This window comes from Phacochoerus africanus, chromosome 16 (genome assembly GCF_016906955.1).
Source record: "Phacochoerus africanus isolate WHEZ1 chromosome 16, ROS_Pafr_v1, whole genome shotgun sequence".
NCBI lineage: Eukaryota > Metazoa > Chordata > Mammalia > Artiodactyla > Suidae > Phacochoerus > Phacochoerus africanus.
The window spans coordinates 45,304,878-45,439,419 of NC_062559.1; the positions used below are offsets into that span (position 1 = coordinate 45,304,878).

The following is a 134,542-nucleotide window of genomic DNA, read 5'->3' on the forward strand; positions in this document are numbered from 1 at the left end:
GTTTTAATCCCCACCATTTCTCAAGTTCTGTGCAGATGCGGCCTTTTCGTCATTTTGCAATACATATTCCCTCAATGCAGGAAACCACGAGCGTAGATCTTTAAAACATGGTTGTTGTTTCTATTTAATCCAGAAAAGCTTCATATGGAGGAAATCACATTGGAAATTGGAGCAGGATTTCAGGGACAGGGATTGGAGTGGGCAGGGCACGCTTAGCTGATGGAAGGACACTGTGAAGGGGGGAATGGGACTTGGAACATGGGCTGGGATTCTGGGACGGTTTAAATCAATCTGAATGTGGTCCCAGAAACATGAGCTCAGTTCCTACTCTGGGAAATAAGCATGGCCGCACTTCAAACATGCAGAAATGGATTGTTTAGCATTTCAAAATCTTCATATAAAAAAATGGCATCCAGCAGCAACAAGCCACAAGGATCCCCCACCCCCACCCCCACCCCCCCAAGATGTCTGGTATGGTTTATTTTCCTGCAAAACAACATCATATTTCCTTAGGCAAAATCTTAGAATATACCAGAATCACACACTCACACACCAGTCAAGACTTTTGCTCAGATCCCTGGCGCCTTTCTCCTCCTTTTCATATGCATTATCTGCAGCAGTGTAAAATGCAGGTGTTTTGGAGCAAACTTCTTGGGTTCTGATTCTGACTCTGCCATATATTAGCTTATGCTTTTGGTCAAGTTGTTTAACTTCTCTGTACTTCAAGTTCATCACCTCAAAAGTGGAAATAATAGCACTACCCATTTTGCAACATGTTATGCACTTTGAACAAAGTAATGTATAGAGAGCTTTTAGAAGCCTACATTTTTGCAAATACTAAGGATATAGCTTTAGAGTATAAACCTTCCAAGATTACCGAGTTTCACAAATTTAGCCATAATTATTACAAACTCATTTACTCCTAAAAAGGCATATGCTTCCTCCATTTTTCCTTCCTTAAGACGCTGCCATCTTCATCCTCTCCTAACTGTCTTAGCTTCACCCTTTATTTAATGGAGATTCTAACACTAGCTCCTCCCCTGCTGTTTGCCTTCTCTCTCCTACCCAATGGGAGGCAAATGATTGTACCATAGTCTAAAGAACACCTAACTGGAAACCTGGATTCTGTTCTTCCTCTTCTGCGATACTTTCTTAGTTTTTAAAATGACTTTACTGAAATATGTTTTATATGTCATTAAACTCACCCATTTCAGGTGTAGAGTTGAATGATTTCTAGTAACTTTACCAAGTAGTGCAACCATCACAACACATCAGTTTTAGAACATTCTCACAGCCCTCCCCAGATCCCTCGTGACGTCCAGAGTTAATTTGTCTTCCCATCTCTAGATTGAGGCAACCGCTAATCTACTTTCTGTCTCTAAAAAATCAGCCTTTTCTGGATATCTTAGGCAGATGAAATCATACAATAGTTAGTCTCTTGTGTCTCACCTCTTTCATTTACTGTAATTTTTTAAGGTTCACCCATGATGTAGCATATGCTAGTAGTTCAATACTTTCTGGGTTTTTTTTTTTTGTTTTGGCCACACCTATAGCATATAGAAGTCTCCATATCCCATAGCCAGGGATCCAGTCTGGGCCATAGCCTCAACCTGCCCCACAGCTGCAGCAATGCTGGATCTTTAATCCACTGTGCCACAGCACGAGCTCCAATACTTCCTGGTTTATCACCTGTAAAGTTAGAATGATTTCTAACATGTTTATGAGAATTACAATATATAATAATAGTGATATATAATTAAATCTATTATTGCACTTACATTATTCTAGACACTGACTAACTGCTTTCTTTGCATCGTTAAACTTAAACTTCACAATAGCTTTATGGGCTATCTAGGTGATATTATCACATCCATTTTTGAGTTGAGAAGACAAGTTTAGAATTGTGAGCAGAATTACCCAAGGTCACAAATCAAGCAGGTGGCAGAGTGGGGACTTAAATCTAAATTGGTCTGATTCCAGAGCAAAAGCCAGAGTTACTTTGCACTTCAAAATTAATAAATTATGAAATTTCATACCCTTCCATCATAAAAAAAAAAAATCCAAGGAAGTATTCGTATTAACCCCCCCCAAACAGAGAAATGGCCAGTGCTTTGTCACTTGTAAATCTCCAGGCATATGTAAGGAATTTTGACACCATCTTATTCTCCATAACTGATGAATATTTAATTCCCTTGAGAGAAAGATGGTAGCATAAGGGATTCAGTTCCATTGGATTAGGATTTCTGATCGCTAAAATCATTGTCCTGGGCACTGTCCTTGTGCATCCCCAGGCAGCCTGGGAGGGAAACCAAACCTTTTGACCATCCCCCTGTCTGACAGGAAATGAACATGTAGAGGAAAAAAAACTCCCTGGGATCCATGCCTCCTACTGGTAACAATTTTTAGACTGGAACTCAGGGCAGCACACTCTGACACTGAGAATGGACAGCTTCAATATTGGTCCATCTACCGCCATATTGGTGGTACTTGAGGCGACAGTTAGGTAGGATGAGTCTGCTTGCATAAGCAGAAACACTCTTGTCTAAAGATTTCTAAAGAAAACTCCAGTTGCTATTTAAAGTCGTAGAACCTCTTAGAGGTTTCATCTTGTGCCTCAGGTTGGAGACATTCACCTTCAAACATGTATTATTACTATGAATGCATTCATACATATTTGTTTTAGTAATAACAAATGCTACAACAAGCCATGCTCCAAATCCATCCTACTATTTCTGAGATCCACCCAAACCACCCTCATTAGTTGCAGAAGGAAGGGTACTCAGAGTGGAAGCCAAGCCCCTCGTTCCATGGAGGAAGCCCAGACATCACGGGAGGTACTTAGGTGTTCTGGGGATGGGAAATCAAGTCTTACAGTCCCTTGGAAAGGTCCAGGAGAAGAGAGTGCACAGATAGACCCCACTTAGGCTCAACACACTTAACTTTGATAATAATGACTTTTTTTTTTTTTTTTTGGTAGGGCTGCACCGGGGACATACCGAAGTTCCTGGGCTAGGGGTTGAATCAGAGCTGCAGCTGCCAGCCACAGCCACAGCCACAGCAACACCAGATCTGAGCCTCATCTGCGACCTACACCACAGCTCACAACGAAGTCAGATCCCCAACCCATTGAACCAGGCCAGGGATCAAATCTGCATCCTCATGGAAACTACTGTGGCTGAGTCACAACAGGAACTCCCTGATGACATTTGATTGGCTGTATGCCAAGTCCTTTCACAGCTTCATTTATTGATCAAGTGAAAAATAACTATTTTGTTGGTGTTAGATGTCAGGATAGTTACACAGGTACTTTGTGATATTTTGTGGGTCTTAGGATTTATGCACTTTTTGGTACATAGTATTTCAATATAATTTACCCAAAAAAGGCACAAAGGAAAAATGTTTTAGAAAGAGCCCAGCACAGTGCCTGCCGCATAGCAGGTGGACAGACATCGCATGTGTGTTCATTGAATAAAGGCTCTCCTTTGATCCTACCGTGTGGGGCAGGCACACGCGTAGAGCGCTAATACTGAAGTCATCCTTAACCTTTCCTCATGGGGTAGAGGTTCCAGGACTTTGTCCCGGTGCCGCAGTTGGTTAAGTCGCAGAGCCGGGAGCCTCGGTTCCTGTCCCGGAGCCGGAAGCGGGGGGATCACCGCCCCAGTTCGATTTCGCCGCCGCTCGGGCCAGTCCTGCCGCAGCCCCGGGCGAGGCGGCCGGAGGCGGCTCTCCAGCCCGCAGCTCCCAACGAGCCCCGAGCACGCGGCCGGCCTGGCCGCGCTCGGCCCGGCCCGCGGGGGTCTCCGCCGGCCCCGCGGCCGCCCCCCGCGCCCTGGCGGCCTCTGCGCCCTGGTCCCCTTCCCCGAGCGAAGGTGCCGTCTGACCCGCCCCGAAAAAAAAAGAAAGACCTAATTTCTCAGCACGATTGCCTCTCATCTGTAGGATGCGGTGGTGACGGGAGAAAGCACAAAAGTGTGAGGACATGAAGGCTGTTTCTTATGCAAACCGCAAACAGAAACCTCCCACTAGGGTTCCTCTTGGCTTGGACTTGACCGCCCGAGGCCGGCACCTATGGACCTGGCTCCCAGTGGCTGGAGAGGGAGGTTTCAGTCACACAGATCCTGGCCTTGGCCCCCCAGCCCTGGGACCTTGCATGACTCTCTGCCTCAGTTTCCTCATCTGTAACATTGGAACAACAACCCTGTCCAACTCAGAGGGGTGTTTTGAGAGTTCAAGGGCTAACCCGGCAAAGCACAGCATGGAGCCTGGCGGGTGACAGACAATTCCTTTTCCCTCCCCCACCTTTAGCCCAATGGGGGCTTTTGTGCTTGTTCCCTACAGGCCCCTTGGGTCTCCACCTGAGACTACTTCCTCCCTGCGCCCTGCCCCTGGCTCAGAGACACCCTCTAGGTCTGGGCCGAGCAGCCCAGCCTCCCTGCTGCCTGCCCCAATGGGACCCCCCCTCCCCACACACCTCTTGGCACACCGTTTCATGCATGGGTTCTTATCTCAGTCTTCTGTTCCATCACTTATGTAGCTGTGTCACTCCCTCTTTGTCTCACACACAAACACACAAGCACACACTTATGGGCTGTTGGGCTGCTCGAGGGTGGGTACCAACTTGCTCATGTTACATGCCAAGTGGTGCCCAGCTCAGAGGCGTGCTGACTCAATAAGTGTCTGTTCCTAGGCTGTAGGTAGAGTAGGCCTGCTCCACCACCCCCCTCTCCCCCTCCCGCCCGCCACCCCGAAACCCCCTCCTCCCTGCCCTGCAGCTGGTGGTGCTAAAGACTAAGCCTCCAGCCCCCTCCCCGCAACTCAGAAGCCATATTCACCCTAGCCGTGGTGACAGGTTGATGGCCCCTATAACAGGCCCCTTTCCTCCTCTGGGGGGTTCCTGCCTGCATGGAGCCTGGTGGAGGGGCCACCAGCAGGGCCGGAAGCCTGGGGAGAAGGTCTCTGGCTGCTGCTGATTCTATTACTAGAATTGATGTTTTTCTACAATTACAACCTTCCCTCCTTCATTACGGCTCTTGCGCTCCTGAGGCAGTAAATACGGAGGATATGCATCACCTTTCCCCATAACTTACTCTCAGGATCAGAAAAGTTTCTATTAATAGAACGGCTGTGGACAGGGAATCTGGCTCTGAAGTTCAGAGTAAAGTTTCCAGAGAAGTGGCTACCTGCATAGGACGGAGATGCCCACCGGCCCGACTTCTACCCTCCGGACCTCTGTCTGCACACAGCACATTAACAAGAGGCCCCGGACCCAGTGCCTGGGTTTGATCTTGGCATTGCACCTTGCTAGCGGGATGACCTTGGACAAGGGACTGAACCTGGCTGTTATCTCTGTCTCTCTGTTTGTTAGATGAAAGCTAATGACAATCATGGTTCCTAGAGCTGTTAGGCAGATTAAATGAGTTAATATCCATACAGAGGTTAGCACTGTCAAATACCTAAAGCTTAATACATCTGGAGACCCTGACTCCTAAAGGTACCTAGCTGGTCCTAAGTGGTTACAACCTGTTCTGGAGGAGAGACTGAGGAGGCCTGTTGGAAAAATATAAAAGGATCACCCAGATTAACCCTAGTCTTATTACTGATATTTAAACCTGATAGAGGAGTTCCCGTCGTGGCACAGCAGAAATGAATCCGACTAGGAACCATGAGGCGGTGGGTTTGATCCCTGGCCTCCCTCAGTGGGTTAAGGATCCTGCGTTGCCGTGAGCTGTGGTGTAGGTTGCAGACGCAGCTGGGATCTAGCGTAGGCCGGCAGCTATAGCTCTGATTAGACCCCTAGCCTGGGAACCTCCCTATGCTGCTTTTTAGGGTGTGGCCCTAAAACGACAAAAGACAAAAATAAATAAACAAACAATCAAACAAACGAACCTGATAGAACTGCCCTTTGGGAATGAACCAATTTCTCTCAATCTTTACTTTCCTTTGCGATATACTTGGACACATTCTGCAAGGAAAGCAAGAAAGAGGGTGAGAGAAGAAGGAAGGAGGGAAGGAGAGAGAGGAAGGAGGAAGGAAGCGGGGAAGGAGGAGGTTGAGATGGCAGGAGTGTGGTAGAAGTTTAGGTTTAAATTATTTTCCAGCAGCATTAGGATAATACTGCCAAAATTTCAATAAATTATGCCAAACTCATACTGCCTGGACCTGACGCTAGGAAACGTAGGTCAGAGGAGGTTGCTCTGAGTCAAACTGGCTGGATCTCAGAGCTGGAGAGAAGCGACGGCCCTGGCCATAGGGCCCTTACTAGATAAGCGTCTGCCCACCAGCATCACAGAGACGAACTCTCATCTTTACGCTTTTGCCAAAAGCCTTCCACTCCCCGACACCATCATCAGCAAAGGTTACACAAAAGTTCAGCTGTGTCCCACTTCAAGGCCAGGTATGTCTAGGAAAGGAGGTTTCTTTCACTCCAGGCTGCCCCAAAGCTGAGGCCCAAATGCCCTTCCCCCAGCATCTACACACACACACACACACACACACACACACACACCCCAGATTCAGTGTGTGTAAAGGTTTGGATTATATGCCCTAGAAGCTACATGCTTGGTGAAAGCCATCATGAAAGCGTTGCACTGGGGGTTCAAGGCAACCCTGAGCGGGTGTTTATAACTCGGCTGGCCAGGAGGCCGAAAAGAAGGCAGCATCCCCCACCCTGCCCCCCTGGGTCTCTGGAACCCTGCGAAGATTATTGCAAGCAAAGCACTCCACTTTTTTCTCCCCAGAAATGCCTCCTTCACCGAGGCCTAAACTGGCAGTTCTCCACAGAGGGCAATTACGACCCTCAGGGGACAGTTGGCCAAGTCTGGAGACATTTTGGATGGTCACAACTGGAGTAGAGGCTACTGGCCTCTAGTGGATAGAGACCAGAGAAGCTGCTAAGCACCCTACAGTGCACAGGACCCCCTCCACCGCAAAGAACATTCTAGCCCAAAATGTCAATAGTGCCTAGGTTAAGAGAGTTGGACCTAAATCGAACGCCTGCTGCCTTTGAGGAAGCGATTCCTCAGAAGTCCTCCAGCAACTTAGGTGGAGGGCAAATTAGAGCATGGGGTGGGAGGAGCCCCGAGAACCCTTTCTCAGGCCCCACACTAAGAAGGGGGAGGCCCCAGCAGACTCCTGCCTCCTGCTTTGCCTCCAAAACACAAAATCCTGGCATCCGAGAAGATTAAATAAAATCCATGATTCCCAGCCCCTCAGGCTGCATAAGCCTGCCCCTCATCTCCTATTTCCCTCCTGCACCCCCTCACTCTTGGAGCACAGTTGGAAATTGAATTTGCAATCTTTACTGTCCAGCCCTCAAAGGCTCAGCCTGCTTCCTCTCCCAGCGACACACACACACACACACACACACACACACACACACACACACACGTCTCCTCAACGTCCTGCCTTCCTTTGAGATGAACCCCCAACCCTGCCTCTTCCAGCAACTGTAAGTTTTTTCTTCCCCACCTCCCTCTAGCCCGCCTTCTCTCTCTAATTAAACCACAGCCAGGGTGTTGGGAGGGAAGGGAAGGATTGTGAAGACTTCCGTGCTGCAGGTTCTGGGGCCCTCCAGCCTCATGGTTTTTTTGTGAGGTGCCAGCCACACCGTGGTCATTAAACCCCATCGTGGTGGGGGGATTTGCTTGTTGCCGTTAACCTGGGAGCCAGCTACATCTTGTTTATCAGACTTGTTTTAATTCAGCTTGGGCAGGTTCCAAGGGCTGAGGTGGAGATTAAAGGCAACTTGAAGAATCCAATTAGCTGCCCCGTCTTCTTTAAGCCCAAAAATCAGGCCACAAACTAGATCAAAGTGAAATTATTTCTCGACAGCTCTGTTCATTAAGAGGAGGGCGGGAGCTCACACTGCTAAGCTGGGCTCATTACGGGGATTGGCATTTTAAATACAGTATCTCCCCCAAAGTACATGTTTCAGAGGTCGCAGGGAGAAACCCAGATTATCTTATGCGAAGTCTCCGTATGGCTAATAGGAAACAGAAAGCCGAAGAAGGAGCGTATAACTTCTAGGAAAAGACTTAAACAAGGCCCCCATTTTCCTGGGCCGGAAAACCAAATCTGGAAACAGGAATTGGCAACCATCACACCGAGCCAGAGAATTTCTCCTCTGGGGAATCTAAAGAGCTGAGAAATCTGCTTTTGCCAGGTGGCCCTATGCGCCCATTTTCCTGAGCGCCCACCCCTCTCCCTGGCTGCCAGGGAGGAGCGCCCTGGCAGCTCAGCCCAGCCTTCCACCAGCCCCAGAACCCAGGTAGCCTTTGAAGAATAACCACTCACCATGTCTGGATTCTGGGTCCCAGGCAGAGTCATTTCCAGCAGCAAGAGACTCCCCTTGGGCCTTTCTATTTTTCTGAGGGCCCTTTGGAGGGGGCTGGAGAGGAGAACAGAGGAGGAGGAGAGCCACGAAGGCCCTGATCAGATTCACTTCCCACAGGGAGGCTCAAGTACTGGATTGCTGTGAGGGCATTTAGAAAGCCTCCATTCTACGTGAGAGAGACAGAGACCGAAAAATTACATTCACGAGAGCAGAAACAGGACACAGGCCCTCCTCTGAGAGCCCTGATTTTGAACAAAGTTAGGAAATCAACAGAAACAGTGCCCCACCCCCGCACCCATCCCTTTCTGCTTGCAAAATTCTGCTTAGCTTTCTCGGCAACCAGGAACCTCTGGGTTAGAAGATGGCATTTTTTTAGGCCCTCCAGGCTAGAAGTTTGTGGGACACTGAATGTGGTTAATTTTTTTTTTTGGTGGTGGTCAGGGGTTGTTAGGTTGTGGCCACTTCCAGGGTCTCTGGAATCTGAACCACTAGTGAGACTTCCTCATACTTCCCCAGTCTTTCCATCCCATCCAAGTAGGGCCTGGGAGCAAAGCCACTTGCACCTGGAGGCCTGACCCGCTTGAATGGGGAAAAGATGGGAGAGAGAAAGGGAGACACAAGGGCAGGGAGGAAGACTAATGAGAGGAGTCTGAAAGCTTTAGTCTGTGCCTCCTGCTAGGGTCTTGCTGTCCTTGCATATCTAGCTGCTTCATAATTAACCAACTCCCCACTCCAGGTCTGGGGGGGGGGTTGTCATGGCAACTTCCTTATGGGGAGGCTTCCAAGACACCCCATTTACTGTGAGGCTGCAGACCCTCCCCCCCTCCCAGTGCTCCCACTAAGCTTTTGCTCTCTCTTTCATCTCCCTTAGCCAGAGCCTGCATCCTCAAGGGGAAGGCTGGGAACTCACAGCTCCGGGAACCTCCCCCAACACTGGTAGATCTGCAGCGCCTGGACCCCTGAGCCCAAGTAGCTAGAGCCCAAGGGGATTCTCCTTGGATGATGCATTTGGAGCAGGAACAAGGGTTTTGCCTTTTCCTTCTCTGTGTGACTATTTCCCTTCCTGGGATTATGTCACCGTCCCAGACCCTTCCACACCCAGCTATTCTTCATGTTCTGGGGCAAGGGGGCAGCAGCGCTGCCAGGCCTCAGAAGATGCGTCCTGGATCCCACACCGATTTTCTTCCGCGCCCCACGCCACGGAGCGAACGCCCGGTGTTTTTGTTTTGTTTTAAATCAGCAGCCCCAAATGAGTTTCGAAATCTAAGGAGAAATAAGAGGACACAGGCCCGCGGTGGAATTTTGCTCAAACGGAAGCCGGGACCCAGTGATCCCCACAGGGAGTCTGCTAGCCTCCAAAATGAGGAGACGCTGGCAGCCGCCCACGACCCGCCTGGCAAGGGCCGCCCTCGAGGGGTTTCGCGTCCGGGGATCGCGGAACCAGAGGCGCACCCAACCTGGCACTGCCGCCCTGGAGCCGAACGCCGCCCCTGCTCCGCACCGCGGCCTTGTTTTTGTCCTGAAAGCCTGAGCTGGAATAGAAATCTGGGGAGACGAGGGCTGCTGCTGGCTTGCACACATACGCCTTTGTCCCCCAGGGGGCCGGTCCCCCTCCCGGACTGCCGTCCCTGCACTGATCACTCTCACTCTGCTGGCGGAGCCACCGCCCGAATACGGGGACCGTGGCGGACGTGTCGCGCGGTGGGAGGTGCCCGCTCAAGATCTTACAAGGTTCCCCCCGGAGAGCCCCTGGCGCCGCACGGGATGGGGACGCGGGCGTGCCAGCCCGGGCGTGAAGGCGGGGGTCCCCCATCCCAGCTGTTCTCTTGGCCGCTCTGCACCCAGGATCCAAAATAGCCTGTTCATCCGGGGTCAGCCCTACGAGAGCAGACCCCCGCACCCCTCCCCGGCAAGGGTTCGCGGGCCCAGGGCCTCTGCCGAGAGGTCGCATTTCCACCCGGAGCCGCCTCGAAGTGGGCTCTGCGGGGCGCGGGGTGCGGCCTGATGCGGAGGTGCGGAGGGTGCGGAAGGGACCCAAGCTGGGGGCTGCCGACGGCCGCCCGCGCCCCGGGCCCCCCGCCCAGCCGCCCCACCCCCCACCACCAGGCCGGGCCTCCGAGGGCCGCGGGCTCCGCACAGCCGCGCTGGCCGCTCCGGGAGCCCCTCGGCCGGCGCCTTCCCCCTGGCGCGTCCCCGAACCCGGCACAGATGCCGCGCCACAGACACTTCGAACAAGACGGGAGGACATAAAAAACAAAACGAGGAAGGAAGAAAGAAACCAGTTTGCCCGCGTACACGCTGCAGCCACTCTCCGCGTTCTCCTGGCTTCTCGTAAAGGTGGCCGGAGCCGTTTACAGTAAGAGCAGAATAATGTTTGCGACTGTACGACATAATTATCTCCAGACTTGCCTCTCCCCCGCTCCCAGCGAGGCTTTTCACCAGCGAAAGCGGCTAATGCATTCGCACACGTTAAACATCTTGAACGCATAATTACAGGCTGCAGACAGGCTGAACAATAAAATATCTCGGCTCGATATTTTTGGAAGCCTTTTGCGACTGTGCCTGGAATAAATAACAACCGCTTTCTATGTCCTCGGCCATCCAACTGCAGCCACCGTAATTTCGGAGCCCTCCCCCCGCCCCATCCCCTCTAGCGCTGTTGAGACAAGGTGCAGGGGGTGAGGTGGGGCGGGAGGGGCAGCCCTCCAGGAGGGGTCTCCCGGCTCTGGGGCTCGGCTGCTGGGGGCGCCCGGGGCCGGGGACTGGAATAAGGAGAAGAAAAATACATTTCTGGCTGGCCCCAGAAGCCACCTTCTTCATTAGAGAGACACAAGTGGGGTCCTCTAGGCCTCACAGCCCTCCCCATCCTCTGGCTATTCAAAGGCTAAAGAATTTGCAGAAGCAGGGGATTGTCAAGTTCCGGTCTCTCAACCACGCTCTGAGAAGAGCATCTTTAGACTGGGCTGCTTCCCGCTACCTTAGAAATCTGCTGGAAAAGAAAGAGCTCTCTGTAGAGACTGGGAGGAGGAAGCTGGGAGTGGTGATTTTCTCCCAGAGACCCCTGACGCGCTCGCTTCCCTGAGTCTTAGTTGCTGTAAAATGGAGATGATTATAATAACCTCGGGACCTACTTCACAGGTTGTTAGGAGGAAGCTCTTAAAAACATTTTTTTATTGCCGTGTAACGCACATATATAGCAAAGCATAAAAATCTTAAGCACCCAGCTCGCTGAATTTTTATATGTGTATACCCTTGTGTAACTATTACCCAGATCAAGATACAGAGCAGTACCTAACCCCCAAAGGCTGCATGAAGAAGCACTTTAAAACCTAACTTTAGTCCATGATAATACTGTTCTCTCTAACTCAAGAGGTCGATACCCCAGTCAAGCCTGGGCCTTCTTGACTCTTAGGGACAAAAATTGACCAAGCAAATATACATGTAAAGGATATTTACTATTCACGCCACGGCTGCGGACTGCGATAATCCCTCAACTGGAGGAGCAAGGAGGGGCTTTGTCTTTAAACTCTTAGGCACTCAGGGGTTGGGGCAGAATCAAAGGTAAAGCTCTAATTCGTTTTGAGACAGTGGAGTTCTCCTGTTGCTGTGAACAGCTGGGGCTTTAGATCCTGGGCTGGCATGTTCGTTTCCAGGTTAGGGCATGCTGAGCACAGCAAGGCCTGAGACCCTTCCCAGGGGGTGCCACTCTGAGTGGGTGCCTGTAGCACTGAAGTCTCGGCTTTGTGGTGCCTTATCTCAATGGCTCCCCCGAGTCCCAATCTGGTTTGTCGTCTGGAGGGAATTTCCTAGAAGGAATGTTTGGCCATGAGATGAAACGAGGTACCCTAGTTCCTGAAGAGTATTGCCCCACTGGCTAACATGAAATTGGTGCAAATTACAAAGGATACAAAAGAATTTACAGCCAAAAATGAATTCTCCATCTGACCCTCTGGCCCCCAGTTCCCCCAGGGGAAGCCACTGTTGTCCATGGCTCAACTCTCCTTCCAACCCTTGGTTCACAGCCCTTTTTTTAAACCACACTGGTAGCCCTCAATATACAAGCTGCCCTTGCCTAGGATTTCTTTTTCCCTAAATAACTGTCCAAGACAATGCTCCATGACACATGTATTGATTCAGAAAGTTATGTTCAGCCCTGGTGACTCAACCCAGTTGAAATTCCAGCTAACCTCGTGCGGCCTGGCATGGGGGAAGGGCTGTTAGAGCCTGGGTTCTAGATCCTGACACACCTCTAAAGGGCTTGGCAACCTTCAAAACAATCACCTAACGTGGCTGCACCAACCATCCTTACCAGCCACCCCCATCGTGCCTTGAGCGGCTAGAATCGTGCTGGGGGAAATAATCAAGGCACTGACCATGATTTTGGACCTACAACTATTCTCTGGAGTCAGGGGAAATTGGAAGTGCCTCTTGGAAGTTTGAACTATTCTGTCTAGTAGCTATAAAAACCGTGCTCAGATCATTAGCCCACCCTGGGTGTCTGCCTCTGATTCTATTTCCTCAGTCCTCCTTGAGCATGATGGGATGGCCCTGGTCCTGGCCCCCTGCCCCAGCCTCGACGGAGGCAGGAGGGCACAGCGGGGGCCTCAGCCCCAGAACTTGGACCCCACGGTGTCTGCCAGGAGACATCGGAGGAAACGCGTTTACCACCTGGGCGACCTTGACTGCAGCCGATTAAAGATTAATCTGAGGTGTGTACTCAGCCTTGCCATGTTATTTAAACACATCAAAGGTCATAAAAAGATTCCAATGGCGTGAGTGCGTCGCCGCGGCCCCGCAGGAAGCCAGCGTTTAATTCTGATGGATTTCCAGAGTCAGGATTTGGAGCTCGGGGTGGGGCAGGGGCCAGAAGAAAGGAAGAAAAACGGCTCGGTTTGCCAACGAAACTCCAGGCTTGGAAAAGCGGCGGGGGAAACCGAGTCCTGGGCGCCGGGCACAGACAGCGCCCTTCAATTCCGATTAACTGGGAAGACATCTAGTGGGAAGAGGTCGCAACTGCAGCGGCGCCTTGCGAGCATCCTGGGCCTCTGCCTACCTCGACCGACCATGACCGCTGCTGCCGAATTGTGTGGGGGTGGGAGGGTCGAAAAGAAAAGACCTTCCCCGCCCCCCCGCCCCCCGGGCCACCCCTTCGGTAGAATGCGCCCGTTTCCAAGTTCCTTGGCCGGAGCCAGGATCCTACTCAGGGTGGAGGCACTATTTCCACCTCGGAAAGGAAAAGTCCAGCTCTCATTCGTTTTCCTGTGTCCAGATTGGGGTCCTGGTCCACCAGCTGAGAGCACCTGAGGCCCAGATTTCCTTTTAACTCTTTCTGGGGGCTCCAGAACCCAAGGCCAGCAGAGTGATGGAGCTATAGATGTAGGTTCTCCACCAGGGCCCTGAATGACTCTGGGAGCCAACAGATGGCTGCAGAATTCAGGTGAGATCGAATGCCCTGAAGTCCACCCCACCCAGGGGTCTGCTTTGAACCCTCACCACCTGCACACTGGTGTTAGCCAGGTGCACGGAGGAGCTACAGGAGCTCAGCTTCCCAGGCTGCACAGGTGGTGTGTTTTCTGTATCTCTGTCATGGAGGCCTTGGACTTTGCCCTATCTTCTTCCTCTTGCCCAGACTCTCTCATTTCTATGGCAGATTGGGCCCCTTTCACAGCCCTGCAAGAAAGGGCCCCCCCTGTGAGATGCTGTCTCTTACATTAGCTCTCCCAGTCCCAGCAGTGCCTCTTCCTAACCTAGAGGCTGGCGGAAAGATAGGCGGGTTCTGTGCAGGCCTCCCCATCTGCCTTGGAGAAGCCAACTGCAGCTTCCTCTCTTCTGTTTAAAGCAGGGGCTTCTCTTCCATCCTCTTGGCTGGCCGCTTTGGCTGGATCTAAGTTTCCCCTCTGTTCCACTGACTTGGCGTGACATCATCTTAGTATGGTCAGGGAAGAAAAGCAGCACCAGGATAACTTCTGATGATACAGAAGGCCCAGGGCTGTGTATATGCCACATTTCAATGTCTGAATCCCAGGATTTTGCGGATTCATGACTGGGCCAGCCAACAAGGGGTCCAAGGGTCCACTGACAGACTCTCCAGGGACTTAGAGGGGACCATGAGGGCTACTGAGAGTTGCCCTCCATAGGAGGACCCCACCTTACGCTCAGTCCGCAGCTGTCGGAAATGGCCTCTTCCCACCTCCTTTTGCCCATCAGGTTGCCTTCTCCACACCTACCCACACTCCAGGCTTAGACACTGTCCAGTTCTCAGAGGAGGGCTCAGGAAACCGTGTCCTCTGACTTTGTATTATCGTCCCACCACAGCCCCCCAAATGAAAGCAACTGGAAACAGTGCATGAGACCATTGTAGGCAAGTGCTTTGAAGTCCTTCACCGAACTATTAGCCAGCCTGCCACACGCTGAAGTGCATCTCCAAAGGAGTATAAGGCTCCCTTCTGTTCTCTCTTCTTCTTCGCCTCTTAGCTGAGTGATGCTTGTCCCTCAAGTAAAGAGACTCCCTTAGGCTTTACTGAATCTGATACAGACCATTAGAGCAGCGGCGAGTGGGAGGGGGTGGGGAGAAGAACTACCCCCATTTAACCAGCTTTTTCATTCAGGAAATGAAAATCTGAGACTTGGGTCCTGTAGAAAATGAACTTGGGATCCAGGGACCTGAAGCCGTGTGGATCCCATGCAAGCTCCAGGGGCTGATAACGTGTGCTTGGAGAAGAGCTGACCCCTCAGTCTCCTGCACCTATGCAAACAAGTCCCAGAAAGCCCCGTCCGAGCCTACCTGGCTAAGGCAGCCCTGGACCCACGGCTGGAGCCTGCAGCCCCAGGCAGCCCCGCTCTGCTCTGCTCCCAGCTCAGGCCTGTGGGGATGTCTATTCCTCTGGGTGACAAACGAGTTTGTTTGCTCTCAGTGACATCAAATTACTTTGCACCAGCCAAGGGTCCCCTGACCCGACATAACACCACATTAGGTCCTAGAAATGTAAAGAAATATGGCCTTTTTAAAAGTGCCTGAGAGCACGTAATTGCTAGCAGGCTCAAGGGGTTGTCCCGAGCATGGCTCAAGACCTACGCTGGGCAGCGGACACCAGCCAGAATTCCATGCTCAGGCTCTCTGTGGGCAGACCTTTCTGCCCACAATTAACGCTGGACTCCAATCGGCTCTTCAAAGCTCAGATCATTTTTATGCAGTTAAAGAAATCACAGGGAGCCTTGGAGCCTAAGCGTCCCCTCCTCACCCACAGGGGGGCCTCCCAGCCGGGCTTCTTCGGAAAACAGGCTTCCGCAGAGAACGGGCTTCTGCTTTAAAAACACAGGCCTGATTTGGGCTGCTGTGGCTTGACTTTTTGATGGGAATTGTGGTTTCCTTACTTTTTGCTTTTCACCCTCCCATCTCCCCGTTCCTCTTTGTCTCCCAGCTTTGCTGCAGTATCTCTCTTCCCTTCTCCCGCTTCCTCCGGATCTTCCCACCTCTGCAGCCTCCACCCTGACCCTGACCCTGCTGGTGAACTCCATCCGAGACTCTGGAGACCAGGGGCCCTTGAAGGAGCTGCCCAGAACCCTGGTAGGGACAGATCTTGCTGAGGCTCCACAGGCTGCAGGGGAGGCACTCAAGGCCAGGGGCTTCTGCTAAGTATAGTTGGAGTTGTCAGAAAATTCCATCAAATCTCTGCACATAATTCCTCCTTTGGTTTAATTTACACATCCCTCCTGTGTTTAGCCAAAGAGCTCTTCTCTAATGTGATAAGAATTTTTAGCATATATTAGCATAAAAGCCTCCCAGGGTAAAATTGTCCCAGATATTTAACAATTCCTCCAAATAAAAGGTAATATTAAGGTGCCATAAACAATCCAAACGCAAAATAACTCAACACTCTGCCGCAGAAAGGCCAATCGCTATCCACTCAGGCAAGTGGGATTAGAATTTATGAAGTAGTTGGCTGGTGTAGGGTTTGTCAGACTCAAGGGTGTGCTGTTTTCCATTTTTGCCTTTTTGCTTTCTAAAATTGCCAGGCTTTTTACCTAAATCATGCTTAGAGGAAGAGCATGCTTATCGTCAATTAGACCACCAAATTAAAAACAAAGCGCACCACAATGCCTTTATTAATTATTTTTTTAAAAATATTTTACTACAGAGGGGATTTTTAAAAATGCATGGAAGATTGTGGTTCCTGCGATGATACATCAATCCAGAACCAACATTCCCTTCCTAGCTTAATCATTAGCAATCTCTTTTTGGTTTCTACAAGAGGAGGAGTTGTGTTGAAATGGGAAATGTTTGTTTGTCCAGTACGAAGGAAATAGATGTCAATTCAGGACATAGAAAGGACTGAGGCACGGCTTTTCTCTCTCCTCCAAAGACTGATTAAGCACTAGAAGTCTTCAATTAAAGGATGACACGCTCATGGAAAAGGGTAACATGAGTCTCACTCCTACGAATGTATTTTTGATGAGGAGACACATAAAATTTCAAGCAGGATGTCCCATACCCCACACTCCGTTTTTGTCCAGATTTCTCTCGGGTGGACCCTCAAGTTCTTTTTAGATTGTAATCAGAACAATTCAAGTTCAAACACACTGACCTCTTACCCTCAGACATAGGAAGAATTCCTTTTATTGAGCAATTTTGCTCAACTTTGAAATTTATCTTCACAATTCTGGGTTGAGAGTGGAAGGGTCTGCAATTTACTTTAAAATACTCCAGAAAAAAAACAGAAGGGAAGTGGATGATGCAACATGAAAGACAAAATGATAATGGCCGTTGAAACTAAGAGTTGGGTATATGGGGATTCGTTGTACTTGTGTGTGTGTGTGTGTGTGTTTGGGAAATTCCATAATAAAAAGATTTTTTTTTTAATGTTGTGTGAGGCAAAGGTGGAAAAATTATCCCTGCCAGGGGGCTCAAATAAAAATGCAAGTCCATTGGGTAGCACCTGGAATTACCCTTTTCATCTTCATTTTCCAAGAAAGGAGAATGACCTGGCCCCCTTTTTCGCTTCTCCGGAGCAGCCGGCCGGCCATTCTCGTGCTTTCTTTCCGGCAGGCTCCCTTTCCCACCCATAAACTGAGCATCCAAACCCGAGGTTGGGGGCTGATTAATGGAGCTTCCGTACTCAGCTCCTCTGACCAGAGTGTAAATACCCATAAAAACTAATATCAAAAGTTTTTATTGAGCTGCTTCGTTTCCCTGAGCATTGGGCTGAGCGGGGCCAGAGCCAGGGGACAAAGGAGCGGCAGCTCTGCCGGGAGCAAACTCAGTGCTTCTCAGCAGCCCAGCGCCCATCCCCAGAGCCAAGCCAGAGTTTCTGGGGAGCACATCTGAACCAGGTAAATGCCAGTCGGGGTGGGTGGGGAGCTTGTCTTCCACCGGGGACAGGTGTATTTGTAAAACCGTGGGGGAGGGTTTGGTGAGGGGCTGGAAAAATCATCAACAGTAGGGAGACGCCAGCTACCCCAAAATATGTCACCAGACTGGTCCGACAGGGTGAATAGTTTTCCTCAGGACTTGGTATGATACCTATATTTCACCCACAGGACGTTGGATGTCCGCATTCACTGGGTGTGTGCGCCCATTTGATGCGGGAATCCGTGTGTGCCTGATGCTGATAACATTGTGCATTAAAACCTTATGCATATAACGCGCCCCCCCAAAAGTCTGATCACACCTCTGTGTTCTCTGTTCTGAGTTCCCCTTTCCCGTGGCTGTGCTGGTGAGTTTCTTTCCCTCAGTGGCATTAAGAAAGTGCAATCTGGGTCAGGGGCATGGGAGTCTTTGGGGAGAGACGACCCACCGGAGCCCAGGCCGCATGGTCGCCTGGCCGCCTGCACTGGTTTCTCAGCAAGGGAGCTGGGGGCTCTGTGAAGCCAGGCTTACGTCCAAGCCCCCTAGTTCCTTCAAACACTCCAATGTCTTCAGTGTATTTGTTAACATAATGAATCCACAGCCCAGAGCTGGTTTCCTGTTTTGTTGTGGGCCCGAGCATCAAGCTAGGATAGGGGTGGAAGCCGGCGGGTGGGACTTCTCTGGGGCTGTGGCAGAGACAGAGGGACAGAGAAGGGACAGAGACCTTTTCACACCCTATCTGCCATCCTGCACTCTCCCGGCACCCCAGTGGAGTGACAGGGACCTCACCCCCTGGGTGGTGTGGGACCCTGCAGTCCTGCCCAGCGGACAAGGCGCCTCCCCCTCTGCCGAATGCTTCTCCGAGTTCCCTCTGCTTCTAACGCAGGTTCAGGTTCTGTTAAGAGCAAAGCAGCAGCGGCACGGTCGGAGCAGGCGGCACTCCCCTCACCATTCCGACCGCCACCACGGAGGAGAAGGAGGAGGGCGGCTGGTTTCAGAGGCAGGAACCCCGCGCCCCCAGCTCGCAACTTTGCACTAACGCTGCTGCTGCTGCGCTGCTGAGGAGTCTGGGCGATGCTGGCTGGCACAGTGCAGGGGAGGGGGGTGCTTCTCAAGGGAGCCCGAGACTTGGGGCCAGTTGTTCTAAAAGTGAGGCACCCCTCTCCCTGCTCAGGGACTTCTGGGGAGAAATATCACCAGGGCAGTGTTGGAAGCGGGATCCTTTCTGAGGCTCTGGGCGCTGGTGGCTTTGAAGGCCTGGACACTGAAGGAACCCACCAGGCAGAGGGACAGTTGCTCCTCCAAAAACTTGCTCTCCCCCCAAATCCGCAGGATGAGAGGACCTTTCAAGGCGAATCGGGGTCTTCCGTGGCAGCGGAGGCTCTTCCCAGACCCTGCATATCCTCCCGTTTTCACCGTCACCGCAGTGCCAAGTGACTTCACACAGCCTGGTCCTGTCCCGCGAATGTTTCAAATTAAAAAACAAAATCTAGGACAAAAGCTTGAGCAAGTGACTCAGGATGCACCATTTCTCTGCCCACCGGCCAGTATTGGTCCAGGTTTTTTGAGAACCTACCCTCTCTCCTTAAGGAAAAGGGTACAGCTTCCACTCTGGGGAAGGGGAACCTCGCATCTTTCCCAAAAGGTCTGGTTGACTAAGATTCGGAAGTGCTCTCCTGCCGGGGTTTTTCCCCCCTTTTCTCTTTCTCTTTCTCTCTTAGCTGGGCTCAGCTCCTCAGCCACTTCCCCTTACTGGATCTTTCTTCCTTTGCCATTATCTCTGAGCCCTCACCCCTCCTGCAGTGGGAGAGAGAGGGTTAAGATGTTCTGCAAATGCAGCTCGTAAAGCTGCTTGGATACATTAGAAACACATGAATATCCTGAAATACAAAGTGTCTTTAAAACCAACCAAGGAATGTTTATCCTAATGCTGGATGGATGTGGAGAAATAGTGCTGGCAGCAGTGCTGACAGCCTCCTCCGAATTAACGTGAGAGCAGGTAAATTTCATTTGCTAGTGAAAATCAAACTCGATTAAACCCGGTTTCCCTTTGTCCTTTTCTCTTCCAACCCTGGGGAACCCAGGGCCCCATGGCCCAGGCTGGCAGCGAGTCCCAGACACCCCCACCCACTCCCCCAAAAAACCCAGCCAAGATGCCTGTCTTTGGAAAAAAGGCTCCAGAGCAACCAAAGCCACCAGGGCACCACAGCCTGGCCTGCCTTAGGAGGTCAGAAGCCATGCCTGCCAAGTGGCTGGCAAGAGAAAGGATCTGGCAGCTCCTGGAACATAGGCTGTCGCCCTCCGATCTTGCCCAGGCAGTCCACTCCGAGCTCCTCCAAAGGAAATCAGGGAGCGCTGGGTGAAGCCCACCTCCACCCCTGCCACCCTCTTCTTGCTCAAGAGGCCGCAGACCGCCCCCCCCAGTTCCAAATGTGTGCCCTGGCTTCCCCAGCCTAGCCCACAAAGGGTCCGAGGACAAAACTGTCATCTCCAGGATTGAAGTTAAGACACCTCCTTGCAATTCCACAGGGACCCCCAAACCTGGGAGACAAAAAAGCAGAGGGACAGCTCAGAGAATCAGGCCCAACCAGTCAGGCAAGCAAGTAAGTCTTGACCTTGCTTTCGGGGAAAGAGGAAGAGCAGTGGGAGAGTCTGAGCTTGCTTCCCAGAGCACTCTCCAGTTTTCCCTGGACCTTTCTTTTCCACTGTAAGCGGGTTTGGTGGCTGCCTGGAGGATGAAGAGGATTAGAAAGAATATTGGGAGCCTAGAATGCCTCTCCTAGGTCCCTCGGCAAAGGATAAGAAGGGGAGGGAGAGAGGTTTTCTTCAAAATAAAGAGAAATTCCAGAAATTGAGACCCAAAATTATTCACGAGGTTCATTCAAATTCTATAAATCACCCCTACGGGGTGATGGCTACAACTCAATATCTAACGGCACCCGCAGACTTCTAAAAAACATTGAAGGTACGCCAGGATGCCACTAACTCGTCTGGTAGAAAAATCATTTCATATATATTGAGATTCAAGACCAGAAGGGAACAAGCAGGCTGCCGGCCTCTAAGTAATCACCTCTCAGGGGGTTTGAAAAGTTGATAGATATGGAGAACTGAGAAAAATATCCAGAGAATTTGATCAGGAAAGCTCCACCAAAGAGCTCAGTAAATAACTTAGGCCGCCCTGAAGCCCTTCCTTAGCGGGGTCGCCAACTTTAGGAAGCAAAGCCTAATTTAAGATGCAACCCAAAGCCTCCCCCACCCCACCCCCGCCCAGCCCCGTGGTGCCCTCCCTCCCAGACGAACCTGCTTGGGGCTCCTCAGCGGACAAGGTGATCTCGTCTCACCATTTTTGATGAGAAGGGACCCAGTCACTCTGGAGTCTGCGGAGCTGGGGCCCTTCCTCTGCAGGCAGGGCTCAGTACCCGTGAAGCGGGGAGAGGGAAGGAGGGTGGTGGAGCTGGCCTTGGCTGCGGTGTGCATCACCAGCTGCGCCATGGCCAGAGGTGAGCTGGCACAGGCACCGGCTGGTGGGGGCTCCCTGAGCTGTGTTTTCGTTTTTCCGGGTCTGGCTGGAAAACTGAAGAGGCACGAAGCCCGGGCCAAAAGCAGGGCGGAGGCAGAGAAGAAGAGCTTGTAAACACCGCCCCAAAAACTCCACGAAGGCAGCACAAAATGCTGGGTAACTAAACAGAGGCAGAAACTGAAGAAATTCTGAAGGATAAAGGACTCAAGAGGGAGGGGAGGTGGGCGGTGGGCCTTTTGTAGCTGCCTGGGTCTCCAGGCTTGCATGGCAGTTCTCACACTGGCTAGACTGCAACTTTCAACTTGACCTTGGCCTCCAGCCGTGTCTGACCTGTATGTAAAACAGCCCTCAAGTCCTCAGGAACTGGGGCCTCGAACCCTACCCTGTCTCTTTGTCATCAGGAGTTTTACAATGTCGCTTGGAGGAAGGAAGGGGGGTGAAGGGGCCGGAAAGTAACACAAAAATCGGGTCCCTACAGAGAGGGGTTCTTTAGTTTGCAAATGGCCAGTCAGGAGGAGGTAAACTGGGGGCAAATCAATATTTACCCGGAGCTACTAAAAAAGCGGGAGGGAAAAGGCACACTGGGTGTGTGTATGGGGAGCGGGGGATCACAGAAGGTTTTATTGGGAAACACTTGCATTGGTCTGGGCAAACCCAGAGATTAGGGCGGATAAAAGCCGGAGCCCAGCCTTATTGGTCTGGACACTCCAGGAAGACCAGGAAACTTAAAGAGCAGACTGGGGTGGAGGGTAGGGGCTGGGGATGTTGCAGCGCCCTGAGAGTTTAGGGCTGAGTCTGCAATCTGCGACAGGAGGGCAGCTTCACGCCTGGTTGCTCACCAGTCTGCCTGGGATGGAAGGGCAGTACTCTTCCCAACCTTGATGTTCCTGTGAACGCACCCACTTTCACTTTGAATGCATGTTCCCCTTCTGGGCCTCTGACCAGCTCACAGTGACCACAATCGGAGATGGAAGTATGTGACTCCAAAGTGTCGAGGACCCCCAGAGCCCCTCACCAAAACATGGTGGCTCTCCCAGCACCAACACTCCACCGCGCTCTCAGGAAAGGGTCGCATTTCCCAGGCACAGAGAAAAAGCTTCTTGGGCTAGTTCTTGGGCAGAGGAGGACCGGGCACCCTCTGCAGGCTGGAGACCGTGCTCTCCCCAGTGCTCTCTGGGGGAGGGAGGAAGGCATGGCCACAAGGAGTCCCTTTCTCCTGTCCCCAAATAGTGAAATAGAGAGTGTCCAGGGGCCTGGAGAGTCAGCTCCTGCCCAGGCTCGGTGAAGCCTCATTAAGCCCCACAAGGGGGGATCGAGTCCCATCTCAGAACCCAGATGGGGCCTGTTTCTCTTCCAAGACAGGCCAGCCTGGCTGGAGATGTGGGAGCACTGGAAAACGAAGCGCAGCGATCGCTCTCTCCCTCTCAAAGTCTCCGAAGGAGGAAGAGTTGTCACTGGGACCCAGTGAGGAACAGTCTGTATACAAAAGTGTGAGTGCGTGACCAGGGAGTACACTTGGCTGCGTGCGTGAGTCTGTGTGGGTGTGATGGGTCGTTCTGAGCCTCCCGGCCTAAGGGCGAGTGCAGGACACTGCCCACCCACACGGTGGACAAAGAAGGGGAGGAAGCTCCTACATGCAGTCCAAGCTGTCCAGTGGAACGTCCTGGAACCCGGGAGCCAGACGCATCCGCAACCGCCCCCTCCCACACACACACACAGTTCCCCTGGAAAGAGAGCCACTTCGCGACGCCGTAGAAGCCGAAAGCGCAAGTGCCCGTGCTGGCGTCTCGCTGCAGAAAGAGGCGCGGATACCTGGAAAGAAAACAGCGCCCGAGGCCCCAGGAAGCACCCAGCCTGGTCTCCGCGTCGCGTCTTTACCATCTTTACCATTCCCATGCGTCTGCAGCTTTACCTAACCTGTCGTTCCCATCGCCTCAGGTCGCAAGCCCCACAGCTCGCCCGTCCCCTCCCGCCTTACGCTGCTCTGGGCCCCGCAGGGACCGGGAAGAGAAGGGGAGCCGCGGGGAAGTCGCCCTTCCCTCCCCGCCCCGCCCTCACGGTCCTCCGCCCCCACCCGCCCGCATCCCCCGCCTCTCCCCTGGGTGAATGGTGCGCTGCCGCGCGGCGGGCGCTGGCGCTGGGGAAGGCACGGGCTGCGGCGGCGGCGGCGGCGGCGGGGACGGCGGGTGCGCAGAGCCGAGCCGGGGTTGGAGCCGCCCGCTTTGCATACGCCGTGGGCGGAGCGGGGTGGGGGGGCCGGGCCAATGGGCGGCCGCCTGGCGCGACCCTGCGGGGCGCGATCCGCCCCCCTCGCTCGGGCCCCGGCCCCGCTCCGCGCGCTCTTCACTTCTTGGGGGCTTTTTAAAACAGCGCCACTGGGGTCTTCTCCATGCGGCTCGTGCTATGACAGCCTCCGTGCTCCTCCACCCCCGCTGGATCGAGCCCACCGTCATGTTTCTCTACGACAACGGCGGCGGCCTGGTGGCCGACGAGCTCAACAAGAACATGGAAGGGGCGGCGGCGGCGGCGGCGGCGGCCGCGGCGGCGGCCGCGGCCGGGGCCGGGGGCGGGGGCTTCCCCCACCCGGCGGCGGCGGCCGCGGGGGGCAACTTCTCCGTGGCGGCGGCGGCCGCGGCGGCCGCGGCGGCCGCGGCCAACCAGTGCCGCAACCTGATGGCTCACCCGGCGCCCCTGGCACCCGGCGCCGCGGCCGCCTACAGCAGCGCGCCGGGGGAGGCGCCCCCGTCGGCCGCCGCCGCCGCTGCCGCCGCCGCTGCCGCTGCAGCGGCGGCGGCGGCGGCGTCGTCCTCGGGAGGGCCGGGCCCGGCGGGCCCAGCGGGCGCCGAGGCCGCCAAGCAGTGCAGTCCCTGCTCTGCGGCGGCGCAGAGCTCGTCGGGGCCCGCAGCGCTGCCCTACGGCTATTTCGGCAGCGGCTACTACCCTTGCGCCCGCATGGGCCCGCACCCCAACGCCATCAAGTCGTGCGCGCAGCCCGCCTCGGCCGCCGCCTTCGCGGACAAGTACATGGACACCGCCGGCCCCGCGGCCGAGGAGTTCAGCTCCCGCGCAAAGGAGTTCGCCTTCTACCACCAGGGCTACGCACCCGGGCCTTACCACCACCATCAACCCGTGCCTGGCTACCTGGATATGCCGGTGGTGCCGGGCCTCGGGGGCCCTGGCGAGTCGCGCCACGAGCCCCTGGGTCTTCCCATGGAAAGCTACCAGCCCTGGGCGCTGCCCAACGGCTGGAACGGCCAAATGTACTGCCCCAAAGAGCAGGCGCAGCCTCCCCACCTCTGGAAGTCCACTCTGCCCGGTAAATGGCACCCCCTTCTCAGCCCGGTCCTCTGGTTCTGCTCCAGCTTCTCCTCTGCTCGTTCCCGGGTCCCCCTCGGGTCCCTCCGCGCTCTCCCTGGCCTGCCCTAGTGGTGCTGCACCCCCGGGCGCCCACCCCGGCTGACTGGCGCTGCCCGCACTGCCCTTGAGTCGGGCGGGCTCCTGGCTCTTCCCGGGTGAGGGATGGCTGGGAAGAAGCTTGTGGGGACCCTGGCTGGCTTCCTTCTTCCTCTGCGCCCCGCCCTCCCCAGCGCTTGACATCGACTTAAGGTTGGGAAGCTGACCTGGAAATGGTTCACCAAATTGCCCATATTCGTTCTCTCAAAAAGGCCTTCAGTATGGAAGCATCAAGTGTTGGGGCTTTGGGGCTACAGAGAGGACCCAGGCATGGAAGTATTGTCCCCTGAGCCTGGTGTTAATGTTTGGGCCCCTGGGCTGGGCGATCTAGCGAATCCCGCTGTGCGGGCAGAGTGACCTGATCTGGGGAGGTCATTGGAGCCCTGAGCGATTTCATTTCAGTGTGGAACTAGCCACCCTCCCCACCCACCCTCCAGGTTTTGGCAGAAAGGGTGGATAGTACAGCGAGTGGCAAAGGGCAGCCGGGCACTGCAAGGAGGTGGCTCAAATAGAGCTGTCGTCTGTGCCCTGGTCTGGATCTAATCTCTCCCTAACTTGCCTTCTCCCTGTCTTACAGACGTGGTCTCTCATCCCTCAGATGCCAGCTCCTACAGACGGGGGAGAAAGAAGCGCGTCCCTTACACCAAGGTGCAATTAAAAGAACTCGAACGGGAATACGCTACAAACAAATTCATTACCAAGGACAAACGGAGGCGGATATCAGCCACGACGAATCTCTCCGAGCGGCAGGTTACAATCTGGTTCCAGAACAGAAGGGTCAAAGAGAAAAAAGTTATCAACAAACTGAAGACCACTAGTTAGTGGATGAAAAGTGGAGCTAGAGGGCAGCTTGAAGAAATTCTTCAGAACTTGTTGCTTTGCCCAGATAATGATTATAATGCTGATAATAACTGAAGAATGAGAAAGAGAAAGAGACACTGGCATTTCGCTTTCCTGAGGGGGAATCTCTTACTCCAGTGGAATCTACAATTTTTTAAAAAAACTTTTCTCTAAGAAATGGTAAAGACTGCCCATTCTCTCGCCAGCCCCACCAGACCGTTAAGTGACAAACTCTAGAGTCAAACGTCAACCCCCAAATACGCAATTTCAGATAAGTTACGCATTTACTGAAATCTTGTAAGTATTTATGTGGCCGTTATATTTTAGGACACTAGGTTATGTGATAATAATCCGAACGTTGGTTGCAAATGCAAGAGGCTGTTGTAAACATCTGTTTGTCCTTGGGTCACCATTGCCATCGCCTTTGCATGTTAAGTGACTGCTCAGGTAAATCTTAGTGAAGTTCCTGCCCTTGTTGTATATTCTGCAAAACATGTCATGTGTAGATTTAGAAAGGAAAGGAGAAGAAGGTACTGAAATAAGAATCTTGGACTATCTGGTATGAAGGGAGAAAGGGAGAGAAAGCTCTTCCGAGGATCGTCTGTCTTGGTGGTAAATACAACCAGCTGAGTGAGCCTTTGAGGCTACAGGGGAACCCAGGTTGGGAATGTCCTTCTGTTAAAAAAAAAAAAAAAATTAACTGCTTATAACAAGCATTCTTCTTGTGGCATTTGGACAATATTTTCCACCCTGAAATAATTTGTTTTACAAAGAATTTGATATCCTTTTAAAACTATTTAAGGTGTCAGATAATTCACAGAATTCACTCCATGTCAGATCTCCTGAGAGGTCCCACCCCAGCATGGTGGCCTTTGCTTTGGACACAATTAGTTTTTCATTTAAATTGGTATTTCCCAATATTTACTAAGTATTTTGCCAGAAAAATAACTTTCCTTTTTTTTTTTTTAATTTTTTTTGGAAAACTCAGAAGGGGGAAATCCATTACCCTGAAACATTTAGATGTTTACATTCTCCGTGTTGATCTGTTAAGGGATTAGTATTTTTTCCTTGTTATTGTGTTCTGAGACTGCATTAGAAAGTGTAGGGATTCATCTTCACAGCACGTCTTTAATCAAGCAGTTATGTCAACCAGCACATTCATTTTGTTCGTATTCACTATAACATGCTATCTTGTAAATAAAGACATTCGGCACACTGTGAAAATGTATTTGTGCACCTGCTTTTCAAACATTTTGACTAAAAATAATAATTAAAAAGCCTTAGACCTGTAGATAGTTGATATGGTGGTATTAATTATGTTAATGAAGTAGTCACTGCCATTAAAATCTGAAGAAAATACTCATTATTTTCCTATGCTAGACGTGCCCTGCACAGAAAGAAAAGGAGCGGGCTTGTCCTGTGCAAACCCAGGACCATTCTTTTCTATTAGTATTCAGCTTTTTTTTTTTTTTTTGGCTGCAAAAATTTTTTTAAGCAAACAGAGGAATCCTTCATAACCCAAATCCTAAAAATTTAGACAAGTGCTGCAAGAAGGTTAAAGTGTCAGGTATTCTGAAAAGGAGAGAAAAGAAAGGAGGAAGAGATAGTAAAAATTCCCAGGCTCCCTGTGGAAAATGAAAACCAGTTGTTTAGTATCCGCAGTGCCCGGGCTCTCGTATTTTAAAATCTACTGTCGGGTCTGCATGTGTCTGAGAGGGCAGGTTTGGATATTTGTTGAAATGACAGGACTAGGAAAGGCCTTAAACCTTGACCTTGATGAAAAAAGACAATTTGTGACCTTGACTTTTGACAGCTCATGAATTGGCCTCGGCTGGATTAGTAGATCAAGGGCGCCACCTCGCGTTGACAAGCTTCCTTGTAATTCTTCAGCTTCAAGGGAATCAGGTCTTACCTCCTTGACTCCTTGTTTTAGAGATTTAGTACTCATTTCTTTGGCTCCAGATGGAGCAGTTTTGAATATATGTAAGTTATACATGTGCCTGTATATATGTGAATATATATCATATGTGTATACATGTATACATTTGCCTCTCAGTGCTGTGTGTGCTTGTATATATGTTGTCGAGTCTGTACAGATATGCTGTCATTAATTACTGATACCCCAGGATGATGTAATTTAAGGTGATTGCGAGAGGTGAGGTACCAAATGTACCTTACACGCCGAAGTCTTGCTCCTTTTCTTTAATGGCCAAGTTTGATTTGTATCCACAGTGACTCTCTCTGCATCCGATTTCTGCAGATCTGCTTTCAGGCTGTACATTTCTGTTTACAGTCTAAGAGGTGTTCTTAAATAACCATTCTTTCTTGGCCCTCACCCTCCAAGGTGGTCTACCATCCTAATTAGAACTATGAGGAAATCTATACGGCAAATAAAGTCTCAGACGCCTTGCTAACTCTAGAGCTCTAGAGTTACATTTCACAAATTCAAAGAAACTCACCTCTTAAGAGGTCAGTATGGAGAGCTTAAATATCTCATATCTGCAAAATAAATGACCATAATATGAATGCAGAAGGAGAGTTATCCCGGAGAGCTCAGAGTCGAATGCTGCGCCTAGGTGGTGTGCAATCTTACACTGATGCTTTCTAAGCTGCCATTTGATTTATAGGAGGAATACATACCTTTAGCATTAACAACCACCATCAAAACTGTAATAATAAGAACAATCATAGCTACTACTTATTGAGCCCTAACAACACATCAGGTGCTGTGTTTAGACACATAACTAATACAAATGTATGTGTATGGATTTCGTATACATGGACAGTGATGTGTTTTTGTCCGAAACACATGTGTATTGAAATATTGGTGGAACCAGGAGCCTTAGGATGCAGAACTTTGAGATGGAATTAATTTAATTGTCATATTAGAGGAAGGTAATTGTGAACTGAATAACCGTATTCATCATTTTATGGAAAACAATATCGGTCGGTTACAAACCTGGCTGATGGAAACCTCTCCAACCTGAAGACTCACAGCTCCTTCGCAGATGGAAAATTAGAGAAAGAATCTCTAAAGCTGTCTCAAAAACAGCATGGCTTTGAAACATACACATGGAATGGTCTTGTGAAGTGCAATCAAATTTTGCTGCCCTGAGGATTTTCACTCCACTTGTGGAAACAAATGAAAATGATGCTTCAGATGAACCGCCCCACATCTTGTTCCACAGCGCTCCATTTCTAAATGAGCTGCCATCAAGCCAGAGTAGCAACTTTCTCCCAAAATGTTTAAAGTGGTGGAAAATCCCCTCAAAGCTGGATCAAACTGTGTGTTTACGAACAGCTCCAATGGGGACTCTTCTGTTGATGGGGGGATATTTTTCTTTACATGTAAGAAATATCCTGAGCCTCAGGCCTAGGAAGGAAGCCAACAGCAGCTCTGCGGCAGGAATACCAGCCCTTTCAGAAGCCATCACCACTGCAGGAACTCTGGGTAAAGTAGTAGGTTTTTTCCCCCCCCCCTCCCTCCAGTTTTGAAACTAATGGCCACAGATATTTCAGAGCATTCTCCCTCCCATTCTAAAATAGTTGTTGATAATGTCAATCTTACCTCTTCCTTAAAATTCCCATGGATCTACCAGATAACCTGAAGTAAGTAGGAATTGTGATGGCCCCCTAAAACCCAAATAGCAATTAGTCTAATCTTTAAAAAAAAAAAAAAAAAAGACATCCAGGAGAACATCCACCACATAGGAGTAATAATGCCAGAGAGTGGGATAGTGATCTTGAATAGCTGATTCGAGTATATTTTCCCTAAAAGAGACACACTTTCAGAATAAGAAATTGTAATATGGAAACAACTAGACACCATTTCCATCTATTAAATTAGCAATGATTTTTAATCCTGTAATGGCCTGTCATGTTACCATTTAAAAAAAGAAAGAAAGAAAGAAAGAAAGAAAGAAAGAAAGAAAGAAAGAAAGAAAGAAAGAAAGAAAGAAAGAAATATGGGACTTTAAAAAACCCTACTTTTCCCCTCTGCTCTTCATACCGTCAAATGTATTAAGGTATTTTAAGTGGATCATTGTAAAATGCCGCTTTTCATTTCACTACTATTTATGGCTGATACAGAGCTGAAGTCATCCATTTAAATTGTTTTTTGTGTGTGTGTGAAAACAGAAAGACTTTTTTAAGGAAAGAAAGGGGGAGAATGTCTTTTTGGAAATTCAACTTAATTGAGATATTTCCTTAAAAATTCACGAGGCGGCGAAATTCAGCTGAGGATGATAGTTATGTGTGAGAATAGTTAATGATACATTTCACCGTGTAATATATGTGCAGATGACACCCTGCTGAGTGTGTTGGAGGGTTTGGTGAAGATGCGGCGTCTCGATTCTTCGCTGCGAATTCCCGGTTTCTTTCGGAGCGGGAGAGGAGACGGAGCCTGCCCGGGACTGCTAAACCCCAGACCCGGTGGGTTCAGAGGCGCCCTTCCGGATTTGCGAACCTCCAAGGAGGAGATGCTAGGGGCTTGCTGATTTATGCGCATTCCTTTAAAGTTGATCGAATGCGTGTCAGCGGCCCAAGACCTGGAGAATCAGAGAAATGTGCAGCGAGTCGCTCACATCCCATTTTTCATAAGCAAAGATGTAACGTTATCCCAGAGGCCTGCGGAGATTTATGCCTCGGTTTTAGGACACGCACACAAGAATTAAGTTTTCATCTGCCAGGCCGCCTGGTAAATCACAGCCGGGTTCATTCTTTAGGAAAATAACCCACTTTCCGATCGGCCGTTTCAACCCTAGCGCAATCTACCTAGCGCCGACGAATGCCCGAAAGGTGTCTGCTATTTTTAATTTGAATTTCAAGGGAAGAAAAAAGACGCTGGCACAGAAAAATTCCTCCGTGGAAGCAGCCAAGGCCTTGCCACAGTTGATTTCATTTCAGCCTGGCTCCGTCGCGCCGCCGAGGAGCTGGCTCCGCAGGGCAGCAGGCATCACAGCGGCGCCTCCGGGATGTGCAAACCTCTGCGGGCGGTTGCGCGGCGGCGCGGGGCCTCCCCAGGGGCCGGGACGTGCACGCACGGGAGAAGCGCCGCTGCGGACCCGGGGAGCCGCCCGATGTCGCGCCCTCGGGGGCCGAGGAGGCTCCAAATCCTCCGCGCGTCGGAATGAACCCTCTCTTCAAAATGGAGGCGCAAAGCCCGAGAGAGCCGGCCTCGCTCGGACGGCCTGTGGGCCGGAGGGAGCCTGCAGCAGGACGTCAGGCCGAGGTCAAGGCCCGGGCTCCCCCAGGCCCGCGCCCGGCGGACCCCGGAGGACCGGCCCCCGCGCCGCGCCGCGCCCCGCAGCTGCAGGCTGACGTCACCGCCGCCCGCGCGGGCCTTCGCGGGCCGCTCCGGGCGTTATTTGATGAGGACGAGCCGAGTCAAACGAATGTTTTGTGCGGGTGCCCCTTCCCCGCCCCGCCCCTCCCTCCCCGCGAGAATAATCGGGTATTTAATCTCTCCCGGTCTTAATTCTTGGCAGCGTGGAAGGTGGTTTGCAACGGGAAATAAAACTTGACAGGAGCATTTTCTCTAAAAGGGGTTCTGAGACGGGCTGAAAAGAAACCGTGTTTTTCTCGACCAAATACTTCCGCTTTCTGAGCCCCGACCTGACGGGTGGGGTGAGATCCGAGGGAGCGGAGAGGGAGCTGGGCACGTAGGGCCACGTTGCGGACCCGGCGGCCGAATCCGGGCACCCAGCGCAGCCCTGGGTCTCGGCCCCGGGGCCGGAAAGCAGCCTCGGCCTCGCTGGGCCCCGCGTCCCGGCGACGTTCGGCTCGGCTGTAGTCCCGGCGCCGCTCGCTGCCGGAGACCAGACCCCAGGCACGGGAAGGTGGCACCGGCAGGGGCCCGGCTGGCACCCAGAAGAGTACCCTGGCGCTGGCTGAGGGCGGCTGGGGTTAAGCGAGAGAGGAGGGCGCTGGGGGGTGGAGGGTGGGGGACTTAGACCGCTGGGCTCAAGCTCAGAGCCTTTTGGCCCAGGGGAGTTGGGGACAAGAGCTCGCAAAGGCGATGCTGAGACCTGAGACCGCTGCTGAGGGCTTTGTTCCGGCTGCGGGTCTGCGGACACTGCACAAAATGCAGGGGGGAATGGGGGTGAGCGGTGTGCGTGAGTTGTCCGGGCTGCTATTGGGTGGGAGAGGCTGGAAAGAGCAGAATCCCCCTCCTGGCAGCTCAGAGAGCGCCCTCCTCTCGCCGCAAAGGTCAAGTCCTCCGCGCCATGGTCAGGGCCGGTCGCCGCAGGAAGGCGCAGGACACACACTTGGCCGGCGGCAAGCGTGGTCTGATACCCCGAGATGGAGATCTCAGACTGAAAGTAGTTCTTTCTTGGTTATCAACTCCTTCTCCCCTAGCCGTATTAAAAAGGAGTTCCGGCAACCGAGGGTAGCCCCGGCTTTGTCCCCGTCGAGTCCCGGAAGAGCTGAGCCCGCGGAGGCCTAGCCTGGGTGAGAGGTAACGCCTGCAAGCTCGGGAGAAAGGACGCGGCAGCTAGATCCGAGCTCTGGGCTCTGATAGAAACAAGGGGCCTGGTAGGGTCAGCGGGACCAGCCGGCCCGGAATAGGATAGGGAAGCAGAGAACCTGCTGGAAGCCTCTCCTGAGGTCCCTGAGTCCAGATGTGTTCCCTCAGCGCCTGGCAGGCCTTTGGTGAGAACTTTGAAGCTCTTCCGCTCCTTCTCCTGCTTAAATGATGCCCTAAGAAGTGAGGTGAAATCTGCCAAAGGTTAAAAAAAAAAAAAAAAAAAAAAGGAAAAAAGAAAAAACCCCATTCTTGATTTGCAGACTCCAAGAACCCCCTCCCTGTGCTGTGGAGGGGTAAGCGCCCCTTCGCTCTGCCCATAGCTTGCTTGCAGCATGTCACCGCATCAGGCCTAGGGGTCAACAGGTTTCAACCCCATCTGCCCCTGAGCTTATTGCTCCAGGTGAATCAAAGAGGCCCAGCAAATGATTTCATCTGGTTTTTGCTGCTGTTGTTATTGTTTTTCACAGCATATAGAAAAGCTGGGCTTTATCCCAAGGGCTGCAGGAGTGGAGAAGGGTCTTGAGAAGACAATAGCCAGAGGGCTTGTCAGTGGATAGACACCTTCGCAGGACTGCCTATCAGGGCATGTAGGGGAGACTCCCAGGACAGGGTTTGACTGGACAGGAGTCCCCTTTTCTTGAGGCTAGAATGTGAGCCATGGATCCAGGCTGGGTAGGCCTGAAGGAGCCTGGGGAATGGCCCTAGGTGGCAGCTGAAGCTTGGGGTATGGGAGCTTCCTGTGGGGACCAAGACCCCGAGGACCAGAGCTAGCCTTCTGGTTGGGTCACTTTCTTTTGTCCTATTTATCACAGACACACTTAGCTGGGGAAACCCGCTTGGGTCGAAGCTGCAAGGAGAAAGGAAGGCAGATACTGAGAGCCAGGACTTTGCCCTTCAATGCCCTCCCCCCCCCCCCCATCTGTTCCCACTCAGTAGGGGGAAGAATTTTTAATGAGTCCCCAACAATAAAAATAAAAACAGTTCTTCTCAAAGGAAGTAACCCTCTTTCTCCCATCACTTTGGGACCCACTAAACTAAATAATAACCAGATTGCTTTGGGTATCTGAGACCCTCTGCTAACCCTATGCCCCACCCTGAAGCGGCCAAGGGAAGGATGTGGACTTCTTCAGATGTTTATGAACCTTGGAGAGTGAACCTGTGAGTCAGATAAGAGCCAATCATAAGGTCATGTTCAAGGCATTACCTGTTCCCATGCTTTACAGAAGGGCAGTGGAGCTTGTAGGTGGGACAGGGGCCTTGTCAAGCCAAGGAGAAAAATTAACCCCTGCCTCTACCTAGTAGTGATCGGGGGTATGTCTCTTGATGTTTCATGGAAGCCCCAGGGCCACCTCTAGACAGTGCCTGGAAATTTGGTAAGTTGCTCATGACCTGCCAATAGGTCATTTCCTGAGAACAAATACTGGGAGATCTCCTGAGAATATCAGACAGCCCAACCCCCAGGCTTATGGAGAACAGACAGATGTACCTACAGGACTCCTTTTGGAAGGAGAAAGCCCCCAAATGGAGGCCTGGCCTCCAACCCCATGAAGGGCTTGATGGCCGTGTGCGCCCTGAGCCCTCTGGCTGGCTTTTGCACCTGTGCACAGGACAATCACCAGGGTTGAAATGGTCTTTCTAGAAACAGGTGTGACACTTAGGGACAGAGGAAGGTAGGGGCTCAGACCAGCAAGAAAAAGCAAAAAAAAAAAAAAAAATTTAGTACCCTATGGAATCCACGGATAAACAACTGTAGATCTTTGGGAGTGAATTTTGGTCAGTCAGGTGGGCCCTAACCCCTCCCAGGCCTAAGGAAGCAAGACCTGAGTCCCAAGAAGAGAAGGAGCAAGTATTTGGTGAGAGAGGGAGAGAGAATGAAAGAACCCGGCAGGGCCTTGGAATGGAGTATTCAGAAGAAGGTGAGGCTGAGCGATGTAGTTCAGACCCTGGTGGAGGCCTGAAATGGGGGAGAGTCAGGAATCTAGGAGACCCCTTTCTATGTGTTTTCATACTGGGTGCCCCCCAGTGGCCCCTCAGCTCTTGATCAGCCCAGGAGGGTATCAGAAGAGGCAGGAGCCTGCACAAGGGGAAACTCGGCTGGAAAGGGGCGGGAGACAGGCAAGCCAGAACCGCAGGGAGATGGAGAAGGAAGTCTAGGGAGGAAAGGGGGTGAGCGGGTGGCCTGCTGTGGGCACTTGTGTTAGGGGTTGTGCACTGAGCCGTCAAAGGGCTGGAAGGTGCAGACACTGGGGACTTCGGAGTCTCAGATTCTGGGACAATGAACCACTGCCAGAGTCCACGCCAGCCCCAAAGAGAGAAGAGGGCAGCCAAGCAGCACAGCCAGTTGGGCTTGGGAACCCCTGGGGTCTGGAGGCGCTCCCTGCCCCCAGCCCTATCCTCCCTCAGAGTGAGTGGGTATTATTAAGCTGCCTATCAAGTGACAGTCGGTTCTGCTCATGTCCCTTGAGTGACTATGCTGGAAAGAGCTCCCCAGCACAACCACCCCGGTGAAAAGGCTTACTTCACCCCAGCGCACACTACCCGCGCCAAGGCTCTTCAGCCGGGGCACCGCAAGCAGGCGCCCTCAGGCTGCTGCCCAGACCCTTCGGCTGCAAGAAGAAGGGGAGGCAGCAGTGCTGGGCAGAGGCACCTGGACACACTTTATTCCGATATGATATCCTGCCTGGAAGGGTGCATGGAGCATGGCTCGCAGGGCTCACCAATCTCCGCCAAGGCGCACGCAGCCCGCCCGCAGAGGAGGGTCCAGGAGACGCTGCAGAATCCCCCAACCCCCCACTTTTAGGGCCAAATCAAACGAAGTTGAGAATGGCTTGGTCTGCTTTGCTGAGCAAATCGCCTCGTTAGCCGTTTCCGCCTGACAAGGCTGGCTCGGGCGCCAGCCTGCTCCTGTCCGGGTGGCCATCTCCAAACGCTGCGCCGGGAGCGAGGGCCGGCTCTTCGAGGGCAGCCTAGACCTTCAAGTTTGGAAAAACAAGAAGAGATTGAAACAGCTCCCTCCCTTCGTCTCCGCAGACACACACGCACCGTCAGGCTGCCGCCACTTCCTGCCTTTGTTTTTCTTCCTCCAAAACATTTTTGGCCTCTAGCATTAGCTGCCGTGGGGCTCCGGGTGGACGATAAAAGGAAATACACACTGAAGACTGTTTTCTGGAGACGGCCCCGCACTGAGGAGCTCCTGAGAAAGAACAGTTCGTGGGAAACCAGTCTCCAGGGCCAATGTCACAGCCTTGCCTGTCTTGGATTCTTCAAAAAATGCAACTCACACTTGGCCTTCCAGGGCAGGCTTCGCCCCCCTCGGATCGTCCGTGGAGCCGAGTGGGCTCAGCTTGGCTGTTGGGCCTCCTACAAAGCAGAAGAGTCAGTTAGGCTCAGAGCAAACTCACAACCGAGGACCCCGAAGCGAAGCTCTGCCTCCCCTGCCTCCCCCAGATTTGGTCTGATCCTCAGAACTGCACCTACCTCCAAATACCCCCCCACACACAAATAAAACCACACTCGTGCCTCCAGTATATTCCAGGCAAGAGGGGCAGAAGCAGGCAAAGCTGGGAACGGTGCGCAGCCTTGGGGATCTGAGCACCCCCTCCTGTCTCTGCTGAGGAAATAAGAGCATTCGCTGCTCAGGGCATTTTCTCTTCTGGCATCAAAAGCCTTTATCCTCATCTGTCTTCACAGCAGCACCCCCACTCACCCCCTCCCAGGCTGCAAGTCCCTCCGGGCACCCCCCTTCAATATAGCCAAATTGCCCTGCCAGTGGCTTCCAGAGCGCCTTCCTCTGCCCCAGCCTCTCCCGGGGAATTCGCCTTTGTCTCCTGCAGACACCCTTGGGATCTAGCACCCTCTTGGCTTGGCTCTCAAGGACATGGGAAGCACTAGTTATGCAGAACAGTGCACATCCCTATACTGACCTTTCTGCAGGGACCCCCCCCCCCTCCCCGGCATCAAGGCGAAAACCGATCCAATTGGGAGAGGGGCTGCGGTGCAGCTGGGGTAGGTAGCTTGGCGTCCCCCGCTGGCGGGCCACCGCAGCCAGTCTGCTCAGGCACAAGCTGAAGTTGACTGCCAACACTGCTATAAAACCCCAGGTCTGTCTAGAACTGTTTTCGGTTCTCCTAGACGCCCCCGGGTTCAATTATAGTCTTAAAAGCCCTAATACAAGTGCAAGAATTTGTTTGCCTTCACCCAGGGGCGGGGCAAGCCCCGCAATGGTGGCGCCTTTGTTGTGGCAAAGTCACTGAAACCCCTCAAGCATTCCTTTTGTTCGAGGGTCGGGGTGGCAAGGACTGGGTGGGCTGCTGAGGGAGAGTTTGAGAGCCAAAATCAGCCAGGGAATGGCTTTCGATATTGCTGTTCACAAACCTCGCCTTCTCCCTTTTATATTCTGTCTTCAAGAAAGAGATGCTGTGGAGAAATAAATATTTTGCCTTTTTGGTCGCCGCTGGAAATACAAGTTTTTTCACTGCAGGGCAATCTTGTAGCTGTGATTCCCAGCTTTAGGAGGTCTCAAACGACCCTTCCCAAACAATCTTCCTTCCCACCAGACTCCCACTCACACCAATATCTCCCTCTGCACAAGCCACGGTAGACACATAGGTCGAGCTGAAGATGCTCAAATAATTTCAAGTTCAGCTCTCTGGGATTCGAGAGCCATGAAAGTTCTTGCAGCAAATCCTGAATAAAGAGTTCATTAAACCGATGTGTCTGAGTAGTTTGATTTGTGATACGCAACCCTTGTGAAGGAGGGGGGTAGAAGCCACATAAACATTAATGCTAATAAATTAGTTTACTCCACTACAGAGTAATTACTCGATATTATTGATATTTACGGTGGGCATTCAAATGCAATGGTGGGCCATCGTTTGGAGAAAATACATAATGAGAATATTTCTTTTCCAGTGCAATACATGATTAGATTTGTTATTGAGTCAGTTACAGTCAGCTCAGCAATAAATAAATAAATCGATGTTGACACTTAAATACCAAAGATCTTAGAGTTTATACTCTAAATCTCCCCAAGATATATAAATACCTTTGGCTATTTCCTGGATGGGGAAAGGGAAAAATTTATCCTTTTTCATTTTTCAGCTTCTCTCCGGCGACATCCAGTTCCTTGCAGGAAGATAGGTGTGGGGAGGCCTCAGAGCTGGGCCCCTCCCAGCTCCTGGCCAGGCAGAGCTGCTCTATGCCCTCCTCTTCTGCTTCTCCCAAACATTGTTCATTCAGTCCTGCAGGATGGCAAGCATTTTTCACCATCTCAATTTTTTCTTTCCACTTCCCAAGAAAGCTAGACTCTTTCCAGCAGCTATGGCCTGTCTCTATCTTTAGCTCAAACCTAGCCTTTTCAAAGCATTCTTTTCAACTAAGGTGCTGGGAGTTTCAGAAGCAGTCTCTTTGCTTTGGCGTTGTGTTCTTTCTGTGGGATGAGCCTAGCATTCTGAGTTTCTGCCCTGCACATCCCTGGCTCTCAAGCTTTGCAAAGGAAAGGAGGCAGTGTTACCCCTTTCTCAGCCCCGGCTCCCTGGCCCTGGCTCCTCCTCACTGCCCCCACTCTCCCTACAATTCTGGAGCTCCCCGAAAGGCCCCCGGAAGGTGCAGCATACCCAGGAGAAGTCTCCTCGGATGTCAGCGCCTCCAAAGCAGCCCAAGTCTCGCCTCAACTGCATGGTTTCCGAGTCCTCAGCTCCAGAAGACCCGGCGGGCGGACCAGTGCGCAACGGCGCAGTCCATGCGCCTCTGGCTCTGCGGAGTCACCCCGAACCCCTACAGACAGCAGGGAGGAAGGGGTTTCTCCAAGGGCAGGGCTTGGGGTGAGGAGGCCTGCAGGGACAAGGAAGGGGAGGTGGATCCCGGGTAAGACGAAGGCCCTTCCGGAACCTGCGGATCCCTGACAAACCGCGGGGGAAGCCGCCCTGGTTGTTGGCGGTTTAGGGACGGAAGGCGCTAAAGCGCTTCGGAAGTGACCATGAATGAGAGCGTGTAATCAAGTCACCGTGCAAATCGGGCAAGCCACGAGGCAGGCACATCCACGGCTGCGAACCCTGGCCCCGAAGGGGGTCCGGCCGGCATCGGAGACAGAGGTGGTTCCCACAACAAGCCCGTGGGAGGGGGGCAACGAAGAAGGAGGTGCAACTGCGAACGCGAACCTCCAGGCGAATAGATTCCGAGATCACGCACGGGCCGCGCAGCGACGAGCTCCCCCCGCCACCGCCAGCCTGTGGCAGCCCTCACCCGGGGAGTGGTGGGTGGTAGGAGTTGAGCTCTCTCGCCGCCCTCTGCGCACTCGAGGGCCAGGACCGTGCAGTTGAGCACAAGCAATTGCCATAGGGTAGCACCCAGCCTCGCCGCGCGCCGGGAGGCCCCCCAGCCAACATGAGTTACACCGGCGATTACGTGCTTTCGGTGAGAACACCGAGTGACGATCTGTTGCTTCCCCTGAGGTGGCTACAAAGAAAGGAAGCCGGGGAGGGAGGGGAGAAGGGGAAAAAAAAAAAAAAAAAAGGAAAGAAAAAAAAAAAAAAAGAGAGGCCCGGACCAGCTCGCAGCTTGTCAATTTCAACATCGGGTCACATGACCAGCACCTCCCTGCTAAGGATGGGGATAGATTTCCACGTCAGCTTACGTCTCCAAATTTCTACTTCACGGATCCGCTTCAAAGAGGCAGCTGCAGTGGAGAATCATGTTAAGCTCGGCTACTGCGGAGAGCCCAAGGTAGCCCAATGATGGATTTTGATGAGCGTGGTCCCTGCTCCTCTAACATGTATTTGCCAAGTTGTACTTACTACGTCTCGGGTCCAGATTTCTCCAGCCTCCCTTCTTTTCTGCCCCAGACCCCGTCTTCGCGCCCAATGACATACTCCTACTCTTCCAACCTGCCCCAGGTCCAACCCGTGCGCGAAGTGACCTTCAGAGAATACGCCATTGAGCCCGCCACTAAATGGCACCCCCGCGGCAATCTGGCCCACTGCTACTCCGCGGAGGAGCTCGTGCACAGAGACTGCCTGCAGGCGCCCAGCGCGGCCGGCGTGCCTGGCGACGTGCTGGCCAAGAGCTCGGCCAACGTCTACCACCACCCCACCCCCGCCGTCTCGTCCAATTTCTATAGCACCGTGGGCAGAAACGGCGTCCTGCCCCAGGCTTTCGACCAGTTTTTCGAGACGGCCTACGGCACCCCGGAAAACCTCGCCTCCTCCGACTACCCCGGGGACAAGACCACCGAGAAGGGGGCCCCGGCGGCCGCGGCGACCTCCGCGGCGGCGGCGGCGGCGGCGGCAGCAGCGGCCACGGGCACGCCGGCAACTTCAAGTTCGGACAGCGGCGCCGGCGGCTGCCGGGAGGCGGCGGCGGCGGAGGAAAAGGAGCGGCGGCGGCGCCCCGAGAGCAGCAGCAGCCCCGAGTCGTCTTCCGGCCACACTGAGGACAAGGCCGGCGGCTCCAGTACGTATAAAGGCAGCGCCCAGCGCTTTATGAAAGGGGAGTTGGAAATCTAGCGCAGCACCGCTGTTAAATTTTTATATGCTGTTTTATAAGCATATAAGGTTTATGAAGGGCCTTTAGGTTTCCCCCAACAAAACTTTGTTATAAAAGGCGGGGATCACGTGGCGAGTGCTGAAATTGGCCGTGAAATACCCACCGGCCAAGGCATGCCTGGAAAAAAAAAAAAAAAAAACAACTCTCTTTTTCCCTTTTTTCCCTTCTCAGCTCCCAAGCCCGGCAGCTCGACCCCGCTCGGGGCCAGCTCCGGGCTGGGGAGCCGGAGGTGGGCGCCTGTAAATTCCCCCTGCAAGGGCTCGGGAGCCTTTGATAGCGAGGTAATCCGGAGATTTTTATAAAAGCCATGTGTTGCGCGGGGACTCCAGTCCCAGCCGGGATTCAAAGGCATCGCTGTTTAACGATGGCGCTAGGAGCGTGTTTAACAGATAAAATAGCCCGCTTAGCCCGAGCAATATATTAGAAGAAACAAATTAACCCAAAGTTGGCCTTTTTGTCCAAAGGAAGCCATTTTCCTTTGGCGCGGTGGCAATTACGTGCTGCCTTCTGTCCGACTGCATGTTACAATTGTTATTCAATCTGTCAAAAGGGGCTTTTTCCCGTGGCTTCTAGTGGAGTTTTATTGAAAGGGGACCAAGTCGAGCCTGGCTGCAGCTTTTGGAAACCCCTCTCCCCCACCCTGTTGAAACAGCATCCCTGCCCTGCCAGGGGGCCTGGATGGCTGTGGGGCCTTGGTGCTCAGGGAAGGCCCAGAGTAGGGGGCTTCCTCTGCCACTTTCCACCTCTCTCGGAAGCCAGGAGGCTGGCCGGGGAGGCAGGAGTTGGTGGCCCGGACTCAGGCTGACAAAGCCCCGGCAGCTGCCCCAGATGTTAACGAGGGCCGAGTCACGCCGCAGCCCAGCCGGGAAAGACTGGGGCTGGGGCCGCCTTTACTGCCTCGGGAACCGGCCGCCCAGGTGTTGGAAGGTGAAATGTCCTCCGGCGACTGTTTGTTTAGTCTGGCCGGGCTGGAGGCAGCCGGCAACCCCCACTCGGCTGCTTTGAAAGCGGTTTCCGCGGCACCAACTCGCCTGTTGCAGAGAGGAGCCCTCCTTTCTGCTCTGGGGCAGCGGGAGCCGCTTCCCTGGGGGCCTATCTGGGGAGCTGGCTTTTATCTGGGGCTGAGCCTCAGCCCGCAGCCTGTCCCCAGCCGGCAGTAGGAGCCCGAAGGCAGGGGCCTGGCTTGGGGGGGTGGAGGGAACCCTGGTGGGGTTTGGGAAGGGCCTCCAGTCCCTGGGGCCAGCGCTTTTCCTCCACTCGGGGCTCTGGGATGGATTGCAGCCGCCACACCTGGCTCAGTCCCTGCCTCTTTCTCCCTCCACAGGTGGCCAGCGAACCCGAAAAAAGCGCTGCCCCTACACCAAGTACCAGATCCGGGAGCTGGAGCGGGAGTTCTTTTTCAGCGTGTACATCAACAAAGAGAAGCGCCTGCAGCTGTCTCGCATGCTCAACCTCACCGACCGTCAAGTCAAAATCTGGTTTCAGAACAGGAGAATGAAGGAAAAAAAAATTAACAGAGACCGTTTACAGTACTACTCAGCCAACCCACTCCTCTAAGGCTCCAGCCAGCCGGAATTGGGTGGGGGCTTCCTTCACAGGAGATTCTATGCAGATTTTGCCCTTGACAAGGTCAAGGCACGCGGTGACTTTTGAAGAAAGGAGCTGTGCACGAGAGGGGAGGCTACGTGGAGATAGCCCCAAGCAGGCCGCCGGGACTCTTCCGGGGCATCTGTGGTTAAGATTCCTAATGATAATTAGGTTCGGAGGATTGTGCCTCAACTAGAATGAATGGTTTGGGACCCCTGGTGGTTCACTCTTGGAGACTCTGGCGCTTGGGGCTGGGTGTGGTCTCCATCCGGGACTGGGCCCCCTGCCAGGCCCCCTGGAGATCGACCCCTGCCCAGGACCCTCCACGAGGAGCCTGCCCATCCCCAGGACTGCTGTGTCCAGATCTCCAAAGCCAACTCAGCTTGGGGACAGGAGCAGAAGGAAGGGGGTGGCTTCCTAGATGCCCAGATTGGGGCTGCTTTCCAAAGGCAATGTGAAAGGTGAACTAAGAGGGTGAATGCGAGTGGGGAGAGGGCTGCTGAGCCTTGAGGGGAAAATAATCTGCTATTCTAGGTGGCATCAGTGGCTCCCCACCCCTCCTAGCCACTCACCGAACTGTCCCAGGCCTGAGCTTCTAGCAGTTGCCTTCTGCAGCCCACCTAGTTTTTCCTACCAAGGAGAGGAGACCCGCCACTCCGGCCTAAAGCCTGGTCCCAGAGCAGACCGTTCCGAGGTGGAAGACATCAAAAATCCAAGAGGCTGCACCCAGGCCGCCGGCCGGCCGCCGAGATCTCTGCAGGAAATGCCTGTGGAGCCCGGCAGCTTGGCAAAGTCTACACCACACTTCATTCAAGCTTGGATTTGCTCGGTGGAGCAGCGGGCCTGGCCAGCAGTCCCAGCTCTGAGGGGGCTCAAGTCCCCCACACACCCAGTTCCTGCACCATACTCTGCCCTTCACCACCCCAGAACTGAGCTTGGAAGCTTCTGGTGACCTTCCAAGAGCTCCAGAGTGATTTGGAATTATTTTAAAAGATAAATATTATATTATATATATATATATTTCCCTGCAGGAACCAAAGCGAATTTTAAAAGATGCAATGTGGGGGGGGGGGGAGATGATGAAGAAAATATTTAAAGGCCCTATCTGTTTACAGTGTCCCATGGTTAAACTCACTCACTGCTAAGAATATTTGAATGTACACTTCATACAGGGATGGTGTTCAAAAGACTTGTAAATAAAGGACCCATAACCTATTTTGCTTGGATACTTTTTTTTTTTTTGCATTAATTGATTTCCTTTGGGCTATTGGAGGGGAAGGGGAGGAAGGGTGTTGAGAATGGCCTTTTTTAATTTCTTGCAATATTTGAGAAGCATTGGGGAGATGCTCTGAGGTAGTTCATTTGGTCTGCCAGGGTCTGGGGGACCTCAGCTGAGAGGGCAGACCAGGCTCCTCTGTCTCCCTGTGTTAAGAAGTGTCTGGTGGCTCTGTCTGTAATGGGAATACTGGCCTGTCCTCCATTCTCACCCACCGCATACGTGGAAGCATGTATACAGGCAACAGGGCACAAGGAAAATAAAGACTGTGGGAACTTGAGTATTGGGTCCTGGTGTGACATTCCTCTCCCTGCTCACCTTTTACTGCCAAATGTTTGTGCTCCCCACTTCCCCCCCCCCAGCATTATGACCCCCCCCCCAGGAAGGGGACAAGTTACTAGGCCTCTGAAGGGGTAGGGAAGTGACTTAGTCAGGATTTAACTCCATTAGAAGCCAGGCTTAGGGAGTCAAGGTGAATGGCCCAGGTCCTCTGGGGAAGTGAGGTTCCAGGAAGGGGGAGTCTCAGGGCCTGGAATATGGGGCTTCATCCTCTCCGGCTGACCCCAGCCCTGGGAGAAAGCCTGGGTCTTGAGGTGGCTGATGGGTCTGATCCCAGGCTGGGCTCACTCATTTCAGGACGAGGAGGCCTGACGTGGAAACACTCTGGGGTCCCTTGGGGAGCCCTTCAGCAAGAGGGAGACTGGTCTGGGTACGAAGACAGAGCAGACTCTCAAGCGACTCTAAGGGAGCTTTCTCCCCAGCTCGCAGCTGAAGCTGCCCTTTCTCTTTGGGGAAAGAAAGATGTCGGTTTCCCCTTTGTTTCCTGCCTTTGAACTTCTGCCTTAAATTTGGACATCACCCATAACCTTGAGGGGCAGGGCAGAGAGGCCAGAGCCTTTTGTTGCCCACCCCACCCCCACCCCACCCCCACCCTCACCCTACCCCACCCCACCCCACCCCACCCTCTCCCCAGCCACCTAGGCAGGACCGGAGCAGCAGAGAGGATGGAGAGAGGCCCCAGACCCCAGATCCCCGCTTTGTTTGTTTGTTTGTGTGTTTGTCTAACTGGCGCGACTGGAGAAATCAAGCTCAAAGGGGAGTGGGACAGACCCCGAGATGAATGTCTGGGTTGATAGACAGACGCACAGAGGTGAACAAGGACTCTCGAGGGGGGGCAGGGAGGGAGTGAGCAGGGAGGCCCAGGATTTAAGGAAAGACTTCCTTTGGGACAGTTAAAGATTAACCAAAGTCTCACAAGTTGCTAGAGAGAGTCTAGCCAGTGAGGAACTGTTCGAGGGCGGGCGGTGAGCGGGCGCGGGTTTGATTTCTGAGCCCTATAAAAGCCCATCCTCCGATGGCTGTGACAATGTGGTCGTAAACCCGTCCTGGGCCGGCCAATTTGCATATTTGGAATGCGCCGCTATAAACCCGGCTGGGGTTTTGCAGCAATTTCTTAGATGTAAAAATGAGATCTCTTTAGCAGCGGGGCTGGGCACATTCTCTCCCCCTGGTCTGCCTGGAGCCTGCTCTCCTCTCCCGGCGCCCGGCTGGAGTTCGGGCCCGGCCTAGGCGCCCAGCCGCCACGAGATGGCGCACTTCCGATCAATGTCAAAGCCGCCGGGGAGCCGGGAACCCCAGCGCGATTCTTGGCCTTTGTTCGCTTCTGATACTAGGAGCAGCACGTTACATTATTTCACTTGTCCCGCTCTCCTTCATATCCAAAAAAGAGGGGGCTCACCTTCAAGAAGTGGTCGGTGTTGTAATTTAAAGCAGAGCCCCTTCGCTAGGCCTTGCAGGCGTCGCGGCGCGGAGAAGCCAGCTCTCCCTTGGCAGTGATTTCGGAAATGTGTCAAGGTAAGAGGCCACAAGTTTAGCAGTTTCAATCTGGCTGGGGCAGGAGTGGGGCCGGTGTCTGAGCCGGGCTGGGGAAAGTGGCTGGGTTTGTGAGCTCTGGGGTGACGCTGCAGGCGCTCAGCCCACCCCACCCCCCTTCTCTCATCGCTCCCAAAGGTTGGAAAGCAGGGGGAGGCCTCAGTGGAAAAGTTGACGATTTTAACTCTCTGCGCCAGCATTTCACCTAAGGCTATCTTTAGATTTTGTAGAAATATTCAGAATGAGATGAACCAGGGATGGGGGCATCCAGGCAAAAGGGCCCGGGCTGCCCTGGGACATGGGATGTTGGCGCGGGGCAGGGGGTGAGATGGCGGGACTGGGAAAATCAGAAAGTTTCTACTCAAAACAATGAGGTGGTCAGCGACCATGGCCGCTGAGGCGGGCTCATTCCTCAGGACAGAAGGCATAGAGGACGCTGGCTCCCTACTAGGTTGCATCTCTAGGGTTGCCCAGCAGCCTGGGGGTAATCTTTGTTCTGGGGGGGAAAAAAAAGCAAATTCATAAAAGCCGCATTAGATTTCTTTGAGGCTGCTAGAGAAGTCTGTGTTGCTTATTTTTACCTCTATGAACCTGGCTGGAGTTTTGCAGCAAAATCTTAGATATAAAAATAGATCTTTTGCAAATATGCAAAAATTGTATGGGTAAATACCTATGCATTTTCAAAAGCTGGCTCTGAGAATAAACTCATCAAGCAATCTCTCGATCAGAGTCGTCATAAAACAAGTTTAAAATAGTCATATCGCTTATATTTCAGAAGCCAGACTCAAACTCCTCTTTTCCTATATCTAATTTTTAAAATTCCAATATGCTTTCATTGGTTTCTGGAGATTCCCACCCCACCCCCCCCCCCCAAAAAAAAAAACATACAGCGCATGGGTGAGGTGGTGAGGAGTCGCAGAGAAAGTGGGTGCTGCCTGTGTGTGCTTATAAGTGTGCATGTGAATTTTACCGATCACGGTCTTTGTTGAGCGTGGTGTTCCAAACTCTGCCAGAGGAAAGCAAAGACTGGACGCTCACACGGTGCTCTCTGCAGCCCAAGCCATCCCTAAAACCCTTTCAAAGCTCCCTTTCTCATTTCAAGGCCAGAGGCAGTTTATTATGGACAAAAATAAGAATATTGCAATTGAGGGGTGCATGTGAGAAGGTCCCAATCAGGAGAGAAGGGCCGGTTCAGTGGTGCAGATTTAGAAAAAAAAATTTAAAGCAAGTTGTTTAGGGAGAGATTGCACCTGATTGATTCTAAGCAGACACATCAAATAACCCTGGAAATGTTGACATTCTTAAAGATGAACGGGAAAAGGTTATTGCTCACCCCCCGCCAGATTTTAACTCTGTGGTAAATGCACACCAAAAAAGTCCAGAATTTTTGTCAAAGCTGCATATGTGGAAGTAGCATTTATTTTCCCCCTCTGGGGCACACAGCTCAACTCCACAGATGAGCAGACAATTCTGAGCCCAGAAAGCGCTGACCTCTAGATACGAATTGTTTATTTTAATCTCAGTACCTTGTATTTTTTTAAGTTATTTTTTTTTCGTAATAACAGTTTATTATTTCTCATGGTTTGCAAGGGCCTGCTCAGGAGAAGGAATCCACTACCCAGAAACCGCATGATAATTCCTGCCAAAGGGCTTATTTCACCAGCCTGGCATTTACTTCAGCTCCCCAGCCATGTGGGAGGATGGTGTTATCAACCAGGTAGCAATGAGCAATATTTACTCCTAAATAAAATATGGGCCCTGGTGGCTGCCCAGGCCTGGTGGAGCAAGCAGACACCAGAGAGTTTAGGTCAAAACATCCTGACCACCAGAGAGAAATTCGGCAGCTGGGAGAGAGGGCAAAACGGAGAGAGAGAAGGCAAATGGGTAGGAGGGAGAGAGAGTCCCTAAACCAACTCAAGCTGCAACTGAATTGCTTTTTTAATCTCTCTGGGGAGGGGAACCCCAGGTATGCCGAGAGAATCAATGAATGGAATATTCTATTGAGGAAGCTAACACCTTGGTGTCACAGTCTGGGGTGTATAGCATCCTGGGGGCCCATCGGAGATGCTGAAAAGGCAGCAGGCATTTTACTTGAGCTTCTGCTGTGTGGCTATCTTCTCCTCTGAACCAGCGGGCAGGCCAATCTGTGTCGCAGGCTCTTCATAGCACTCGGCTGGGCAGGGGAGGTGGGGTGGCAGTCCTAGGCCAGAGAGGGCATCCCACACAAGTTTACACATTCTTCTTCTTCTTTCCCCCCACCCCCCCACCCCAAGCAAGAAACAGCACAGACCTAACATCCCATTTGGCTTATTACAAGGGGAGAAAAGGACACTGGAGAGAAATAATCCAGCTCTCCCCCAAAGGGCCGTGAAGACCCAAATGCCAATGCCATGGTCTGTGAGCCCACAGCGGGCCTTCCACCTCCTCTACTCAGCAGCTGGGGTGGCCTTCTTGTAGCAGATGCCGTACCAAAATGATTTTTTGTAACCTTGGCTGGAGCGTGCATGTTCTTAAAACCCACACAGCCTCGAAGCCCATTTGGCTACCCTATGGAGGAGCCCTAACTAGACCGACCCGAGCTGCCTACAGCCAAATACCCGGTTTGTCTTACCAGTCAAATTGGCAAGGCTGTTGAATTCTCAGAGGGTGCTGGAGCATTCTGAAGAGCCCAAGGAGAAGGCTTTGAGGGGTCTGTAAGCTTCTCGAAAATGATGAGTGAAATTGTGGGACTGAACACATGTGCACTTTTCACAGGCTAAGAGTCAGAACTTGGCCTTAGATTTTTCCAAAGGGAGCCTTAACTTCCAAAAAGGTTAAGAAAGACAGGTTTAGGTCGTTGTTTTTCACTTTGTTTTATTTTATTTTTTTAGCCTTCACCATCTCAAGCATTCTCTCTTATGGCCGGGCCCTTCCCCATCTGTGGTCTGGGAAGGTGCTTTCTGCATTTCATCCAGAAAGGCACATTCCTGGCCCCCTGGCCTGCTGGGGCCCATTGTCCTCAAGGGACTATCTCCTGTACTTGGGACCTTCTTGCCACTGGGCAGTCCTTTCCTGAGAGTCATGGACAGTGCTGAAGGGCAAAGCCAGCTTCTCGGGCAGTCCTGAGCTTTGTGGCATTTCCCAGCAGCACTGCCGAGCTCATCAGTCCCAGTCAGTTTCACTCTGCTGACAAGCTGGGTAAGGACCAAGCCCCTTTGGGGAAGGGTCCTAGGCGGTGGGAATCCGAAGCTTTGGGTACTCAAGTTCGTTGACCTCGTGGGCCCAGCTTGATTAGAATTTGCCTTGGCCTTGTGTGTTTGTGCGATGTGGAGTTGGGAGGACCGTGCCCCGTCTCTCCGTACAGACTCTTCACTTGATTTGGCTGCGCCGCCACTGCAGCCTCCAGACCCTGTCGGATTGGAGAGAAGTGGCTCTCTCATGCTCTCTCCCTTTTCACCTCTCTTTTTTCTCTCCCTCGGTCCTTCTTTCCTTCTGTTCCTTTCGCTCTTTCTCTCTCTCTATCTCTCTTCTCCACCCCAGACGCCCTTTCCGAGGAGCCCCGGGGCGCAGAGGGAGAAGCGGCTGGAGCGCAAGGCAAGCGGTGGCGCGGCCTCCCGGGTGCTGCGCGCCGCGCAGCCGCTGCCGGCAGAGGCGGCAACTGCTTGCTTGCATCTCAGAAGCCGGCGCCAAGGCTCTGCCGCCAGCTCCCCTGATCGCTCTCCCTGGGTCCTCTCAGGCTCGGCTTCCTCCTCTGACTGGGTTCATACTGGAAAGAACAAGGCCAAGTGCTTGGCAAAACCCGGGATGCAAGGGTCTTTCCCTGCCAGAGGCAGAGGCCTGAGCGGTCTGCTTCCTGGGATCCAGGCGTTCAGCAGTTCCAGCCAAGCCCTCTGCAGGGGCAGGAGCTGGCAGAGCGCGCAGGCCTGGGGCATCCTGGAGAGCTGTAGCCCGCAGGCCAGGGGCAAGGCAGCGACCTCCTGGGCTCCGCTAGATCCGGCCGGAAAAGGTCGCATTTCCTGAGACCTGTATGAGGCCCACGCTTGGGGGCTAGCGCCCTGCGCCGGCCGTTTCCAGTTGACTAAGAGCGCAGTCCCTACCGCCAGGGAAGAAGGAGGCCCGGGAGTCTGCTGAGCAAAGGGCCTGGCCTCGGAACGCGCCTATAACTGGGCCGCCAGCCCAGCCAGGCCTCACAGGGAACGGATTTCCTCACCGCGGACCTCGTTAAAATGCGCACACCGCGGGAGTGAGGGCTGCCCCAGGCGCGGGTTTGGAGGGGGGGTGAGAGGGGAGGGGATGGAGAGGCAGGAGTGTGGTGACACTGGTTCTTGTCATAGCCTCGGGCAGCGTGCGAATGCCAAGGCTAAGGGGAGAGAGAGTTGGAGAGCTGTGTGGCCATGGTGCCCGCTGGCTGCACCCCCCCGTCCGACTTTCCCCCTCCAGGTCTTTGCCCCCCGGGCAAGCCCAAGACCCTGAAGACCGATGTTTCTTTCACTTCCTCGAAAGGCATGTGAGCGTGGAGGCTACCAGGGTGATGCCGCTGAGGGGTGCCTGGACCTGGCTCTGGCCTCGGAGTAAGGGTGGGGGAGTCTTTCAGCCAAAGTTGTCAGTCGCTTCGACTCCCTACTCGGGCCCGCCCACCAAGGTTCGCGGACGGGAGCTGCAGAGAAGGCAAGCCAGGTGAGCAGACGGTAGGCAAATGTCCTAACGGAATCAACCCACGGGTAGAGGAGGAGCGGGGCATGTAGCGGGCGGAGAGGCCAGGGCGGTGCATCTGGGGGGAAATTCTGGGAGAGAAGAAAGAAAGAAGTGGCCATCGCCAGCGTCCAGTCTGCTCTGGATGTCGGACCCCCCTGAGGATCCAGGTGGCCTTAGAACCAGGTCTGCCACTTTGGGGAGACAGCTCCAGGTCCAGGGCTGAATGGGAAGAGCTTGAAGTCCCTCCCGGCCCGCTGGGTGTTTAGAGTACACTGAGGTCCAGTGGCTGATTCTGAAATTAAAATGGGGAGCACCCAAGGCGGGCCGGGGTGCGCACCATAAACACCCCACTTGTTAACTGCGCAGGGCCCAGGGGCCCTTCAAACAGACCCCAAAGGAGGGCGCACATCTGGGCATGGGCGGGGCGAGCCCAGGGGCCAGGCCCCCCACCGGCCGCGATGGGGCAGCCCCCGCAGCTCCTGGCCTTTGGGCTGAGGTATCGAGTGTGCGTCTCGCGGCCCATCAATACAGATTACATATTTATATCAATCGCGGGCTCAGAGGGCGCCCTCGGAGAGCGGCCCCGCGCCTACGAAACCAAACTGGGAGTGGTCGCGCGGAAACTCTGGCTCAGGATTGGCTGCGGGCGCCCGCCGCGGTGCGGGGGGATTGCTAATCGTATTCAGCATGTTTTGCACAAGAAATGTCAGCCAGAAAGGGCTATCTGCTCCCTTCGCCAAATTATCCCACAACAATGTCATGCTCAGAGAGCCCCGCCGCGAACTCTTTTTTGGTCGACTCGCTCATCAGCTCCGGCAGAGGCGAGGCTGGCGGTGGTGGCAGCGGCGCGGGGGGCGGCGGCGGCGGCGGTTACTACGCCCACGGCGGGGTCTACCTGCCCTCGGCCGCCGACCTGCCCTACGGGCTGCAGAGCTGCGGCCTCTTCCCGGCTCTGGGAGGCAAGCGCAATGAGGCGGCGTCGCCCGGTGGCGGTGGTGGCAGCGGGGGCCTGGGGCCTGGGGCGCACAGCTACGCGCCCGCGCCTATAGACTTGTGGCTGGACGCGCCCCGGTCATGCCGGATGGAGCCGCCCGAAGGGGCGCCGCAGCAGCAGCCCCAGCAGCAGCCGCCGCCCCCGCCGCAACCACCCCAGCCCCCGCCGCAGGCCACCTCGTGCTCTTTCGCGCAGAACATCAAAGAGGAGAGCTCCTACTGCCTCTACGACTCGACTGACAAATGCCCCAAAGGCTCCTCCGCCGCTGCTGAGCTGGCCCCCTTCCCGCGGGGCCCGCCGCCCGACGGCTGCGCCCTGGGCACCTCCAGCGGGGTGCCTGTGCCCGGCTACTTCCGCCTCTCCCAGGCCTATGGCACCGCCAAGGGCTACGGCAGCGGCGGTGGCGCGCAGCAGCTCGGCGCCGGCCCGTTCCCCGCTCAACCCCCGGGGCGCGGCTTCGACCCGCCACCCGCGCTCGCCTCCGGTTCGGCGGATGCAGCCCGGAAGGAGCGAGCTCTCGACTCGCCGCCTCCCCCCACGCTGGCTTGCGGTGGCGGCGGCGGGGGCTCGCAGGGCGACGAGGAGGCGCACGCGTCGTCCTCGGCCGCGGAGGAGCTCTCCCCGGCCCCTTCCGAGAGCAGCAAAGCCTCGCCGGAGAAGGACTCCCTGGGTAAGCTGGGTGCGCTTGAAGGGCCGCAGTCAGGCGGGCAGACAGGCAGGCAGACCCAGAGAAGCGAAGCAGCGGAGAGCCAGGAGTCCGCACAGCAGCCGGCCGGCCTTGGCGCGAGCTGCAGGCAGGCTGACCTTGTGAACTTGCTTTTTAATATTTGGGCGTGGGGACGCAGTAAAAATTCACGTCCGGCTTAGCGCCGCACACCAAGACGACCTCCGCGTTCGCCTCATCTCACCCCGACTGGGGGCGAGTACACGGGCGAGCCGCTCCCCTCTTGTGCATGCCCTTCTCCGTGCCCCGGAGCACCCCAAGCCGAGGTCTGGGTCTGTCCTGCGAGGCGCGGCCCACGCGGGGGGGAGGGGGAGGGAGGGAAAGTGGCTCACCCGCAGATAGCGCGGATGTTTGTAAGGCATCCAAAATAAGCAGCCGCCAGCACCAATAAATAAGCCCATTAACCGGCGAAGTTCGAGTTTACGATCCCCCTTGCTTTTTTTCTAAGTTGCTGGAGGGGCGGGAATCCTCCTTGCGGGGAGAAGAAAAGGCAAATCCGACCCGGACGCCTGGGCCCTGATCTGAGAGTCTGAGAGGGGCCATTTCGCTTCCCCTGGAACTCGGAGTCGCCCAGACTGCACGTCCCTGGCTCCTGGAGAGACGTGAGGGAAGGCCCTTGACCCCAATCAGTTTTTTGTGCCTTCCCCTTGTCCCAACTATGTCCTTCCTCTCCTCATCAGGCCTTGGGCAACCAGGGAGCTGGAGGGAGACACAGCCACACAGCCCGACCCCCTTCTGAGTAAGCACCCCGCACCCCCAGTCTGGGGGCTGCAGGAAATGCTTGTCTGCCTTGGGGCGAGAAGCAAAGAAAGGCGTTAAGTTCAAGATATACAGCCTGCTCTCCCAGGCCTTTCCTTCTGCAAGTGCCTGGCAGCTTTGTGCGAAAACAGGTGTTTGGGGGAAAAAAAAGTTGAGAGAAATGTAAACTGGGGGAGTAAGTGTAGATTGGAGGCCCACTGGACTGTGCACATGATTTTTGGAGGCACGGCTCTCCCTGGGCAAACCGAAGGGGGCATAACTCCCTTGGCGTGACTTAGGGCATCCCTCTTATGGTAGAGATGACCTGAATTCACCCCTGCGTGCAGCCCGCGTGGCCTCAATTTAACCTTCCCCTCTTTATTTTCTTAAATGCCAGGCAATTCCAAAGGCGAAAACGCAGCCAACTGGCTCACTGCAAAGAGCGGCCGGAAGAAGCGCTGCCCCTACACCAAGCACCAGACGCTGGAGCTGGAGAAGGAGTTTCTGTTCAACATGTACCTTACTCGAGAGCGGCGCCTAGAGATCAGCCGCAGCGTCCACCTCACGGACAGACAAGTTAAAATCTGGTTTCAGAACCGCAGGATGAAACTGAAGAAAATGAACCGAGAAAACCGGATCCGGGAGCTCACAGCCAACTTTAATTTTTCCTGATGAAGCTCCAGGCAACGTGGTTTTCTTTTCCTTTCTTTTCTTTTTCTTTTCTTTCTTTCTTTTTTTTTTCCCGCTTCCAGAGAGTCGTTCTCCTCCCTCTGTCATCGGCTCTGCCCAGGAACTCGCACCTGTGCCGGAGCCCCATTCCTCCCTCCCACACTCGCCATCTCGCTGGCCGTTACATCTGTGCAGGGCTGGTTCGTTCTGACTTTTTGTTTCTTTGTCTGTGTTTGCTTGGTGCTGGTCTATTTGTCGTTTTCTGGGGGAAAAAGCCATATCGCGCTAAAATTCTATAGAGAAGGATATTGGCCTAAGTGTCAAGTGGTGACTGGGATGGTTTGCTATCTCTGGGTTCCACTGCTTGAAACGGCCCCTGCCTTCCCCGGGGGAGCTGGTTTCCTCCAGGGCCGGCAAACCTAGCCGGAAGGCAGAGGTCCCATTGTAGGCAGCTGAGGTGTCTGGCCTGAGGTCAATGGTGCAAGGAGCCCTGCCACCGGGCTCGCCTGCCTGGCGTGCTGGGCTGTGTTTAATCAGGGGATACAGGCCCCTGTGTTTCTTTTTCCTTTCTTCCTTTCTTCCTTGGCAAAGAGAAGAGCTTGCAGGCATGGACACGCAGCTTGGGAAAAGGGCTTGATGTTGGCTGATTGAAAAAAAATTGAGAAAGTCAGAAAGATTAATTTTTCCTTCCTCTGTAAGATATCCCAGCTTTAAAAGAAGAAAAAAGAATGACCGGGAGAAGGAGACTTCTCTTCCAGTTTGTGTAAGGTCTTGCATTGCAGGACGAAGTTACTTCACTTACCTCTGAATTTCCATGTTCTTCTGGCTGTAGATTTAAAAAAAAAATTGAATGTAGTTTTGTTAATACATGCAGATTTAGTGGATTTTTTAGTCATAAAATAATGGTTACCACTGGTAACACGACAAGCACATCATAATTCTCCCTATCTTGTGGAGTCCCCCCCCACACTTCCCCCCTTTTTTTCTTTTCTTTTTCTTTCCAAAATTCATGGAAGCCAAGGAGGGCAGGGGCAAGCGGAATAGACTAGAGAAGGGAGACATTTTTGGGGTTTCCTTTATACTGTGAAGTTACATGCATAAAAGGGTCAAACCTGTAGGTGCAGAAAAAGAAAAAACTATAAAATACAAATCTGTATAAATGTCTATTATTATGAAAAATTGCCAATCTTGTTTTATGCAAATGCATTCTATCGTTATTATAAATGTTAGTTCTAGCCCTATTTACTTCTAATCTTAAATCAGAATAAATTAATATTGTAATGCTGCTGTGCGTGGAAAAAAGACGATGTTTATGTTCTTATAGAAGAATAAAAGCTGTGGAATGAAGCTTTTTAATTTTACCTCTTTTTTTTGACTTCTTATCTTCACCTTCCACTTTATCCCGTCCACCACTTTTACAACAGGAGGACTAGCCCGCGCCCCCTGCAATTACTTTAGGCATCTATTTAAATATTACCTAGACAGTCGTAATTTGTCTGGGCCCTATAGCCCTGGTGCCGTAAGGTTTGTCGGCTTTTGTTCAGTTTTATGACTTGCTAGTATATCTGGATTGTGGCTGTCTTGGACCAGTGGTTTCAGTTGAGAGGGGAGCTGCATAGACAGAGGAAGCCAAACAGGATTTCTTTCGGGAGCCCCAGGGAGGTTTGCAGAGGCCGCCTATTTCGTGGGTCCCCGGGTCCTAGATGACCCCCAGCCTAGGATTCCGGGGAGCAGGCTGGGCCCACAGCGCGTCCCTGGCGTGCGCGGCAGCGGTTAGGTAGCAGGCGGCGGGGCTGCGTGGGGCTCCCCCCCTCCCCCAGCAAGGCCTCCCCCACCTGGTCGCCCTCCGCGGGGCCACGCGTTTCCTGCTCGCGGGAGGTGGCGGGGGGACAGTCAGAGGGAGGGGGCGCGGGAGCGCGCGCCCCGGCTGGCGGGCCCGCTGGGAGGGAGAAAGGGGGAGCGCGACGGGCGGGGAGCGAGCGCGGGAGGCCGAGGCCAGACAGGGAGCCGGGCTCCGTGCCGTCCCCGGCGCTTTCGAATCGCCCAGGGCTGCCGCCGCTCGGCGCCGCGCCGGCTCGCTGGGCTGCAAGATTTGGGAAAGCAGCACGCGCCCTGCCGCCTCTCTCCGCTCTTTTCGCTTTCTCCCCTCCTTCCATTTCCCTCTCGCTCTCCTTTACCTTCCTCCTCCCTCTCCCAGGTTTACCTTCCTGAGGCCAGTGGCTTTTTTCTCCGACATGCCTTAGCGGCAGCCCGGGACACGCAGTGGCAGTGGCGGGCACAGGTTGGCGAGGGGCCGGGCGCGATCGCAGGGTTCTCCCTTGGCGGCGGCGGCGGCGGCGGTGGCGGCGGCGGCGGCGGCAGTGGCGGCGGAGGGCGAGGCAGCTTCGCGCGGGCAGCATCAGAACTGGTCGGTGATTTAGGTAGTTTCCTGTTGTTGGGATCCACCTTTCTCTCGACAGCACGACACTGCCTTCATTACTTCAGTTGAAATCGTCTCCAGGTACCTGTGCGCGCGGGGGCCGGGCCGTGCCGGGCGGGGCATCCAGGCCCTGGTCGCGCCTGGCCTGCGGTGGCAACCTCGGCTTATCCCGCGCAGGAGCCTCAACCCTGCCTCGTTCTCAGCTCTCTGCCAGACTGCTGGCCTCACCCCCCATCTCCACCTGGCCAGGAGCAGGTACGGTCAGGTTAGCTGCTCCATCGCGGAAGCCAGGGGCGTGGTAGGAATTCTGGGCCGCGGGCCATTCAAGGTCAGGGGCGCACGCTTCCATCCTGGGCCTCCCCGGCTCCAGGCCTCCGCCTGGCCAGGGACTCCGACATTCTCTTGCAAGGCTGGGGTGCCTCTAGCCCCAACCCAGGGAACAAATCAGGAAAGACCCCTTGACCAGTGGAGATTCTGGCCAAATTAGGAGAGACAGGAGTGACAGGGGCTGGGATCCTGGCCTTGTCATTTACCCTTCCCTCTGTAAGGCGCTCTCTACTCCCAAGAGTTGCCTTTGCCTTTGCCTCTTTTTCTTCCTTCCTTCTTTCCTTCTCGCCTTTCTTCCTCTTTTATCTTTCTTGTTTCCTTAGCTCCTTTTTTTTCTCTTTCCTTTTCTTTAGTTTTCTTTCATTTTCAGTCTGTGTCCGGGTTTTCTTTCTCTGCCACCTTTCATTCCCAACCACTCCTTTGCGACGGTCCCTGGAGACATCCAGGGCCTGCAGGGGGGAAACCCGGAGGGATCTTATTTTTCTATGCGTGCCCAGGTGGAGGTCAGAATCTGCTGCGGAAGGGTTCAAGGGCCGCGGCTGTCGAGGGCTGTGGATCTGGGCCTGGCCGAGCCGAGGCGCAGACAAGGCCTCGGTTACGATCACGACCGTATGGCGGCGGCCTGGCGTTCCTACTCCGCGGGTCGGCAACGGCAGCCTAAGAGATCTGATTAGGAGGCACTCAGGGTTTTGTGTGTGTGTGTGTGCCTACTCCTAGGGCAAGGAGGCTAGGACCTGGACTGAGGCCCAGCCAGGTTCAGTGGATCATCATGCAGGAAACTCGGTGGGGAAGCTTTCTCGGCTCCGCAGGCCTACCAGTCCAGGCTCGGGCTGTAACCGCGATAAGGGAGCCCCGCTAGGACAAAGATTGGCTGCTTGCCTGCCGGTAGCTTATATTAGGTTCAGACTATGTCAGATATGGCATCCTTGTAAGGACAGATGCTGGAGAAGGGAAGCCTCTGGTGCCAGTCCGTTTCAACTAATAGAGGAATGGAATTCTAAATTCCACAACCCTTGGGATACAAACTTGAGTCCATGTTCCAAGTTGTAGGCCACCGTTGGAAGCCAGAGGGACCATTTTCACTACCAGGAACTGAAAATAACTTCCACGCTTCCCTGTCCTCCAACACACTTGCTGGGCCTGCAGGCTCAAGCCCACGGAGCAGTGGTTTCCTTCCCAGCTCCAGCAGCCCAGGAATTATTTTCACTGCTCAGTCTGTTCTCCTGTTACCCGAAAGGCCAGTACACTTCCCCTGAATTCCTCTCTGCCATTTTCAGGACATGAGTACTGGATTTGTTTTGGAGGCCAAGGTTTTTGAACTCTGGGGCTAGAAAATGCAGTTTTAATTACACCCACTTGTTATTTTTTATAGGCACACACAGCTCCTTTCACTTCCCCAATAAGAGCAGACACAGGAGCCTGAATAGTTTCTCTTCAAACATGTGGACTGCATAGCGATAATATTTGGTTTTTTGATACCCCTCTCTTCCAGGCACCAGTTTCATACACAAGGCCTGCTAATTATTTAGTAATGATGGTGTGTGTGTGGTGGTGGGGGGGTTAAAGCTAAACAAACAGCCTTTCGTTTTAAACTTACTGCTAATAATCCTTGTCTTCTCTGGTTACGGAAAAGTGGAAATGCAACCTGGGGTGTCCAGCCCGTTTGCATACAATTACAATTAGGAGCGAAGGTTTCCTCCGGGGTTAATTTCTCTTAATGAAAATCTAAGAGGTCCGGTGAACTGCCAGATATCTGAGACACCTTGGGCTGCGGTGGGGGTGGGGATGAGGCGGAGGGATTTACAAGGGAAAGAAAATATTAGGAAGGAGGGGGCTGAGGCGGCCGGGCGGGCCACGTCGGAGTTCATTGTGTCGGCCGCTTCCCTCTTCCGGCTCGGACGAGGAAGGGGCACCCGGTTGGTCTTCGTGCGGCTTCGCAGCCTCATTCTCCGGGAGAACCTGGCATTTGAGGGCTCCTGCCTGGGTTAGGGATGTATCACGGTTGGGGGAGGGGGTTAATGGGACTGTCGGGGAGGATGAAGGCAAAAAAGAAGCTGGAGCGACTCATGCCGCCCACCCGCCCGCCCGCTCTCTCGCCCTCGCCGCCAGGGAAGTGGGCTAATGAGAAACACACGCTTGCAAACACAGTGTTCACACGTGAATTTAATTACCCCGTTTTTAGGAGTCGTCTCTTTCTGTCCGGATTTGGGGTAGCCCCCCCCCAATTAACATACAGGCCTTGGCCTTTTAATTTACCTCTGAAAGACCCTAAGCGGTAAGAAACATCCTTCTCAATTTGGCCAACCTAAGGAATGAGATTAAAAGCCAATGCCTTGTGCAGCTTCCCGTTTTAATTTCTAGCCCTGGACTTGAGCTGCGGCCCCTTGCTGGGGACTTTGTAACTGTACTAAGCTGCGGGTCGGATGGGTAACCGAGGAGGGCCCCAGGCGGCGGCCAGGAAGGAAGGGGCCCATGGCCAGCCGCTCCAGTGCGGTCCTCCCAGCTTGGAGCAGCGGGGTCTCTTAGGCGGGGCTGCTTTTTCGCCAGCCGAAGTCGCCTTCCACTGATGCTGCCTCGTATTTTTTTTTTTGTTGTTGTTGTTGTTTGTTTTTGTTTTTGTTTTCCCCCCTCCCGCAGCTCAGGTTCAGGGAATTCGACCAGGCTTGCAGAGATCAACGTTAAGGCTCCATGAACAGAGCTGAGATGCCTGCTGCGTCCGCCCAGGGAGAGTGATTCCCGGCTGACGCTGAGCTGGGCGCGCGTGTGCGCGGGGTTGGGGCCGAACCGGGCGGCACAACCAGGCCCTCAAACCGATCGCCTCGGGGACTGCCGGCCACCTTCTCCCTGGCCGCTCCTCCAGGCCCTCGCCGGAGGCTCAGCGGTGAATTTGGGAGCTGCTCGGGAGTCCAGCAGTCCAGTCGGGCAGATTCTAGGGCCGCATAATAGGTGGTGCCCTCTCGGCGGCCTGTCCCTGACGAGCGCGCTCAGGCAGGGGCAGCGGTGGCTCAGTTTGGGACGGATACTGCGTTGAATTTGACTTTTCTCAGCCAGCCCGGGGTAAACTCGCATCTCCCGGGACCGCAAAGATTATTTACAGGGAGCTCGCCAACCAAACACAACAGTCTAATTTAACCTTTCCAAGTCCTCGTAAATTTTTACAGCTGGGAGTCACGACGAGACAAACGAATCTGTTGGTCGTTCCCAACTTCCCACCAGCCTGTGTGGCTTCTGAAACAATAACTCCTTATGAAATATCATAAATATGGATTTAAATACAGTAGAGCGAGAATGCGATTTGGCTGCTTTTTTATGGCTTCAATTATTGTCTAATTTTATGTGAGGGGCTCCACTGGCCGCACTCGCACGCGGGACCCGCGCCTTGCTGATGGCGTGATTAATTGTGATATAAAATAGTCCGCTTAAGAAGTGTGTGTCTGGTGGTGGCGGTGGGAGGGGAGGCAGTACAGAGGCAAGGCCAGATTTGATCTTTTAATATTCGTTGGCCACAATTAAAACAAACCCGATCGTGGAGCGCCGCGATCCCTTTGCATAAAAACATATGGCTTTTGCTATAAAAATTATGACTGCAAAACACCGGGCCATTAATAGCGTGCGGAGTGATTTACGCGTTATTGTTCTGCGAAGCGAGCACGTGACGCGCGCGGCCAATGGGGGCGCGGGCGCCGGCAACTTATTAGGTGACTGTACTTCCCCCCCTGGTGCCACCAAGTTGTTACATGAAATCTGCAGTTTCATAATTTCCGCGGGTCGGGCCGGGCCGGCCAGGCGCGGGGCACAGCGATGGCCACCACCGGGGCCCTGGGCAACTACTACGTGGACTCATTCCTGCTGGGCGCCGACGCCGCGGATGAGCTGAGCGCGGGCCGCTACGCGCCGGGAGCCCTGGGCCAGCCCCCCAGGCAGGCCGCGGCGCTGGCCGAGCACCCCGACTTCAGCCCTTGCAGCTTCCAGTCCAAGGCGGCGGTGTTCGGCGCCTCGTGGAACCCGGTGCACGCGGCGGGCGCCAACGCGGTGCCCGCGGCCGTGTATCACCACCATCACCACCACCCCTACGTGCACCCCCAGGCGCCCGTGGCGGCGGCGGCGCCGGACGGCAGGTACATGCGCTCCTGGCTGGAGCCCACGCCCGGCGCGCTCTCCTTCGCGGGCTTGCCCTCCAGCCGGCCTTATGGCATTAAACCTGAACCGCTGTCGGCCAGAAGGGGTGACTGTCCCACGCTTGACACTCACACTTTGTCCCTGACTGACTATGCTTGTGGTTCTCCTCCAGTTGATAGAGAAAAACAGCCCAGCGAAGGCGCCTTCTCCGAAAACAATGCTGAGAATGAGAGCGGCGGAGACAAGCCCCCCATCGATCCCAGTAAGTGTCTCCTCCCTCCAGACCAGCCACCGCCTCCACGCCGGCCGCCCGGATCTGCCGGCCTTCCAGCTTTCTCCAGAGCCTGCCTTCGCCCGCGCTGGGAGCCTCCTGAGCAGAGGCCGGGAGCCAGAAGTTGCTGTTCGGGAGGCCTCAGATGGGGCCCCAAGTCCAGAAAGCAGTGACAAGCTGGCCCGCAGGGCTCCGGGGGAGGGGAGGCGGCTGCAGCCGAGAGAGGGGGCGGGGCAGGGGCTGCGAGGACGAGCCAAGATCCGCCGCCCCTGCCTTGGCGGCCCGGGACCAAGACAGAAATACTTCGGGCTGTTCTTCGAAAGCAGAGCGGCGGCGAAAGTCTTTTGTGCGGCTAGATTGTACGGGAGCGGCAGCAGCAACTGCAGCCGAGGCAGCCAGACCCGGGACGCTGGGGAAGACGGCCGATTCCCTCCACTTCTTGCCTTCAGCCAGTGGCGGCGTAAATCCTGCCCAAGATGTGGCTGCAGGCGGCTGGGACACGAGGGTCCCCTGAAAGATTATTCAAATAAACTGGAGAAGTGATCAGCGGCCTTGGGATGCCTAGGGGCGCCCGTGGTGGCCTGCCCAGCTCCCACGGCCTTCCAGGGAGGTCAAAATAAGGAGTAGGGAGAGTGGAAGGAAAGGTGGGGAGGGAAGACACACAGAATCACTGAGGGGAGAAATAGAATATCGAACTTCCTAAAGAACACGGGGCAGCGTGGTTCCCCCCTGTGCGGCAAGAGAGATCTGTTTTCAAATTTCACTCCGTACACAATGTGCAGAGAGTGAGAGGAAAGAGGAGGGGACAGGAGGACAGAGGAGGAGAAAGGAAAGCCTCGGACGGGAGGGGGGAGCCGCGGTTTTACTGCGTGCAATTGTATGTGACCGTCCCTGCGTCTGTCTGCCAGGGTTCCATTGTGTCGGAGACTCGGCTGCCTTCCCTAACCAATTCACCAGCATCCTGCACTTTGGCCGAAGACCCCCTAGGAGTTTTCCTAGCCCCCAGCCGAGGGGGTGGGTGAGCTGTTTCTCCTCCTAAACCCCTGGTCTCTCTCCCCCACCCGCAGGTAACCCGGCTGCCAACTGGCTCCACGCTCGCTCCACACGGAAGAAGCGCTGCCCGTATACAAAGCACCAAACACTGGAACTGGAGAAAGAATTCCTGTTCAACATGTACCTCACCAGGGACCGTAGGTACGAGGTGGCCCGATTGCTCAACCTCACCGAGAGGCAGGTCAAGATCTGGTTCCAGAACCGCAGGATGAAAATGAAGAAAATCAACAAGGACCGAGCAAAAGACGAGTGATGCGAAGGCTCCATTTCATTTAGAGAAGAGAGAATGAGCTAGAGAGAAGAACTGCCCGTCCCCTTCTTCTACCCCCACCCCACCCCAGCCTCCACCACCCCGCACAAAGCGGCTCTAAACTCCAGGCCCTCATCTCCCCCTGGCAAACCCCGCTCAGGCTGGCTCCTTGGCCTGCCACTTTGATGGAGGAGGTATTGTAAGCTTTCCATTTTCTATAAGACAGAAAAAAAAGGGGGGGCATTAGCGCTGATGGCTGTGTGCTAGCCTGTATATATTTAAAAAAAATCTACCTGTTCCTGACTTAAACAGACAAAAAAAAAAAAAACTACCTTTTTATAATGCACAACTGTACTGCGGGCTGTATAGTTTTTAGTCTGTGTAGTTAATTTAATTTGCTCTTTGTGCGGCAGAGAGATCTGCCCAGATACTTGAACACTGTGTTTTATTGTGGTAATTATGTTTTGTGACTCAAACTTCTGTGATGGGTGATGCACCCGTTGTGATTGTGAAAAGCTAGAATTCGATTTGAACTCAGGTTGTTTTTGAGGGAGAAAGCAGTTGCATAGAGTATAGCTCTGTAGTGGAACATGTCTTCTGTATAACTAGGCTGTTAAACTTTGGTTGTAAACTAGCTGTAAGGATATCCCAGTGAAATAAAATAAAATAAAGAAGAGAAAGTGTTCTCCGGGACACACAGATTCATGGTTTTTCTCCACTCGAAATGCGGGCATTTTAGTCTGTACATGCTCTATAAATCTGTCTTGTCAATTGTATATATAGAATCCACGTATTAAGGAAAAGTCATCAAACACGCTTGAATATTGTTTTTGCACCAAACATTGAGGAAATTTGGAGCTATACATATGTGCAGAAGGTTACTACCTATGGTTTACGTTGAATTTTAATTGGGGGAAAATGAATGCTTATTGTAACGGAATTAATTTTATTGATAATAAATTATACGCTATGAAACCGCCATTGGGCTGTTCTAGATTTGAATCCTTGATGAATATGGGGTTTCCATCGGGCTGAACGTACACTGTATATTTTGCAATAGTTACCTCAAGGCCTACTGACCAAATTGTTGTGTTGAGATGATATTTAACTTTTTGCCAAATAAAATATATTGATTCTTTTCTAATTTTTGCGGGTCAGCTCTTTGCACCATCTTCTCCGGGGCCGGGGAACCTGCGGTGGGGCAGGGGGGGGGGGCAGTGGCGGAAGGGAGGAGAGCAGAAGCTCAGTTTTGTCTCTGGTGGGCCTTGGGCGCCTGCCGCAGCCAGGCCGGGGCGACCTGGGCTCTGCCTACCAGGCCGGCTGCCAGCGGAGGAGGAAGGCTGGGCAACAAGAAGCGGCCAGGCCCTGCTCCCCGCTTTGTGTCCACTTGGGGGGGGACCGATCGGGGAGGCCTCGGAGTAGCCGGGCTGGGGTGTCGCGGGTGGCTGGCCAGCAGCTAGGAAAGGCCACTCTTCCATCTTGGCGCCCCGAGGAATTCCCGAGCCCGGATCCAGGGGACCCCGCGGGCCTACTTCCCGGGGGGGGGGGGGAGAGGAGGGGATGGCGGCAGGACCGAGAGCTGAGGACCCGCCTCCGAAGGAGTCTGCGGGGAAAGAAACTGGAGCAAACACTCCGCAACGTGGCCGCAGCCACGGACAGACGGGCGCTCTCGGGGGACCGAGGGCTTGGTCCCTGCGCCCGCCTCCGCGTCCTACCAGGCCCGCCCCAGGGCTTCTGGGTCCCGCCCCGCGCACCCTTCCCGGGCACAAGTCCCGACAGAGGCAGAGCCGAGGCAACCGACCAGCCCCAAGCGCCATAAAAGAAAATGAGGGCTGTTACCGTTTATGGGGTGTAAAGGGCTGCGGGGGGAACCGGCACGACTTTGCAGGCCCGAGGGCCTTCTAGATGGGGAGGAGGGTTCAGCCTCATCTCCCCACCCCTCTCTTTTCTCGCCCTCCCTCTCTCCACCCCCCACCCCCGCGATTTCGGCAAAGTTATCTGTGTTTGGGCGCGTTAAAGGGGAACGGAACGCGGGGGACTGGGGCGTCCGCACACTCTCACCGCCACCCCGCCGCCAGGTTGGGACGCCCTCTGTTGTTGCAGACAGAAGGAACTTCAAAGAATGGGCAGTAAGGGTGCAGTGCCATAAAGGCCGGCTCTGCGAACTGTCTGGAATTCGGCCCTTAATGAGTTTACAACTGTCCAGCCCCAATTAAGATTTTCCACCAAAGCCCTTTCATTTGTTTGCTCTGTCTGCCGCCGATAAAGCGGCTGCGGAAACAGCTCTCTTTTATGGGCACTGCCCTCTCGGCAGCGTCGATTCCGGGCTCTGTGCAGCCCCCCTCCCCCTCCCCCCTCCCCAGGGATGGGCCTTCCTCCAGCTTTGGGAGTGGGATACGGGATCCGCGGCGGCCGCTGACGAAGTTCAGGCCCGGCTGCTGGGCTGCAGTATCAAGATGCGGCCAGCAGATGGCAGTGTGGCTCTACGCAAGAGGCGTCCGCGCCGCCATCTCCCGCCGCCACGACCCTGGGAAGTTCCTAAGATGTCGACTTGATACGAGCTTTAATGGAATCGGAGCCCCAGATTTGAGTGAACGGCAGTCGTATATTTTCGGTGCTGCTCACGCCTGGCCGGGAGCCTCGTTGAGAAACAAAAAGCAAGCGGCGGGCCCTGGCCAGATCTACCCTGCTCCCGCCTCCCTCTCCCCCACCCCGGGGGCCTAGCGCTGCGGGGCTGCAGTGGTCCGGCGGCTGCGGGGCGATAGCACCAGGCGCGAGGTCCGATCCAGGGTTACCGTCCCCAGCCCGGGACAGGCCTCGGGGCGGCGGGACTCTCGGAGAAAGCGGCTGACTGGCGGACAGACATTAGGACTAAGGCCTGCAGGCCCTGGACCTGATGACCCCCTAGAGCGTGTCCAGAAGGCATACACGGCGGCCAAGGGTCCAGCGGCGGCCCGGGAGGTCCCCCAAGGCTGCAACCCCGGTACAGGGTCGGGAGAGCCAGCGCCCGCAGGCGAGCCGGGAGCCTAGGGGGGTAGGCCGCCTTAGAAACGTGAAAACAAAATTAGGCGGCTGAAAATTGGGCATAAAGGCGTTTTTGGTAGCTGTCCGGTGTGGCTCTGGCAGGACGGAGAATCCTGGGGGACAGACCAGGAACTGCTTTGGTTATTCTAAAATAAACGTGATGTTTAAAATAATTGTATTAACGTCCCAGCTCCAGGATAGGCGCTCACATGGTGAACGCCGCGCTTGCTTTCTCTCGCCGCCGACTTTCCTCTGTAGTGAATGCACCGAGGATACGCAGGCGTCCCCGGCTCAGGAGGCCAGGAGCTGGAGGGAGGGCACCCCAATCCAGGCCCAGTCTATCCCCGACCTTGGGCGGGCCTCCTCCAGGAAGAGGCCCGGAGCGCGGGTGCGGTGGTGGATCCGCCCCGGTGCAGGGTGGTTTCACAGGAAGGGAACACGCAAAAGCAAACGGGGAACCCTTGGAAGCAGCCCGGAGCCCTGTGAACAAGCCACGCGGTGCATTTATTTGGGTTGTAATAATCTCGGCCAAGTCCACAAAATGTTTACAACCTGCATCGCGGCGCTGTACACGCTTGTTAAACTGAGAACTGGATTTTTGGCTAACATTTTTCCTGGGTGTCTCTTTCCCTCTCTCTCCCCCTAGCCCTTTTCTGTTTATATACGCCCGTGGGTATTACAGACACACGCCTTCCTTATATTTCCTTACATCATACACAAAATTTCACAGCATCTGATTGAAAGGGTTTTATAACTTCCCCAAGAGCCGCCAGTGGCGGTGTATCCAAGCCGCAGATACAAAGCTCGATTTACGCAACTACAAATACATGGCGAAGGAGCTGATCAGTGGCGGCCGCTTCTCTCCACCGATGGGGAGGCCTCAGGTAGGTGCAGGCCGGTCGGGAACTCAGAGGCCTGCCTCACGGACTGCAAGGTGGGGCCTCTCTTGCCCTTGGCCGGCCGGTGGCTGGGAGGCGGCTCTGCCTGCTCGGCTGCGGCTGCCGCCGGGAAATTGCTTTCCGGAAAGCCGCGCAGAAAAGACCCCGCGCCGGCCGGAGCTCCTTTGCCCTCATCAGGGATGAATCTGTCCCCGCGCCGCCACGGAAGCCTGCTCTCTGGATGGAGAAAAAACGCACGGCCCCGCGCGAGCGGTGCGGGTGGAAACGTTTAGAGAAGCAAATCGCTAGCAGCCCGACTCTCAGAAGGCTCCATTCGCTCCCCCAAAGCTGGATTTACTTTCTTACCTGGATTTAAATATTAAGGTCTATTTGATAACGAAAAACAGGGGAAACACTTTCTGTTTGGTAGGTCGGATCCCAGCTCCAGGAGAGCGCTGGGAAAATGTCTTTAAAGACAGCTCCGCTGATTAGAAACCTGCCTTCACGTGCCCGCTCCGAGTCAAGCATCAACGAGTATGTCTGTGAATATTACCACATATAACTCAGTGCATTGGTGTCTTTCCAGCCAAATAAGTAGAAAACCGGAGGCTCGAGAACACGCAATTAAAGAGGCCGTATTGAAAGCCTGGTTTTGCCTGGCCTTTTCGTTTTAAAACGTGGCTGCAAAAGTTAGGAAGGGAAAGAGCAGCTCAGAAACGAAAGGGGAGGTTTCAGCACCCACAGGACTTGGCCCAGTAGGTTGACTTGGGCCCAGAAAGGCCGAGGCCTTGCCGTCAGTGTCTGGACCCTCTTTGGCCCAGGAGAAGGAGCATCGCGTCCTGCCAGGACCGCTTGGACCTGTGCGGTACAAAACCCTGGCAAGGATGAGCCTGTGGCACAGGCTCCCAGCCCTCTTGGCTGAGAACACATCCTTCCCTGGGCTCCCAGAAATCGCTCCCCACTCAGTGTGTCCAGTCGCCCCACTAGGGTAGGTTCTACTTTAAACGCCATTGCTGTCGGCGGCTCCAGCCACCCAAGTCTAGACAGACGGCGGTGGTGGCCGGTCTTTCTCTTTACATCTTGCTCTGTGTCACCCGAGGAACAATTTATTGGTCTAAGACTGTCTAATTCCACCTCTTTGATCTCCTAGCCTTCGTCTTGTTTGTTTGGTGGTCCTTTAACTTTCTTAGGTTTTTATTTCCAAACCCCAAAGCCCCAAAGTAATGCTATTTGGATTTTTTTTTTTCTTTGCCTTCCACTCCTACCCTCTCCATTCCTCAGCAGAGACAGACTATCATTCTGGCCCTCCACAAAGGGCATCCCGGATATTGCTGCACTATGGCCCCTATACCCCCAGGGGAAAACACCAGGCACCCACCTGCCCAACAGCCCCCTGCCTTCCCACCCACACCCCTAGGCAGTCCACTAGGCCAGAGCTGGGTTCCGTTGCATCCCAATGTGAATCGTACTGCTGCCTTTTGTGCTTCTGGGACCCCCTGAGAGGATGAGGTGAACGGGGGCCGCCTGGATCCTCTGAAAAGTGATGGGAAGTGCTTTGTACACAAGGAACCAAACTCCATAATTCCAAGGAGAATTTCCGGGGCAATTCCATTGTGAGGTCGGGTTTATGGTGTGCAATCGAGCCGAGCAGTAAAAGGCATACTGACCTGGCCGCTGGGCTTGCATCGAGGCCTGGGTCGTTTATGAGGCGTTTAGGGGAAGGGTTTACCCCCACCATCCTCCAGGGAGTGGTCCGGCGGCGAGGGCTTCAGCTGATCCAACCCTGCGCAGAGGTTGGAGGCTTGGGAAGGTAAGCTCGGTGACATGGGGCCATGGGTGGGAGAGAGTGAGACCACTTTGGGCTCCACCGTGAGCTAGTCCATGGGAAAGTGAAGCTGCTAGAGCTGGTGGCTTTTCCGAAAAGGTCCCTCTTTTGTTTAGGGGGTCTCCAAAAGAAATGGAAATCCCTAGTGGGCTGCAGTCCCAAGGCACCTGGGCCCTTCGTCCTCTCCACATTGGCTCTAATGCATGTATGGCTCCCAGGCAGCCAGGCCCATGAGGAGCTGACTGAGGCCCAGGGGCGGCCCCAGTGAAGGCTACTAGAAACCCCTCAGCACCACTGGTACCTGAAACGGTGTGGGCCTCCAGGTGCCAACAAGCTGAGGGAAAAGAGACTGGGCTCCCCTTGAGCAGGGGGACACCAAGGGTGGCAGGGAGGACAAAAGAGTGTCTGGCCATTTCTTAGGCTGCCAGAGGCCAGCCAGGTGCCCAGGAGCGAAGACACAGAGCCTGCCAGCCAGCCAGGGCAGCGATACCCAGGAGGAGGAAGGGGAGCCTCATGTTAATAAATCTGCTGGCAAGTGAGTCTCATTAATAGATAAATATTTCACTGCTTCCTAGAGGGCGGGTAAACAGTGCACCACCGATTAAGGAAAGGAAGCTGAGAGACCTCGACTTTATTCCAACCACATGGTTCCAGTTTGCGGTGGCCTTCTCGCTGCAGCTGGAAGCAACCCTGCGCCTACCCCATCTGGATCTGAGTCCTAAGTTGGCCAATGGCTCACTGGACCTGGGAGGGGATAGTCGCAGGCAAGGCGATCTGCCCAGAGCTGCGACTTGCTCCCCGGGCCACTGTGGGGCGGGCGGGTGCGCGGGGTGCGGAGACCCTCCCTGGGCTGGCAGAAAGAGGGGCAGGGAGGACCAGCTGGCTTGGTCCAGCGTTCGGTAATAGGCTGGAGGGGACTTCGCCCGGCCGGCTCCGCGGGGCATCTGCAGGCCAGGGGTCCAGGGTGGCGTTGGCCTGAGTCCCCGCTCGGAGCTTCAGGACTCCTTTTCTCGCGGGACGCGCCCGGCCGGCCGGGCGCGGGCAGATTCGTTAGCCACATATTTGAGCCTCTTCCCCTTCCATTCTAGGCGGCCGCGGGCCCCGCCGAGCGAGACCACCTGTGAGGGCTGCTGAGATTGGCGGACGCGGTCATGTGGGCGGTCACGTGCTGCGGAGAGCTCCGTCCAAAAGAAAATGGGGTTTGGTGTAAATCTGGGGGTGTAATGTTATCATATATCACGCTACCTCGTAAAACCGACACTGAAAGCTGCCGGACAACAAATCACAGGTCAAAATTATGAGTTCTTCGTATTATGTGAACGCGCTTTTTAGCAAATATACGGCGGGGGCTTCTCTGTTCCAAAATGCCGAGCCGACTTCTTGCTCCTTTGCGCCCAACTCGCAGAGAAGCGGCTATGGGGCGGGCGCCGGCGCCTTCCCTTCGACCGTGCCGGGCTTGTACAATGTCAACAGCCCCCTCTATCAAAGCCCCTTCGCGTCCGGCTACGGCCTGGGCGCCGATGCCTACGGCAACCTGCCCTGCGCCTCCTACGATCAAAACATCCCGGGGCTCTGCAGTGACCTCGCCAAAGGCGCCTGCGACAAGGCAGACGACGGCGCGCTGCACGGCCCGGCCGAGGCCAATTTCCGCATTTATCCATGGATGCGGTCTTCAGGTAGGCGCAGCCGCTAGGCGGGCCGGGTGGGCGAGCGGACGAGGAGCTGGAGCGCGGGGCTGGGGGCGCGGAGCGCCGAGTGAGGCGGCCACGAGCCGGCGGCCCCGTGACTCCTGGCGGCGCTGCTTTCTGGTTTTAATTAGAGCCGAGGCGCCATAGCGTGGAGAGCCCGTAGCATTGTATGTAAATGAGGCTCATAAAACTTTTTATGGCCCAATTAATGGGTTCAATCCTCGTAAATTTATTTAACTTCATTTGCCTTGGAATTTCAACATTAAGTTTGTTTGTTCGCTGTTCTCTTCCCTGTCTCCCTCCCTCCCTTTCTTCTCTCTCCCTCCCTCCTCCTTTTCCTTTCAGCCCGGCTTTTCTTTCTCAAAAGCAGGGAAAGCCAAACCCTTTAGGGCTCCTTACCAGCTCCTATACCAGGGACCATTTAAAGGCGGGGATGGATGGGTGGGTGGGAGTGAAGACAGAGAACGGGAGTGCCCTAGGAAGGTCCGGGGATGGGGGCGCGGGCTGCTGGGGAGGGAAGGCACCCCTGGAGGGCTGGCCGCCCCAGAGGGTCTCCCACTTGCCTAGCAAGGCGGGGAGGCGGCCTGGCTCGCCTTTGAATGGCCAAAGCACAGTGGCTCCCACTTGCCCACACTCTATATTTACAATTTCCCTTTGTCAGGGGGAGGCAGGACATTGTGGAAGCCTAGCCGGCTGGAAAGGGCGGTTGTAAAGTTGAGATTCTGCGCCTTCCCTCCTCATGGAGCTGCCTGCGCGTCTGGCACCGCGGTGGGAGTCTTCCTCTAGCACGCCCGCTCCTCCCCCAGCTCAGTTTGGGGGCGCGGGGCGGAGGGGAACTCGCGCCTGGGTCCGGGCCGCGAGGGAGGTGCGCGCCCTGGGATGGCGGCCTGGCTCACGCACTGTCCTGTCTGTGTCCCCGTCGGCTTGTCTGTCTGCGTGCCCATGTGTCCGTCTGTGTGTTCGCAGGGCCCGACCGAAAGCGGGGCCGCCAGACCTACACCCGCTACCAGACGCTGGAGCTGGAGAAGGAGTTCCACTTCAACCGCTACCTGACGCGGCGCCGCCGCATCGAGATCGCCCATGCGCTCTGCCTCACCGAGCGCCAGATCAAGATCTGGTTCCAGAACCGCCGCATGAAGTGGAAGAAAGAGCATAAGGACGAGGGTCCAGCCGCCGCCGTCGCCCCGGAGGGCGCCGTGCCCGCCGCCGCCGCCGCCGCCGCCGCCGCCGCCGCCGCCAAGGCCGACGACGAGGAGGACGACGAGGACGAGGATGAAGACGAAGAGGAGGAGGAGGAATGAGGGCCGGAGCCGGGGCCCTGGCTGCACCAGACAGTCGGGAAAGCGTCTTTGGAGACTGATTTTATTTACGCAAGTCAGAAGGAAAAAAAAAAAAAAAAAGAAAATGTTAAAAAAAAAAAAAGTCCCAACCTGCACCCAATCCATCCTATTCCCCACTCCAGCTCCCAACTTTTTTGGATTGAGCAGCCGCCTAGACTGGGTCCCCTCGGGGATCCCCTCTGCCTCAGAGGACCCCTCCCAACAGACACCCCCAACCCCAGGCCGGCCAGCTCTGCCCTGGCACGGTTAAAATACTACCTAGCACAGGCCTCGGGGAGAGGCACCCCCAAACTACCTATGGGCCCAGCCCAGAGGGCCTCCACTCCCAGGAAGCCCAGACGCGTCCCAACACTGGCAGACACCCAGCACCTCCCCAATACTGGCAAGGACCTGACTCTCAGTACTACCTACTAGCCCCAAACTACCTATTTTGCGCTGGCTGGCTCGCCTGCTACCTAGTGCCGAGCCCTCTCCCCTCCCCCCGGCTAGACCTTTGCTGCTTCCCGCTTGCAGCCTTTGGGGCCCCTGAGGCTGCGCTGAGAAGGCGCTGGGGTTCGGGGACCAGGGCATTGGCTTCTATTTAAATTGAATAATAATATATTTATTCCAAAGCATTGTGAGTGCTGCAACCCACAATCCCTCCTTCTCTGGCCTGGGCACACCAAGTTCAGGCCCATCACCCCCTACTTCCGGAAGGGGCATTCCCAAGCTAGCTGCAGAGCTCTGAGTTTGCTTCAGGACTGCAGAGATGCTCCCAGCCTCCCTGCCCCTCCCCTGGTCCCTGTGTCCTACTGTCCAGCCATGGTGAATATGTACACCCTGACTTTTCCTACAATGGCAAATATTGTATATTTGAACAAGATTTTTTTTTTTGGTCATTTATATAGTCTTGGAGCTCATTTGTAAGAAATGTCTTGACTTGGGAAGGATGTGTCAATGGGGTGACTTTGTAGCATGGTGTGTTGTCTAGAGCTGACTCTGTAGAGGGTGGGGGAGGGCTGCCCTCCCCAATGCTCTTCATCTCCTGTGTTGTCCTGTGTCCGCCTCATCTCTCTCTGCTCTAGCCTGGGCTTCCAGGAACGGGAAGGTACACTTCCTGTCTTGCCCAGTTAACCATGTTTTATGTAACAGAAAAATAAAGATGCTCGATGACAAAGAAATGTGGCCTGTTTCATCTGGGGGACCTGGGGAAGAGGGGGTGAGCATGCCTGGAGAGCAAGCCCTGGCTGTGTCTGTGTAGCCAAAGGGGCTTTGGAGCAACAAAAATGGAAGGATGAGTGAAGTCCCAGTGTGGGGTGTCACATATTGTTGTGTATATATGTATGTTGAGTCTCTTTTTGTGTGGATTTTTAATGTGTAGATTTATATAAGTGTGTATACCTCTTTATGTAAGTGTATTTCTGTGGCTGTTTTTACGTGAGTCCATTTCTGTGTCCATAATTGAGTGCAGGTGTTTTGGGGTGTCAACAATTACATGTCTGTGTGTCCATAATTGTGTAGGTGCATTTCTCTGTGTGGAGATTTTTTTTTGTCTGGTTTGTGTGTGTGTGTCTGATCAAATAACTTCCATACCCCTTGAAAACCGAATATTCGATCGATACGTTATATTCTATGAGCCTCCCCCTGAACCCTCCGTAAATTCCTTGATCGAATCCCAAACCCACCCTTTCCTCTAAGGCTGTAGGGTGGGCTTGGAATCCCCTGCGGCTGATTCCGAATTCTCCGCAAACCCTGAACCCGGCCCCAGAATAGGATGCGGGAATCAGGGCCTGTGATGCAGCCACCAACCCCGCATTCCGGCTAAGCGAGGGTGTCCCAGGACCCGGTCCTGAGGCTGAGGGGTATGGGAAGGGGCAAGAGCCGCAGACCCGCCCGAGAAACCCCAGCCGGTCGGGGCATCTGGATGCGGAGAAGGATGAGGGGCTGGGAAAGGGGCAAGGGCGGTGGGGACAGCGCAGAACAGTGTGAGCTCCGGCGGGCGAGGACCTCGACTCCGGTCTCCCGCTTGGGTTGGGCCCGCTTCTTATTGCCCTTTTAATAAAACCCGGCCCAACTGGGTCTGTAAAACCTGCGGCCCCAAGTCGGGGCGGCCTCGGTGGTAAGATGGCGCCGGTGTAAGAGCTGCCTCCTCTTAGTGATGGGGAAAGGGTCATAAATCCGTTGTTGTTTATGAAAATTTACAACTTTGCAATACAACTTTATGAGTTGTTCGGCCCTTCCATTGGCCGCTGTCGGTCATGTGGATGGGAACCGTGAACATGAACTTTTTTATAATTTCCCTTGCGAGAATAGAGCCGCATTCTTTTGCTCTGCTCCGTCCTGCCTGCTTCGGAGCTCTGCCTTCCAGCCCGGCTCGGCTGCGCTTTGTCCGGCGATGGCGAGCGAGGCGAGGCCCCGGCCCGGCCCGGCCCGGCCGCTCCCGCTGGAGGTGGGGCGCGCCCAGGTCTCGGCGCCTCGGCGGCCGCTTCGCAATTCGCAACCTGGCTAATTTCCTGCGTCCTCCAGCACCAGGGAGGAGGACAATTCGTCTCCCCGGGCTGCCCAAGCGACAGCTGTCAGAGGGACAGGAGCTTCTGGGAGCCGCCATCTGAAGGTGAGACATGTGGGGAGACAGGGGCAAAGGTGGTGAAACGGCAGGCAGCGCCGGCGGCGGAGGGAGAGGGCACCCGGGGCGGCTCTGAAGAGGGGCATACCCTCACCCACCCGCTCCCCCTTTCACACCCGCCCCCATCACACGCTGCAGCCCACACACGCCAACACCCACACACTCACACACACACACGCACACACTCTCTCTTCCCTCCTGGGCTCACCCGGGCAGTGAGTGCCCGCCTTCCTTCCGTGGCACAGCGCCTGGCACCGGGCAGGAGCACTGAGGTCTTCTCTCCCCCTTCCCCAGCGACCTCGCAGAGCCCAAAGGGAAGTGGCCCTGCAGCCTGCGGTCCTCGCCAGCCTCCCGGGTTTGGAATTTTTTTTTTTTCCATTTATGACTCAATTGGCACGATTGTATTCCCCAATAACTGGAGACAGTGCCTGACCTAGGAAGGTGGGAAGCGGAGAGGGCAATGTGAATTCATCGACAAGGGTTTTATCGGCTTCCACCCAGCATCTTCTGTTCCGCGGAAACTGGTTTCTGGATAGAAAGGTAGAATGAGGGGGAAGAAAAAAACAAAACAAAACAACAACCAAACAAAAACTTACTAATTGAGCCAGGGTCCTCTGCTGAGTGCCTGCTTCCCTTCACGCGGTTTTCCGATGAGAGAGGTGTCTGAAGCGCGGGGAGAGGGAATAGGTTCGTGCATGGAATTCTGTGTTGGAGGAGAGGATGGGGTTAATGGCTGGGTGTTGCTCGGCGGGAAGTTTCGGGGCAGAGGATGTAGCGGTGTTATTGCGAGTGGCAGGGGCCCTCGGCTAAGGTTGAGAGAAGGACGCAAACCGAGTCTGGGCGATAGGGGGACCCCCACCTCGGCTGGATGGCGACCGCGCGCCCCTTCCCGGGAGAGGACTGGGCCGCTGCCCGCGAGAGGCGCGGAGGGTGCCGCGGGCGTGGGCTTGACGAAGCGCGGTGGCGCAGCCCGGACTTGGCCTGGATGCACCTCGGCCAGATTTGGCCCGGGAGCTTCCTGGGACAGAGCCCAGAAATGACCCTGAGGTTCTGAGCTCGAGTTCTTTTTGTCTGCGTTTTGGTTTTGGTTGCTGTTTTCCCACCTTAAGATGTGGCCTTCGCATGCATTCGAAAATTAAGAAGGGTCTGTGGACGTTGGGGACGCCCGCCCGCCCGCGCTGGGGTGGTGGGTGCGCTGGGGCGGATAAAGCGGCGCATTTGCATCACAGGGCCGTGGGCCGCCTGACTGCGGCTGCCGCGGGCAGATTATTTATTGCCACCGCGCCGGGCGCTCGCTGCTGCCACGCTGTGGCCGTCGCCGGGACCGACGCCAGTCGCAGCCCCTCGTCGCGCAGCCTGGCGCGACTGCTGCGCGGGCCCCTCAGAGATTCCCCAGCAGCCCGAATAGAGGGGGGCGAGGGAGGACCTGAGGGGCGGCCTTCCGGGCCTGACTGGCGGGGAAGCGCTCCGCCTGGGCCACCCCTGACGGGAGCCGGACGCCCGACTGGACTCGGGTCCTGCCCCCACCCCGGCACCATGGAGACTGGTTGCACAGGCCGCCTGGCACGTCATGGCTGCTTCTGTCCAAACTGCGCGTCCCAAGGCGCCCCGGGGCGCACGCTGCGTGGGGAAACGAGCCCGCTTCGGGATTTTGAAACCGGAGAGAGCGCTCGTAGTCCTGAGGCCTGCAGTCCTGGCTGGCCCGGAGGAGGATCGGCTATGGCAAGGAAGGCGGGCTTGGGCTCCAGGCGAGGGCCTGTGACAGCCAGAGGCCGCACCTGTGTGCCATGGGCTCTGGCCTGGGCCAGCGATCCTGGCGGAGGGGGCGGCCTTCCAGGCCCCCCATGTACACCAGCAGGCCGCACTCCAGGCTGGAGGAGGTCGAGGAACTCAGTGGGCAGCCCAGGGAAAGGGCCAACTGTGGGCACCCTGCCCCTTGCCATCCCGTCCCCCTTGAAGAGCGGCTGAAAGGTAAGTGGACTTTCTATGTGGCTTTGATGGAGAAGAGAGCCCTGCGGGCCATTCTCACCTTCTCAGGAGAGGCTCCCTCCAGCGTCTGGGGCGTCTACGCGTCTGTTCTTGTCTGAATGAGCCTCTCTCTCGCTCTCTTTCTATATATATATATATATATATATATATATATATATATATATATATATATATATACACACACACACACACACACACACCTAATGCTGGTTGAAGAAATAAATTGGGCAGCTGCCAACATGATATGTATCAACCTTGGCTAACACATATGGATTTCAATTTAATATAAATTTTTCCACCTTAGTGCCAAACTGGAAATATAATTTTTTTTTTTTGCTTTTAGCTGATAAATCAAATTCTTTCATTGACTCGGACAATGATTAGATCAAGAATCCAGGTCGAACCATAACAAATACTAGTAATTGTGGTAAACTGCCACCAGCCCCAACGCTGTATGGGTCCTGGAGGAATGAAGCAGAAATTATAAACCTCAGCATTTATCAATGTTTCCAAACGATTATTTTCAACTTACATGATAATAACTTGCTTGAAATCACTGTCACCTGATAGTCTTATTTAAGAAACAATAACTCAAACTAATTTTTTCTAACATAGCTTTTTAAAAATTACCTTTTTAATTTTTTGACTCTTGAATTTTCATTTTCACCTATCAGATCCTTTCTCTGAAGAAATTCGATGACAATTTAAAATCATATCCTTTCCTCCCAGGCCCTTATTATATATGCAAAGGAGAAACTTTGCCGCCTTGGATTGGTTGGGATTGGGGTGTGGGCAGAAAGCTTCTGGGTGCCTTAGCCATTGGGTGGGCAGCGGCCGCTTTTGAGGATGCACAATAGTCTCTGGGGAGGCCAACCATATGCAGGTCCTTTCCCAATTTTTCCCCTTGGGGGAAATTGAGGGGAAAAAATAAAAAAGCAAAGAAGAGACTAAGGAAGTAAGGAAGTCATTGCCAGATTCTTAGGGGGGCCTTGACACTCCTCCCCAAGTTCTGAACCCCATCACTTGCATTCGCCAGCTTTACAGATCTTATAAACACCCTCCGGAAATTCAGCCAAATCATAAATAGCCTTTCTTCAAGCTCCATGGAATTGAGGATTTTAAAGCTGATTCAAGGACTTTTACAAGCCCAACAAATACAGTTGTAAAAATGCCTTTGGAAAAATATCACATTTTATAAAATGAGATTGATACGCGTGCTGTAAATGTCAACTATCTTGAAGGCACACCTCTCAGGCAAGAGAGAGCAGCCCAGGACAGGCTTCTTGTCCAGTGTGGGGAAGGCCAGGCCTGGTATTGCGGTAAAAGCAATTCAGACAATTTCTGGAGCTGCTGAGACAACTGCTTCTGGTTCTGGAACAACTCTAGGTGGCAAGTCCCCCCAGAAGTCCCAGAAAAGGCAGGAAAGGAGGATATCCCAGGACAGCGCCCATGGATGGGTGACCCAGAAACCAAGTGCATCAATTATCCCCTGCAGCCTTGGGCCCGCGGAGCTGCCCTCTATGTGGGGCTGGGCCAGTGTCTCTGGGTCACTAGCACCTCTAAAATGAGGACAGAGGTGCCATATCTGGATCTGTCTCATCTCTCAGCGGATCGGGATGGCCGAGGGCGAGTCCGGGGAGCTGGGCGAGGGGAGCAGGTCCCAAGGCTGGCTTCGGAGCTCTGACTCACAGCCACTCCTCTGTAGGTCCCTTTCTTGTTGAAATCTGTGGTTTCTGGCCTCTTGTTCCTGGGTTCAGAGGGAGCAGGAGTGGGGCACACAGCTTGTAGGGGATGCTTTGAGGCCAGGCAATCGCTGGCCATTGGAAGGAGGCCCATGGAGACTCAAAGGAGACCTGTTTTATGTAGGAGGAGGGGGCCAGTGGGGGAAGAGACCAGCCTCATCCTGCTCCCGGTCAGCTCGAGGTGAGCCTTCCTCCTCTCAGAGGCGAGGCTCAGGCCCTTGGTGGGAGTGAGGACAGAGAGAAAGGAGGGAGCCCTGCGAGGGCTCCGGAGTGAGGAGCGGGGCGTGAAGGCCTGGTTTCTCAGAGCCCTTCCCCAGCTCCGGAACCCGCACCCAAGGGTAGGGGAGTGCAGGGGGAGGGGCGCACTCGGGGCCCTGCCGCGAGGGCAGGCCAGCCGGAGCCCAGCCATCCTTGTCACCGCCCCTCCGGGGCGCGGGGCTGTCAGGTTTCCTGTTTGGAGAGGAAAACCCAGCCAAATCCCACAAGGCAAAAGGGGAGGAGGAGAGAGCGGGCCTGGCCGGGCCTCTGCGGCGGCCGGGACGCCGGTGCCCCTACCCCGGCCCGATCCGCGGGCCCCGGCCCGGGCCGTGCCCGCCGCCGGCGTTCGGGGAGCGAGCTGGGCCGGCTGGCTGTGCGCGCCCATTAATCTGCCGGGCGGGCGGCGGGCGGGCGGGCTGGGGGCTGTTTGTAACTTTGCTGCCTCGGTCGCCGCGGTCCCCGGGGAGCGGGCTCCGGCGCTCGCTCCCATTGGCCGCCGCCGCGTCAGCTGGTGCGATTTGCTGCTGTCGCTTTTGGCGTTCGGCCATCCAGAAACAAACCAGTTCGATGACTACTAATAGTTATAGCCAGATGTACTAATACACAACAAATCACAGTCCTGCAGAGGGGCGCGCAAATGAGTTCCTATTTTGTGAATCCCACTTTCCCCGGGAGCCTGCCCAGCGGCCAGGACTCCTTCTTGGGCCAGCTGCCCCTCTACCCGGCCGGCTATGACGCGCTGAGGCCCTTCCCGGCCTCGTACGGGGCGTCGAGCCTCCCGGACAAGACGTACACCTCACCTTGTTTCTACCAACAGTCCAACTCGGTCCTGGCCTGCAACCGGGCGTCCTACGAGTACGGGGCCTCGTGTTTCTATTCTGATAAGGACCTCAGTGGCGCCTCGCCCTCGGGCAGTGGCAAGCAGAGGGGCCCCGGGGACTACCTGCACTTTTCTCCCGAGCAGCAGTTCAAACCCGACAGCAGCAGCGGGCCGGGCAAAGGCCTCCATGACGAAGGCACCGACCGGAAGTACACGAGCCCCGTTTACCCCTGGATGCAGCGGATGAACTCCTGCGCGGGTAAGGTGTTTCCTTGCAGCCCCTCATGAGAGCGGAGGGAGAGGGGGAACGAGGCAGGGAAAGAAGGAAGGAAGGAAGGAGGAGGCAGAGTAGAAAGAGGAAATAGAAAGAAAGGAGGAAAGAGTGAACAAAGTTTCTTGGCTTTTAAAAAGGAAATTAAAAAAAAAAAAAAAAAACCCATTCCCGATGGGGCAATCAAGCTGTGGCAGAATGAAGGCAGGGCACTAGTGTCCATGTAAGGTGACACCTTAGGGGAGCATGGGGGGGCCACTGCCAGGCTGTGTGAGACCCAGGGACAGGGGCAACCTGAAGAGAGAGCAAGGCTGGATGGGAGAGAGCGCCTGCCCACACTGCACCCTGGTAACACCCGGCTCAGATCCCCAAACCATGATGGCCTTCTCTCCCATCCTGATTTACCTCCCAACCCCTCACCTTTCTGCCTGTCGGAATCCCATCCAGCTGAAGGCCCTCATTGGGCCCCTTGCAGTGTCTCCCCAAGCCTTGGAGGGCCACATCCGTAGCCTCAGGATTTTTCCTCTCTCTCCCCCCCTCCCCTCCCCCCTTCCACTCAACTGCTCACTCAGAGCCAACTTCTGCCTCCTTCTGAGGCCCTGCCCTAGTCTCACACACCCAGCTTGGGGGGAGACCCCCACCCATGGGTCCCTTTGGCACCAGAACAGATAGCCCTACCCAGTCTGACATTCCAGAAACCCCAGATGGCCCATAGCTCCATCTCTTTGCCCCTGGCTTCCAAAAACTCCACAGGGGATCCTTGGAGAAGGACAGAGCCTGATGCAGATTTTTAAATGTATGGTGTTTTGCTTTAAAATCCACTTGTGTTTTCAAGAGCTCTGCATTTCTCAGATGGGCCATACCACAGGGAAGCCTCTGCAAAGATCTGAGAGGGCTGACCATTTCAAAATTTCCAAAAAGCATGTTGTGTCCTGATGTGACTGGCCACAGTAACATCTACACAGAGGTCTGTGTGTGAAACCCGAGTGTCTGCTCTACTCACGGGGGTTCCACTCCCACCACTCCCAGACACACACACACACACACACACTACCCTCCCACAAAACAGACTTAGGGACCCCTGGTTAAGAATGCGGTTATATTCTTTTGCTTGTAATGTATTTATTACAGAGCAGATTTTTCACAAACAATAATTTCCCACCCAGGTCGTTTTTGGTGGAAACCATCTCGCTTGGTATGAAATAATCCTCTCCCATGCAGCCCAGCTTTTGGCCCCAGACAGAGTGGGACAGGCGGGTGGCTTCCAGCTCCGAGGCCCGGGGTGCGGGGCACAGGGCTGGTTAGATGGCCCAGCTCCTGGCTTACCGGCTCCCGGCCGTTTCTGCCCGCAGGTGCTGTGTACGGGAGTCACGGGCGCCGAGGCCGCCAGACCTACACCCGCTACCAGACGCTGGAGCTGGAGAAGGAGTTCCACTTCAACCGCTACCTGACGCGGCGCCGCCGCATCGAGATCGCCAACGCGCTCTGCCTCACCGAGCGCCAGATCAAGATCTGGTTCCAGAACCGCCGCATGAAGTGGAAGAAGGAAAACAAACTCATCAATTCCACACAGCCCAGCGGGGAGGACGCTGAGGCAAAGGCGGGCGAGTAGACGCCTGGGCAGGGACCAGGCCCGCGCCGCAACCTCCCTTGGCTTTGCCCCCTTGCCTTCGTCTGCTCCCCAACTTTTCTTCCCGCCTGCTCCCATCCGGGGGGGCTTCCGCAGCTTCAGGGGAACCCGGCGCTTTGCAAAGGTCTGAGCATTTATTTCGTACAAGGAAACAAAACAAAACCAAACCACACACAGCCAATCTCAGCGGTGGAGCGGGGCGCACTGCACACGCAGCCCCGCTCGCCAAGGCTGCCCAAGCCGGCTCCAGATCTCAGGGCGCGCCCCGAATCCGTCCCCCGCTCTCGTGTCAGCGCCTCTGCACGCCTCTGAGCTCGGGGCGCCGGGGCACGGGAGAGGAAAGAACCCTCGGGCCGAGCCCCTTTTAGAGGCTGGGCGCTTCCGCCTCGGTTCCTCGCCACCAAGTCCCGGAGGGCATCGCCACATCACCTCGGACCACTGGAAAGAGGGGGCCTAAGGGCTGGGGCCCCAGCACTGCCGTGGCCTCCTAGGCCGCCCCCAGGCAGGAAGGAGCGCGAGGAACAAAGAGGGCGGGAGAGAGCTAGTCTCTCGGCCCCGCGCGCAACCGTCCGTGGAAGAGAAGCAGCCTCAGCGCAGCCGAGCCAACCTGGGCGCGGGTGGAACTTTACAGCCCTCGGAACGACTGGGCTCCCGAAGGCTCCGAGCTCCGGATCCCGGCTCCCTGCCTCTGACAGTGCCGGCGCTGCCACCACAACAGCTTTCAGGACCTAAGGAGGGGGCCCTGGGCTAAGGGAGCGGCCAGAGTCCTGGTTTCCAAACGTGCCAGGGGCGCCTGCGTTGCCTGGCCTTCGGCGGGGAGACCGAGCCCACCCCCCATGCCTTTAGGCTGTATTTATGACTTACTTTCATCTTACAGAACCCAGGAGGCTAACTACGGAGGTACTAGACACTGCCGCAACATGCTTTCGTTAGCGCCCTCGTTTTACTCCTGGAGGTCTAAGCAAGACCCTAATAGCTCGACCCATGGATCTCTCGCCCCTAAGCAGCTTCCGAGGCTGCGGGGAGCCTGGGCCCACTCGCTGGGTTCACCGAGAATCCTCCGACTTGGGGCCGGGTTGGCTCGAGGAAAGGGACCGGGTGGTGAAGATTCTCCAGGCTGGATACTTAAAGCAAATAAAATAGCAAACTAATGACACGAAAACCATATTTACACGAAAGAAAAATCGACCCCGGTTATAAAAGTGTATGGAATTTGACCTCGCCTCGGAGAAACACTACACAAAAGCTATCTTTAATAGACGCCTGTCATTTAAGAGCGGCAGGGACACTGTCCCTTATGCGCTCGCAAAAACAGAGCCGTAATTGTAGCTGCTGCTGGCAGGATTTATTTCTCCAATTGGCTCAATGGCCTCCCCCCTTCCCCGAAGGTGATATCTGTATTTTCAAATTTCAGAGCTGCTGGCACGACGGGCAGAACTGACCCCAACCTCGACACAAAAATAAGAGGGGCTGCACAGCGGGGAAATAAAGTTGTTGTAAATAAAATCCAAGTCACCATCTCCTCCCAATCCTCTGCAGCCTCGCCGGGCACGCGATCGGCAGCTGACGGCCTCACAATTGGTACATCCTAATGGAACTGCGAGGGAAATGCAATAATTTTGCCATAATGGGCTGTAACCTCAATTCGACCCCGGCCCTTGCAGCCCCGGGTCGGAAGCGGGGCGATGCGCCCTGCCTCCAGCGGGTGGCGCTCGAGTCCGACTGAACGGCGGCGGCGGGAGGCGGGCACGCGCCTGGGGCGCGCGCGCCACCCCTCTCGCCTCCACCCAACTCCCCCATTAGTGCACGAGTTTACCTCTAGAGGTCATCAGGCAGGATTTACGACTGGACAACAAAAGCACGTGATTCGAAGTCGTACCCCATATTTGGGTGCCTACGTAGGAGGGAACCAAGTACATGTCCCAGTCATTTCCATAATTCATCATAAATTGTGCAAGGGTGCTATAGACGCACAAACGACCGCGAGCCACAAATCAAGCACACATATCAAAAAACAAATGAGCTCTTATTTTGTAAACTCATTTTGCGGTCGCTATCCAAATGGCCCGGACTACCAGTTGCATAATTATGGAGATCATAGTTCCGTGAGCGAGCAATTCAGGGACTCGGCGAGCATGCACTCCGGCAGGTACGGCTACGGCTACAATGGCATGGATCTCAGCGTCGGCCGCTCGGGCTCCGGCCACTTTGGCTCCGGGGAGCGCGCCCGCAGCTACGCGGCGGGCGCCAGCGCGGCGCCCACCGAGCCCAGGTACAGCCAGCCGGCCACGTCCACGCACTCGCCTCCGCCCGACCCGCTGCCCTGCTCCGCCGTGGCCCCCTCGCCCGGCAGCGACAGCCACCACGGCGGGAAAAACTCCCTGGGCAACTCCAGCGGCGCCTCGGCCAACGCCGGCAGCACCCACATCAGCAGCAGAGAGGGGGTTGGCACGGCGTCCGGAGCCGAGGAGGACGCCCCCGCCAGCAGCGAGCAGGCGAGCGCGCAGAGCGAGCCGAGCCCGGCGCCGCCCGCCCAACCCCAGATCTACCCCTGGATGCGCAAGCTGCACATAAGTCATGGTAAAGCCAGCCTTTTTCTAAATCCACGCGGCCGCGGGGGCGCGGCTCTCGGTCCCCCCCTCTCTCCTTTACCGCCCTCTCTCTCCCGGTCTCTCTCCTGGTCTCGCCTCTCCCAGCCTATGGAACCTTTCCCCGCCGTCCTCCTTCCCCTGCCTTCCTTCTTCCTCCTTCTCTTCTCGGCAGCGCCCAGCGCTCGCAAATAGGGGGAAGGGGCCGCTGGCCAGGCAAGTTTAGACGTTGAAAGAGGGAGGGGGAAGGAAAAAAGCCCCACTTTGAACCCCAGCGCCTCGGAACGCGCTCACGGGTCAGGCCAGCCGAGTAGGGCGCAGAGAGGTAGAGGATGGCAGTAGGGGCCGTGAATCGGGCTTGTCAGGGCGGATAATTTATGAAGAGGGCTACGCTGGGGAAACAGCGTTACTAATTGGAGTCCCCGAAAAGGGGCTTGTGGGGCGGGGGGTCATCGAGGCGAGAGCTGGCGGGATTCTGAAGTTTGGGGACAGGAGGGAGAGCAGGGAAGGAAAGGGAAGAAAAAGAAAGCGGGCGCCCCAAGCGTGCAGGCTGGAACCGGACGCGGCTCTCGGGGCTGGAACTTTAAGGGAGAGCGACCCCGGAGGCCAGCGGGGCGCTCAGCAAAGGGCCTTGCTTTGGTGGGTTTCGCAGTGGTGGGCAGTCTGGGAGGGCTGTGCCCCGCCTCGGGGCTACAGGGGCAGGGCCAGAGGGCAAGAGAGAGGCGAGGGAAAGCCGGGCGATCCTCCGGGGGACGCGGCTCCAGCCTCAGATGGACCGATTGTTCCCAGAGTCCAAATCGTATTGTTTTCTCTCTAGAGAGGAAGAGGGAAGGAAATTCAGGAGGGGTGGGCGGGCGAGGAGGAGGAGGAGGAGGAGGAGGAGGAGGACTTGTTGAGCTTTTCTCCCCAGTGCCCTGCTCAGGACCCCGGCTGGTCCAGCTGGCCGCCCATGGTAGCCAGAGGCTGAGGAGCTGGAAGCTAAATCGCTGACTTTCTGTTGCAGACAACATAGGCGGCCCTGAAGGCAAAAGGGCCCGCACGGCCTACACGCGCTACCAGACCCTGGAGCTGGAGAAGGAGTTCCACTTCAACCGCTACCTGACCCGCCGAAGAAGGATTGAAATAGCACATGCTCTTTGCCTCTCCGAGAGACAAATTAAAATCTGGTTCCAAAACCGGAGAATGAAGTGGAAAAAAGATAATAAGCTGAAAAGCATGAGCATGGCGGCGGCGGGAGGGGCCTTCCGCCCCTGAGTCTTTGAGCGTTTAAAGTACTGAGCAGTATTAGCGGCTCCCGCGTAGTGTCAGTACTAAGGTGACTTTCTGAAACTCCCTTGTGTTCCTTCTGTGAAGAAGCCCTGTTCTCGTTGCCCTAATTCATCTTTTAATCATGAGCCTGTTTATTGCCATTATAGCGCCTGTATAAGTAGATCTGCTTTCTGTTCATCTCTTTGTCCTGAATGGCTTTGTCTTGAAAAAAAAAATAGATGTTTTAACTTATTTATATGAAGCAAGCTGTGTTACTTGAAGTAACTCTAACAGAAAAGAAAAGAGAAAAAAAAACACACAAAAAAGTCCCCCTTCGACCTCGTTTAGTGCCAATGTTGTGTGTTGCACTCCAGTTGTTTAACTGTGCATGTGAGTGGACGTGTTCCTGTCTCAATAGCTCCAAGCTGTTAAAGATATTTTTATTCAAACTACCTATATTCCTTGTGTAATTAATGCTGTTGTAGAGGTGACTTGATGAGACACAACTTAACTTGTTCGACGTGTAGTGACTAGTGACTCTGTGGCGAAAACTGTGACTCCGAGCGGTGTGTCCCTGCGTGCCTTTGTAGGACCCTTTGCACGAACTCTGGAAGTGGCTCTTATAAGCGCAGCTTCAGTGATGTATGTTTTTGTGAACAAAGTTACAAATATTGTCCAAGTCTGGCTGTTAAAGCAAACTGTGATCAGCTTTTTTTTTTTTTTGTATTTGTTTTTAAGGAAAAAATACTGACTGGAAACAAAAAATAAACTTTCTATTGTAAGCTCTCTTAGTCTGGTTTGTGCCAAATAGCAAGTGGCTCTTTCTGCCCTTCTGTCTGTCTGTCCAGTGTGGGGAGGCAGTGAGTCTGAGGCTACCTGAGCAGCTTGCCTGTGCAAAGGAACCTCAAACTGATGCCCTGACCCACGACCTCCTAACTCTGCCTCATTAGAGAGTTCAGGCCAGGAGGTGGAAAAGCTGTAGGTGGTTCCAAAGCCTCAGTCCCACCTGCCCATCTCTGAGGAAACCGAGTTAACTTGCTGGGTTAAAAAAAAAAAAAAGGGAAGAGAGAGAAAGGAGCAGCAGCCCAGCCCAGGGCCTTGTTAGCGGCACTCAGGGCCCACACAGATGCTGCCTCTCTTCTAAGGCAATCCTAGGCCTCCACTTGCTGAAGAGGCTGCTATGTCAAGTTGTGGCCCCCAACCCTCTGCCCTTAACCCACCCAGGCACCCTTTCCCGCTCCTCACCCTCCTGAACCCAGTTGGCTTCTTTTGCTACAATTAATTTGCTACAAATGGAAGGTACTTACCCCATCCTAGCTTGATTGGGAAACTCCTCAGAGCAGCTAAAGCGCAACTAGAGATTTGCACATTTACCGACTGCTTACACTGATGCCTTCTTTCCTTTTAAAAGTTATAAAACAGTAAACTTTATAAGCCCCAGTTCCGGCTATATGACATTTGGGTGCCAAATGAATAGGGTTTTGTCTATGAATTAGATCGTAAAATCATCCATAGCACAGACAGATCGGCTCACTGGCTATAAAACGTCACGTGGGGCCATTAAAGTAAGTTTTATGGTTTTGGGGAGTTGACATCCAACATTATATACCACATAACATATAATCTCACTGACGCTGGACTCCATTTGACTCTTTTGCAGGCTACGTGTGCCGCCTGGTCATTCAAATTGTCAATTTTAGGTCCAGAAATGTCCAACCCACAAGTTCTCAAAACTCTCTGAAAAATGGCTCCCTCCGAGTTAAGGTAAGCTCGCCCCCTGAGCGCTTTCAAGTTGATTTGTACTCTGAAAACTTTGTTTCTCGCGATCTGTGTGCGTGTGTGTGTTTCTGTGGTTCTGTAACAGTGAGGTCGCCTCGGAATTCCAAAGGGAAGAGCAAACTTTCCCTGTGCCCAGATTAGCAGCGCCACGAGCCAGCTTTCGGAGGCACCGCGGTGCAGAGCGCCTGTGGCCGCGCCGCATCCTTAGGCCTAACTTTAATTGCTGCACCACCGCGGATGTTAATGACTTCCGCTGCTCTCGCCGCCGTGCAAAAAGATGATTTTTGTGTGCGAGTGGGCCTGCGTGCGGAGCCTGGGCCAGGCCGCCCCATCCCCGGGCTGGCGGGTCGGGGCTCTGCGGGGTCATCGGGGCCCTGGGTGGGGCGCGGGGCGGGGGTGGTGGTGGTGCTGGGAGCCAGGGGGGGCGCCGGCCGCGGGCGCCGAGGCCGGCTGCGCTGGGGAGTTTGAAAGAAAGGCCCGGGCAGGGCCGAGGCGGACGCTGGCGGGATTCCTTACGGGGCTGTGGCCATACGTCTTCTCGGGCCGGGGTCATTTGGCAGCCCTGAGTCGAGGCGGCAGCCTTCGGGGCCGGGTCGCAGGCTGGCTCGGGAGAACCGGAGGGTGGCAGAGGCTGGCGGGCGCGGGCCGCACCTTCAGGCAGAGCCCCTGGGTTGCCAGGCCGAGCCCAGGCCGCTGGAGCCCGCGGGGCGCTGGGGACCGCGGGTCCCCACCTGGGGGAGGGGGGAGGGCTGAGCACCCCCTCCCCCGCGCCGGGGACCAGGCCCTGAACCTTGTCTGCCTGCACGTTCTTTTTATTTCGGTGGGACTGTTCTCACCCGCCTGTGAGTCTGAAGCAATAAACTTTATGGCCGGATTTAACTTTAGTCTTTGAATCCCTAGGCTAAATGAAAGGAGTTACAGCGCTTTCTTTTCTTCCGCCTGGCCTTTCTTCTCCCTCTCTCCTTCCCTTTTCCTCTCCTCCTTTGTAGAATTAGAACGTCTCCACACAGGACCCTCAAAAGGCACCTCAGGCATCCCCCTAGATAACACTCAAGATGAGAGAAACTTATTCCCCCACCATATACAAATTCTCTCTCCCAAACTGTGCCCTAAAGTTTGGGGGGAACTCGAGGTGTCTTCAATGCCCAACTTAAAAGTCCCCAGAGCCATTAGGCTGTTTTCCCTCACACATCATAAAGGGTAGTTTAGGGAAGAAATTGGTCGTTTGTCAGTAGGAGACTTCCGGCTTTCTTTTGTTAGCTGCTCTTTCTGTTTGATCCCAGGAAATTTACATAATCTATGATTTCCAAAACAGTTCCCAGTATTGCACCAATGGGTGAAGTAAGGTGAAGTAAATTTTTCCTGGGTACAATTCCCACTTGGTCTCAGCCACCCCATCTGGCCCAGTCCCCTATATTCTTCGTGGCAAAGTGTGGCAGGGCATACTGTGGCCTGTCCTGAGGTCTTTCTCTGGATGGGTACCCACAAGGGATCTAGCAGATTCCACCCATCCCGTATAAAGAGCTAAGCCAAATTCTCCAACGAAGAAATGAAACAAACAAACAAACAAAAAAAAAAAAAATGAGAACTTCTGACTCCAAAGGCTTTTCTCCCTAAGAACTGGCTGGGTAGTTTTGTGCAAGTGCTAATAGGGAAAGATATGTACTAAGTCCTTCAAGTGAAAACAGTTCAAGTATAGATGTGGAATTTCCACAAAGTGTATTGTGCAGAGGCCACCTATATTTGACACAAGTCCAACAGACATCCCCAAAATTGGAAGTCCAGAAAGCAAAACCTGGGAAGTTTTTTGAAAAATTGAACCCTCCCCCCCCCCCAAGTGCCACTCTTCTTGAATAGTGACAAGGCAGAATCTCTGAAATCGTTTTGTGTAACCTGTTAAAGCGAGCATTGGTAGTTCAGCGCTCAGGAAGGTGCATCTCCAATTTAATGGGAACCAGAATATAAACCCAATTTGGGTTCTCTTTTAGTGTGTGTGTGTGTGTGTGTGTGTGTGTAAATTGTGGAGTCTTTGTTCTGCTGCTCTGAGTTTCAGGTTCTTTATTAGAAAATATTGGGTTAAGGGTGTATTTTAGTTACTCATCTGGTGATCTTGCTTGAGTGATTTCTTGGTGGCTAAAATTCATGGCAGAAAGAAGAGAGAGAGGGCTGCTGGCAGGTTCATTTGAGTAACTCGCCTGGAGGAAGTGTCCACACCACCTCCATGGCCACATCCCACCCTGGGGTGTGCAAATGGGCAGAAAGGCTGTTGGAGCAGCATCACACAATATGGGGAATCTTTCCCACGCATTTAAAAAAAAATCACAGGCTATAAATATTGTCAACTTGCTTATTTCTGTCTGTTGTAATCATCATAAAACTTTAGCGTTTAAGAGAGCATGCCAACTCACATGGAGTTCAATGACTTTTTAAAAATACAGCATCCAGTCAGACCTATGTGGGCGTCATTGGAGAATTTTTTTTCTTTCTTCCTATTTTCATAGGAAGCATAGTAAAGAGGGTGGCTGGTTATCTGCTCATTTTGTAGATAAGTTATTTGTTTTCTTCTGCATTCTTTTGGGCTGTTTTTACAGAGGAACTTAGAAAAAAATCTCTGTCGTTGAGAGCTTTATGAAGACATCCAGCCTCAGCCGGGGGGGCAGAAGTGTCTATCTTGCTCCTTGCCTTGCAAAAGGCGAAGGCATCCGAAATGTCCCAGCCCCGTTTGTTTCTGCAAGCTGAAGGGACAATATTTCCTGAACGATAAATATAATAGGAAGCTGCTTCTGGTCACACTTACTTAGGGGTCTGTTAGGGTTTCCATGGTCTAATTCCACAACATTATGCCAAGATTCCTTTTTTTTTCCCCCCTCCTCTTTCCCCTGCTTCATTGTTGGCAGCTCTGGGAGAGCAGGACAGAATTTTCTACCAGAAACGGAGTCATGTTCATTTGTTGAGATGTGAAGAGTATTATATCCAAACAATTAGTGAGGGGAAAGCAAATTACATCCTGAAAGATAGGCTATTAAAGAGGAAACAACCCTTTTAGCTTAAAAGATGCCCTTCAAAGCCTCTCCCCCACCTTCGCTCCAGAGTCTGTCCTGAGGTTTGCCCACCGTGGGGAGTGCACAACATTGTGGGCACCAGCCCTCTGGCTTCTAAGGCAGAATTTCTCTCTAGTCAATGACAAAACTATAAACACTATAAACGGGGCTTCCAGCCAGGGCCGAGGGGGTCTGCCTAGGCTCCCACCCACATAGGAGAGGGGAGCCACAGTCCTAGCCATTCCAAACCCCAGGGCTGGCAGATCTGCCTGGGTCTGCTTTATTTGGTGTTTTGCCACAAAGGAAGCTGCCTTTCTCCCACCGGGCCCCCTCCCCACAAACCGGTCTTTTCAATAATAATATTTGTTATGAAGGTTATTGGGTAATTATTGCGATTTTGTGAAGCAGCCCTTGCTGGAGGTGAAGTCTGTCATCGCCTAACAAATGACGCCCGTGCAGTTCACTGCCGGGTTAAGTAAATGCAGAGAAGATAAATCTGCACACCCTAGGAATCGCCAGCAGAGCACGCTTTAGTACAAGTTCACAGTCAACTTGCCTGCCTGGGCCGGCTCTCCCAACAATTAGGGCCGCGTCTTTATTTTTAAATAAAGGAAAAGTCTCCAGCTCCCATCATCTGCTTTCTTCCCATCTTCTCTTGCCTTCCCTTTTTTCGAGGTTCCCCTACTTCTGTGAGGTGTCCTACTCCAAATTTGACTCCAAATAATGACGAGTGATTTAAAAATAATCTCATTCCTATTGAAGTGCTGACACAAGGAGGTAGGAGGCCGATCTGGCAGGAAATACAGTCACAAACACACAAGAATATCCAATTCGCCCTCTTATTCCAAAAGGCGGTGGCAAGCAGGGCGTCCCTGAGCTCCCGGGGTTGGGTGGGGGGCTTCGCCTTGAAAGAAAAGGCCCAGCTTTGTGTATCTTTGTGGTTGCAACTGCAGGTCAAAAAGTTGAGGGTCAAAAGTTTACGTTGTGCAGCACTCTTAGTCATCTGCCCAGACAGAGCTTGAGGTCGGTGTTAGAGCTGCGATCTTGACTATCAGCACAAAAGATAAAACGGCTCGGAGCGCCGCGTGTATCACCGTATGGACTCCAGGTGAACCCTAGTGGTTGAATGACCTCAATTACGAAGGAAAGGATAGAAAATTCCTCTTTTCAAGAGTAATATATGCTGTATTTCATCTTGAATGATCGCTCCCATTCTGAGGGAATAGCAGCAGGTAAATAGGCATAGATTATTGGAACACCCACACCTTAGCTGCTGGAGAACCAGGAGTCTGTTTGTGGCTTCGTCACAAAGTAAAGAAGCTCAGCACTCATCAGTGGACCTTTAAGAAATAACGTAGCACGTTTCCAGTGTTCCATCATACCTTCCACGGGGAGGGAAGGGGGCAGGAAACTTCCTTTATCTGAACTCTGTGATTGTGATTGGCCAGTTTGTGTCCTCTTTAGTACCCATCGTGATCCCTGAAGTGTGGGAGAAAAAGGGCAAACACAGGCACTTCTTGCAAAATGTACTTTGCAATTTTCAAGCACAGACTGCTTTTTCTGAAACTGTCACCCACGAAATGCAAAGAGCTGGGAAGGGAAAAAAAAGGAAGTGGAAATCTTCTGGGGGAAAAAAAAAATAGGATTCCCTTACCCCTCCACCAGTGAGAAAATGCTTATTGGTACCATGAAAATGTTCCCATCATTAAAACTTGTTCATTATGGTTTATTGTTAACCCTACACTGAATGTAAGCGAGTGGTACAATCTCTGGGTGGATAAACTGTGAAGTGTATGCCTTTTGAGCGGGAAGGTGGAATGGACAAATGCCAGACCACGGAAGATCACTCCGACAGACTTCTTTTCTCCAGAAAATACTCTTAAAAATACATTTGGAATAAAAGCTAAGGCGAGAGGAAGTGAGCTGAGGAGGGAGGGCAGGAGAGTAGAAAAGAAGGAATAGCGTGTGGAGGAAGCTGACTGGAACCACGTCTGGGTGTGCTTTGCAGCTGGAGAACTAAACAGTATTTTATTTGTCCTGCACCTATATTAACCTTAAGTGTTAGTGCCATTAGCATCTGTTTTCCGGGGGATATACTTTTCTTGTCTATGCATTGATCTTCGCATAATCTGTGTGGGGAAACAGAGGAGAGAGAGAGAGAGAGAATTTTTTTCCCCCAGGTTTTTCTTGTAACTTTAGAAAGAAGCTCATTCGGCTACGCAGAATGTAGACCCTTGCAGGGCCCCTTAAGATCATCCCACTCTATTCCCGTTGGCTGGATAGACTGGATTTGCTGGTGCCAGGTACTTTCAGCGGCAGAAGCAAATCTTTCCCAAACACTGCCTTCGTGGAAGTGATCAGATTGCTTCCGCTGTGCAATGTGTAAAGTTTTCACTCTGGCCAAGAGCTTGAAGCCAAATGGGGGTGTGCCAGATGAGAAGAGAGGAAAGGGAACAACTGTGGTGACTGCTGTTACAGCAGTGCACACTTCAGCACATCTGGGCTGGTGAAATGAACAAAACGGATCGCTGCTCTACTGCTCACCAAGACAGTTCTGAGTCTCTTTGAGAAAAGCCTGGTTATAGTGTTCTTGGTTTAAAACGTGCCACACCTTAGAAACATGTCAGCTTCAAGGATCACAGACACTTCTTAGTTACTTTTTTCAGGTAAAAGAAAAGATCCCTGCAGAAGTTATTGTTTTTAGAGTGCTTACTTTTTTATTTTTTAATTTGGAGGATTTTAATCTTTAGGCCTCTTACACAATCCTGGTTAAAATTCATGTCTCATCTGAATGTGAATTTCAATTCTTATGCCTGGGTTGGCTTCACTAGCAGAAACTACTACAAGGAAATGACCCCCAAACAATTAATTGGTTAAATGCCTGATAAAGTACTGCTACTCTAAAATCCTTGGCCGAGTGTAGGTGGCGGGGGAAGCCCTCAAATGCCACCATCAGGCATTGTGAAATGCAGCCCCTCAGCTCTGTGCTCCAGAGACGTGCTTCAGATAGGGAACAGTCAGTCTGGGGGACTCTGGCTCTAGAGAACAAAGGACAAATACAGTCAATACATTCCATAACGTTTACATTTCCTTTGCTCCCCCCACCCCCACCCCCGTGGTTTTCCCTGAGAAGGACTGACCTGGGCAAAGCACCCTGCTCCCTAAAAGACACTGTATAGACCTTTTAGAAGCGCAAAGTCCAAGGCCGAGGTGAACTTCAGGTCAGCGCGTCTAACAAATATGAAAATGTCGGCTGGTGAAGGGCGCGCCTTGTGATTTAACAAAGACTGTCAATGCGTAAGATTAATAAGAAACAAAATGCACACGGTGTCACTGTTCGGTCACTTTGAAACTTGGGACAGGGTTGCATTCAAGAGGGGAGGCTGTTCCAAATATATTCAAAATGATTCAAATCAGATTCAAACTAGGCTGCAAAACCCTGCCTCCCTCTCACCCTCCCCTTGGACTCCCTTCGTTCTCCTTCTCCATCTGGGATTCAAGGACCCGATGAAAAGTTATTTCACTTAATGGGATTGTAAGAAAGCTTTTGTTGGGAATATACGTTATCCCTGCACGTGGAAATGAGCAAATGTGCTTACCAGTTTCCCAAGAAAAGGATAATGCTTTCACCCTGCTTGGGACTGGAGCCAGTTGGTGTGCGAAGATTAGCACGCTCCCTCTCTGCTTGATGTCAGGGCATCCCATCTTTTTCCGGGCGAGATGCTGCTGGTAAACTTCGGTTTATTTATTAATTGAGTTAGTTTCTTCCTGGCTTTACTTTGGTGTCTTGGATCTCATGCGAAAGCAAGAGGTCTTGTTTTGTTCTGTTTTTCAAAAGATTATTTGATTCAATGGAATGATGCTATGGCTTGCAAAGAGAGATTGTGGAAGGATCAGAAAAGGTACTGAGATTGTTTATTACAGCCATAAATCTTGCAGTAAAATGTCAAAATGTCGGTGTGTGAGATAACACTTGGTGGTCCTGGCTCCGTTTGTGTTTATGATAGGAACCACAAAGACAAGTTACAGGCCTTGGGGGGATTCTGTGTAAGCCCATCTTCCTAAAGTAATAGAACCACATGAAACACAGGCACAGTTAACTCGTTTAGGTTAACCATATACAAAACAGTGCCCGAGTTTCATCAATACGTTAAAATAGAAACGCAGTAGAAGGTTCTGAGGCTAAACAACATGAATTTTCTGTTTTAGTGTCTGTAAATAATATTGAACAGACATGGTTAAGACCCTAGGACTCAAGGCCGATGACATGAGGAGAGGGGCAAAATTTCCTTGTCATGTTTTTTCCTCCCTGAAGCTTAGAGAGCTCAGTTTTGTAAATTACATCGTGTGTGTGTGTGTGTGTGTGTGTGTATTACTCACGTTATATGGCGTATATGTGTATATATTATTTTTCCTGCTGTAGAGAGATATTGGTTTAGGCAACTGTATCACAGACTGGATTTTCCCCCCGAGCCTCGAGAGGATGTCTTAAGATTACATTCAGTGTTGATTTCTCTCTGTGGCTCAGATTTCATTTCAAAAAATTTTCAAGGTGCCCCATGTCGATGGACAGCACTCTTCACAGACACACATCCATTGTGGAAAACCTCTTTGTACCACTTCAGGGTGATTGCAGTTAGAAAGCTAACATGATCCCTTTTTTAACCTCTTTTCCTAAATTAGTTTAAAGATTAGTCCCATATAATAGGCTTTATGTGGCTAAGCATTAAATGACTATCCATCAAATGGATATATTCCAGCATTTAGTAACTCCTATGGGTAACCGATATAAATGAAGATAGAACTGACATTCCTTTTGAAGTGTCTCCAGGCTTAAGCTATAACTTTCCTTGTCTGCGTTCCAGACTTAGTTGTGAGAAGGCTGTTTATACTGTTCTTTGAAAAAATCAACTAAGGTGCACCAGCTGAAAAATCTTTGCTTTGTTTGCCCATATGAAAGTATTTTTAGAATCGAGACTATGCTAGTTTGCACTGCTTTAATCTACGATGAAAAGTAGGATCTAGGTGTGTCTGTTAGAAAAGGAAATGGAAAGTACACATTACGATCGTGTAAGGCATCAGTATTTACTTCAGAGATCAACATTAGGTATAATTAATATGTAATTCATTTGTCAATAACAGCAGTTAATTGACCCATCATATTTCAATGACCAAATGGCAGGCAAAAGTCCTCTTTCTCTACTTTCCAGAGCTACCGATGTCGTTAATATGCTAACTTTCAGCAATTCAGAAATTCTAGACTGTTCTTAAATATACCTTTTCGTCTCAGTCTGGAAAAGCTGAGACAAAAAACATTCTCAGCGGGAAAAGACCGGTGGCACAATGCCTGTGCTATCCTTAGCTTGTTTTTGTTTGGGGAGTGTTCTTTAGTAGGAAGATGTTGGTTTCCATGCTGTATTTTGTGGTGGCATCGTCGCTTCTATCCATCCCCACCGTCTCTCTCACAATTGCACCTATTAAATTCGAGCATGTTTAATTCTGAATGCCACTTCCATCAAATGAGACGCTATTAGAAGGTTCTCGTTTTTCTTAGGGAAACAACCAAATAGATTCTGCTTCTAAAAGAAAGAAAAAGAAAGAAAGAAAGAAAGAAAGAAAAGTGTTCATCCGGTTATATTGGAATAGCTTTGCTTTATTTCCTGGGGCCGATTTCTCTCAGCTGCTCACCCACCCACCCTTTTTGGCTCGTGCATGGCTTCTCAAAAAGGGAACGTCGGGGGGCCCGGACACAGCGAGCCTGACGTGGGGAAGGGAATCAGCTGGTAAGAAAACCGGTCAGTTGGCCTCATTCCAGGGCCCGGATAAAAAACAGGACACCCCCTTAGTCCTGGCACCATTCCCTCCCCCAGGCGGCCTCGAGCCCAGGAGGCCGCCAGGTCAGGCTAGGCTGGGCCCCGAGGTCAGCGCTGGGCCGCGGCCGCCTGGCTGCCCCGAGGCCTAGCCCGGAGTAGGGCACGCATGGGACCCAGTCTGGGCATCTGAGAGAACCAGAAGCCTCTGGTTCCCAAATTCCCACAGGGACTCAAAGTTGGGGCGTGGGGGCGGGGTTCGAGGACCCAAGCGCCAGCTACCCCCCTCTGCTCAGAGCGGGACACCAGCATCCATCACCCGCCGGCGCGCTTCCTGATCCGGGTCCGCGCGCGCGGCGCGCACATTGGAGGGGGCGGATCACGTGGAGGTCCTGGGCGGGGCGCGCGCGGGGTCGCGACGGAGCGCGCGCGCGGGCGCGGGCGGGGGAGGAACGCGAACTTTGGCGGCGTTGGCGGCGGAGGGAGGGGGAGGGGTGGGCGCTTGACAGCGGGGGAGGGGAAGGGAGCAGAGGAAGGGGGGATGGGAAGCGAAGCGGGAGGGGGAGGGGCCTCGGCGAGCCCAGAAAAACGACAACGCGAGAAAAATTAGTATTTTTGCACTTCACAAATTAATGACCATGAGCTCGTTTTTGATAAACTCCAACTACATCGAGCCCAAGTTCCCTCCCTTCGAGGAGTACGCGCAGCACAGCGGCCCGGGCGGCGGAGACGGCGGCCCGGGCGGGGGTCCCGGCTACCAGCAGCCCCCAGCGCCCGCGGCCCAGCACCTGCCGCCGCAGCAGCCCCAGCTCCCCCACACGGGCGGCGGCCGTGAGCCCCCCGCCTCCTACTACGCGCCGCGGGCCGCCCGCGAGCCCTCCTACCCCGCGGCCGCGCTCTACCCCGCGCACGGTGCGGCCGACGCCGCCTACCCCTACGGCTACCGCGGCGGCGCTAGCCCCGGGCGGCCGCCGCAGTCCGAGCAGCCCCCGGCGCACGCCAAGGGTCCCGCGCACGGCCTGCACGCGACCCATGTCCTGCCGCCCGGGCGGCAGCCCCCGCCGCCGCCGCCGCCGCCGCCTCCCCCGCAGCATCGCGCGGCGGCCCCCGCGCCCCCGCGGCGCTGCCAGGCGGCTCCTGCCACCCCGGGCGTCCCCGCAGGGGGCAGCGCCCCCGCGTGCCCGCTGCTCCTGGCCGACAAGAGCCCGGCGGGCCTGAAGGGCAAGGAGCCCGTGGTGTACCCCTGGATGAAGAAGATCCATGTCAGCGCCGGTACGTGGCGCCGCCGGGGAGGCGCGGGCGGGTGGGCTGGGGCCGAGCCCAGGTTCCAAGGTCGGGGTGGGGGTTAGGGGGAGAGGCCGAGGGATAGGGGCCTCGGGAGGGGAGCCCCCAACTGGCCCAAGCTACTGTGGGACGTGGGTGTGTGTGCGCCAGCCAGCCGCCAGATCCCAACGTGAGAACCCTTTTGTACCCGGTGTCCCTTTATCGGGAGATTTACGAGACGCCAAACTGTTAGGGCAGTAATTATAGCCCCCATAAATTTAATTGCCCTGGCAGAGGCTTCAGGCCATGTGTCTTTGAAGCTTTTCTTCAGCCCCAATGCCCAGCACCATTCTTTATGGCTCTCGGGTGTTTCCCGTTGTCAATAGCCTGTGAAACATTTTCTTTGCAGTTTTATGTATCTTGCGTGAACTTGGTGTCAGGTTATTATATAATGATGATGTCCAATTGCTCTTCCCCACCCCACCTTCTCTCTCCTCCTCCTTTCCCTCTCTTCCACTCCGTCTTCCTTGGCTTTCTCCATCGGGGTTATGGGCTTTCAGTCAACCCCAGTTATAACGGAGGGGAGCCCAAGCGCTCCCGAACCGCCTACACCCGGCAGCAGGTCTTGGAGCTGGAGAAGGAGTTCCACTTTAACCGCTACCTGACCCGGCGGCGCCGCATCGAGATCGCCCACACGCTCTGCTTGTCCGAGCGCCAGGTCAAGATCTGGTTTCAGAACCGGAGGATGAAGTGGAAGAAAGATCATAAACTGCCCAACACTAAAATGCGATCCTCCAACTCAGCCTCGGCCTCAGCAGGCCCGCCAGGGAAACCACAAACTCAGAGCCCGCACCCGCACCCACATCCTCACCCCCATCAGGGCGCCTCCACACCCATTCCCTCCTCCATTTAATCCTCCAGGGCTCTAGACCAGTTCTTTCCCCCACCTGCTTTTCTCATCTCTTCTGCCCCCTTCCCCATCCACCCCTTCCATCTGGACCACACCAGACCCCCAAACAATACCCAACTTGGTGAAAAGGATAATAAAAAAGGAAGACATTATCCCAGTAAGAGTGTGAGCTGGGTTGCCACCCAGGAGAGGACAATGGCCCAGATGCTGGCTGGTGGAACAACCTGCTGGCCTGAACAAGGCTGCCAGGTTTGGGTACCTGAGAAGGACCACTTGGCATCAAATACTTTTGAGACAGGTAAAGTCAGCGGCACAGCCCATGCCGACTGGGGTCATGTACATGTATATTCCTGGCGAGCAGAAGAAAACAGACCCTTCTCCTGTCTTCTTACCTCCCCCTCCTTCATTTTGGCAGCTCATACAAGCTTGTATTGAACTGAATAAATGAGTAGATTGTTGTGGACCTCACAAGATTATTTAATTCTCAAAATGTATAGACCTCGATGGTAGATGTGACCATGTTAGATTCCCTTCCTTTCAATTTATTTAAAATATTGTTGTGGAGATACTGTTATCTTATTCTGAGACACAGTCTTGGGGGAGGGGAAGTGCATCATAGACCCATGTGCAACTGTACAAATTGTGGTGTGGCTCTGTAGAAAGCCATGTGCTAAGAATAAACTCTGTTTAAAAAAACATTAAAGTTCTAAGACATATTTGTGTGTTTTCTCCTTTTAATCTAAAAAAGTTCTCTGGATTAGATACTTGACCTTGCATGTAAAAATCCTATAGGATGGCTTGAGTTGTGGGCACTTGGACTGACTGCCCATGCAATTTGTGTGAGTGTGTTCAGCTTGAGCTGAACTCTTGTCAAGTTTGACCTACTGTGGGAAGAGTTCCAAAGAGCAGGAAGGCTCTTGAGCTCTGAGAGGGCTCCTCTTCTTCCCAAACTTGGCCAGGCTTTCAGGCTTCAAGTCTCTGTAAGGCATAGAAACGTGTCCTTCCCTGCAATGAAAGGTGAAACCATGCAGTGCTGTGGGCCCAGGAGTTTCTGCAGCTGTTCTACACGCTGAACTCTGAGCACACTTGGAAAGAAGTGGTCCCTTTGGTATTTATTGCACCTTCACACTTAATCTGCCTGTTTCCTTGGAGATAAAAAATAGTTTGTGCATAGGGTTGAGATTGCTTTTCGTTCTTTGGCTGTTTTAAAGATTCTCTTCATTAACTACAGCTTGACATTTTTGTTTGTTTTTTTTTGTTTGTTTGTTTGTTCTTGAAACAAGAGCTTTCACAATAACTTGAGTTTTCCCAGTATCCCCTCCACAGTTTTCTTCTGAGGAAAGAAAAAACATAATGACACCTTAAGCAAGCCAGACGTGAGACTTGTGAAGCTATTAAGTGCTGGAAGAAAGCCAAACCCTGATCTTGGGTCATCCTCCTCGGATGCTCCCAGCTCTTTCTGCCCAACCTAGAGCTCTAGATTCAAAAGGTGGAAACCAAAACCCACTTCTCAGTCTCCATAGCCCTCGTATTTGTTTACTGACTCACCAATCAGTAAAGAGAATTTAGACTTTGTTGTTACTGAAGGGAGCACTCTGCAACGAGATTCAGAAAACCAACACCCACTGGCCCCAGAATATTGCAACTGTCACCTGGCCTTGAATGAGTGTAGTCTTTAGTTTCTGCAATAATTTTCGCACCGATAGGAGGGGGCGCTCACCTACCTCGGCAGTATCAGAGGATTTTTAAACATATTTTCCCATCAGCACTAACCATTAGCCAGTGGTCAAAGCTGTTACCCCTTTTGTCTCAGCTGCCCTGTGTGTGATACAGGCAAGGGGACCCCTTCTCTACCTGGGAGCAAGCCAGATCTGAGAGGAAAGTGACGGACACCAGTCTCTGATCCCTGAGCGATTGCCTCCTCTCCCCAAGAAAATACAAGAGCAAACAAATACACGCCCTCCCAGGTCAGGCCAAACCTGGCATAAAGTGCATTTTATAAGGTGTGAAGGGTGCCAGGGATTTCTGGAGGCACTGCAACTGCTGCTACATCTTATTAACACTCCTCCTACTACACGCACTTGTAAAACGAAATTAAATCACGCTGAAAATAGCAATTTTCCCAGGAATCATTAATCACCTCATACAATAAATACTTCTTTGTAATTCAACAGCAATTCTGAAAGGCATTCTCTGGGAAAAGTCTGTGGAGGAGCGAGGGATCTTCTTGCAAATAATGTGGTCTCGGGCAAAGACTCAGCATCTTGGCTGACTGCTCAAAAAATGCCTAGACTCTTGGTGGAAATTGAGTGGCGAGCTGCAAAACCTCAAATGGCAGATTATCATCATTTAAGGTAACTTCTTATATTTCTCCTTGGTAGGGAAGGAGGGGCAGGGGGCATCCAGCAGCTTCATACTGGAGACACTTGTAAGGGGGTGAACGGGGCTTCTTTCACTTACTCTAAATCTATCCAGGAAAGAGGCTTGAGATTTTCTAATGTTCCAGGGCAAAATGGCAACTTTTGCCCAAACTGTCCTGATTATTAAGGTATTGGTAAGTTTTGCAAAAGCCAGAATTATCCACGGTGATCCAGATGATTATGTCATTTCTTCAGATGTGTTGCCTGTTTCAGATGTGGTCTTTAAGGGAGCTTGTTATAACAGCTTAGGAAATCCCACTCTGTGCTTCTGTGCTTCAAAATCGTGCATTGTCTGCCCTTTGCTAGGGCAACCATAAGAGTTCACTCAGAGGACAAATTTTCTATCTCATTAATTGTTTTTTTTTTTTTTAAAGTTAACCCTACTGGCCCCTCAAACCCTTGACCTTTAAAGACAGTATTTTGTGTAAGCTCTATAATTCTCCTACCAAAATGACCCCTATACGTGCTCCCCTCGTCTTTCTCTCTTTTCTCCTCCTTCCCTCTAACACACACTCATCTGCTTTAGTCCCGAGCCATGCCGAGCATGACTCCAGAGATAAAAGTTTTGTCAACATCTGAAATCAACCTAAATCGGATAGGAGACACTTTAATGGTCACAGTTTGAATTAAGTACTTAACACTCTCCCCCCTGAAGAAAAATGGCCCTTTGCAGGCTCTCTTTCCTAGTTTTGCTGAAATCTACGATATCCCTGGTGTTTTATTACAGCAGGAATTCAACTGTGACAGGCATAGTAGAGTACTTAATACCCAGGATGGAGCTCCTGGGAAGATTACCTAGATATATGGGGAGTGGGCCCTCCGCACAGCATCTCTGACTTTATATTCAGCTGGCCCAGGGTGCTCATGTTCTCCCCGCTCCACACCCTCTCAGCCTCCTACCCACTGGGTGGGTATTACCATTTCTCCTTTGTCCTCCTGCTTCCCTGAGCTTCCAAACTGAGCTGCTCTTCTCACTGCTGCCTTTCCTACAGCCCTTTCAACATAGAAACAGATCAATGGCTCTTTGCAATAGAAGGAAATAAACCCCCCCAAAGAATCCATGTAGCAAACGGAAACCAGGGACTTGCCCTGTGCATGTGTCTCTTCTGCACAGGCAGTAGGCTGTTCTTGGCACTTCCTTGGTCTCTGCATCCCTACCTGCCAGGCAGTGTTAAATAATACAGGCTCACCTTTCCCAACAGTGGCTCCTGTTGTCCCTTCTCTATAAATCATACACTGGCCCAAGAATCACTCTGTTTCCTCTAAAAGAGTATGGGCTGGGTGGAGGAGGAAGAAAGCGTGTTCTAACTCCTTGATAGCATCAGGGAGGCTGCTGGGGCTGTGGCGAAACAGTCTAGTCTGAAACTTCTGTCTTGGCACTCCGGCATCTCTTCTTCTCAAAGCCCCAAACTCAAAGAGCAACCCCCTTCCCCCTTTCAGGCCAGTCCCACTCTCTCTGGGGTTGATTCCTGGGGCTAAAAGAGATTCCTTGATTGAAAGACTGTCCAAGGCAAAAGAGATCTGGGGGCCATGTGGGTTCAGTCTTCTCGGTTTACCAATGAGGAGGCTGAGGCCGCTGAATGCTCCCCGTTCAAGTTCTTCATATTCATGCACGTGTAGTTTGAATAGTCTTGGGTTGGGGGAAGTGTACAGGCATCATTTCTTTCCAGAAGCCTGTTTGGCCTGGGATGGACATAGGCATCTGTGGTTACACTTGCAACAGGGCCACACCACAGGTGTCTGGCTGCCAGGGAAGAAGGATGGGCCCTTGCCTGATGAGCCACTACAGCAGCCGGGGACATGATGTAACCAAACCACCTTAGCCAGGGCACCAAGACAGGTGGGCTGACCTCTGGGTTTAGAAGGGGGCAGACATCAGTTGCCTGGGAAAGTAGTGGGCACTCCACCGCCCGCAATTCTCATAGTCCTGCAATAACGAATTCCACTGGGATTTCCATGGCAGTGGCTTGCCTGGGAGCTGGGTAGGGGCATCTGCGTTCCAGAGGCCTGGGAACTCAAAAAGCCAAGCAAGGACCTTGGTTGCAGCAGATAAAGGTGTAGCGCCTGTTCAAGGGAGATATTGAAATTGTAATCTTTGCGGTCACGTGACTCATTAAATAATTAATGTGGATCGTCAGGAATGGATCGGAGTCGTCAGGGCCTCACTAGGAATGAATCTCTCAGAAGTGAGCCCCCCAACTTCCTATTTGATTTTTAAAAACACAGATCCTCAGATTTATATCCAAAGGCTTTTTAACTCCTTCAGGAGGGGGTGGAGAGAGCCCTGTCGGCTGGGAGGACCGGAGCTGGCCCAGGCTGGGTCTTGGGCTTTTCCTGCAGGGTTTCTGCGAGTCTGGGGAGCGCACGGCGATCGGGGAAGCGCCGAGTTCGGGCTCTGATTCTTGCGGTCACATCTTGGCTTTGGTGATGAAGTGGGACGGATGCGCAGACAGTTGGTAATGTTCTGATTCACACTGGGGAAGGCAGCAGCGATACCACAGGACGGGCGCGCGGCTTTGTTCAATTTTCCCGGTGTTCATAAATCACCCGCGCCGGGCGAGCGAGGGAGCAAGCGAGCGCCAAAACCGCCGAGAGAGCGGCCCCGGCGGCGGCGGCCATTGCACTGGGAGAACCTGGGCAGCATCTCTTTGTGACTCATTAGTCTGCACGATTGATGGGCAACAGCAGCCACGAATATTTGACTTGGGGATAAAGAAATAGCACCAATAATCATAACCATAATAATGACAATACTTCTAAGCATCAAGGGGTGGGGGCATGTGATGGTGGATGGTGGCAGAGGGGATCTTTCTGGGGCTAAGTTGAGTGGCAACTGGCAACGTGCAGGGTAGCTAAACCCCACCTTGCTCAGGGGCAGGCCAGGATCCCCAAGGTCAGGGGGCACTCCCTTTGGGGACATAAAGGGCAAATTTGAACAAGAGAAAAGGCCCAGTGTGGCTTCTGAGTCCCAAGTGCCTGCTGGATGGTGGGAGCTGCAGGTCGAGGTGGTGGCAGAGGGCAGCTAGCTCCTGGTGTGCAGCCACTTGTTCCATGCACCGGGGAGCCCTGAAACCTGTGGGCCAGGGGGCTTGTGGGCTGTTTGGTAGCCTCTCTTGGTGCTATCAGCAAGATTGCATGGATGCAGGACAGACGCTGAGGGCTGATTCCGGCAGGCTGGAGTGTGGGGTGGCCCCCCAGGCCTGGGTGAAGGGGTAGTAGGGCAGGGACAGAGCTATGGAAGCAACGGACCTTAGAGTCCCAGTCCAGAAGAGAACTTCTCCAAGCCAGGCCCCAGGAGGAATCTTTGCTCTTCCTCAGTGTCTCCCCCTCATCCCCAGAAAGTTGGCCGACCATTTGCTAGTTAGAGGCCAAGAGAGGGAGGCATTATCTGGAGGGATGAGACAGCAGCAGAATTAGGGGCCTGGGGCTGCGCAAGGGGCGGCTGCGTAGGGCCCCCAGGTCCGGTATTGTCTCATGCTCCGTTCTTCCCAGTTTCCCCCACTTCCAGCAGCCCACGGTAGTCCCAGCAGCCCACTGGGACTGAGAAGGGACGCCCCAGGGCTTGAATGAACCAGAAGACAAAACCTCTCAAGACTGCCCCCGGCCCATGGACAGAGCCGGTATCTGATTTCGCGCCAAACAGAAATGAGCGCTATTAGTGGGGTTTCAGGAGAATCTGTGATTGAATGCTCCCAGACAAGGCTTCCCTTTGTTAGCAAAAGAAAATAAAGCGTGCATTCACATCCCCAAGTTGAGGTGCGTGAGGAGCTCTCACAGCAGAGCCGCGCCAACAGAAAGCCTCTTCCACCTTCCTGTCTTCCTCCGCCTGGTCCCCTTCCTTCCCTCCCCCCCCCCCGCCCCATCCCCCATAAAAAGAAAGAAAAAAAAAAGGGTGTGGGTGCGGAGATGGAGTATGTATTTATTTTACAAAAATAAATCACCATCTTCAGGCCATTTGTAGACTGGAACCTTTCGAGCAATGAGGGCGCCGCACGGACGAGTGCCCTGGCGACTCCTCCGTGTCCGTGTCACCCCAGGGGCCACCCTGGCGCCCGCGCAGCCTGTGCCTGCGATTCCGGGCTTCCAGCTCCCTTCCTGCGCAGCCACCGTTCACCCTGTGCTGTTTGTCTGTCCGCAGAGCGCGGGGACACGGGACGCGGCGGCTCCCTGAGCGCCCGGAGCAGGAGACACGCTCTGCTTCCGCCTTCGGCATCTTCCGAGGTAAGCGCTGCGCCCAAACTCTGCTCTGCGCCGGGCTTCGCGCCGGGCCTTGAGGAAGGACTTTACTTCCCCGGCGGCGGCCGCAGCCCCTCGCCCCTCGCAGGTTAAATATTGACTTCGGCGGAGTTTGGCAGCAGGTTCCCCCGCTGCGCGCCCCGCGGATGTGGCGCCGCCGGCGGGCGGACAAAGCGTCGGCCCCAAAGCCCGCGCGTGGAAAGCGGCCGTTGCGGAGAGCGAAGATGTGTGGCGGCCTGGGCGGCGAGGGGCGTCCGAAGGGTGCGTTCGGTTCAGCCCGCAAGCCCCGGGCACAGCGAGCCGCTAAAGACGGCGGAGGCCACGGGCGCGGCGGCCGCCGCGTGGGCCGCTCTCCGGGCGGACGGTTTGCGGCGCCGGCGGAGACTGTGCGGTCGGCGGTGGTGGTCGGTCCCCGCTCTCCGCCCAGGAAACTCGTCTCGCCGCCCCGCAGTTTCTCCTACCGTCTTGTCTTCCTCGGCACGAGGGAAGCTGCTGTGTGTCGAAGGTGCAGACCGTCGCAGGCAGCTGGGCTCCTGGGTTTCTTTAGCCGGGCTGATCCGCCGCCGATCCTCTTACGGGAAAAGCGCGGGGTTTTCTGTGTCTCGGCGTGTTCTTTTCCTATTTGGAACACGGGAAAACTCTTTAAAATTCTTTTCAAGTTCTGGCTTAATTTGTTCTCTTAGTTTGGGATGCAGGGAGGTAATTACTGTGGTTTATTACCTTGTAAAAGATCCATAAATTTCGTGCCTATTTGGGGGAGGGGCTGCTGGAAGAGCTTTCAGAAGCTCTGGGTGAAGGAATGGATTTGCTTTGTTCTTACAGGAATTACTTACTTTATAAAGTTTTCTGAGATTTCACCTTCTATCTTTTAGGCCTCAGTCTTCCCTAAACTCCGCTCCCACGATAGGTAGCAGGTTGCTAATTAATTGAAACATGCTATTCAGCGGTGCTCTAAGGCTGGTGCGGTGTTCCGGATGAGTTATTACTTTATCAGATAGGAAGTAAACAGAGTAATAGTAAAGCTGGTTACTTTCTCAGCTACTGTTTGTCTATTTGTACCAAGTGTAGATGGAACATTCAGGTATTTGCGCCTCACCCTGTACTTAGGATCGCATCTCTGCACACAGCAGAACCACTGCATGTGTGAATAGTTGCAGGGGTCTGTGGCCATGTGTATAAAATGACATACACATCCATATGTGTCCAGAGAACTTGGAGCCCCATTTGTACTGTAATTGTACCCACAGGAAATATCTCATGTTAAATAGAGATCTGTATAACCTACACTCACGCACACACACAAGCACACATATATGGGCACACACAAAGTGGGCCAAGAGGGTCTTACCTGATGCTGAGTAGAAAAACCACTAGAGGAAAATAAAGGGAGAAAAATATTAAGTGTATTTTTGACAGAGAAATCAGATTGCAGTGTTTGAATACAGATATAACTAATCTGCCAACAGCCCTGCAAATATTGACGAAAGCTCTGTGTCCTTTGTCACTTGCTCCTTCTAAGACAACTCTGGGGCTGTTTTGGCTCTGGTGCATGGATCTAGGGCATGTGTACCCTGGCCAGGTTGGAGGCAGGCAGAGTCAGTAGAGGGAGGACTGGCAGCTGGGATTCCCAACTTGGGCCTGGATACTTGAGCATGTCTATTCTTGTTCTCTGGAACTAAACTATAAAAGGCCCACAGCCTTGCTCCAGGGAGGCGGCTTTCAGAGTGGTGAAGGAGAACTCTTAGTTGCTGGTTCCCTGGGGGCTTGCCCAGACCAAAGTCTTTCTTAGAGAAGCCATTTTCACCTCAAAAGTTAAACTTCCTCTGACTTGCTCAGATTTTCCCCTTTGCATCCCTCCCAGTCACCCCATCCCACCCCAAGTCATTAATGTTAATTGTTAAACAGCAGTTGGAGCATTAACTGGGCTGTTAATAGCAGCATAGAGGCTCCTAGCTGGAGCTGAGATGCTGCTGGGCCTTACTGGCGTTAAGGCATTTCTCTGAAGCAGTACCCAAAAGACTTCTCCCATTGATTTATGGCCTCAGGAGTTTCGGTTTGCTCCAGACTGCTCTGGGAGTTCTGAAGGGGGCCCCTTCTCATCTTTGGGTTGAAGCCTCTGCAGAAACTTGGTTGGGGGAGGGAGGGGAGTTTGCCAGGCTCTCTGGAGAGCTCAGTGTGAACCTGTGTGGGTGGATGGGGTGTAGGGAGCAGAGGACGGTGTGTCAGTTGTCCGAAGCATTGGAGAGTGATCTTTGAAACCAGCCTTTGGTCCCATCCCCTAGCCTCAACACCTGAGAGAAGAAGTTTTCACTTTGGGTTCTCACGTTCTAGCTTGTGGCTTTGGCCAGAGCTGGGAAAGTTCACATAGAACCTCACATGAACCCCACCTCCAGTTTAGGTCCGGGGGCTCTCTTCCAATGCTCTCCTCCTCTTTTGTTGCTCTTCTGATTTGGATACCCCCATGACCAGGCCCCTTCACCCAGGGCCGTGCATTCTCACCAGACCCTTTCTATCCTCTGCAGGGGAGGAGGGGAGGGAAGGGGTCACGCACAGCTTCCTGCAGCTGCTACAAGGGAGTCCTCACACTTAAAGAGACTGAGCAATCTGAAGGCCCACAAAAGAATATGGCATGAGAATCTCACCACCTCAGAACACTCCCCAAGTTCAGAAACTAAGACCTGAAAAGAGGAACTTTTAAGGAGCCTCCTGAGAGGGTGAAATGTTCAGGGGACAGATTACCAAGCAGAAGGCAGGAATGGAGTAAGATGGGGAGGGGGAAGGCCAGGTCCCTCCTGAGCAGAGTTGGTCCAGTTCAGTTTCCCATGGTGGACACACAGTTGTCTTGGGAGAAGATGGACAGACCTGTCTGCTGAGAGGTTCCTAGATTGTCTTGTAGGTCAATTCAAGGGATGCCAGCAAAAGTTGGTTCTTTTTTCTCTTTCAAAGACAATTAGATCATTTCCTCTTAATTTTTCATCATTAGAAGCTTATAATTTCCTGTATCATTCATTTATGCACCGAGGAAAAAAGCATAAGTGCAGGTTTGGCCAGGGTACTTGATCCCTCCAGATTTTGCAAAACCTTTGCCCATCACTCTAAAGTCAAGCATCTCTCTTCTATGGGCTCCCACCAAACAAAACCAACTGAACTTGGAGGAGGTGCTTGAGCCTTTTGTCAGGTAATTATGGGCCTTTTGGATTTCTCCAGTGGCTGTGGTGTGTGGTGTGGGTGTTAGCAAACTCCATACAATGGCAGGCCCTTAGGGAGTCCACTGACTAGACCAGTCATTACTGGGTTTTCTTCTGGAAACGGCCTGCACCTCGCCCTGTGATGTATTGGCCAGTGGGGCCAGGGGAGCCTGGAGTGGTTGTGTGTTCTGGGTTCAGCTTGTGTTTGAGTGGAAGACTGCAAGGAAAGTTACATGGACTCTGAGAATGGGAACTGAATTGCTGTTCCCTTGTGTTTGGATCTTGTGTAAAGAAATATAGTAGGAGGTAAGTGGCCTGGTCTGGCACGTGTTGGGGGGGGGGGTGCCCCAGCATCCTACTGCCCTAGACAGAACTCTTCCCTGCTGCTGGTCAGGGTCCCCCACTTCTTCTCTCTGAAAGCTAAATGTTCTGCTCGGAAGCCTCGTTCCTTCAGTGATCCCCTATTTCAAATAAAAGGATTTAAGTTGACGTATGACCACGTGAGCACATAATACAGCGCATTATTGTGGCATTTGGAGCGGAGACCCGGGCGGGCTTTGCCTGTGATTACGTTTTCTAGATTCTCTACAGAGCGAGCGCTCCCCCCCCACCCCCACGCACCCACCTCCTCCTTCTCCTTCCCCTTCTCCGGAGAGCGCTCTCCTAGCGGGTTGCAGTTTTCAGTGCTCATGGAGCCGTTCTGGGCGAGCTAGCCGATGGGATTCCAGACCACACCAGGAGGATGGAATTTATTTTAAGGTATTTCCGTTGATTGTTCATATCTAGAGTGAGTTACGGCTGTGAGAGACAAAGGTCAGGCGAGGAGACCCTGGTTCGGGACGGGACCCTCAGCCCTTCTCTTCCTTTGTTTCTCCTTTAGAACTGAAAGCATTTGAAAGCTCCCCAGTAGCGCCTCAGACTGAATTTAATTCCCTGGAAAGTGTTAAGGGGTGTAAAGGAAGGGGCAATTGGGGGCTTACTAGGTGGGCCTGGTGGCCTCCAATGCTCGAGTGGCTTTGTCCACTGCAGCGGGGCTGGAGTCCCAGAAGCGGAGCCCCAGGCGGAGGGAGGGTCCTGGAGCTCCAGCTCCGGCCAAGGTGGCCGCACTGCACTCGCTGGACGAGGCTGCCTGGAGGGGGTGGGGGCTGGGTGAAACGAGAAGGGGAATCACATCCCCGGTAGCTGCGTTCGCCGGCCAGGATGGAGGGTGAAGGCTGACCTGGGCAGCCAGAGCAGCTGGGAGAGGGAAATCAATGAGTGTCCAGATGCGCTGCCATTTTATTGATGATGCTTCAGGCCACTTTGTTCAGTGCTGGGTTGCAGGACGTGCTTTCCCACTTGCCGGACTAAAGGAGCCAGACCCCGAGGAGGAGCCATTGTTTTCCCGAGCACCCTCTGCCCCCAGAGGGGTGAAGGACAGCTCAAATCTAGGAGAGGCTTGGGGAGGAGGCAAGTGAGCTGAATGCCCAGAAGCTCTGTTATTCTAACATTTAGGAGGTAGAGAAAGGAAGGAGCAGGAGCAGAGTTTGGGCTTCATAATGCATAAGGTGTGGACACCCCCTTGTCTGCCCCCAGCCAGCTGGGAGAGTTGGAGGGCTGGCCCATGCACCCTGGGCTGGAGGAAAGTCCAAAGGCAGAGCCTGCAAGAAACACAGGCATCTCCATGGCTTCAGAGCCCCGGAAACCTTGCCGTAGCCAGGATGGAGGCAGATGAGAGTTAAGCAGTGTGCGTCCAAATTACTGGGAAAGCCTTAGAGCTAATTGGGCTTTAGGGACCCAGCACTCCTGGGAAGGATGGAAACTCCCTACAAAGGTGAGGGAAACGTTGCTTTCTTCTGCTCTTGAAGCTCTCCGGGCAGAGAAAGGGGCGCCTACAAGGAGTTGGGAATTGGATTTGTCCCCTGACTTTAAAAAAACCCGCTTATTTCTTTCTGTGCTTAAAAAAAAAAAAAATCAAATCAGGTTTCCCCTACTTGAGTGGGATTTACTTCCCCAGATGGAGGGCTGCTCTAGCCCTCCCCCGCTACCGGCTCAGGCACTAACCGTGTTTAACTGAGGCCATTTCAAGTGCTCTAAAACACCCCTTGGAAATAAAATGTAAGCTTTAATTGCTGTTCAATTACTTGTCAGCATTTCATATGATTTATGACCCAGTTCTGGCGCATTTTTGACCCAGTTAAAGACTCATAAATAATATAGTTTCGCTAGAAAGAATGAGAGAGGGAATAGAGGTTTGTTAAAGGCATCTTTTTATTGTCGCTTCAGTGCCAGCAAGTGGAATAAATATCTAAGGATGGACTCTCCAGCTGGTTCAGTATAAAAGTGTGCACAGAGAGGAGCCAATAGTGGCATTTATAGAGAACCGGTGTTTTTTTTTTTTTTTCCCTCCACGGAAAGAGCTAAAGCCATTCCATTAAAGCTAAACTGTAGCTATTTAAAAAAAGAAAAAAAAGGAAAATCCTCTTTTACCCTCAAAATGCCAGCCTCACCCCCACAGTCAAGCGTATTTCCTGAATGAGTTTCCTCCCCAGTCCAGGATTTCTCCTCTTCTTGCCAACAGTCCCTCCTCACCTTCCTCCCGGGCTGCACTTCCAGCCTCGGAGCCGCCCAAGACCCTCGCAGACAAGTTCACAAGGAGACCCCTGTGAAGGGTCGAAAGGCACCAGAGCACCTCCGCTGGTCCAAAGATTCTTCTAGTGCTGAGAAAACGTTTTCTTCTAGTCCTCAAGGGGGAGAGAGCGGCTGGGGCACGGAACTTGGGGGCATTGGAGCCGGGGGGTCCTCTCCCCAAAGAAAACCTCGGGGTTTTGGCGGAGCCGGGTGAACGGCTGAGGGATTTGTTTAGAAAGGGCGCCGCGGCAGCGGCGGGTGATTTCTGGCGGTGGAAATCGACAGGCGATATTTTTCTTTAAAAACAAAACAGCAACAATAACAAGCAAAAATCCTTCGGCTACCATATATTACTGTTTTTAATCACCTCGCCTGCCTAGCTCCGAAAGCCAGTCCTTTGGATTTCAGCACAGAGGCCTGAACCCCGGCCGTCTGCGTGCCCGGTCCCCAGACCCTAGTCCTGAGTCGGAGCCCCCCTTCTGCCCGCTGCAGCCCGCGTCCAGAGGCCACCTCGTCGGGGCGGACAGAGGCCGGGCCCGAGCTCCCGCCCCGGCTTTCTCTGGGTTCCTGCGCCTCGGCGGGTCCGGTGTCTGCCTTTTGCCGGCACAGTCCGGGCGCCGGTGGAAAGGGATGCGCCCGGGGCGCCCCAGCCCTCACCTCGGCGCCCTGGGCCCCCTCGGCCCCGGCGTCCCCTCCCCTGGCAGGTTCTCACGGAGAGCTGGCCTTCCCTGCAGCTGGCTTAGCTGAGAAGGCGGTGAGTCGCGTCAGCAGTTTGGAGGAGAAAGTGCGGGTTGATTATTGACCCACGCCTTCTTTCTTCAAATGCCACATCCGACCCGGCCGGTTTGAAGACAAAATGCCGCTGAGCGGCTCTTTGCGGCCGGCTCTCGCCTCCTACGCGGGCCCGGCTCCCCCTTTCAAGTTGCGCCGCAGCAATATGCCGTAAGGAGCAAGTGTTTGCTGTTTTGTGCTCTGTTTACAGCTTTGGGGCGCCGAGTCATAAATCTTGCCCAGCCATAAATGACAAAAACCATTGGTATGCATGAGGCCACCCTGGCCCAGAGTGCTTTTTGATTTCTCCCTTTTCCCTTGGCTTTGTTTTTGCTCTAAGGTGACACTTTGGCTCCCTGACAGTTTAGACACACTACTTATATTTTTAACACCTTCCTTTGAGGAGGCCGAGCCCTTGACACCTTGGAATTGCACGAAAGCTCCATTTCTCTCTTTTTGCCGCACACATATCCTTGCATAGTTCACTTCTGAATCTGGGGAGTTGAGGGAGGCTTTAGGCCGGAGGAATACCATCCTCCTTAAAGTTTTGGCAGCGTTACCTGGCACGCGGGGCCTCTCCTCTCCTCAGCGTCCCTATCTGGGACCACTAATTGGTGGAAGGGGGGTTAGAGATGCCGGTTCCTGTTGGGGTCAGAGCTCTATCTACCCGAGAGTGAGCTGCACGTTTGTGCTGTGAAATGGGCACAGAAGAGCTGGAGACCCAGGTTTCCAGCCCCTTTGTGTGTACCTGAGCCACCAGCGTCCCGTTTCACTGCCCGGACAAGCTGCCTCTCCCCCAGGCTGCTTCCCTCCTGGCTATCAGGATTTCAAGGGTTTGAAAACGTAACCAAAGTTGCCTGGAAATATAATCAAAGACAGCCTAGCTGGTCCTGGAGAGGTCTCCCTATCCCAGCGCCCCCAGGGGTTGATTTGAGGTTCCTGGACTGGGCGGCAGGTGAGGCAAACCGCGCAGAGTCTGGGGAACACTCTGCTCCGGGCTCTCCTTTCCCTGGGCCCCGCAGCTGGAAAGGTCCAGGACACAGGGTTGAGGTGGTTTCTCAAACGGATTCCCAGGAAATAGAGGCCCGGCCAGAGAGCCCCTTTGTGAGCGCCGTTTGTCCTCATTAGCATAATTTTCCTGGACTTTCGTGACGCCCGGGCGCGGGGAGAGGGAGGGGGCAGGGGGCTGGGGGGAGGCTGCCCTCCTCCCGCCGCCGCTGAGCTCCCCCTCTCGCTCCCGTCCTTCCCCTCGCCGCGGCCCCATCCCCCACGCCGGCCCGCGCCCCCCCCAGCCGCCGCGGCCTCCCCTCCCGCCCGCCCCCAGCACCCCCGCCGCACCCCCCGACCAGCCGCTGCTCCGCGTGTAATATTCATAAGAAACATACCCAAGTCGGTGCCACTAGCCCAGGCAGAGCCCCGCGCCGCGCTAGCGCTTATCTCCGGGCCGCGGCTGCTGCCCTCGGGAAGGGCAGGGGGCGGGGGTGTGGGGGAGGGGAGGGTGGGTGGGGTGGGTGGGAGGGGGGGGTCCGAGCCGCCCCAGTCCGCCCAGGGCGAGCCTTGCCGGAGCAGCGAGGCGGCCACGCTCTGCGCCGCAGCGTCCGGGCCTCGGGGTCTCCCTCCCGCCCGCCGCCTCGGCTGATGCTGAGGGTCGGTGCCCATCCCGCGCCTAGGGGACCCGGCCGGGCCACCGAGCCGGGCCGGGGGCCGGAACCCGAGCCCCAGCCCGAGCCCGCGCTTGCGGCGCTCGTCGCAAGTTAAGGTAAGCAGGGCCACAACCGGCCGCTCCCGGCGCTGAATGGCGGAGTTTACGTCTCGGTGATTTATGGCTGCAGACTTAAATCTCGGTTCAAGAAGAGTTCACAAGCCGGAGCTTCCTTCCCGGCAGTGACTGATACCCTTACACTTCGAGTTCAGGCCGCTCTCGCGTCCCCGCCCCCACCTCTTCCCGCTCCCTAGCCCAGCCGCAACTTTGCGGGGCTGGAGAGAGAGGAAGGGGTAGGCGAAGGGCCGCGGGGGCTCTACCCGCCGTTCCCGCTTCAACCTGGGGTGAGGGCAGGCCGAGAAAGGGCGGGAGTGGCAAAAGGGAGCGGTGTCTCTGAAGGAAGGAGGTTGAATTTGGGCAGACCTTCCAGAGAGACAATAGGGCTTGCTTCCTGCCCTCAGTTTAGCCGCCTCAACTCTCTTTCAGTTCTTGCACCTGGGGGTTATTGTCCAGAAAGGGGTCTTTTCAGAGAAATCTCCTCCCATCCCCAGCCCTTGCTTGGGGGTGCAAAGCAAAGTTTCCTGACTGGCAAATCTCCCACTTCTTTACTAGGTTGCAAACTTTGGGGGCTGGGTTGGGGTGGCGCGGTGGGGTGGGGGTGTGTGGGGGGATTGTGTGGGCCCCAAGGTGGTTATTTGCTGATCTCAAACAATAGGAAAGAGTTTGGTGGGATCTCCGCGGCGAATTCACATTTTGAGTTTATGGAGATGGTTGTTTGCTGAGTTTTAAATGCATTTTTGTTATTGTACAAGACAATGTGTAAGTTGATGAAACGACTTAAGTAAGCCACAGGCCGGTGTAGCCTGTGATAATGGATTAGTAAGTCACTGGAAATGTTGCATGTTCAAAATCAACTTAATTTTATTTTATCTAATATCTTGCTGTTCAAGTGTCTGGAGTAATTTTCTTAACCTGACGTTTTATTTTACACAAACCCGGTATCTTAAAAATTCATAATGGCAGAGATTAACACTGCCAAATGTAATTGGAACTATTTTCAGTGAAAGAACAGGAAACGGAGATATTAAATTGCTATTCTGTTTTAAATTTTATTTTATCCTTTATTTATTTTTGATCATAGTATCTGTAACTTCCTATCTATTTTCGAAAGAGAAACAATACTCCAGGGCTCAAGATCACATACAATAACTCCGGATAAGGGATGCTGTAATTTTTAATTGAGGTTCTGGAAAATTAATTGTGCCTGTTTTCCAGATGTTGGTCAGATTGTTGGTTTAATAATGAAATCCAAAGGAGTCCATTATTAAAAACAAAATTATAATAACCCACTGGTAGATGCTTATTACATTAATTTTCTTCTAGTTAACCAAGTGTCTGCTATTCCTGGAAAACTTGAATAACTCCAGGACTCAAATGCACATAGTTGAGGCATCAAGTGTCAACTGTTTTCTTCGTGAATTTGCCATTGTAATTTTCTTAAATGGTCAGAGAGAGACTAACATTCTGATTGTGTGCATGTGGGTGTGTGTGGGCAGTCACTATATAAACTCACATGGAAGTTTTCTGAGCTGAGAACTAGAGGTTGACCATGCAAAAGTGTAAACAAAAATAAAACATAGATTTCACTTTTGCAATCTGCTTTCTAAATAAAAGAGTTGAGAAGATTTTCAGTTGCTTTTTGGATTTCCAGGCTTGTCCTTTTCTTGATATTTCTGAAGCAGGTAAATAGGCCAAGTAACAAATAAAAACAACACAGCACACAAAGATCAGGGGACTCTGGCAGGATTTTATGGCTTGTGCTTCCATCCCTCGTCCGGAGCCAAATGACCCCCATACATCAAATTACATAGCAGTTTCTAAGACAGAACCTATTATCGTTAAGTTGGAAGAAGAGTTCAAGCCGTGGTCATGGAGATGAACGCTGGTTTTTCAGGTTCCTGGTGGGTTCCCCCCCCACTCTAATCCATCATGTTTTAACAGGTAGAATTTGATAGTTGCCCTGAATAACAGCACCTCAGAAAGTCCAAGGCAGGAGGGTCTGGTGACCTTCTGTAACAGAGGAAAAAAGGTGGGAGTGGCCTGCTGCGACCTGCCTGAGAAATAGGGACAGGGAAGGAGTAAAGAACTGTCCAAGATTTGAGTTTGACTTCCTGACGAGGGTGGTGGTGTTGGTTCCTCCACACGCAGGATCCAAAGTTTTTTTCCTTTCCCTTCCTTGACTGCAAGGGGCTCAGTTGGAAGAGGTGGGTCATATCGCTGCACAAGGACAGATTATCTGCCTAACAAGCGCAGCTTCTTCAGTCTACAAAGTCGGGTGGGTCGAGTTGGGCTATTGCCTGAAAAAATTTTGTGCATACCTCTCTTGGGTGCTGGAAGGTCCAAGAAGGGCCTGGATGGGATGTCACCCCGCCTCATGGTTCTTTTGGCAAATGTCAGTCCTATAGAGAGGATTGGAGAAAAAATTGGTGACCCAAGCTCCCCTTGGCCCCCTTGCCCCTTCCCGGTGGGTGAGCCCCAGCGGGGAGGACTCCAAGGAGTAGAGACGAAGGGATACCCCCGTTTCTTCTTCCCTGGAAAAGTAGGGATCTCGACCCTGATCCTTTTTACCCCATCAGGCTTTTCTCCTTTTGGACTCCAGCTCCCGAGACCCAGTTTCCGGACCTCTCACTCTCCTCCTCTCTCCCTGGAAAACCCCCCAACTCCAGACGCAAGTTAAGCAAATATTTGTAGCTGCCAGTAAATTCCAGCGGCTTTTTATAGCGCGCTCTCTGCGCCCGGGGCCAAGTCGTGCTGCTAAATATTGCTGACCACTTTTTCTTTTATGGCTTTCATGTCACTTAGCTATTGAGAGTAAGATGGATTTGCGCGGAGCCCTCACGGCGCTGCGATTCTCGCCCCCCCAGGTCTGTGCGGGGCGGCCATTGGCGGCGGAGCGTCACGTGACCGCGGGGGCGTGCCAATGTGCGCCCTCACGGGTATCAAGCCCCTGTCAGAGTGTGCGATCAAGATCCTGAAACAACGCGATGCAAAAAGCGACCTACTACGACAGCTCCGCGATCTACGGTGGCTACCCTTATCAGGCAGCCAACGGGTTCGGTTATAATGCCAGTCAGCAGCCGTACCCAGCGTCCGCAGCACTGGGCGCCGACGGCGAGTACCACCGACCCGCCTGTTCACTCCAGTCGCCCGCAAATGCCGGGGGCCACCCCAAGGCGCATGAGCTGAGCGAGGCGTGTCTGCGCACGCTGAGCGGTCCGCCCAGCCAGCCCCCAGGCCTAGGCGAGCCGCCCCTGGCCCCACCGCCACCCCAGGCCGCGCCCCCGGCCCCGCAGCAACCTCAGCCCCCGCAGCAGCCCCCGGCGCCCGCTCCTGCCGCGCCTCCGCCCCCCTCGTCAGTCTCCCCACCTCAGAATGCCAGCAGCAACCCCACCCCCGCCAGCGCAGCCAAGAGCCCTCTACTCAACTCTCCCACCGTGGCCAAACAAATCTTCCCCTGGATGAAAGAGTCTCGGCAAAACACAAAACAGAAAACCAGCGGTTCCAGCTCAGGTAAAGGGGTGCCTTCCAGAGGAGGGTCCTCTGGCCTGGTTCCTGGCTTCCCAAGCCACCTCTGGCCACAGCCAGCACAGTCTGGGAGCACTGGGACACTTCCAAGAATTCACTGCTCCTCCTCCACCCAACCCTCAAAGGGTTCCAGAGTTTTGGCAACTAGGGAAGTGATAGGACTCTGTATGCCCTGGAAACTCCAGAGAAAGACCTGATGGGAGTCTCTCTGGACCTCTCTGAGAGCAAATGGGGCCTAGTGACTTTGGAATCCCTCCTTGTGGAGTTAGCACCTTTGAGCAGAACAAAGCTGAGCTCCACTGTCTCCTGTTTTTAGCACTGCTCCTCATTCCTAGTGAAACAGTGGCACTCACCCCACACTGAAATGCGGCCGAATAAAAGCAGTCCTCCAGGTCAGAATCGATGCTCTGCCTATAATCAGGGCCTATTTTGAATTTTTACTCCAGCAGATAGAGTGGCTGCCTTACCTCAAGGCCCTTCCCAGACAGCAAAGGCAGCCAGCCATCTCCTGGGGGAGAAGATGCAGACTTGTCATCCTAATGGGAACCACATGGGCCTCCTGGAACCAGATTCCAGTAGAGAACAGGCACTGGGTCTTGGGCTTCCCACCATCTTGGTTTCTTTCCTTAGCCCCTGTGGTCTCCAGTTGCTAGTGTTCTGCTCTGAGCCTGAGTGTCTGGGACCATGCAGAGCCAGGATTTGGGGGCCCAGGGAGAAAAGGAGGGTCAAGATTAGTAGGCAAAGCTGAGGCAGGGTTCTGGATGACATGGAGAATCCTAATTAATAGCACCCAGCATAAGAGGCCTGAAATGGATACTTCTGATGAGATCTCTCCCTTTGGGCAGAGAAGGTTTTCCAGGTTGGAGCTTCCGCTCCACTCATCTACACTGGGTACATTAAATAAGTGGCCAGTTGAGGCATCCGTCCAATCCTGCAGTCAGACAGTGATGGAGGAAAAGGTTTATTGAGTGTATGTAAGGTGCCCCACAATCCAGTTACTGTGAAGGGAATGAAGATGGTGAGACCTGCCCACAGGGAGTTTGTAGTCTGATCCGGCTGAAGGATCAGTAAATGAGTCAGAAAGCAGATAGCGCCAGAAGAGAAATACAGACCAGGATTTCTATTCCTTTCCCCCTTGGACATGCCTGTTTTTACTCATTGAGGGGCTACTGGCACTGTTTCCCCACTAGGACAGAGGAGAGCACCTAATTCCTCCTTCCCCTTCCTGGGCCCTGACGGAGGGATCTTTGGAGCCTGGAGGCAGAAGGGGGCCCTGCTGGGTCAGGGGCTGGGCGGGGCTGCGGGCAGCCCCTGATGCCACACTTCCTCTCTCCTCTGATCTCGCAGGGGAGAGCTGCGCAGGTGACAAGAGCCCACCTGGGCAGGCGTCTTCCAAGAGGGCGCGCACGGCCTACACGAGCGCGCAGCTGGTGGAGCTAGAGAAAGAATTTCACTTCAACCGCTACCTGTGCCGGCCACGCAGGGTGGAGATGGCCAACCTGCTGAACCTCACCGAGCGCCAGATCAAGATCTGGTTCCAGAATCGCCGCATGAAGTACAAGAAGGATCAGAAGGGCAAGGGCATGCTGACGTCATCAGGGGGCCAGTCTCCGAGTCGCAGTCCCGTGCCCCCCGGCGCTGGCGGCTATCTGAACTCTATGCATTCGCTGGTGAACAGCGTCCCGTATGAGCCCCAGTCGCCTCCGCCTTTCTCCAAGCCCCCCCAGGGTGCCTACGGGCTGCCCCCCGCCTCCTACCCCGCACCTCTGCCCAGCTGCGCGCCCCCGCCACCCCCACAGAAGCGCTACACCGCAGCTGGGGCGGGCGCGGGTGGCACGCCCGACTATGATCCACACGCGCACGGCCTGCAGGGCAACGGCAGCTATGGGACCCCACACTTACAGGGAAGCCCCGTCTTCGTGGGGGGCAGCTATGTGGAGCCCATGAGCAACTCTGGCCCGCCCCTCTTTGGCCTAACTCACCTCCCCCACGCCGCCTCGGCTGCCATGGACTACGGGGGCGCTGGGCCGCTGGGCAGTGGCCACCACCACGGGCCCGGGCCGGGGGAGCCGCACCCCACCTACACGGACCTTACCGCCCACCATCCTTCTCAGGGAAGAATTCAGGAAGCCCCCAAGCTCACCCATCTGTGATGGTGGGCTCGGGGCTGCGCGCCAGGAGAGTCCCTCCCCCAACCTCCCACCACTTTTCTTCAGTCGCTTTTTTTTTTTTGGTTTTGTTTAAGGTTTTTCCCCCGCCCCTCCCTTTTCTCTCTCTTCCACCCCCCACTCCCCCCCCCGCGTTTTGTTTTCTTTGGTAACACGTTTTTATAGTTTATGTGACGTAGCAATCTTGGTTGCTGGAATGGCTGTCAGTATCAGTAGCGATATTTATCTTCTCCCGCCCCTCGCTCGGCCGATGGCCCTGCACCCTTTACCTTCTCAATTCTTTGATCAGAAACAGGGTAAATGAACAAATTTTCTAGCCAAGTTCTTCAATGTGAATTTGTTCGTACATTATGGCTCCCGAGGGGAAGCGATTACTTTTTTTTTTTTGTAATTTTTAGGGTTTTTTTTTTAATTGCACTTCTTGTAAAGAGCGAGAAAAAAATCAAAGGCGCTTTGAAACAGGGACTCCCTGTACAAGGATGATTAAGTGTACGTCTTTCCGTGTGTGTATGCTGGTGAACAGTCAGATTTATTTATATTTTTTTTGCAAGCATTGAATAATCTAAGTTTTAAATATTATTTATCCCCATCCGTTCGTATTTATATTAAAGAAATTCTGTACCCTGGTTGTTCAGAAGGTTTCTTGGGCCTTTTGTTCAATGGTCTATTGGCGTACATAGGAAAAAATTTATTTGAAAGGGAAATATAATTCCTTTATAAAAGCGGTAATGATGCAATAATACCAGAGAGGATCCAGCTTTTCAGAACAGTGATTTAGGTTTGCAACATCCTGCAAAACTGAAAAAAAAAAATCTGTGACAGTGAAAAATGCTAGATTTGTTTTGAGAGTTCTACATTCCTTGCTGCTCACATTCTGAGAAACAAAACAAAAAAATAAAGTTTTTATTCTGAATAATATCTGTGTTCAGAAGGGATTCTTTGGCCGAAGATAAGGGTCTGCGTGGAGTCCAGGCAGAGGCGAGCTGGCGGAGCAGGCCGAGGCAGCCCTCCAGCTCCCGCGTGCGGCCTGGCCGGGCGGCTCGCCTGCGATCTCACCGAATTCTCCCTCCGGAAGGCAGCCGGAGCTTCTAGCGGCAGCAGCTCAGCAAACGCCAAGCTGCCAACCTGCTGGGCTGTCTGGTTCCCAGCTGCCACGGAGGCCCGCCGAGGGCACAGCGGTTGCGGCGCGTTCAGTGCGGGAGAAACAAAGGCATCTTGGGCCGAGGCGTGCAGGGGGCGGGGGGGGGGGCACAGGTGCCCCGGCAGCCCCCGTGGGGAACAAGGTAGGGCTGTCTTCTGCTCCACGATCTTCCTCTGGTCCAAGAGGAGCAGCCAACGCCTTAACCCAGAAAAATCACTGGCCGCCCGGAGAATGGCGAACACTTTCTAGGAGCACCGGGCCGCTCCGCGGATGCTTCTCTGTGCCTTCTCGAGCCAGGAGGAAAGAATCACTCCTAAAGTCATCAGTGGGAGCGGGGCGGCTCGGAAGAGACCGAAGCTCACCCAGGTCTCCAGCAAAAGAAGGGCTGAACTCTGAGGAACCTCCCGGAGTCCTTCCGTGGATTGCTGGAGTGCCAGCATTGGCTTCTTCCCAGAATATAGGATTTGGCATTCTCTAGATTTATTTCCTCTCCTTCCCTCCCCGCTCTCCTTTTATGGCCCCAGGGGGAGGGGGAGAGAGAAAGGAGATTGGTATCTTTCTAATAAAAATGCAGTTTTACAAGTACTTCTTTTATTTGATGCTACAGGAGCTAAACATTACAATTCTGCTGGATTTAAGAGGGGGCTGCCTACTGACTGGCTGGAAGAGGCCAAGGCAGGCACAGGGAAGGGAAATATTTTCATTTTCAGACGAAAGCAGTGCCCAGAAAAGGAACCAGAATCAGAAACTGCATCCCTATCACCCCCATCCCCAAGATGGAAGTGAGGAACCACATTCGTCTGGGGGTCAGGAGCTTCCGATGTGAGAAATAGATCCCCCCCATCTCCCTGGATTGTATCTTTCAGAGGCAGAGAAGGAAAATGTCGCCATTTTGTTTGCAATCCAAAATATACATACACCATCATGGCCACTATCACCCCCCTGAGAAGCTCCCTCTGATGAGCTTTAAAAAATAGCAGTGGAACTATTTTTTTGGTAACTACTGGGGCCCAAGGAGCTGCTTTTAAGGAAGCTTCTCACATTAGGAAAAAAAAAAAAAAAGACTGGAAAGATGCAAATCCAGGCAGCTGTAGAGATCTGGGTGCTTCTCTCACTGCCAGAGGTGCTTCCCCCATATCTCTCCTGAAGCTCCTGCTATTTTTTTTTCTTTTAAAAGTTAGGCTGTGGTTAGATTTGCTCCCTACTCCACCCCAACCTCACTATTGAGATATGGAGGCACTTCAGAAATGCAGGGGACCAGTCTTTGTGAGGACCGAAGCTTTCTGCCCTTTTGGTCTTTCAGATCTGAACACAGTAGGCTGAGCAGACAAGGGAGTCTCCTTTTCAGCAATAATTTTAGAGAAGCATGTAAAATTACCCAGGAGAATATGGGACAGTGGAGGTGGGGGGGGAGGTACCCACCCAGAGAGGAAAGTCTTTCAGGGATACCACTGTTTGAACTGGTGTCTAAAATCTACTCTTTCACTGAGGTTTGGAGCTTCATCCTTCCCTCGGGGCAGAGATTTCTTAAATGAGATTCCAATATGATTTCCCATAGCTTGCCAGTCAAGACATTCATTTTGGCTTTCAAAGAAAAATATAGATCTCACCTCCAACTTCCTAGGTATTAAAAGGAAATCCTTATTAAAATATCTTTTCTGAGTCAAAGTAATAGATTTGGGGAAGATTTCAGTGTTGAATGGTCAAAGAAAAGGGTTTTCCTCCAGATGGTATTTGAATTAAGGCCGCTGAGGCGAGCAGAAAGCTCTCACCCACGCAGCCCCTGACAAAGCCTCAGCGATATGGGGGCAGCTCTGCTCCCTCTCTGTGCTCCCCCTCCCCTTAACCCCTCAATATTTTCTGGGTAAAGCAAAAGCCAAAAGCCACCATCCCCGAGTCCAAAAAGCACCTTTCCTAAAAGTAGCCTACGTCTTTCTGCTGCCAAAAAAAATCTTTAAAAAAAAGACTAGTTTTCCTCATTTACTTGCGTTTCCTGCTCTCCTCTTTGCTCGGCCACATTTGATCTTGGAAAGAGCTCGAAGCTGAAATGTGTTCTTAAGGGCCAGAAGCTGTCAAGGCTTTTGGTGAGCAAGATTGATCACACCCAGACTTCCTTCAGAGCTTTGTTTGGAATAAAAGCAAGAAAACTGAAAAACCCCACATTTTCCAAAGTAGCATCTCTATCTGTAAGGCAATGCTCTGGGCTAGTCAACAACCGAGGCCACTTTATATCAAATTTTCAACCCAAACCCCCTTAGACGCTAGCCTCAGAGATGGAGTCCTATCCTTGTGTCTTGATCAGCCTTTCTTGTTTTCTACGTAGATTTTTCTCCCCCGACAATCTCTCTCTCCCTGGCCATCAGAATGATTTATTTTCCTGCCACCGATGCCGGCCGGCCTGGGGGAGTCTGATCACTCGGTCCATTTCAAAGGAAGCAAAAGAGAATCATCATCTTCAGGGTTTGGGGGAAAAGAGCTACCTTCAGATTTCTCTCTCAGCCTCCTCCCCTCTTTCTGGCTAGGTGGATTTTTTCAAAGTTATTGTTGGTTACCTAAAGGTGTTATCTTTTGAACCCTCCAGCACAGTCCAACAAGATGCGCTCAGTCTCAAGTCTCCGAGTTGGAAAAAAGAAAGTGAACAGAGAAACAGAACCTTTATAATTCCTCCTTGGGTCACCCTCTCTCACCCGCGGTGCTGTTTTGCCCGAAACAGAACCCGAGGGCAAACATCCCTGGTGGCCAAGAAGCCAGAAGGTGCAGGAGACAATTCGGGCTGCCAGGGAGCATTCGCCGCATCTGAACTAAGAAGCCCCAATCAGAGCGACAAGGATGAGGAGAAAAAGGGGAGGAAAAGAGAGAGAGAGAGAGAGAGGAACAAGCGAGAGCCTTCTCCCTCCCTGCTGCTAACTTCCAACAGACTTCCTGGAAATCAGAAATACTCACCGCACCCGAGCCCTACGGGTATGAAACCCAGAATGCCAGGAGCCGCACGCGCCTGCTCGGGGCGGCATTTCTTTGGCTGGCCGCCGCCCTGGCTACAGGGATTTGAACACTTGGACCTGGGGTTGTTGTCTCGCTTGGCACATGCATCTATCTTTCTCCAGCCACTCCTGAAAAGTTGATGGCGCAGGAAGGTCGGGAAGCCTGGAGAGCCGCCTCCCGTTTTCCGCTTCCCGCTGGAGCCAGATGCTTAGCTGTCTTGGAAAAGCCCGCTAACAATGGGCCGGGTCCGGGGGTCCGGGGGCGCGGACTCGGAGCTGAGCTGTGGGAGGGGGGCTAGGGCCTGCGGGGGGTGGGGGGGAGAGGTGGACAGAGGAGAGACTGGGAGGAGGAGAGGGCAGAACACGGGGAAGAGAGGAAAGGAGGGAAAGAGACAGGAAGGAAAACAGAGAGCGATCAGTTCTGAGATCCAGGAACCGGTTTTAGAAAAGGCAGAGGAGGAAAAGGGAAATACAAGGGAGGGGGTCCCCCCAAAGAATCCTTCTCTTCCTCCCTCTCTCCCTCTCTCTCCCTTCCCTCTCTCTGTCTCATCTCCCCTCTCCTTCTGCCTCTTCCTCCTGCTTTAGCAGAACTTATGTGGCTGGGATGCGGGGCCCTCGGGTGTCAAAACTTTGAAGATTAATGGATTACTTTGTTAATGACTGCAGGCGTCAGACTGAGGTGCTTAAATGATTTGTGAGGTGCGAGGCGTCTTCCCGACAGTACCGAACAATGCGCGGAGTGTGCGGGGGAGGCAGAGGGCAGCCTCCGGCGGGACCCGCAGCAGGGCTCACCACTCGCACGCACTCGCACACTCACACACACTCCCAGGCGCACACACCAGATCCTTGCTGATCCGGAGGCAGGCAGGCACCCTCGCCCCCACGCACGCCCAGGCATCCCCACCCACACCCACATATACGTGTTTTTGCCCTGAAAAAAGTGTAAATAAAGCCTCGCTGGCCCCCAATGAGGCGTTCCTTCCCGACTTTTTTGGATCAATCAAACAGACAGTGGCTTCTTTTGATTAAAGCCCAAATTGTCATTGGGCAGAAGCAATCATGTGACAGCCAATTCGGTCCAATTTCAACCTTGTCTCCATGAATTCAATAGTTTAATAGTAGCGCGGTCCCCATACGGCTGTAATCAGTGAATTAGAAAAAAAACACCCCAGCAGCGATCTTCTATGATAGATTTTTTTTTTCCTCCGCGCTCGCCTTTTTCCTGGGCCTTGCCCCCCCAAAGCCCCTCCAGAAGAGGGAACTTTTTCTCCGAGGGGGCTCCAAGGAGAAGGCCATGAATTACGAATTTGAGCGAGAGATTGGTTTTATCAATAGCCAGCCGTCGCTCGCTGAGTGCCTGACATCTTTTCCCCCTGTCGCTGATACATTTCAAAGTTCATCAATCAAGACCTCGACGCTTTCACACTCGACACTGATTCCTCCTCCTTTTGAGCAGACCATTCCCAGCCTGAACCCGGGCAGTCACCCTCGCCACGGCGCTGGCGGCCGCCCTAAGCCGAGCCCCGCGGGCAGCCGCGGCAGCCCAGTACCCGCCGGCGCCCTGCAGCCGCCCGAGTACCCCTGGATGAAGGAGAAGAAGGCGGCCAAGAAAACCGCGCTGCCGCCCGCCTCGGCCGCCGCCGCCGCCGCCGCCGCCGCCGCCGCCGCCACCGGCCCTGCCTGTCTCAGCCACAAAGGTCAGTCCAAAGACTTGGCCCCAGGTCCCCGGGATCCTCTTCCCCTTCTGGGCTGCCCCGAGAGCGGTTGGGGGGGAGGGGAGCGTGGGCTGGGAGAGCAGGGGGAGAGGGAGAGATGCTTGGCTGCCTTCCCTTCCCCTGTGGGCTCAGGAGTGGGTTTGATGTCGAGAAAAGGGATCCTGCCCTCCACCATGAGACGTGTGTGTATATATATATATATATACATACACATATATGTATTTTGAAGAAGGGGGTGGGGAACTTTCCCCAACTTGTGTAATGTGGGATGATTTATTTGAGTTGGAACTGACCTCCTCTTGTCTAGTTGTCCTAGAGTTTGGCTTTTTGACAGTAATGAAGAGTGATAGATCGCTCTTGCTCAGCTAAGCAGCTGATGCATTAATTATAAATTGTGGTGTGGCTAATATAAAGTTTGCTCCCGGATGGAGAGGTTGGGGGGAGCTGCAGGCAGGAATTTGATGGAGGTAGAAGAGATGGGGTCTCCCCAGGCTGGGCTCCCAGGAAAGGCAGCACAATAGCTTTTCTGCATCCAGGGGCGGCCATTTTGTTGCAGTTGATCTTTTCAGCTCTATTTATTCTCCAGCGGAATAACCCGGCTCGGACCCCTCCGCCTCCAACTGTGCATGTGTCTCTTGTTGGTTTCCCTTTCCGCAGAATCCCTGGAAATCGCCGATGGCAGCGGCGGGGGCTCCCGGCGCCTGAGAACTGCTTACACCAACACGCAGCTTTTAGAGCTGGAAAAAGAATTTCATTTCAACAAGTACCTTTGCCGACCCCGAAGGGTGGAGATCGCAGCGCTGCTGGATTTGACTGAGAGACAAGTGAAAGTGTGGTTTCAGAACCGGAGGATGAAGCACAAGAGGCAGACCCAGTGCAAGGAGAACCAAAACAGCGAAGGAAAATTTAAGAGCCTGGAAGACTCTGAGAAAGTGGAGGAGGACGAGGAAGAGAAGTCGCTCTTTGAGCAAGCCCTCAGCGTCTCCGGGGCCCTTCTGGAGAGGGAAGGTTACACTTTTCAGCAAAATGCCCTCTCTCAGCAGCAGGCTCCCAATGGACACAATGGCGACTCCCAAAGTTTCCCAGTTTCGCCTTTAACCAGCAATGAGAAAAATCTGAAACATTTTCAGCACCAGTCACCCACTGTTCCTAACTGCTTGTCAACAATGGGCCAGAACTGTGGCTCAGGCCTAAACAATGACAGTCCCGAGGCCCTCGAGGTCCCCTCTTTGCAGGACTTTAACGTTTTCTCCACAGATTCCTGCCTGCAGCTTTCAGATGCAGTCTCGCCCAGTTTGCCAGGTTCCCTCGACAGTCCCGTAGACATTTCAGCTGACAGCTTTGACTTTTTTACAGACACACTCACCACAATCGACCTGCAGCATCTGAATTACTAAACACATTAAAGCAAAACAAAGCATCACAAAACAAAACCCCCTTTGACCAGGCGGTTTGGCCTTCCTTTATTCTGAGAGTTGATTTTTATTTTATTTTTTTTTCTTGACCTACCCTTTCCCTCCTTTAAATGTTGAAGATTTTCTGTTTAGTGATCCCCTGGCCCAGGTTCAGAGCCATCTTTTTCAGGTTATTTTGGAGTTTTAGTTGTTTTAAATCTAATCCAACCACCTCTATGTGATTTTCTAAAAGCAATATATGAGACCTGCAAGAAAGTGATCATATAATTGTATCTTCACTTTCTTTTTATTTTTGTATTACACTAGGATGCATTGTCATGCGTATTTTTGGTAGAATAAATTCTCCTTTGCTATAAGTAGCTTTCTTATTTTTTTCTCCCCCTCTTTCTCAAGGCTCATAACGGTTTCTTTTTCCTCTTTTAGTCTAACTTGGTAAATAAAATTCTGGTCACAATCCATTTTCTTTTTCAATTTTAATATATTTATTAAAGGGGCATGTTCAAAGTCTTCAATAGACAGCAACAATAAAACAAAAGCCAGAAAAAGGTTAGGGCTTCTGAGAAGTGTCGGTTTTTTTTTTTTTTTTTAGGGGAATGGATATGGTTTTTTCATCGTAAAGGTTCAAGCCATAGATTTAAATTGGTAATCGAAACGGGACTGGGCAGCCCCAGATTGGGGCCAAGCCCAAGATTTTCAAAGTGGAGAAATAAAGTGCCTATAGAAACCTCCAACTCCAGGAAGCAGAAACATGGAGCTTCTTTAATCTACCAGTCTCCAGGTCAAAAACTAAGTTATCAGCAATTCATTTATTTATACACATTTGCTTCAAACATCTACATCCCAACCCCTCCCCCACAAATCCCAGAACATTTTCAGTGTGGTTGGTTAGTCTCCTGGCTGGTGATGGGTCCAGGCAAACAGACCTAAAAGAGAAAAACAAAAATAAAACAAGACAATGGTTACTAGCAGGAAAATGGACCTCAGAAAGGATTCTTTCCAATCCTCTGATTCGGTCGTTCTAGGATTCTTCTTCTTCTTCTTTTTTTTTTCAGGGTCAGAAAAATCAATATTTCATTCTTAAATCTGTTTACATGGTAAATAATGGGTCATTAAAGCTTTGAAGTCAGGTTAGTTAAGATGAGATTTAAAAATGGAGTGTTTCTGCACCCTAGGTTATAAATTAACCCAGTTTCTAGAGAGAGAAAACGAGAAAAAGCACTTTAAATGAAATATCAATAAAATGTGAACTAGGGTATGTTCCTGGGTTGTTCTGTTTTTTTCTCCCTTCCTCTGTCTCCCAACCTTTATTTTCCCTTACTGAGCTCTGTTCTGATGGCTATATGTTCTTACCGTGAGAAAACGCAGCGTGTAAGCAACATGTGTGGGGGCGGGTTGATTTAAAAACCCGGCTCTCAATAGCCAAGGCTTGGAAGTTACGAGGAAATCGCGATCTTTCTCCAAGGGCTTGCTCGCTACCCCCACCCCCCTTTGCCCCCTAAATCCCGGCAGCAGCCGAGGCGTGCGAGGACCCCGGCGGGTCTCCTGCCCCAGGCGCGGAGCAGAGCGGAGCAGGCGGCCCGGCCGCGGCCAGAGCTAAGCCGCTGCCGTTTGCGATTCATCCTACGCTCATAAATCAAACGCTTTCTATGAATGAGAATGTCATCAAAGAGATCAATTGCAGGAACACATGCACAAATAAAAATCCTCTTACGTATTTGCCGGGGATCCCCGTCCGAAAGCATTAAGTTAGAAGGCGTTTAGTCATAATTCATTTTTATTGCTCTTTTAAAACAACAGCTTGGCTGAGCCGCGGTTGCCATGAACAGCTCCCGGCCTCGGCGGCGTTTTGCCTCCTCCTCACTCCTACTCTTTCCAGTAGAACAGCCCTGAAAGAGGCGCTTTGAGCCCAGCAAACCGCTTGCAGGCGATCGTTTAAATAGTGACCGGGCTCGCCTTTTACCCCGTCTCCCGGGGCGTTTAAAGAGACTTTAGCTCCAGTCCTGGGGCGCCGGCCTGCCTGCTCGGAGCACCTAGGGTCTCCGACCCCGCGGAAGGAGCCCCGGGCTTCGTGGGGGGTGGTGGTGGGGAGGGGGGAAAGCGGCGGAGCTACGGAAGCCTGCGGGCTCGCGGCCAGAGGCCGCCTTTGTGCGCCGCGCCGGGAGAGTGGCGCTCCGGGCCGCCAGCCCGGGCGGAGCCGCCGCGGCCGCTAGAGCCCGGCCTGCGGGGAGCAGGGAGCGGAGGCGGGTGGGTCGCCCGCCCGTGGGCGGCGGGCCTGTGTGCGAGCGCAAGTTTGGGATCGCAAGAAAAACACTCCACCCGCGCTGGCTGGGAAGAGAGGCCTGGAGGGAGGAAGAGAGGTGCAGGGAGAGGCGTTCAGAGGCCGAGAACTAGCGGAGGAAGGAGAGCGGTGGCGGACTGGGGTGGCTTTGTGGCGCGAGCCCTGCGGCGAGGGGGTCGTGCAAACCCGAGCGGAGGAGGCCAACAAAGGGGTAGGAATGAGGCAAGGGGGGGATGGGGGAGAACGTACCGAGGAGCTTAGGCTGGGAGAGCAAATCATCCAATGCTGGCCCGGACGCCCTCGCTTCGTGCCTCCTCCCCCCCAGGAGCCCCTTCTGTCCTCCGGTTGGAGGCCTGGCGCTCCCCAGGAAGCCACCTCCAGGGGATCCGCCTTGCCTTTTCCGTTCTCCAGGAGGAGGTTCCCCAGGTGCTGAAATTGGGGCCGGAGTGACCTTTCCTGGCTCCCTCTTAACCAGGATCGGGGATGGGTCAAAGGTCACAGGAAAATACCCTTTCGGAAGGAAATATTTAGGGAAAATGCCCCTTTGCTACGGAGGGAAACCACAGTCAAATGACAGCCAGAGTTCTCTCTCTTGGGGGGGACAGGTTAGGGGAGAACTTCTCCATGTGGAGCACCGAACACAGACAGAAACCTAAAAGGCCAACCCATTTGCAATGTGCCTGCCTCCAGCAAAACTTCCTTCTAACTGGAGAGGGAAGAGTAGAGAGGAGTGGGAACCCCAAATACACATTCCACCCTCAGATAAATTTGATCTGTCAGATTCCAATGTGGTGAACATGATCAGAGTAAAATCTATAGGGTATTTGCTGCAAAGCTTCTTGGATGATGTCTGGATTTCTTTTATCTGAAGGATGCATCAATTCTTGGCCTGTTTGGCCTTTTCTCTTTACAAGCCCAGGGTCGACATGAAACTTAATAGTAAACAGCAATTAACGACCCCGTCAGCATCCGGGTAGGCTGAGCGTGATGGAGAACAGGACCCCTGTCCTGGGATGACGCTCAGATTTGCACGTGTCTCTCTAGGGAAGGACTTGAAGGTTCACACAGGGAACCACACAGCCAGTTTACAAAAGGGAGGAGGTGTTGTTGGGGAAGAAGAAAATGTCCTGTCCACCATCAGCCATCTGTCCACTGCCCCTCCCACCTGCCAGCCCCCACCCCCACTTCAGCTGTGCAGTAGAATGGGGGGGGTGGATGAAGGAAGCTCTAGCATGCCTAACATTCGCCTCCAGGAAACGAGAAACGTTTCTGGGGGTGGCGGGGTGGGAGGGGAGGTGGAGGGGGAGTTCATCGTACTTCACTGTGGTCTCGCCCTTTGAGGCCCAGGTCGGTGTACACAGGCTCCTGGGTCCTAGGGAGCCGGCAGATGGCCTGCAGCGCACGGCCCGGCCCCCACGCTGGCCACGTCGGCTAGCGTCATCTCTCTCCCCCGCCTCCTACCCCTCAAAATCCGGCAGCAGAGTTGCTCCGGATCCCGCAGGGCTCCCAGAGCAGAGCAGAGTGGGGAGGAGAAAGGGGCGGAGAGCGAGGGGAGAGGGAGGGCGAAGAGCCGGGCCACCCCCGGCCTTTTCCGGCAAGCTTAGCTCCCAAGGTTCACCCGTTCCCGAGCATCGAATTACAGCAGCTCCCCGTTGCCACGCTAACAGCTCGTGGGGGTGGGGGGAGGAACGGGGGCTTCAAGACCCTACAGGGAGAGGGAAGTTTCCTTTCTTGCGCTTGTCCCCTCCACGCCCACTCGGGTTCCCCCCAGCCAGCCCTCTGCGCACTTCCCTCTCCTTCCGGAGACCTGATGGCCCAGCCTCGTCCCCCGCCACCATTCTTGGCGCTCCTCACTGCCCCAAGGCATCACAGAAGGGATGGCAGTGAAAGCGCCCGGGGAGCGACCCTTCCAGTTCCTCGCGTTCCGGGCTCAGCCAGCCAGTGTGCAAGTGGCGGCCCAGCTCCCTCCCTCCCACTGACTCCCGACCCAAGAGAGCGCGGAGCCCTCTTGGCGTCTCACCTCTCGCCAGTTCCTCTTTCTGTGCACGGTGGGGAGGGGGGCGGTGACCGAGGATGGCTCTCAGCCCCCACCTCCCGGAGGGGGGCGATCGGAGTCGGCCACTCGCAGAAGGCAGCCCCTGCTCCCCTTCGCCCCAACGCTCGGAATCTGCCCCTGCAGCCGCCGCAGCTGCTGCTGCCGCCCGGGCTGCCTGGGGGGGCGACTGCGCGTCACCTAGACTGAGGAGCGCCGGGGATTTAAATGCCACTGAAAGGGTGATCCATCACCGCAGGAGCCAGCAAACTTTCGCAGGAGGCTCCGCCATTGGCTGAGAGAGTCACGTGCCCCTCCCCTAGCGCCCTCCGCCCTCCCGCCCCCCCTCTTGCGCACTGTACATTCATATCATTTTTCTTCTCCGGCCCCATGGAGGAAGTGAGAAAGTTGGCACGGTCACTCAGGGCTTCGCAGGACCCGGTCACTCAGTGACAGATGGACAATGCAAGAATGAGCTCCTTCCTGGAATACCCCATCCTCAGCGGTGGCGACTCCGGGACCTGCTCAGCACGAGCCTACCCCTCCGACCATGGAATTACAACTTTCCAGTCGTGCGCGGTTAGTGCCAATAGCTGTGGCGGCGACGACCGCTTCCTAGTGGGCAGGGGAGTGCAGATCAGCCCGCCCCACCACCACCACCACCACCACCACCATCACCACCCCCAGCCGGCCACCTACCAGACTCCTGGGAACCTGGGGGTGTCCTACTCCCACTCGAGTTGTGGTCCAAGCTACGGCGCGCAGAACTTTGGCGCGCCTTACAGCTCCTACGCATTAAATCAGGAAGCAGAAGTAAGTGGTGGGTACCCCACGTGCGCTCCCGCTGTTTACTCTGGAAATCTCTCATCTCCCATGGTCCAGCATCACCACCACCACCAGGGTTATGCCGGGGGCGCGGTGGGCTCGCCTCAGTACATTCACCACTCATATGGACAAGAGCATCAGAGCCTGGCCCTGGCCACGTATAATAACTCCTTGTCCCCTCTCCACGCCAGCCACCAAGAAGCCTGCCGCTCCCCTGCATCAGAGACGTCTTCTCCAGCGCAGACATTTGACTGGATGAAAGTCAAAAGAAACCCTCCCAAAACAGGTCAGTCTTGCCATTCCATGAATGATCCTTGATTATTCAGGAAGGAGCCGGTATGCTTAGTTTCCAAGGAAAATTAATCAAGGTTTTGTTTTGTTTTTTCTTTAAAATTCTTGCTTCCCACCGGTGTTGTAGGGTGTTGGGAGGCTGCCCAGGTGTGGTTGGCACAAAGGAACATCTGGGACTGTTGTGTCTCCAAGGGGGCTGAGTTTTAGAGGTTTTGGAAGTAGGACGTGGGAAAGTGGGTAGGTGTGTATGTGTGTGTTAATATCTCCAGGCTCCATTAATCACTGGTCTGACCATGCTAATGGGTGACTTCAGATGAACGCTTTACACCTCATCACTCACCCTCCCAAGCCCAGCTTGTGTTGAGAAATTCTTGATTCCCCCTTTGCCTGAATCTTGCTCTGCAGCCTACAGGGACTCTCATATCGAATATAAATTTTTTCCCCTTTTTTCCCCATCGTTTCCACTTGCCCTCAGGGAAAGTTGGCGAGTACGGCTACGTGGGTCAGCCCAACGCGGTGCGGACCAACTTCACCACCAAGCAGCTCACGGAGCTGGAGAAGGAGTTTCACTTCAATAAGTACCTGACGCGGGCCCGCAGGGTGGAGATTGCCGCGTCCTTGCAGCTCAATGAGACCCAGGTGAAGATCTGGTTCCAGAACCGCCGAATGAAGCAGAAGAAACGAGAGAAGGAGGGCCTCTTGCCCATCTCTCCAGCCACCCCACCGGGAAGTGAGGAGAAGGCCGAGGAATCCTCCGAGAAGTCCAGCTCCTCGCCCTGCGTTCCTTCCCCGGGGTCTGCTACCTCAGACACTCTACCTACCTCCCACTGAGGCCGCCCCAGCCCCAGACTCCACTCTTCCGGCTGGGACTTCTTTCCCAAAGCACATTCTTAGCTTATCTTCCTGTCCATTTACAATCTCTCTCTTCCTCTCTGATCCTATCTGGGGAACTCCTGGCCAGGATGCTGTGTTTCCAGTGAATTCTGGATTAGAGACTGGTGTGGGGGCAGGGGAGTGCTAGCTCCGCAATGCAAATTGAGTGCCAACATCAATTTTCTCAAGGCCCCTAACGCCCCTACTTTTAGGAGATTTCTTTGACAGAACCTACAGTTCCTTTCAGATGCCCTTTGGAAAATAGTCTCCTTTGCCAGCAGAAACATGTCAGAGGGAGGCCTCTCATCTTTTATCTAACCGTGTATTTACAGTTCTCCCCTACTCTGCCCTTAAAGTAGGACAGAGAGAGAAGAGAGTCCAGGAGCTCATGAGGAAGAGATGCACTATGAGCGTGTTTACACAATTAATTCACCCCTTAATTTAACTCAGTTTCATGTGTGTGAGTCTGCTGGTTGTAAATACTTTGTCCTGAAAGATTTATCTTTATACAGATTTTCTAGAAATGTTTAGATTAAGGGATGAAAATAGGGTGGGCAAACTCTCCAAGCTGGTACAACTTTGTATGTGATTATAGGTTAAAGACTAAAAGCTCCCAGTAAAATCAATCAGAGGCCTCAGAGGGTCGCCTCCGTTTGTTCTTTCAGCAAGTTAAGAAAGCCTGCAGCATAAAGGGTCAGAAACCTGGCTCCCTGGGCTGAGTCTCTCTCCATCCCCACGCCTTTCTCCTTTCTCTGGCCACACTCTTTCAAATTTGCGCTGGAGTATTCAGGACCCAAACGTATTATTTCACACCAGCTTCTTCCCTCCACAGTTATTGTAGCTGGATATGATGTATTTTTAGCTCAGTTGTTAATGTGATGGATGGCACAATGAATGTATATTTTGTGTGATTCGTGAATAGTCTTTTGCATGTCGCACAATGTCTTGATGTTCCCGAAGTACCACACTGAGTTTTATCAGTTATCCTTTGTGATAGTTCCCATTTCCTGTACAATCATGAACAGCTCCGAGATCCCAGAAGGATGTGATCCAGAGCAGAGTTTACGGGTCTTAAGATGTCTGTAATAAATATATTCAAGTTTCAGATATGCTTAAGCATCTGTGTGTCTGGCTTGGCTACAATTTGTTGGTCCCTACAAAGTTGGCTCCTTTCCTGTGGGGAAGGGGAGAAGGGTGTTGTGTATTTTCAAAGAGATGGGCCTCTTCTTGAAAAAAAGAAAAAAAAAAGGAAATACTTTTCATATGGAGCTGATGCTTCCCCAATGAGTGTAATTGCACCTAACCAATGTGCATGTAATAGGTTGATTCTCTTTAAAAACAGCAGCAGTTCCTTTACGATCATCAGAGTCCATCATGGAAAAAATGAATGGTGAAGAAATAGATGAAGCAGATCTATTTTTGAAACAAACATAGATACTTCCTGGGTCAAGTGCTAACCTTTTCACCTCCAACTGAATGTTGACGTATATATAAACAGAATCCCCTTCAAAGGCGAGACTCTTCAGTCAGTCTTTCCTCACAGCAGTGAACCAAGAGCTAAGAGATTCACATTTAACTGGCTCCAGTATAAAGCTGTTTGGGGATGGGGCTCCCATTCAACCCCTCTTCCTCCTTTTTGGATTGGCTGTGACAGTGTGCCAAATATTCCACCCTTTAAATCGAGTGTGGTCTGTTCTGAGTAAACCCTGGCGTCTTTCCTTCTCCGCCCCTTCCTGCCACTTTTTAAACTCCTACCCCCGTTCCTTCTGGGTTACACATCTCATTCCCATCAGATTGGGCTTTAACGTCACCGCCATCATGGCTAGAGTGGGTTTACAGTTCTAAATCCATAGGACAAAACCTGGAAAACATTTTTAAAAACTTCTTCCCTGGGCTCAACAGATTCCTCCAGGTGGACTTGTGGATGCCATCCTGAAGTCTGTCAATATCCGCGCTGCTTCTGACCAATGCTTGTGTCTGCTGCTCTCAAGTAGAGGAAGCCAGGAAATCAAAGAGTTCAAAGTGGCTCTCCTTCTAGACCTCTTGCCACTGTTCCTTTACTTTCACACATTTCTGGGGCCTTAATTTAGCCCCAAGAGTAGAGCAGAATTTTTACAGCATCACAAATAATACTTCCTTCCTCTCCAAAGGGTGTTTTACAAAGGATGGGCTGGGGTTTGGTGGGGGCGGGGGCGCGCGGGGCGGGGGCGGGGGAGAATCCTACAAAAACTTGTCATCTGCAGGCCTGCTAGAGCAGCCCTGAGATGTCCTGTAGTTCCCCGTCAAAGGGAGTGAGCCAGTTGCTGCGGCCATATCAAGGGCACCCGGTGCCCTCCCCTCGGCTTTTGGGTTCTGGGGCGGGGGGGGGGGGTGCTTCTAAATGACTCAAGTGGATGGAGGAGAACTTCAAAGTCAGCCAACTCTCTCTTTCATTTCCCTCCTGGCCCTATACAGTATCTTTTGTTTATTAGTGTAAGGCCACACAGCAAAACAGATGGCTGGGTTCCAAATACTTTAATGTGTTAAAGTGTCATTTGCATGCCACTGCCGAGATTTCAATATCTAAAAGCAGGGCCGACCTGCTGGAATCCCGGAGATTCCAATCTTCAAGGTGCTGGTTTTAATGTAGCTGAGAGAGAGAACAATGAATTATGGCTAAACATCCCAAGCCTTCTCTAGGTGGTGGAATAAATCAGTTAACAAGCAATGCATTTAGGAAACATTAATATACCTTTCAACGAGGAAAACATTTGTATCTTTTTAGTTGTCCCAATCGATTAAATCAAAGGTGCTTAACACCTCCTATTTCAAGGTTTCTCTTTTTCTGTTTTGGTCTCAGAGGGGCACAGCTAGCTCCTTGAAAAATGACAGCCATGGTAACTGAAACGACAGAAGACAGAAGAGGGAAACAGGAAATAACATTTGATTGATAAATTTAAAAAGGACAAGAGTCTCGATTAGGGACTTGGGATAATTGCAATATAAAATTCCAGGTTTCAGATGCTTTTTTTCCTCAATTTTCTCAAATTCATTCAAAGTGCTCCAGAAATTCAGGGTGTCCCCCAAAGTGACTGAGTTGAAATCGTGCTGTGGCTGTAAAGTCTGCTCTCAGCTTCACCTTTGAAAGTTTACTTTTGGAGGCTATTCAGATGCCCGTGGTGTTTTCCTCTGGGGCAATCAGATTCAAACCGATCAATATTTACTCAGTCTGAAAGGGTTGTTGAAAAGGCTGCTAACAACAAACTGCTTAGCTGCTCACCCCTGTTTAATCTCAGGTTCACCGAAAGTTCAAGAAGAGATGAATGCAGTGATGGGTCACTTTAGAATGAGTCCCAGCGGTTTATCTGAGCTCTCCGCTAAAGGCAACAATTATAGTTCCATCCCTCTTTGGGAAAGGGGCAACTTTCCTATTATTCTTTTGCTAAACAGTGTTTACTAGAAACTTAAAACACTTTCCTCTCCCTTCCTAGCTTTTTTTTTTTGGGGGGGGAGGGCTTTCCTGCTGCCCTTCTGCTGCCGCCTCTAGCTTTCTGCCAACCCACTAGGTTTCATTTGACTTAAAATAAATTACGTTGAATATTTTAAAAATGTTAAATTAGCCTGACAGAAGAGATCCGATTTATTTCAGGTGCCACGAGCTATGAAATGAAGCTCTTTGGGCCATTAGAGTTTATCTTCTTTGTGAAAGTACAGGGCAAGATTGAATTGAAATCCATTTGCGTTTGAGTAATATCGAAATCAGAGGCCCAATATTCATCTGCGATGGCTGTTTAGACGGGAGTGGGGAGGAGCAGAGGGGGCAGGAACTTGTGCAGAAGAAAATTCCTCACGTGGAAAGTCAACTTTAAAATTTTACGCCCTCCTAGCACACAAACTGCTGAGATGAAAAAGGAACCAAGGAAGCCAGTGGGGAATGGTGGGAGAAGATGCTGGACACTGAAGCTAATTGCTACAGCTCTTCAAGGGTCAAAGTTCATGTAATCACTGCATAAATGCATACTAAATAAGGATTTATTAAGCTTTTCTGATGGCTGAGCACGTCTGTGGAAAAAAAAAAAAAGGTCACTGCTGTTTGTGTTTCTTCCTGAAGAACAATCATCCTTGCAGTAGAAGCTTTAGGAGCCTGAGTTTTAATTTACTGTTTTGAATGACAGGCAACACTTCTGTTTAAAATTTTTTGAAATTAGGGCATGAACAGCATCTTTGTTTATATTGGATGGGATGGTAACGTACCTCTCTCACTCCTAGCAATGCTATGGCTTTTTCCTTTTCAATACACAGGAGAACATGAATTAGCATGTTCCTATCAGATAAGATATTCACTAGATAGCTACACAGAGTGACCCTCTGCTGTAGAGAATCTACTTTTTGCCTGCATTTCTGAGAGCACACAAAAGTTCTGCCTTAGAACTTCTTGTGCCTAGGTGACCAGAACTGAAAGGAATCCATCTACCCAATTGTCATTTTTATGAGTCAGAAAGACAAGGCACCTAGAGATGGGTTGATCTGACTCAGAGCGCATAATCTCAACACTCCTAATCCCTAAATAAAAAAAAACAACAGAGCAGTTTAGAACCTGAGGCCAGTGCACTTAATTCTAAATTCCTTTTTTGATTCTGTTCCTTCCCATTTATTCTACATGATTTGTTTCGGGTTGGATATTGTTTAAATTTTTCCACTTCTGGTTTACTAGCCACCCACTCAGTCAAGTCTTTGATTTTGAGGTCATCGGCATTACTGAATCTGTGAAACAATCTCCCTGTAGGGCAGATGGGCAGTTTCTACCATCTTGCTGGAACAACAAAATGTTGGGCTACTTGCTGGTAAAAACATATGTTCTTAAAATATAAAAATGAAAATAGGGTGGGCAGGCAATGTTCAACACACATACATTTTTGTTGCTGCTGTTGTTTTTAAACCTAGACTACGGAAGAATAAATGAAAGAGGAATTGCCTGCACTGAAGTTCAACCTCTCTTAAATTGTCAGAAGGTATTGGCCAGGAAGGGCTTAGAGAGGAATATTCCATGGGGGTGTCTTAACACTGAATCTTTTTCGTGTTTGTTTTTAT

At 53.2% G+C, this 134,542-nt stretch overlaps 11 protein-coding genes and 5 long non-coding RNA genes across 27 annotated transcripts; 11 read left to right on the forward strand and 5 right to left on the reverse strand.

Annotated features, from left to right (window-relative positions):
- Positions 1-23,529: 23,529 nt before the first annotated feature.
- On the forward strand, positions 23,530-26,745 carry HOXA13 (homeobox A13). The gene is made up of 2 exons (XM_047763513.1): positions 23,530-24,514; positions 25,229-26,745. Exons 1-2 carry the CDS (start codon positions 23,602-23,604, stop codon positions 25,471-25,473), a joined length of 1,158 nt encoding a protein of 385 aa, XP_047619469.1. The 5' UTR covers positions 23,530-23,601; the 3' UTR covers positions 25,474-26,745.
- Positions 26,746-34,648: 7,903 nt separating this feature from the next.
- Positions 34,649-44,368, reverse strand: LOC125117373 (uncharacterized). 3 transcript variants are annotated; one of them, XR_007132602.1, is made up of 4 exons: positions 44,161-44,368; positions 37,633-37,849; positions 37,062-37,257; positions 34,649-35,377 (listed from the first exon to the last, which is right to left on the reverse strand). It is a non-coding gene; the product is annotated as an uncharacterized LOC125117373 (long non-coding RNA). The 3 variants fall into 3 exon arrangements; XR_007132603.1 differs by lacking the exon at positions 44,161-44,368 and adding an exon at positions 38,261-38,496; XR_007132601.1 differs by lacking the exon at positions 44,161-44,368 and having other exon boundaries at positions 37,633-38,496.
- On the forward strand, positions 38,657-42,172 carry HOXA11 (homeobox A11). Its single transcript, XM_047763183.1, has 2 exons — positions 38,657-39,466; positions 40,884-42,172. The coding sequence occupies exons 1-2, from the start codon at positions 38,749-38,751 to the stop codon at positions 41,114-41,116; spliced, it is 951 nt and encodes a 316-aa protein (XP_047619139.1). The 5' UTR covers positions 38,657-38,748; the 3' UTR covers positions 41,117-42,172.
- A 4,588-nt stretch (positions 44,369-48,956) lies between the features above and the next one.
- HOXA10 (homeobox A10) lies at positions 48,957-53,440 on the forward strand. 3 transcript variants are annotated; one of them, XR_007132600.1, is made up of 3 exons: positions 49,245-50,632; positions 51,367-51,576; positions 51,822-51,906. XR_007132600.1 is itself a non-coding variant. In XM_047763182.1 (3 exons), exons 1-2 carry the CDS (start codon positions 49,672-49,674, stop codon positions 51,423-51,425), a joined length of 1,020 nt encoding a protein of 339 aa, XP_047619138.1. In that variant the 5' UTR covers positions 49,245-49,671; the 3' UTR covers positions 51,822-51,885. The 3 variants fall into 3 exon arrangements, 2 of the variants coding, with proteins under 2 accessions (XP_047619137.1, XP_047619138.1); XM_047763182.1 differs by having other exon boundaries at positions 51,367-51,425; positions 51,822-51,885; XM_047763181.1 differs by lacking the exon at positions 51,367-51,576 and having other exon boundaries at positions 48,957-50,632; positions 51,822-53,440.
- Positions 52,649-55,121, reverse strand: LOC125117374 (uncharacterized). Its single transcript, XR_007132604.1, has 3 exons — positions 54,297-55,121; positions 52,896-52,919; positions 52,649-52,736 (listed from the first exon to the last, which is right to left on the reverse strand). It is a non-coding gene; the product is annotated as an uncharacterized LOC125117374 (long non-coding RNA).
- Positions 55,122-57,452: 2,331 nt separating this feature from the next.
- On the forward strand, positions 57,453-61,676 carry HOXA9 (homeobox A9). The gene is made up of 2 exons (XM_047763185.1): positions 57,453-59,220; positions 60,297-61,676. The coding sequence occupies exons 1-2, from the start codon at positions 58,641-58,643 to the stop codon at positions 60,533-60,535; spliced, it is 819 nt and encodes a 272-aa protein (XP_047619141.1). The 5' UTR covers positions 57,453-58,640; the 3' UTR covers positions 60,536-61,676.
- A 2,612-nt stretch (positions 61,677-64,288) lies between these two features.
- On the reverse strand, positions 64,289-65,149 carry LOC125117608 (uncharacterized). Its single transcript, XR_007132660.1, has 2 exons — positions 64,801-65,149; positions 64,289-64,671 (listed from the first exon to the last, which is right to left on the reverse strand). It is a non-coding gene; the product is annotated as an uncharacterized LOC125117608 (long non-coding RNA).
- A 2,181-nt stretch (positions 65,150-67,330) lies between these two features.
- HOXA7 (homeobox A7) lies at positions 67,331-70,447 on the forward strand. Its single transcript, XM_047763626.1, has 2 exons — positions 67,331-67,935; positions 68,914-70,447. Exons 1-2 carry the CDS (start codon positions 67,557-67,559, stop codon positions 69,246-69,248), a joined length of 714 nt encoding a protein of 237 aa, XP_047619582.1. The 5' UTR covers positions 67,331-67,556; the 3' UTR covers positions 69,249-70,447.
- LOC125117626 (uncharacterized) lies at positions 69,241-73,119 on the reverse strand. Of its 2 annotated transcripts, none has more exons than XR_007132668.1 (3): positions 72,489-73,119; positions 72,101-72,325; positions 69,241-69,303 (listed from the first exon to the last, which is right to left on the reverse strand). It is a non-coding gene; the product is annotated as an uncharacterized LOC125117626 (long non-coding RNA). The 2 variants fall into 2 exon arrangements; XR_007132667.1 differs by lacking the exon at positions 69,241-69,303 and adding an exon at positions 71,812-71,874.
- HOXA3 (homeobox A3) lies at positions 71,822-116,837 on the forward strand. Of its 6 annotated transcripts, XM_047763614.1 has the most exons (6): positions 71,822-71,880; positions 84,099-84,202; positions 97,416-97,595; positions 101,800-101,882; positions 113,093-113,738; positions 115,101-116,837. In XM_047763614.1, exons 5-6 carry the CDS (start codon positions 113,213-113,215, stop codon positions 115,904-115,906), a joined length of 1,332 nt encoding a protein of 443 aa, XP_047619570.1. In that variant the 5' UTR covers positions 71,822-71,880; positions 84,099-84,202; positions 97,416-97,595; positions 101,800-101,882; positions 113,093-113,212; the 3' UTR covers positions 115,907-116,837. The 6 variants fall into 6 exon arrangements, with proteins under 6 accessions (XP_047619570.1, XP_047619574.1, XP_047619571.1 ...); XM_047763618.1 differs by lacking the exon at positions 101,800-101,882; XM_047763615.1 differs by lacking the exon at positions 97,416-97,595.
- Positions 76,332-78,592, forward strand: HOXA6 (homeobox A6). The gene is made up of 2 exons (XM_047763627.1): positions 76,332-76,960; positions 78,325-78,592. Exons 1-2 carry the CDS (start codon positions 76,519-76,521, stop codon positions 78,582-78,584), a joined length of 702 nt encoding a protein of 233 aa, XP_047619583.1. The 5' UTR covers positions 76,332-76,518; the 3' UTR covers positions 78,585-78,592.
- On the forward strand, positions 78,611-83,224 carry HOXA5 (homeobox A5). Its single transcript, XM_047763620.1, has 2 exons — positions 78,611-81,182; positions 82,194-83,224. The coding sequence occupies exons 1-2, from the start codon at positions 80,288-80,290 to the stop codon at positions 82,442-82,444; spliced, it is 1,146 nt and encodes a 381-aa protein (XP_047619576.1). The 5' UTR covers positions 78,611-80,287; the 3' UTR covers positions 82,445-83,224.
- HOXA4 (homeobox A4) lies at positions 93,636-95,939 on the forward strand. The gene is made up of 2 exons (XM_047763625.1): positions 93,636-94,340; positions 94,892-95,939. Exons 1-2 carry the CDS (start codon positions 93,701-93,703, stop codon positions 95,242-95,244), a joined length of 993 nt encoding a protein of 330 aa, XP_047619581.1. The 5' UTR covers positions 93,636-93,700; the 3' UTR covers positions 95,245-95,939.
- Positions 116,838-120,405: 3,568 nt separating the features above from the next.
- Positions 120,406-123,186, forward strand: HOXA2 (homeobox A2). The gene is made up of 2 exons (XM_047763622.1): positions 120,406-121,740; positions 122,416-123,186. Exons 1-2 carry the CDS (start codon positions 121,338-121,340, stop codon positions 123,153-123,155), a joined length of 1,143 nt encoding a protein of 380 aa, XP_047619578.1. The 5' UTR covers positions 120,406-121,337; the 3' UTR covers positions 123,156-123,186.
- Positions 123,187-123,631: 445 nt separating this feature from the next.
- LOC125117625 (uncharacterized) lies at positions 123,632-127,754 on the reverse strand. Its single transcript, XR_007132666.1, has 2 exons — positions 127,472-127,754; positions 123,632-124,096 (listed from the first exon to the last, which is right to left on the reverse strand). It is a non-coding gene; the product is annotated as an uncharacterized LOC125117625 (long non-coding RNA).
- Positions 127,755-127,840: 86 nt separating this feature from the next.
- HOXA1 (homeobox A1) lies at positions 127,841-130,577 on the forward strand. 2 transcript variants are annotated; one of them, XM_047763624.1, is made up of 3 exons: positions 127,841-128,296; positions 128,500-128,594; positions 129,075-129,135. In XM_047763624.1, exons 1-2 carry the CDS (start codon positions 127,940-127,942, stop codon positions 128,557-128,559), a joined length of 417 nt encoding a protein of 138 aa, XP_047619580.1. In that variant the 5' UTR covers positions 127,841-127,939; the 3' UTR covers positions 128,560-128,594; positions 129,075-129,135. The 2 variants fall into 2 exon arrangements, with proteins under 2 accessions (XP_047619580.1, XP_047619579.1); XM_047763623.1 differs by having other exon boundaries at positions 127,841-128,594; positions 129,075-130,577.
- The last annotated feature ends 3,965 nt before the right edge of the window (positions 130,578-134,542 follow it).

What these genes read in the sequence shown, in the direction of transcription:
- HOXA2 (XM_047763622.1), top strand. Translation starts at nt 121,338, where the DNA reads ATGAATTACGAATTTGAGCGAGAGATTGGTTTTATCAATAGCCAGCCG. An exon ending in TGCCTGTCTCAGCCACAAAG is followed by an intron (nt 121,741 to 122,415) that starts GTCAGTCCAAAG and finishes CCCTTTCCGCAG; the next exon opens with AATCCCTGGAAATCGCCGAT.
- HOXA6 (XM_047763627.1), top strand. Translation starts at nt 76,519, where the DNA reads ATGAGTTCCTATTTTGTGAATCCCACTTTCCCCGGGAGCCTGCCCAGC. An exon ending in GCGGATGAACTCCTGCGCGG is followed by an intron (nt 76,961 to 78,324) that starts GTAAGGTGTTTC and finishes TTCTGCCCGCAG; the next exon opens with GTGCTGTGTACGGGAGTCAC.
- HOXA7 (XM_047763626.1), top strand. Translation starts at nt 67,557, where the DNA reads ATGAGTTCTTCGTATTATGTGAACGCGCTTTTTAGCAAATATACGGCG. An exon ending in TCCATGGATGCGGTCTTCAG is followed by an intron (nt 67,936 to 68,913) that starts GTAGGCGCAGCC and finishes GTGTGTTCGCAG; the next exon opens with GGCCCGACCGAAAGCGGGGC.
- HOXA5 (XM_047763620.1), top strand. Translation starts at nt 80,288, where the DNA reads ATGCGCCCTGCCTCCAGCGGGTGGCGCTCGAGTCCGACTGAACGGCGG. An exon ending in CAAGCTGCACATAAGTCATG is followed by an intron (nt 81,183 to 82,193) that starts GTAAAGCCAGCC and finishes TTTCTGTTGCAG; the next exon opens with ACAACATAGGCGGCCCTGAA.
- HOXA3 (XM_047763614.1), top strand. Translation starts at nt 113,213, where the DNA reads ATGCAAAAAGCGACCTACTACGACAGCTCCGCGATCTACGGTGGCTAC. An exon ending in AACCAGCGGTTCCAGCTCAG is followed by an intron (nt 113,739 to 115,100) that starts GTAAAGGGGTGC and finishes CTGATCTCGCAG; the next exon opens with GGGAGAGCTGCGCAGGTGAC.
- HOXA1 (XM_047763623.1), top strand. Translation starts at nt 127,940, where the DNA reads ATGGACAATGCAAGAATGAGCTCCTTCCTGGAATACCCCATCCTCAGC. An exon ending in AAGAAACCCTCCCAAAACAG is followed by an intron (nt 128,595 to 129,074) that starts GTCAGTCTTGCC and finishes ACTTGCCCTCAG; the next exon opens with GGAAAGTTGGCGAGTACGGC.
- HOXA9 (XM_047763185.1), top strand. Translation starts at nt 58,641, where the DNA reads ATGGCCACCACCGGGGCCCTGGGCAACTACTACGTGGACTCATTCCTG. An exon ending in CAAGCCCCCCATCGATCCCA is followed by an intron (nt 59,221 to 60,296) that starts GTAAGTGTCTCC and finishes CCCCACCCGCAG; the next exon opens with GTAACCCGGCTGCCAACTGG.
- HOXA11 (XM_047763183.1), top strand. Translation starts at nt 38,749, where the DNA reads ATGATGGATTTTGATGAGCGTGGTCCCTGCTCCTCTAACATGTATTTG. An exon ending in GGACAAGGCCGGCGGCTCCA is followed by an intron (nt 39,467 to 40,883) that starts GTACGTATAAAG and finishes CTCCCTCCACAG; the next exon opens with GTGGCCAGCGAACCCGAAAA.
- HOXA13 (XM_047763513.1), top strand. Translation starts at nt 23,602, where the DNA reads ATGACAGCCTCCGTGCTCCTCCACCCCCGCTGGATCGAGCCCACCGTC. An exon ending in CTGGAAGTCCACTCTGCCCG is followed by an intron (nt 24,515 to 25,228) that starts GTAAATGGCACC and finishes CCTGTCTTACAG; the next exon opens with ACGTGGTCTCTCATCCCTCA.
- HOXA10 (XM_047763181.1), top strand. Translation starts at nt 49,672, where the DNA reads ATGTCAGCCAGAAAGGGCTATCTGCTCCCTTCGCCAAATTATCCCACA. An exon ending in GCCGGAGAAGGACTCCCTGG is followed by an intron (nt 50,633 to 51,821) that starts GTAAGCTGGGTG and finishes CTTAAATGCCAG; the next exon opens with GCAATTCCAAAGGCGAAAAC.
- HOXA4 (XM_047763625.1), top strand. Translation starts at nt 93,701, where the DNA reads ATGACCATGAGCTCGTTTTTGATAAACTCCAACTACATCGAGCCCAAG. An exon ending in GAAGATCCATGTCAGCGCCG is followed by an intron (nt 94,341 to 94,891) that starts GTACGTGGCGCC and finishes ATGGGCTTTCAG; the next exon opens with TCAACCCCAGTTATAACGGA.